Raw genomic sequence first — 144,179 nt, 5'->3', positions numbered from 1 at the left:
TATATTAACATATTTTATTTTATAATATTTAAAAGAATATTTCTTGGCATAAGAAAGAGGAAAATAATATTTATTGTTAGTTTAAAATTTTAAAGTATTATTCATGACTCAAGCAACATAGTACTATTTTTGGTAAAAAAATGTCAATGTGTATTGAAAAATACTAAGAAATAAATTGGCTAAATGTTCACAGTTTTTATGTTTGTGTAGTGTTACAGGTAATTTTTCTTGCCTTTTTTGGTATATTTTCTAACTTTCAATAAGGGCATAATACTTATAAAAATTATTTAGGAAAAATAGAGAAAGAACTGTAAAACAGATATGCAGAATAAAATGCTTTGAACATTTCTAAAATCTTCTTTGTTTTTATGCAATAACAGAAATAATATCTATAAACAAATATACTATTCTATTGTCTTACTTCTCAAAAACCTGTAAGACACTGGATATGACTGAAATAGCCAAATAATCACAAATTTCTCTAGCAAATCAATAAATATTAGTATTTGTATAGAACTCTATAGATTAGGATGCACATTCTCAATCAATACCTCATTTAATTTTCAAAATTCTCTGAAGTGGGTTGTCCTAGTTTGCTAGGTGCTGGAATGCAATATGCTAGTAACTGAATGGCTTTTAAAGGGGGAATTTATTAAGTTGCAAGGTTGCAGTTCTAAGGCTGTGAAAATGTCTAAATTAAAGCAATCTATAAAAATGTCCAAATTAAGGCAACAAGAAGAGGTTACATTCACTCAAGGAAGACCGATGAAGTTCAGAGTTTCTCCCTCAACTGGAAAGGTACATGGCAAACATGGTGACATCTGCTAGCTTTCTCTCCAGGCTTCTTGTTTCAGAAGCTCCCCCAGGGCCACCGTCCCTCTTCATCTCCAATGGTCTCTGGCTGTGCAGGCTCTCGTGGTTCTTGTGGCTCTCAAACTTTTTCCAGAATGTTTCCTCTTTTAAAGGATTCCAGTAAACTAATCAAGACCAGCCTGGAATGGGTAGAGTCACATCTCCCTCTAATCAAATGTTAATATCCACGATTGAGTGCATCACATCTCCATGGAGATAATCTAATCAAGTTTCCACCCTACAGTGCTGAATAGGGATGGAAAGAAATGGCCACCTCTACAAAATGGATCAGACTTAAAACATGGCTTTTCTAGGGTACATAATCCTTTCAAACCAGCACATAGGTGCTATCATTATTTCCAGTTCATAGATGAGAAAACCAAAACTCAGCAAGATGGAAGTTACTTGCCTAAAGGCACACAGAAAAAATCCTGAGCTCTTGCCAGCACTCCATATGCACTATCTCTGTATGTTGATTTTTTTTTTTTTTTGGCATGGGCAGGAATCGAACACAGGTCTCCAGCATGGCAGGCCAGAACTCTGCTACTGAGCCACCGTCACACCACCCTGTATGTTGATATTTGAAGTTGGAGCCAGGTGCTCTCACTTAGTACTTCCTCCCCTCCAGTTGTTATTAGGATTCTCTGGTATCACATGATCTTGCATTGCGGAGGCCCAACCAAAGATAGATGTAGAAACATTTTATACCTAGGAATAATATATTTTTAGAAAGTTAAATTATGAAACAAAATAGTGCTTGCCAAGAGAAATTCACATTCAGCTTCTTTAATTTTTCATTGGGCTACTAATTTTGAGGAATACAAAGAAAACCTGGTATTGCAAATTTGGCTTATTACCCTGACATCTCTCCACGTGCCGCAAGTGTCCTTGGGTTGTTTGCACTTTTGAACTTTTGTGACTGAATCTAACACTGAATTTATTAGGGACTCTGGCCTACCATATAGAACTCATGTTGGCATTAAACTAGCTTTAATTGGAAGAGCCACTGGCTATTGAAAATGACTGAGTAGGTTCAGCATTAGTCTGGGCTAGATGTCAATCAGAATACAATCATTCATTAAGACTCCTGCAAGCTATAACCACTGTCCAGTGCCAGCATCCATCAAGCTAAGGGCCAGGAAATGTGAATGCTTGAGGCAGATCCCACAGCGGCAACACAAAAGTCAGTTCGTCTCAATTACAGTATGGCAATGGCCTTCTTTCTTGGAGCTACATTCTCAGAAAGAAATCTGAGTGACAATTCAGAGCTTTTGCATTGGGCTCACTCCCAGGAGGAATACACTGTAAGAGAGAAACTAGAATACCGATTTCCATGTTCTTGAGCTTCACAAGAATGAAATATAATGTCTGTATCTTGTTGATTCAAGAAATCAAAGATTTCAAAGAAATCAAGAGAATTAAGAAGGGCAGTGAATAGTGTATCATGCTCACATGGTGCCATATGGAAGGGAATATATTGAAGTGGAAACACAAAGGGAATTTTTAGAAAGAGTTAAAATCTTACCTTAACTCTTGCTAGTAAACATCCCTTGTAAGTTCTTTATGTTTTCTAAATCTCAGAATCCTTATCTGTAAACTATTAGCTCATTGAGTTGTCATAAGAACTAAATAAGATACAGCAAAGTACTTGAAAACAGTGCATAATAAGTGGCAGCTATTATGATGAAAGCAAAGTATCATTAAGACTAGACTATTCCTTTTCATTTGGATGTATACATGGATAGCTATGTTTTTCATAGTCAGATTAAGAGTTAAACTTCGGAAGCAAATGGTAATGATCAAGAGCATAAAATAAGCTTAAAGAACTCCTTAGAGAATCTTCATCTCCCATGGGTCTCATTATGAATTAAGAGCAATGTATGCTTCTCACATAAGCATTCAAAGATACTTGAAATTCATCTGTCAACGTGGAGACATATAGGGCTGCTTACTGAAAAGCAATGGTGGTTTTATAAGTGTAAAACATTTTGACAGACAAGGAAATGACTAAAAGTAGGTTTGACTCTTTGTAACACTCACCTACTTCATAGTTGTGTGTGTTTCTATATGTGTTGAGGCAGTTGAATGATAAAAACTCAACTATTTTTCAACAGAACTGTGATGTAGTTTTTATCAATTAAAATTATATAAATATAATGCCATGCAAGTACTGCTGTTGACATATCAACATACTTTGAATCTATTTTCACTGTGATATGCCATCTACTAGTAAATGGCAAATAGCCCTGAATCATCCCTGGAACCGTGGCATTGCAGTGAAAATTCTAGCTGAGCTTATGGTCTGTTTTTACACTGTGTGTGAGGAAACCCACACGGTACAATTCACAATCAGAGGTTCCCCTTTCACTGAGAAGCCTATGGCACGCAAGCCTGTGATTCTGGTATGCATGACGCCATAGATGAGGAATTGGAGTCTTGCTTCAAGGGTTGGGTTTGGTATTACTGTATGGCACATGGCCACAGTGTTACTGAGAAACAGGGTTTGTTTTCCTGTTGCCGGGATTCCCACTGCTGCTTTCATGGATGCATGTCACAGAGTTTATCTGTGTGATGTGTTCTAAACTCTATAAAGTAGGCTGCTGCCAGCAACCCAGGCTTGAATTGACAAGGTGCAACTTTCGTTATATAACATCTTTCTCTTGTTATAAAGCTAAGGAAGAATACAAATCTTCCATTAAAAAGTTGAACTTTACTGATGATATCGTCACCCTTGCTTGCCACCACCTGTTCAAAAACCTTCAACTGCTGGCCCCTGTCCCACTGTTCTGCTGGGGTACTAAGTTTTACTCCATGCAGAGTCTGTGTAAAAGTAGCTGACGGAGGATAAAGGTGTGACGTATGGACCAGCAAGGATGATTTTTACTGGAAACATATGTCAAACTAGTCTGACGGAGGAAGCTGCTTACAGGTCAGCATGGATGTGTCAACTTTCTCTAGGACATGAGTCATCTCGGCCTAATGATATACAAATCTAGAACTACTTTCACACACAATCCTTTGGGGAATTTGAGCTATTTCTAGATCATAGGATTGGGGTAGTTTGTGGCAGGAGAAAACATGAATTAGAACTTTCTACTCTTTAAGAACAGTATCACACAAAAAAAGAAAATGACCAAAATTGTCTCTTCCTGCTGTTTTGAAAGGACAATAAATGTTTTGTTTTATCCTTGGATTTCTTCACTCGTACAGCAACTCTAGCAGGAGGTAGCTTCTTGTACACTCTCAACTACTACTCTTCCCTAACTTTCTTTTCGTAAAAAAAAAATCTTTACAAATACATTTTAATATAACAGGGGTAATCATATTTTGATTTGCTTATGGATTATAAATTAAGAGTGCAAAATCTTTTTAAAACTTAAAGGACCATACAATTCCAGTTAAAAGAAGTAATATAAAGCAGAATTTCCTTGTATCCTGTGAAAGTTTAGGTCTGCTAGACTGGTGTGCTGGAAAATGTTTAACAGCTAGCTATCCAAGGGGTGGGGTGGGGGTGGGGGGGTCTTGATTTGCAGTGTTGGTTTCCATGGTGTTTATGTTGTACTTCTATTAGGGCCAATTTGAAGCTACCTCTTATGTGCCTTAACATGGAGTTAGGAAGATATGAACACAGCTGGATCTCACAAATCTCTATAAGCTGGCTCTAACACCCCACTGTTGTTAGATGTTAGCAGGAATTCTGTAAAAAGAAAGCATTCATAATTTTAAAAATTGGGGACCATTGGCTGAAGTTAAACACATGTAGTCATTCTTTTTTCTTTTTCCATTTTTTTTTTACATGGGCAGGCACCGGGCATTGAACCCCGGTCCTCTGGCATGGCAGGCGAGCATTCTTGCCTGCTGAGCCACCGTGGCCCGCCCACATGTAGGCATTCTTATATTTAAAATTCTGATTTTCATTTTAAAGTTCTGAGGGGATTTTTATACATTTATTTGACTACTAAACTTTTTTTTCCTATTTTTAAATTGTGTACTATAACATATATAAAAGCAAGGAAAGAAAAAAGCTGCAGTTTTCAAAGCACTCTTCAACAAGTAGTTATAGGACAGATCCCAGAGTTTGTCATGGGCTACTATACCATCACCTCAGATTTTTCCTCTTAGCTCCTCCAGAATATAAGAGGCTAGAAGGAATAAATATTTTTTTTATCACATTCGACTTTTGTGTGTGTGTGAAAAATAGCATAGATACAAAAACCAAAAAAAACCAACAAATTTCAAAGCACAGCACAACAATTAGTTGTAGAACAGATTTCAGAGTTTGGTATGGGGTACAATTCCGCAATTTCAGGTTTCTACTTCTAACTGCTCTAAGATACTGGAGACTAAAAGAAACATTAATTTAATGATTCATCAATGATATTCGTTTGCTAAAGCCTTCCTTTGCTATATAACTCCGCTATAATCTTTGATCTTTCTATCCCACTCTTTGGGGTATTTGGGCTATGGCCATTCTATCTTTTTCATACTACCAAGCATTTTAATTGGAACACCTAATAACATCAGGTGGGATATTAGTGCTCCAGCAGATAAAATTTAGAAAAATATTAAAGTTTTTTGTGTGTGTTTCTTAATCTTTTTCAACTTCATAATTCATTTAAATTATTTAACTCAAGTTACTATATTAGCAATTGAAAGGAATTTGGAGAAGTTAAATTCTCCCTTTTAATTCCCCCTTCTTGAATTAATCAATGCTAAGGGGTTGGTGTATGTCATTTCACACCTTGATCATATAAACATTTTAACTGTGTATATATATATAATAGAGACTCTACCATTTTCAAAACACATTTCTCTGAAAATTTACAATAATAAGTTGTTTTTTTATTAATTGTAAAATCAAACTTAGAAACAAAAACTCAGAATCAGCAAACCATGCAGATGAGTGTAGTACAGTGGTTCTGAAACTTTAGTGTGCATCTGAGTAAACTGGAGGGCTTGTTAAAACACAGATTTCTGGGTCCCATCCTGAGAGTTTCTGATTCAAGCAACCTGGGTTGGGGTCTGAAAAATTGCATTTCTGACAAGTTCCCAGCAGAGGTTAATGCTGCTTATCTGGGACCACACTTAGAGAATCTCTAGCTCGGTGAATTATTGTAAAATAAGCACACTTATAACCATGATACAGGTAAAGAAATGGAATTTTGTAACTACCTTACCAGACACTCCCTGTGGCTTTCCAATAAGAAGCTGCACTTCCTTCAAAAGTAACCACTACCCTGACTTTTATAGTAATTACTTCCTTGTATTGCTTTGTGTTTTTATCACCCGAGTGTGAATTCCTGGGTATTATAGATTAATCTTGTCTAATTTTTTTCAATTTAAGATTTAAGTCTCTATTAATGTACTGTTTCCCTTTCCATCTCCTCTCCCTCTTTCCCTTCCTTAAAGAGTGTCTTGTTGAAGAATTCTGGCCATTTGACCATTTGTAGATAATATGGATTTTGTCGATTTCATTCTACTGGCCAGATTAACATATTCCTGTGTCTTATATATTTCGAATCGCAACTGGATCCAGAGCTTGATCAGATTCACATCCAATATCTTTGGCAAGGCTATAGGTGGTTTTGAGTTTCTTTCAGCAGGAGGCATATAAGGTCTGACTTCAGCTCTATTTTTAAATCAATTTTAAACTGAAGTATAATTTACATAGAATAAAATTCATCGCTTCAAAATGTGATATTTGGTGAGGTTTGCTAAATATATATAATCAATAAAATGCCACTACAATGATGATATGGGACATTTCCCACCCCCCAAATTCCCCCAAGCCTCTTCGCAGTCAAACCTTATCCACTATCTCCTGGAATCCACTGATCTGCTTTTTATCACTGTGGTTTTGTCTTTTCTAGAATAATTCTTTTACTTAGAATAATGCTTTTGAGAGTCATCTCTGTTCCTGTGTAAATCCGAAGAGTGTTCCTTTCTATTCCTGAGTACTATTGACTTGTAAGGATTTACCACAATCTGTTAATCCATTTAATAGCCAATGGACATTTGAAATGTTCTCGCTTTGGGGATATTATGACTAAAGCTGCCATGAATATTTGAGAACCTTTATGTGGGCATATGTTCTCATTTTTCTTGGGCAAATACTAGATAAATGTACCATATAAAAGCTAGGTTATATGGTAAATGAAAGGTTACTGTCTTTTAAAGTTGTGGTACCACTTTGTATATTCTCCAGCCATATATGAGAATAACAGTAGTTCTTTATCTTCTTAAATACTCGTTAATGTCAGTCTTTTTTAAATTTTAGCTATCTATTGGGTAATACAGTGGTATTAGATTTTGGTTTTAATTTGCATTTCCCTTATGACTAATGATGTGGAACATTTTTATTTGCTTATGTGTCATTCATAAATCGTCTTTTCTGAAGTGCCTGTTCAAATCCCTTGCCCCCCCTTTTTTTAAAAAAGTGTGTTGTTTATCTTCTTGTTATTGAGTTGTCCATGTTCTTTATATGTGCTGGAGACAAGTCCTTTCCAAATATGTATTTTGCAGTCCGTGTCTCGGATTATTTAGAAACGCATTGTTTAATTCCCAAATATTGTTACTGATTTTGAATTTAGTTTCATTATGATAGAACACATACTTTGAATGATTTCAGTCTTAAATCTTTTTTTTTGAAATAGATGACTCTATTGAGGTACAATTGACATAATTATGTGCATAACTAAAGTGTAGAATTTGATTAGCTTTGACAAATACATGCACATGACACCATTATCACAATCAAGGTAGCGAACACATCCATCACCCAAACCCAAACGTTTCCTTGTGCTCTTTTGTAACCTCTACCTTTCATTCTTCCCTGCTTCTCAGGTGAAGCAGCCATTCGCAGCATTGACAGGAAAACTACATGAAAAATTTACCGGTAACATAGATCTCAGCATGATCAACCACCTTGAGCCAAAGCAGAATACTGTTTTTCCCCAGGGACACAGGATATAGTCATCAAACTGGACCAGAAAGTAGTCCATAAAAAAAAAAAAATCAGTGAATAAAACATAGCAAGATTGAAATTATTCTCCTCTTCATTATGGGTCACATTTTCCTTCTTTGCTTGGCTGTTAACTTTTTATTAGGTGCACGTCATTGTTAATTTTACCTGTTTAGGTTCTGCGTATTTTTATATTTGTATAAATAAACTTAAGCTTTGTTAATTTACTTAGGAACAGTTGGATCCTTTTTATCTTAAGGTGTTCTTGGAATTGCTTTTAGTTTAGGGTTAATTTTCCCCACTTCTGAGGCTAACACTCTTCTGAGGTCTCTACTTTTTGCCTTATGAACTACATACTTTTCTAATCCCGCATTTTGGAACATGCACCATTCCTGGTTCCCTGTCAGCTTTGGAGATTGTGTCCTTTTTTCCTATTGGGTGGTTTCCACCAGCCTTGGCTTGTTTCCTCGCCTGCATGTGCTGATCAGTATTCAGCTGAATATTCAAGTGGGACCCATTTCACAACTCCAAAATATACCCTCTGCAGCTCTGTCCTTTGCATGCTGATCTGTAAACTGAAGCTGCCTTTCTCACACTCCTAGATCCATCTCCTCAACTCAGAGTCCTCAGGTTCTGCCTGTGTTTCTTGTCCATGAGTTAGGTCCTGTTTTGCTTGAAACAGATTCTGAAAGCAAAATATAGATGTTTATTGAACAAAAGTAACATTAATGCTTAATAGTAATAAAAAGTTACTGTTCAAAAGGCAAGTTCTGGCCAGGCAGTGTATATAGCTTCTAGGAACAAAGAGACAGTATGGGAATGGGAGAAGAGGAGCAAGGGAGAATAAACTTTATGAGCTGCTAGGAGTGGGATGTCCTTGGGCCATGTTTCATTCATTTTGCAACTTGAACAGACAGGATGTCTTTGCAGGAGCTGGGCTATTTAGTGAAGATAAGCAAACTTGTTGGTGTTAGTTTAACATGTTTTTCTGCAGGGGCAGAGGTTTTAGTAAGCACCATGAAGAATTATTGGTATGTCAGCTTGACTCAGTTATCTGTTTTCTCTTTGTAATTCCTGGATAAGAAGAAAGTTCCAGCATATTAAGTTGATTAGTGAAGCTATCATTTACACATTCCCTCCTTTTGGTCAAGGGAGGTCTTAGACTCCCTGAAAACTAAGAACAGTCAGTTTGTGATTTTATAGGATGGTACCCTGAAGTAACACAGACTAGGGGGAAGAGGTGGGTGATTTTGAGGGCTTGTGTGATGAAGTTGGTGGTGATGTGGACAAAGACAGGTCCGAGGAGTAAGATGCTGATTAACCTGATCAGCGGTGAGACACGGGAATGCAGCCACGAGGCATTAGGCAGAAAACCCTTAACCGATTCTCCTATGTCTCTGGATTGCTAGTTCATGCCATGAAGCCATTTGTCTTACTTGAAAATTTTGTGGACATCGGTTTTGATTTGTCTGATGATGTTGATCCAGGTGCAGTTGTATTTTGGCAACAGCATAAACAACACCTCCTTCAGCTAAAAGATAATTTAAAGCTAGTCTGTTATCTACAACTACAGCTGCAAGGGAATTGAGAGAAGTGGTAAGTTCTGAGAGGGCTCGTCTGTTTCAGATGCTATGTTTTTCAAGTGTAGCAGGTTTCCGAGGGTGTTTGCATGCATTCCAAACCTAATCCAAGGGTGGCTAGACTTAAAGGGCTCCTGCTAGGATGAGGCTGAGTGCTCTATGATGCCATGGTTGGGAGTGGGTGGGATTGTTTCTAGTAAGGCTGGGGTGTGAGAGGAAACCAACACGCATTATCCTGTGAGTATATCTATGGGGAGCTAAGAAGGACTGAGAAACCTTTCTGAGCTATTATACAGAAGAGTAAAACCTAGAGGGAGGCAAACTTTCCCAAAGTTGTACTTATCGGTGGCAGAGAGGTTGAGGGACCAGGATGATGGGGTAGGCAGAGAGCAATTACATGCTGTCCAGTTGGATAAAGTTGGGGGGGGGGGGGCGCGATTGCTAGGCTTGAGGGGGCTGTTTCAAAACATGAAGACTAACTTTACTTTTGCTGAATTTTTCTGCATAATATAGTGGGTTTTGGAGTCAAAAGTTACACAGGGTAGATCATTTGAAGTGGGCTGGGGCAGGATGACATAGATGCTTGAGGGAATGGAGATATCAGCGGCAGTATTACAAATGCCTGGCTAGGGGGGCAACATCACTTAACGGTATTCCCAACAGGCTAGGGGAAGAATACTGTGGGTTGTTATGACAGATCCAGTAGTTAGATAAATTTTCTCCAGTAGCTACTATGTGGGATAATTGGACAATGGCATTAAGGAAAGGGGGACAGGGTGAGGGTCAGGGCTAGGGTAAGGGAAATAGAGGCCAAATTAAGGGAGAAAGATAATTGGTAATTGCCCGTATTAAGGTTACAGTGAAAATAGAAGCAAGAAGCAGGTAGCAGTGCTGGAAGGGATGGCCATCATTATTACATAGGTGCTTAGTCATAGGAAAGATATTCTAAGCCCTTGTTGAGAGTCCTGGGACAGCAGTCTACTTCTGGTGCTGTCCGCTCCTGCAGGGTCAAGTCTAGGGTCTTAAGATTGCAGTCTGCATCAGATGTCATCTGCTTCTGGATTCAGCGGAAATGCAGTCAGGTCTCCGGTAGCTTTGGCGGTACACTGAGGTGGAGGAACTAGCTTTAGGTGTGACAGGTGGTTCCAGGGTTTTACTCCTTTAAGTTGGCAGCTATGGAGGTGGTGAGGAGGACTTGGTAATGGACTTTCCACTGGGACTCATGCCCATGTTTTAGGAGATGTCATTTTTAATAGACCCAATCTTTGGGGCCCATAGTGGAGTTGGGAGGGGGAAGTGACTGGTGGCTCTGTGGAGAGAGACTGAGAAGCACTTGTATGAAGTTTAGAGAGTTTTTGAAAATATGAGGCTAAGGAAGAACTGATTTCTGCAGTTTGATACCAAGGAAATAAAGGCACAAGTCTATTGGTGACTATTTTATAGGGGAAATGTTGACGACAGCGAAAAGGCTGTCCCTCTAAAACCATAAGGATTAGGGGAAGGGGAGGGGGAGAACTTCAGGGAGAACAAGGAGGCCATCTGGTCCAACCCATAATCCAGATTTGGAGTCTTGCTACCTACCTTATTTTTAAGTTTTTCAGTATCAAAGGTGAGCATAGTTTTTTTTTTTTTTTGGCTTATATTATTAAAAACACCCTATAAGAATGATTTCTGGCACCCAAAACTTGGATAGCATGTGGATTTTTACTCAGAAGCATAGGGACTCCTTGGTGGGCTGCGGAATCTGCTAATGCATTTCCTTCTGCTTCTTATGAACCTATTCTACTATATATCTTGCAGTTTTGACAATGGCAGTGGCTTTGGGGAGCAGAAGATTGCTTACACAGACTTCAATTTTTATTGGTTGCCCTGAGGAGGTAAGGAAGCCCCAGTGTTTCCAGAGCATCCCAAATCATGGGCAATTCCAAAAGCATAGCAGCTATCAGTGTAAATGGTAGCAGCTTTTTCTTGGGCTAGTTCCCATGCTCAGGCGACAGCAGCAAGTTCCACCTGTTGTGCTGAGAGTATCCGGCAGTGGCCCATGTTCAGCAATTTCAGAGCAGGTTGTTTTTCCATCCCCTGAAATCGAGTTCCCATGCTCATCACAGTAACAAGACATAGTTACGGGTTTCTGTTGGTGTTTCATATAATCTTGTCTTGGATTAAGAACAGAGTCGAGAAGAAGGAGACAGGTAAAAGTTCATTATCTTTGATAGATTCAGGGAGCAAGTTGTTGGGTTCAGAATTTTAACATACTCAATGGAAATACTGGGGTTGCTTACTAAGCAAGCTTCAAGATGTGATAGATGGCTGGCAGGGAAATGCTGGGTGTGGTGACTGTTTAGCAAAGCTTGCACAGCACGAAGCACAAAGATTGTGAGAACTGAGTCTAGGGTTGCTTTGGAAACTGCTTGTGCCAAAGTTGCAGTGGATATAACTGCACAAGGCCCCAAGTCACTGCTTCCAAGTGGCTGTAATAGCCACGAGGCAGTAATGATCAGCATGCTTCTGAGTTAGCACCTTACATGCATTCCATCCTTTTTTGTCCACTAAAAGTTCAAAGTGAGAGAAAAATTAGGAGTCCCAGGGAAGGAGGTTTCAGCAGTATTTGCTGATGAGATTGAAAAGCTGAAAGGGTAGAGCCAGAGAGTGAGAAGGGTTCAGGCTGAGAGTTTTTAAGGACATCATGGAGGGGTCAAGCAGTGGAAAAGAAAGAGGGGATCTACAAGTGGCAGTATCCAGCAAGTCTGAGATATGCATGGAGTTGTCGTTTGGTGTGGGATTGGGGAATATTGACGATGGCTTTGAGACAGGAGTGGTCTAGTGAGAGCTCTTGAGACGAGACGATATGACTGAGAAACTTACCTGATGGCTGGAGAAACTGAAGTTTTTCTTTTGAGGCTTTGTATCCTTTTGGTGCTAAAGCAGTTGGGAGTGTTAAGATAGTTTGAATACAGAAATTAGCAGAGGGGAACAGAGTAGAAGATTATTAACATATTGGAGCAGAGTTGATTGAGGAAAGGAAATGTTTGTGAGATTATGTTTTAAAACTTGGGAGACATAAAAGAGAGATTTTGTGTACCCTTGGGGACACACAGTCCAGGAGTACTGCTGATTATCCCAGGTGAATGCAGAAAAGGTATTGATTTTCAGATGAAACCTTTACAGAAAAATAAGTGCTATAGCGGTTTATGCAAGTAAAAGATTTTGGCTTTGAGGGTATTAGGTTAAGGAGCATATGTGGATTAGGAACAAGGGGAGTTTTAAGTACAGTAATAGCATTAATTATGCAGAAATCATGCACAAGTCACCATTTACAATTGTTTGGTTTCTGCCCTGGGTAGATGAGGGTATTACCTGGACTGGTGTAAGGGATAATACGATTTTTAGCAAGCAAATATTGGATTATGGGTCTAGTTCTTTTAGCTGCTGCTGGTTTTAATGGGTAGTGGGGAAGAGAGGGAAGGGAAACAGATGGCTTTACCTGAATAAAAACTGGGGGAGCACTAGGGAAATAGCCAACGTTAGTGGAATCAGTAGCCCAGAGGGTGCAGGAAACAGATGCAAGGGACTCAGAGGGAACACATGGGACATTTCGAACTGTGCAAATTAGGGGGCAAGATGAGACTTGGAGGGGGTATGCAACTATTAGTGAAATTTTTCCTTTTGCTGAGAGTTCATAGAGGCATGAAACTTTAAGAGGAAATTTTGCCCCAGGAGACAAGTATTAGAGTGGGAGGAAAGGAGAAAGGGCTGAGTTTCAGTAAGGCCTTGAAGCACGAAAGGGAGAAGTTTAGAAAGGGGGCTTGTTAGGGATCCCCATAGCAGTGTAAACTTTGGTACCCTGGGGAGGTTCTTGAGGCAATAAAGTGGGGTTTAAGACAGAAGGAGTAGCTCCAGAGTCAATGAGCATGGAAAGAGGGCTACTATAAATAGGTATTGAGATAGGCCCTTAGAGTGGGTGGTGGAAATGATGGTAGGCATACATATGCTAATCTCTCCGGAGCACCTTCATGTTGAAAAATTAGGGTTAAATGGTGGGGGTGTATTTTCTTCACAGGGGGAAAAGTGGGGTGTTCCATGAATTCTTTGTGCATGAGGTCTTTTAAGTTCCTTTCAGCGATATTTATGGGGGACACTTATTTTTTCAGTGTCTTCTGAGTTTGTAGTGGAAGCAGGCTCCTGCTTTAGGAAGGGTGGAGGATGGTCTTTGAGGGTAAATAAGAGGTGGGTTTGGTAATGGGTGGCTTTGCTGAGACTGAAGCTGCCTTAGCAGCGACTGTAGGACTTGTGTCACTTTCTCCTTTTGTTTTAACTGGAGGAAGCCCTGAAATTGAGCAATTGTTTGGAGCAGGGCTTGGGTAAAGAGAATTTGCCAATTAACAGCATTGCTTATGATTAGAGTGGAAAGTTCAGGATGAAGACTCTCTAAAAGCGTGGAATGGCAGTTCATGAGAGCTCTGGGATGACTGTGCTTTAGACTGGGGTGACATAAGCTTCATGAAGCAGAAGTGATATTTGTAGAGAGATATAGTCTCCTTTTGTTTTATGGCTTAGACTTTTGAGAGGTCGACAGGTTTAGGGAAGGCAGTGGGGATACTATTTAATAAAACTTTTGTAATGCCTTGGGCTACATCCCAGTGTTTTGGGGGGCTCTATTTTTGCTTTAGGTAGGAATGGAAGTCTCATATGCCCCCTGTAGTAAACCAATGGAAAGCATGTTTTTGGCCAACAGCAAGTTGGGCTAGCTGAAAAAGATCAGGGATATGTGGCATGTAAGCGAGACAGAGGATTTCAATCTTCCAGTGGAAACTGAAATATTTTCTCTGGGGTTGGGGAGGCATTTTGTAAAACTGGCTAATTGGCTTTGAGTCCATGGGGTATAAACATACTAGGGTACATCTATAGTTACATTGTTTTCATCCCAGATGGTACATATTTTAACTTTAAAGGGAAACTGAGAGAGAAGACTGGAGCAAGGCAAGAGAGGGGAAAGCTCTGGAGTAAAGGGAGGGAGTGATCAGGTTTAGGTAGCCAGAGATAAAGAGATCTGGGGGGGTTGGGAAGAGTATGGGGCACAGCCTGTGAAGTGCAGGAAAATGGCTTTTTTCCTTTTAATTGACAAACCAAAACAACATACAAGCATGAGCATTCTTAGCATACAAACATTCCATACATGGTGTACAATCAATGGCTCACAGTATCATCACATGGTAGTATATTCATCACCATGATCATTTTTTAGAACATTTGCATCACTCCAGAAAAGGAAATAAAAAAAAGGAAAAATTCACACATACCATACCCCTTACCCCTCCCTCTCATTGACCACTAGTATTTCCATCTACCTAATATATTTTAACCTTTGTTCCCCCTATTTTTTTCTATACCCCTTACCATTCCCTTTCATTGATCACTAGTTATATATCAATTTACTCAATTTGTTTTAACATTTGTTCCCTCTATTATTTATTTATTTTTAATCCATATTTTTTACTCATTTGTCCATCCCATAGATAAAAGGAGCATCAGACACAAGGTTTTCACAATCACACAGTCACATTATGAAAGCTATGTCATTATACAATCATCTTCAAGAAACATGGCTACTGGAACACAGCCCTACATTTTCAGGCACTTCCATCTAGCCTCTCTAATACACCTTAAACTAAAAAGGGGATATTTATATAATGCATAAGAATAACCTCCAGGATAACCTCTCAACTCTGTTTGAAATCCCTCAGCCACTGACACTTTATTTTGTCTCATTTCTGTCTTCCCCCTTTCGGTTGAGGTTTTCTCAATCCCTTGATCCTGAGTCTCAGCTCATTCTAGGATTTCTGCCCCACGTTGCCAGGGCGGTTTATACCCCTGGGAGTCATGTCCCATGTAGAGAGGGGTAGGGCAGTGAGTTTGCTTACCATGTTGGTTGAAAGATTGGCAGGCCACATGTGAGCAAAAAAAAGGTTCTCTGGGGGTGACTCTTAGGCCTAATTTTAAGTAGGCTTAGCCTATCCTTTGCGGGGATAAGTTTTATAGGGAGAAACCCCAAGATTGAGGATATGGCCTATTGATTTGGTTACCCCCACTGCTTGCGAAAATATCAGGAATTCTCTAAATGGAGAAGTTGAATTTTCCCCCTTTCTCACCATCTCCCCAAGGAGACTTTGCAAATACTTCTTTATTCACTGTTCAAATCACTCTGGGATTTATTGGGGCATCACATTGGACAAACCTACACAATCTCATGCCCTATTCAAGGTTACATGTACTTATGGTGTTCAATTAACATGTCTGTATAAGTTATATTAGGAAATGCACTAGTCAAAATATAAATTTTGTACCAAATAATCATTTTTTGTTTTAGTCTCACACAGAAGTTGTTTTACAATATGAATGACCATCTATTTTCAACACCCTGCAATATTGACATTCTTTTGTTCTTCCTCATGCAAAAACATTTTTAAAATTGTGCATTTAGTCACTATCACTGTGCACTCTAGGCATTCCTAGATTATACCATCTCAGTCTTTATCATTTATCTTTCCTTTCGGTTTCATATGTGCCCCCAGCTCTCCTCCCTCTATCATTCTCACATTCAGCTTCATTCAATGTACTAACATTGTTGTGCTACAATTAGGTAGCATTGTGCTATCCATTTCTGAATTTTTACAATCAGTCCTGTTGCACAATCTGTATCCCTTCAGCTCCAATTACCCAATACTAACCTATTTCTATCTCCTGATGACCTCTGTACTTAACTGAAATTCTCCAAGTTCATTCATTAATGTTAGTTCGTATCAGTGAGACCATATAGTATTTGTCCTTTTGTTTCTAGCTAATCTCACTCAGCATAATGTCCTCAAGGTCCATCCATGTTGTTACATGCTTCATGAATTTATTCTGTCTTACAGCTACGTAATAGTCCATCATATGTAATACCACAGCTTGTTTAGCCACTCATCTGTTGATGTACATTTGGGCTGTTTCCATTTCTTGGCAATTGTAAATAATGCTGCTATAAACACTGGTGTGCAAATGTCTGTTTGTGTCCTTGCCTTCATGTCCTCTGAATAGATACCTAGTAATGGTATTACCAAATCATATGGCAATTCTATACTTAGCTTCCTGAGGAACCACCAAACAGCCTTCCACAGCAGTTGAACCATTTTACATTCCCACCAACAGTGGATAAGTGTTCCTTTTTCTCCACATCCTCTCCAGCACTTGTGTCTTGTCTTATTGATAATGGCCATTCTGGTGGGTGTGAGATGATATTTCATTGTGGTTTTGATTTGCATTTCCCTAATAGCCAGGGAAGTTGAGCATCTTTTCATGCGACATTCATCCATTTGTATTTCCTCTTCTGAGAAATGTCTGTTCGTGTCTTTTGCCCATTTTGTAATTGGGTTGTTTTCCTTTTTGTTGTTGAGTTGAACAATCTCTTTATATATTCTGGATACTAGACCCTTATCTGATATGTCATTTCCAAATATTTTCTCCCATTGTGTAGGTTGTCCTTTTGCTTTCTTGACAAAGTTCTTTGATGCACAAAAGTGTTTAATTTTGAGGAGTTCCCATTTATCTATTTCTTTTTTCAATGCTCGTGCTTTGAGTATAAGATCTAGGAAACTGTCTCCTATTCCAAGTTTTATAAGATATTTCCCTGCATTTTTTTCTAAAAATTTTATGGTCTTAGATCTAATGTTTTGGTCTTTGATCCATTTTGAGTTAATTTTTGTATAGGGTGTGAGATATGTATCCTCTTTCATTCTTTCACATATGGATATCCAATCCTCCAAGGACCATTTCTTGAAGAGACTATTCTGTCCCAAGTGAATTGGCTTTACTGCCTTATCAAAAATCAATTGTCCATTGATGAGAGGGTCTATAGCTGAATACTCTATTTGATTCCATTGGTCAGGATATCTATCTTTATGCCAGTACTATGCTATTTTGAGCACTGTAGCTTCATAATATGCCTTAAAGTCAGGTAGTATGAGACCTCTGACTTCATTTTTCTTTCTCAGGATGTTTTTAGCTATTCGGGGCACCATGCCCTTTCAGATGAATTTGGTTATTGGTTTTTCTATTCCTTCAAAGTAAATTTTTTGGATTTTAATTGGTATTGCATTGAATCTATAAATCAATTCAGGTAGAATTGACATCTTAACTATATTTAGTCTTCCAATCCATAAACATGGGAGAGAAACAGTAGAGATTTTTCTTACCTGATGGTCAAGAAACAAAACCATATCAGAAGGCCCAAACAGATTTTAGCCTAACAAGCAGATTGGATCTTAACTTAATGTGTGGGAGTTTAAAGAGCTGAGAGGGACTAGCCAAGATAGCCAGACAACAAACCCACAAAAGATGGAATACAAAGGATTCTTGCTGGTATGAAGCTCTGCCCCCAGCTGTTGTCCTGGTGACCACCTTCGAATCCCACTTCTGACACCAGACTGTTTTGCTCAAAACAGACTTTGAAAATCAAAGCCAAGAAGATGTTTATAGATCTAACTTAGCATTGATGAGGAACAACAACAAAAAGTTACTGTTCAAAAGGCAAGTTTTGACCAGGCAGTATATATGGCTTCTAGGAACAAAGAAAGGGTCTAGGAATGGAGAGGGAGGGCAAGGGAGAGTGAGCTACAGAAATTGCTTGGGGCAGAATATCCTTGGGCTATGTTTCATTGATTTTGCAACATGGACAGGCAGGATGTCTTTGCAGGAGCAGGGCTATTTAGTAAAGTTAAAAAAGCTATTGATGTTACCATGACTTTTTTTTTCCTGTAGGGGCAGAGATTTTAGTAAGCACCATGAAGAATTATTGGTATGTCAGCTTGACTCAGTTGTTATCTGTTTTTAATTTGTAGTTCCCTGGGTGAAAAAGAAGTGTAAGCATATTAAGGTTGAATACTAAAGATATTAACCCTTCCATTTTCACAGTCCTCTGAATTCTTTCCAGGTAGTAAGCTAGGGAAACCTATAGATCAGTTTATTTGGTTCCTACCTCTCAAAGATCACTTGGTCATTACCTGATGGTCAATGTTTTGAAAACTGTTGCTTCATTTATTCTTTCTAATTTTCTAGTTGTTTCAGGCAGGAGGCTGAATTTCTTTTTCGCTATCTTAGACAGAAGTAAAGTCCCTATTGAATTCTCAGCTATACTTCTTTGCTCTTATTAAAATTGGAAGTTCAATGTATATATTTAAATTTCACAGTCCATTTACAGTTAAAAATGTATCATTCATGTAAAATGTCTAAAACTTGCAACCATATGGTCCATATCCAACCCTCTTTATGATATATTATTAAATTTGTCATGTCCACATATTTTATAAACCCCAGCAATTTTATTAATTTTACTTTAAACCACTATTTATGTATGCTATGAAGTTAAAAAAATAATAAAATAATCGTATGTTTACCCCAAAATTTTCCATTTTCTTTGTTCAATATATATTTTTTTGAGCATCTGAGTTTCCATGAGCATTATTTCCCTTGGATTTGAAGAACTTACTTTATCATTCTTGTAATGTATGTCTACCGACAATATATTTTCTTAATATTCTTTTTACCTGAAAATATCTTTATTTTGCCTTCAATTTTGAAGGAAATATTTGCTGGATATAGAATTTTGGGTGACATCTTTTTTGTCCTTTCAGCACTTTCAAGTTTTTCATTCTTTTCTGGTTTCTCTTAATTTTCGATGAGAAGCACTTTCAGCACTTTAAAGCTTCGTTCTTTTCTGCTTTCTCATAGTTTTAAATGAGAAATCAGCTGTTCATTCAATCATTCTTTTGTATGTGATATGTAATTTTTTTCTTTCCTTGCTTTCAATAATTGCTTTTTATATATGGCTTTCATCAATTTGACCATAATATGCCTTATCATGGCCTCCTTCATGCTTGATAGTCATTGAACATCTTGAGTTTATAAATGAATGTCTTTCATGAAATTTGGGAGAATTTTGGCCATATTTCTTCAGATATTTTTTTCTGCTCCGTTCTATGTCTCCTTTTCTCCTGAGACTCCTATTACTCATACATTAGAACATTTGGGAGCCACTAGTCTCCCAAGGCTTTTTCATTTTTCCAACCCTTTGTATCTCTACTTTTCACATTGTATGCATTCTATTTCTCTATCTTCAAGCTTACTTACTCTTTACTATGTCATTTCCGTTTTGTTAAATCAATCATAGAATTTCTAATTCCAGATACCATTTTTCAATTCCAGAATTTTTCTTTAGTTTCTTTTTTATCTTTTCTGTTTCTCTAATGAGATTTCCTATTTTTCTCCCATTGGTAGCATATACTGTCTTTTCTTTCATTGAGGATAGTTATAATGGCAGCTTTAAAGTCCTGAAAATGGGGTGCATGGGTGGTTCGGTGGTAGAATCCTCACCTGTCATGCAGGAGACCCAGGTTCAATTCCTGGACCATACATCACCCCCCCCCAAAAAAAAAAATTCCTGAAAATGCTTATCTGGTTCTTCCATCTGTATCATTTTGAATTTGGTCTCAGTTAAGTTTATTTTCTCTTGAGAATGTGTTCCATTTTCCTAATTCTTCATATGTTTGGTAACTTTGACTTGTATCCTGGACATTATTAATTTTGAATTGTATGGAACATTTAAACATTTTTTTCTCTGATAAACATTGTTTCTTTTATTTATTTAGCCAATTATTTGCTTGAATTTGAAGTATAAACTCTATTTCTTAGGTAGCAGTTCAGGTAATTTTTTTTGTAGCTGAGTTCTTTGAGTTTGTACCACATATGCATGGTTCAAGGGCCAATCTGAAAGATAGAAAGACATTTTGGATATCCCTTCTCTGGTGTTTTTTCCTCCCAGTGTTCCCCCTTTCTTTCTAGTAGCCATGGTTTCTGAGATTAAGTTTGCTGATTTCCTAGGTCAGAAACATTGCAGATTTGTCAATGATTAACGTGCCACCCTACTCCCTAGGCTGAACATGACTGGTCCCCAGATAAATTCATGAAAACAAAAATCTCAGTACATTTAACTGCTCTCCTTTGAGTGTAGGCTCCCCAGCAGAATCTGCCAGTTTCTGTTCATGCAGCGGTTTTTTCAAATACTTGCTTTTTGTGTTATATCTGGAGATTATAGTTGTTTTCTGGTGTATTAGGAACTCAGCCTGCCATTAATCAGTACATGTGTCCTCAAAATGTTGGTGTTCACAGTCTATCATTTCATTTTCAGTTTATTCAATTATATGTTTTCTTATAAGGAGATAATTCAGTCATCTACTAATTTAAATTATTCATTTGTATAGTTTATATTGAGAAGGTGGAATAAATTCTTGATTATTCCCTTTCATTTATCCATCATTCAAGACAATGAATTGGTTCCCAATCATGCTTAAATGTGACCATTTATCAATTTATTTGAATACCATAATTACATGGACTCATGAATAGGACATGAGATTTTGTTGGTTTGTACATTAGTGTGATGCCCCGATATATCCCAAAGGAATGTGGGCAGAGAATAAGAGAGTATCACAAAGTCCCCTTGGGGAACTGGGGAGAAAGGAGTAAATATTAAACTTTTCCACCTGAGGAATTTCTGATATTCTCGCAAGCAGTGGGGACAATAATTCAATAGGCTGAGACCTCGATTTTGGGGTTCACTCCTATGAAACTTATTCCGACAAAGGATAGGCTAAGCCTACTTAAAATTATGCCCAAGTGTCACCCCCAGAGAACCTCTTTTGCTGCTCAGATGTGGCCTCTCTCTGTAAGCCAACGTCGCTGGTGAACTCACTGCCCTTCCCCCTACATGGGACATGACTCCCAGGGGTGTGACTCTCAATGGCAACATGGGACAGAACTCCCTGATGAGCCGGGACTGGCATCATGGAATAGAGAAATACTTCTTGACCAAAAGTAGGAAGAGAGAATTGGGACAAAATAAAACTTCAGACATTTCAAACAGAGTCAAGAGTTTATCCTGGAGGTTATTCTTATGCATTATATAGGTATCCCTTTTTAGTTTATGGTGTATTGGAGTGGCTAGAGGGAAGTACCTGAAACTATTGAGCTGTGTTCCAGTAGCCTTGATTCTTGAAGATGATTGTATAACTATATAGCTTTTACAATGTGACCATGTGATTGTGAAAACCTTGTGTTGGATGCTCCTTTTGTATGGACAGATGAGTAAAAAAATAAGGATAATAAAAAAATAATAAGAGAGAATAATGGGTAAAAAAATGGGTAAATTGAAATACTAGTGGTGAATGAGAGAAAGGGGTAAGGGGCATGGGATATATGTTTTTTTTTCCTTCTTTTAATTTCTTTTCCTGGAAAGATGAAAATGTTCTAAAAATGATCATGGTGATGAATACACAACTATGTGATGATATCGTGAGCCGTTGATTATATACCATGTATATAATGCATGTATGTGAAGATTTAGCAATAAAAATATCATAGACAAACAATATATAACTAAATAAAGAAACAAATAAATAAATATAAAGAGCAAAAAAAAGAAAAAGAAAAGATATTGGCTGGGGCTACCAGTGTCCAAAGGTTCAGTCCAAGGAGGGGCCATGTCCAGGCTCATTGGGTGGTGTGTGACAGTGAAGGTTTGTGCTTCTATTCCTCACAGGTTGTTGGATTGAGGGCCTCCACTCCTTGCTGGCTTTTGGGGAAATGCCTCCCCCAGTTTCTTGCCATGTGGGCTCTTCACGAGGTAGCTAACAACGTGACATCTGGTTTCCATCAGAGCGAGCAAGCGGAGAATGAGAGAGGGTGAGCTAGACAAAAGCCAGACTCATGACCTAATCTCAGAATTGATATCTGTCACCTCTGTCATATTCTGTTCACTAGAAATGAGGTTCTATGTCCATCTCACACTCAAGGGGAAGGGATGGTACTTGGGCATGGTACTAGAAGACCCATGGGAGCTATTTCAGAGGCTGCCTATGTCTGGAGTAATGAGAATTATCCACAAAGCTGTAGGTGACCTCTGGGTGAGCAAAATGGATGGGACCACTGTGCTATGACTTAGTACTACTACAGTATCTTTGGTTAAGGGAATATTCTGGTTGTCCACAAACTGAGAAAGCCTGTAACATACCGTTTTTTAAAATGGCAACATTTCATTAAGCCGGTACAGCCTTGAAAGAGCCTTTTGGTCTCAAGGCAAATCTGAAACTCACTTATACTAAGTGGCAGGCACCATGCTAAGTTACAGAATTAGAGAGTTCATTAAAGAGCAGTCCCTGCCCTCGGGAAGGGCTCCTTCCACTGGGGGAGAAAGGATTACAGAATAAGGTGATCACTAATGTACTAGTTGTAGTGACATCAAGCTATTGGGGCATCTAATTCCAACTGGTCAGAGATGGATGTGGAAGAGGATTTGGGAGGTGGATTGAAGAGGGGACAACATATAAATCTTCTCACTTTTAGATAAAACTGCTGCTGCCTCTCTGTTGGAGGGTGTACTGGTTTGAAACTGTTATGTACCTCAGAAAATCCATGTTCTTCTATCCATTCTTATGGGGGCAGAGCTATTGTAGGCAGAACCTTTTGATTAGGTTGTTTCCTTGGAGATGTGAGCCACCCAATTCAAGGTCAGTCTTAATCCTCTTTACTGGAGTCCTTTGGGGGAGGAGAAAAAGACAAGAAAAAGACAGTAAAAGTCAAGAGACCCCAGAGACATTTTGAAGAAAGCTGATACAGAGCCCAGAGAGAGAGAGAAATGCCCCAGAGATGCTAAAAGTGGGCCTATTGGACACGACAGCTCAGAGAAATGTCTCTAGGGGTGCAAGTAAGGACCCATAAAAGCTCAGAGAAGAGGCCATTGGAATCCGAAGCTGAAAGCAAAGCAACCCAGGAGGGAAGGACGAGCAGATGCCAGCCATGTGACAGATGAACCTTGGATGCCATCAACCTTCCTTCAGAGTCAAGGCATCTTTCTCTGATGCCTTAATTTGGACATTTTCATGGCATTAGAACTGAAAATTTGTAACCCAATAAACCCCCTTTGTAAAATCCCCTCAAAAAATGTGACCATTTAATTTTTAAAAAATATATAATTATGAAATCATTTATCTATGCACTTTTTGGGTCTCAATATAGCAAATAAATTCTTAATCTTACTGAAGCTTAGACTTTCTATTTTTGGATAGTGGGCTCCTCAGTATGGTTCCTGATTCTTTTTGGTATGACCCAGACAATTTTTAATAAGCTTTTTGTCATTGGGTATTTCAATGTATTCTGTACTTATTTTGTCCATTTCCTTTGCCAGACCAGAATCGGTTTTCCTTCAGGAAGTCCCTGCATTAAAAAAAAAATGAAATAATATTTCAAGATCATAATCTGGACTCTATTGATGCACATTGGTACTGGAGTAATCATTGTTTCTAGGCCTTTTCAGTGGACAGAAATAGGACACACACACACATAGACACATCTATCCAGTTTTAAAAATACCTCATGAACAAAATAAAGTTTCATTGGCTAAAAGATTTCAAGTAGAATCATGAAGTCATCCTGGAGGTTACTTTCATTCATGCTTCAACCAGATTTTGCAAATTGCCACAATATGCGAAGCCCCAACCAATGGTATTCCTGAAACCCCTAAAGAACACCCTTAGTGAATCAGGAACCAAACTGAGGAGCCCACTATCCAAAAATAGAAAGTCTGCAACTGGACTTTTTCCACTGAAAAGGCCTAGAAACAATGATTACTTCAATACCAATGTGCATTCTATCTAAGACTCTACAAATGTTTTACTAAGTTTACTTTTTCTAGAAATTTAAGGCCTCCAGATTGTTCAGATAAGCCTTGAAACCCAGGGGTACAAGTCGCCCCCAGAACATCAGCCAGTTTTGCTCCTCTGCCCCATGAGATTGCTGTACCCTTTCAGGATGAAGAAGTTTAAATGGTCTTTGCCCAGATATCCCTGAAGATTGAGAGAATGATCTAATGACAGAGAGGAGCTGTAACTGAGAAGTTAGGATTTAACAAATGATTATATCTTCTAACTCATTATATAGATACTTCTTTTTAGTTTCTAGTGTATTAGAATAGCCAGAAGGAAATACCTGAAATTGTTGAACTGTAATCCAGTAGCCTTTCTTTGATAATGATTATAAAACTGCATAGATTTCATCTTGTGACCCTGTCTGTGATTGTAAAAGCCTGTGACTGACATCCACTTTATCTAGTATATGGGTAGATGAGTAATAAAATAAAGACACACATCAAAAAAGTAATAATAATAGGTGGGAATAAGGGGAAAAAACTTCTATGTAAACTATGGACAGCAGCTAATAGTACTACTTAATCTTCCATCAATTGTAATAAATGTATCTACAATTAAAAAATAGTAGAATTACAAAAAAAAAAGGTCTATCATAAATTGTAACAGATTTTCCTCACCAATGCAAATATTCATGGTGAGGAGGTATATAGGAACCCTATATTTTATGCATGATTGTTCTGAAAACCCACAACTTCTCTAATAAATGAAGTAAATACCTCATATTATTAATGATGTTTCTAATTCAAATTCAGAACTACATTTTTTTTTACTTAACCTATATTACACTGTTAACTCCTTTCTTGCATTGGAAGAATATTGTAAGTTCACAGGGAATGTTATAATAACCTCAAAATTATTAATTCACTTTATACAACTTACACATATAACAGTTTTATAACAATACTATACAATCACCAATTGTGATTACTGTAAACAGTTTTTACCTATACTATCCCCATTATCTCATTTTTATAGTTATGCTTCATGTATAATACATGTGAGAGACTATAATTTCTGTTTGAATGCTCATTTAGAGTTAGTTTTACATGTATTAAATATTTACGTCTTATGTAAAGTCCCTCTAGTCATTTGGTTGCTTTAAACTACTTTTCTAGTTATGTTTCTTGAGAAGAACTCATGGAAGCATTATCCCCTGATTCTTACACATTGATAGTGGTTAGTTCTCTTTATTATTAAAGATCAATTTCACCAAATATGAAATTCTTGGTTCACGTTTTATTTTCTTGAATGTATTGCATATGTTTCCTCATTTTTTTCTGGCGTAAAGGTAGGATGTTAAAAAGCCTGATGATATATTTTTTTTTTTTTGCATGGACAGGCACCGGGAATTGAACAGGTCTCTGCTACTGAGCCACCATCGAACCTGATGATAATATATTTTTATACCCCTTTTTAAGTCATGTGCTGTCTTCTCCTGGATGCCAAAGATATTTTCTTTTTCCTTTATAGACTAATAAATTCACTTGAAAACCTTAGTGCTGGTTTTTCTGAGTCTATATTCTAAAATGTATCTTACGAATTTTGGATACTTTGTGGCAAAAAAAATTATTTTAGGAAATTTTCTTAATCTGAGCTTTCAATTTTGTTCTTTTGATTTCCATTTATTAGCGCTCCTATTATTCATATATTAGATCTTTGCCTATTTTAATTTTGTCACTTTCTCTAAAATCCTTTTCCTTTTTTCCTCATTTCTTATTGATTTAAAATTTTTATCCAATGTATGTAAAACCATATTATTACATAAGTTCCTATGTACTTGAATAGGTTTCTAGACTCTATATTCTTCTATGTGACTATTCCTTTGCCAACACATTTTGTTAAGATTATACTAATTGATGATAATGTACTATATTTAGTTGAACAAGTGCCTCTTTACTATTATAGTATACATTTTCAGTTATTTATTGTCAACTTTTAAATAATTATTTTTTGTAGATGAACTTTAAAATATAATTTTCATGTTCCAGAAATCCCTTACTGCAATTTATTTGGAAATTTATTAAATTCACATAACAATTTGGGAAAGACTGGCATTTTTGTGATCTTGCCTTGACATCCAGGAATATACTACTGCTCCAAAGTTATTCAGGTCTCAACTTTGTGAGTGTGTGTATAAACAAATAGAGACTATACATTTTTTTCTTTTATAGTCCATGAAATATTTTTAAATGCTTAGCATATATTATGACTCTGGTAACAGTGATAATGTCAAGGCTCAGGCAAGTCAAATATGAGTTACTCTGATTAATGGGCCAAGAAGTGATCAGCTTCCAGAAGGAAAGTCAATGCAACTTCCTCTCATATTTTGCTCTAATATGATCTGAATGAAGATCTTAAGGACAGATGAGGAATGTGGTGCTCTCCTGTCCACTTTACCCTCCCTCCTTCCCCCTTCTTTCCTCCCTCCTTTCTCCCTTTTCCTTTCCTCTCTCTCTCTATTTCTTCCCTCCTTGTTTCCCTAAAAATGAAAACAGAAAATCAGTTTAAAAAAAATTGTAAAAGCATGACATTTGAAATTTTCCAAATAATTTCTTTTAAAAAAGTGCATTTCTCACTGTCCAAGTTTAAAGCTTTTATGTGGTTAAAAGTTGCTTTATTATTTCTAGTTTTAATTTTTAAAAGCTTATCATGAAAGTCACAATGAAAAATTGGCCTCCTGAACAACCGAGATTTCGCAGAACATGTTCTCTGAATATAATAAAATAAACATAGAAAACAACAATAGAAGTTTGCCCAGGATAATTCTCATATACTGCTGATAAGGGTATAAATTGGTTTAACAACTTTGAAAGCGATCTGACAGTTTAAAGCTAAACCCTGAATATATACATACCTTATGACCAAGTCATTTTACAACTAGATAGAAACTCTGTGTGCAAATGCGTACCACAGTACAACAGGAGAGTGTTCCTAGTTGTACTATTTGTAATAGCTGCAAATTGGTAACAACCCAAATATCCTTCAATAGAAGACTGAATAAACACACTTTGGTGTATTTGAACAAGAGAATAAGATACAGCAATGGGAAAGAACAAACTAATGTTTTATGGAAAAACAGAGATAATTTTCATAAAGACAATATTGAATTTAAAAAACCAAATCAGAAAGAGTACTAGTGCTGTATCATTTATATAAGTTTCGAAAGTAGAAAAAACCACCCCTTGGGAGGAAACAGCAATTAGGGTGCAGTATGAATGAGGCAATTGCAGTAAAGAAAACGTTCTCTTTGTTGATCATTTTGTTGTAAATTTTTTAAGCTACGCATTTATGATTTATGCACTGTTTTGTATGTATGTTATACTCTAATAATAAGTTCAGTTAAAGATGTGTCTAGAAATTCTTCCTCGATAAAGAAGCAAAAAGCTACTCCTAAACCCATAGAACCAAATAAACACATTTATCAACTCCAGCACAAATAACCATATTTTTTCCAGGTAGAACAAAAAGTTTTTGTTGTTGTTCATAATTCTTTTTTGCCTTATTTTTATCAAAACAAGTTTTGACAAATAACTCTGGAAGAATTGCAGTGTTGAAGAGATGACTATTAATGCAGTGGAAGACAGTCTGACCCTGCTTGGTTCTTTTAAAGTTTTCCAGCTGACACAGTGCCACACATGCAGTATCTATAAAAGTAGAATTTCCAATGATCTTGCATTGTGTAAAGTTTTAAACCCGATGCTTGCTTGAACTCATTTTAGACCTTGCTTCCTAATTTTCCCCCAAATTTGAGTGGCTTCTGACCCCATGATTTTTCTCACATTCAGATCTCTGTTGTACCTCTAGAACGTCTCACCGATCATGCCTCTTCCCCTCCCAGTTATGGGGTACAGGTCACGCTGAGAGTAGTTGCCAACCTCTCAGCATCCCACACTTTGATGTAGTCCCTGCTCCCTTTGGCCTGTGCCTCTAGATTGTTCTTGGAACTGAAAGAGGTTTCTGGAACAAAGAGTGAAGCTTATTTTTCTTAATGCTTTAAGTGCAGCTTTTGAAATTTTTAGACTTCATTTTAAAATTCAGACTCACAGAAAAGTTGCAAAACTAGTAGTCAGGATTCCTGTATTTCCTTCACCCAGATTCCCCAAATTAACATTTTACTCCATTTGAATTATCCATTCGTACTCTCTCTCTCTACATGTATCCTTGTATGTATCTCTCTCTAGCTCTATGTATGTATAGATGTGTAAATATACACACATATACACAAATATAGTGGTGTGTACACACATATTTCTGAACCATTTGATGTAAGTTGCTCACATACTACTCCTTTAGTCATAAATATTTCAAGTGTATTTCCTAAGAACAAGGGCATTTTTTTACATAACCATATTATAATGATCACAAAGAAGAAATTAACCTTGATACAATAATATTACTTCACTATAGATCCTATTTACATTTGTATTAGTTTGCCAACTGCGGGAATGCAATATACCAGAACTGAAACAGCTTTTAAAAAGGAAAATTTAATAAGTTACAAGTTTACAATTCTAAGTTTATAAAATTGGGGCATCCAGGGAAAGATACTTTAATTCAAGAAAGGTCAGTGGGTCAGGAACACCTCTGTCAGCTGGGTAGTCACATGGCTGGCATCCGCTGGTCCCTTGTTCCTGGGCTCCATGCTTTCAGTCTCTGTCCATGTAAGGGTTCCTCACTTTACTTCTCCAGGCCTGGCTTTCAGCTCTGGGCTTCCCTTGGCTCTCTCTAGATTCTGGCTAGCTTAATATCTCATGACAATGTCTGCCGGGCTCCAAGCATCTCCAGACATCATGTCTCTGTTCTCCAAGTATTAGCATCTGTGTCAGCTCTGAGCTCTGTAGACTCTGTCGTTTCTGTCATTTCTAACTCTCTCCAAAATGTTTCCTCTTTTAAAGGATCCCAGAAACTAATCAAGACCCATCTGGAGTGGGTGGAGTCACATCTCCCTCAAATCACCCAGAATTGGGCATGAGACCTCTCTGTGGAGATAATCTAATCAAAAGTTTCTGCCCTACAATTTTGAATTAGGATTAAAAGAAATGGCTGCCTCCACAAGATTGAATCAGGGTTAAAACATGGCTTTTCTGGGGTACACAATACTTTCTTTTTTAAGAGTAGACCAATTCCATTTATTCTTGTAGTTGTAAAATACATAATACTTTCAACCAGCACAACACTTCACCAAGTATTTCACTAATGTCCATTATCTTTCATTATCTGATTCAGAATCACATCACATTTAGTCTTCATGTCTCCTTAGTTTCCTTTCATATGTAGTAGCTCCCTAGTCTTGAATTGCTTTTCAGGTGGTACTTCTTTTCTGATGGTATCATCGAATGTTAGTAGCAATGAAAAATTGTAAGAGATATAAAGGAATGGGGATATGAGAGAATATTCTTTATTAAACACTGTTGCAGTGTCTTGAGTAATTAATATAGAGGAAATACAGCCATGAGAAGCAAGAATTGACAGTTTGCAATTTCACTTCATTCCTTCTGGATGAATCTTCATGTGAAGAAGATTTTTATATTCCACCTTTATGCAAATAGAGGTGCTGAGGGTCACAGAAATTAAGGTCATATTGTTAGCAAAGCTGAGATTGGAATTCAAACCAGGTTAATATGGCACCAAAGCAATGTTCTTTCAAATACACATCCTTGTATTAAGATGGTACCCAGTGAAACATCAAGTAATTTCAAAGCTACATTAATGCTATACTGCTCTTATATCCTTCACCCTGTCTTCAAAAAATACAAAACATGAAACAGGAAAAATAAAATAGCTAAAATAGCTTAAACAAAACATGTTTAAACTCAAACAGAATAATTAAAACCTTTCCATTAGAAGGTAGCTTAGAGGCAACGGCATTATCATTTTTGCCATCAGCATCTCCCAAGAGTATGTATTTAATTTTATTGTTAAACTTGACTTCTAAAATTTGAAAAAACAAAATAAAACAGTATTTGCAAAATTAACAGAATGTCCCTGTTCTGTGTTCTCCAGCATGTTAGAGAGGGGTATATCCTGGGAGTAAAGTGTGAATTTAGGACTCTAATTCCAATGCAGAAAAAGTCTGTCTTCATAACTACAACACCTGTTCTTGCCCCAGTGGTGTAGTGAGCACTCTGCCTGGTCAAATTGCTTTATGTAAGACTAGTCATACTAGGTGACAGCATCATGCAGCAGATGGGATGTTTGGTGGCCTTTTGAAATTCTACATAAAAGCCAAGCATGAATTGCTTTCTGGATTCTTCTGCCTCCATTTGGAATCATAGAACCAGAAATGCAGAATTGGAGGGAATTAAAGAAATCATCTTGTTTAATCTGCCTGTTTTGAAGGAATTTTTTTCTGTTAATTTTTTAACATTCTTTGGCCCCTTATGAAGTGCTGGATATTGCACTAGATGTATTTTATTACTTAATTTTCATAGCAATCCTCTGAGGTAGATATTCTTATGCACAATTTACAGTTGGTAAAACTGAGGCTAGTAACGTGGCTGAGGTCATGCAGCTGATATATGACAGGATGACGTTTGAAGTCAGAGCTAACCAAAAAGTTTGTGCTTACTTCATCACATCACTCTCATTTCCGGTGTATGATATCTCCATCCTGAGGGCTTGCGGCTATACTAATGGTTATTAGTAAGTATGACTAGTCTTAAGCAAAACTGTCAACCAGGTGAGATCTGCTGTTATCTTCCAGTCCATCATCTGAAACAACCCCTCTATATGTCCAATGTCTTTTAACATTCATTTATATTATCCATCACTCTCATTTTCTCAACTCCAAAGGTATCACCTAGATTGTCCCATAAATTAATCCTTATAAATGTGAAAATGGAAAGTAACCAGTTGAGTATTTTTTGGAGAACATATGCACTTTTTTTTCAAAAGCAGTGTTAGTATTTGTGCTTAATTCATTGAAGTGAGGTTTTTCAGGGTCAGGGGTCAGGTCTGTTAATGAGAAAGAGCCTGTCTGTAAAGGAGGATTATTAGCGTTCAACTCTTCTGTGTTATCTGCTTGGTAATTTCTGGCCGGTTAACAAAATAAGTGCAAGAAATGAAAATGGTGTATCAGGGGATGTAAATGAATTCTGATGTCTGTAGAACCAAACAAATAGGTTATTTTTATGAAATTAGGCATGGGGAAGTTGAAGAACGCTATGCTAAAAGGTTTTCATTATCTTTCAGCACTGAGTTTTGCAAAGAATGTAGAATGTCACAGAAATATGGGAGTGTGAATAAAGTAGTCATGATAGTTTCAATTGTGTATTGAAATCAACTAGTAATCTGTAAACCCACAGCATTTCACTCATGTCATTGTGCAGAAGAGCTTCAAAAGGCTGGAGGGTTTTATAATGCTCTTACTTTTTGAAACAGAAACATGAAAAAGTTTTTGTTCCAATCAAAATGTCTGAAGATTACTACATGTCAAAAGAAAATTCACTTCTGAGTGCCCGGGTTTAATACCTGCATAAAGATTCAAAAAACTGATTTGACTAACTTATAGCAGATCCATGATCACTTTGACCCAGCCTAGATACAACTATTAGTCTGCCAATGGATAGAAATATCGGAACTTGGGAAATGAACTGGAAAATCACTGTTATAAAAGACATTTTATAGTTAGTAGTTTCAGAAAAAATATATATATAAATATACACAGGTACATATTTTTCTATTCTGTAGGGTCTAATAGAGATTATATATGCTAGAGAGCAGGAGAGTTGAGTAGATCCAAGACAGAAGAGTGAAGGCAAATTGCTGTCCTTGCAAAGAAAAGGTAAACTGCTTTTGATTCTTAGGGAATTGAGAAGAACATCTTGATAAATAAATCACTGCTTAATTTTCTTTGGTTGGTTAAGCAAATGCCATGCTATTGACTGACTTAGACAATGGGAATCTTTTAGCTCATGGCTTTGAAGCTGGGAAAAAGTCCAAATCAAGGTATCACCAGGGGATACTTTCCTTCTAAAGACAGTGGTGCTGTGGGGCTTGTTGCCAGCTATCCTTGGTCCTTGTTGCCAGCTATCCTTGATCCTGGGCTCCTCTATCACATGTCAAGGGATGTGGTGACCTCACCCATTCTCTACCTGGTTCTGTTTCAGCCTTTTGCTTCCTGTGGCTTTCTCTCTGTGTGTCTGAATGTCATTACACCTACAAGGACTCCAATTACAGGGTTAAGACCCATGCTGATTGAGATCAGTCATACTTTAACTGAAATAACCTCATCAAATGGTCCTCCTTACAGTGGGTTCACACACAAATGGATTCAGCTTAAGAACATGTTTTTCTGGGGTACATACAGCTCCAAACCACTGTACAGGAGCTGTGCTGATTTGTTCCAATAAAGAGATCATATTTGGCACAGGAACTATGATTTACGAAAGTTCACCTCATCTGCCATGATCCATCTGTTTTTTTGTGGAGGACTAGATGAATTGATTGAGATTTGATGAACCAGCAGCACATCCTTTAATTCTCTGTTGGTGGTAGATAGTTTGCATTTCTTGAAAAGATGTGGTTTTTCCTTTCATTTACTTACCTTGATTATTTCTGATTACTTACCTCTGTCAGAGGATGCAAACTTCATAATAGCTCTCATTCCAACCAAGATGAGTTGATATTTAATATATGATATTTAGAACCACAGGAGATAACCACAGAGTAGGTTCACCGAATTGGTGGATCCACTATCATATCAATCTGGGCTTTAACTAAATTACTTGTCTGCCTTCCATGAGCCCTCACTCAAACTGGAGGACCTAAGATGGTATTTTGCATCTCCTAGTATCATTAACTACATCGAACTGTCCTCAGAGTGCGTGGCTATTACCTGTTTTCCAGTGTACTTTTTCCAAAGGGATCTAGCCTCTCCTTCAAACAATGTTGATAATAGATCTGGAAACTGGGTGAATGCGGTGATTTTCCACTTACACTACCTGATACCAGCCTTTTGTTCAGTAGGTCTCTATTTTTTAAAAAATACAAGTATAATTTGTATATAAAATGCAAATCAAAACCACCTTAGCTATTCTTCTGTCTCTGCTTTAGAGACATTGTGACCTATTAGTCATTTCCAGAGATTCCTGTGGATCAAGTGCATTAAATATCACTTTAGTCTTGATACTCACTTTGGTTCTTTACATCCACTTTACCTCCGATGGTGACGTGTTTCCTGCAGACTTCTGCCATCCTGTAGCCCAGTTCTGTGGCAGGGCACAGCCATCGCAGAGCTTCTCAAAAATTAGAGTGCCCAGTAACAACAACCCATTGAATTCAGGAAGGACAAACATATGAGAGAGGCCAGAAATTCACCCATTGGGAGAATTTGGTATTAGTTGGAGGTGACATTACGAATCAGCAGGGAACCACTGAGGAAGGGATTCCATAATGGGGCTGTAAAAATGCCTTAAGGAAAAAAATAATTATATCCCCAGATAATATCCTATCCCACACCATACAAAAAGAAATTCGAGATGGATACATCTAAATTGTGAAGAGAAAAACTTAAATATTTAACAAGAAAATATAGGATAACTTCATTACTTCAGGGTGAAAAAAGACTCTTAAAGAAAAATACAAGACACAAAGCACCAACGTTAAAGGAAGTATTGATGAATTTGACAGCACTCACATTAAAAACTTCTGTAACCCAAAAGGAAAGCCACAGATATGTGGAAGATACTAAATATTTCAGCAATATTTTAACATAGGAACAATACTTAGAATATCCAAAGGCCATCCACCAACAATTAACAATATAAAGAATATGAATAATCACTTCTCAGAAGAGGAAATACAAATGGCAAATAGTGATGAAAATTAGAGCCACAGTGAATTAATATTTTACATCTACTGGACTCTCAAAACTTTAAATATCTAACAACCCCAATATTTCAGAGGGTGTGGAGTAACAACAGTTTTACATAATGCTAATGGTAAAGTTGCTGGTCATATCTAGTTAATCTGAATGTGTTCATATCCTACAAATGCAGTAATTCCATACCTAGTGTATAGACCCTAGAGGAACATAGAAATAGACACAAGGAGGCAAGTACATGAAAGTAGCCAGCAGGGTTGTTTGCAATTACTTGAAAACACCTGATTTTTCATCAACTGCAGAATAGATGATGATTATGGTATGTATATACCTTGGAACAATATATTGTTTTTATTTTTAAAAAGTGAAAATATTTGGGCAATGGGGAGGACTTCCAGAGAAGATGGCAGAGTAGGGAATTCCAGCACTCAGTGCTTCCACCGAAACAATTGTTAAAGTGAGCTGAAGGGCTGCATTTGCTAGGCAGGTGAAAATGCAGCTTTGGAGAGCCATTAGAGAAGTTTTTGGTAGCCTTCCTGATACCCTGGACAGGGCATTCTGGAGCCAGTCTGTATCCCCTGCCCCCGTTTTGGCTGGGAAAGACAAAATTGGGAGGGTCCTCTCCTGAGTGACCCTCCTTCCAGAATTTGCTCCCCAGGCAAAAACAGTGTGAGAAAATGAAAGATGTATAACACACTATAGAGGTCCACAGTCTGGGACAAAGGCCTGCTGGCTTCAAAGACCTGAGAGGGGGAAGTTTGTTCCTTGGGAAACAGAGGGGACAACCAAATTCAGGTAAGCAGGGCTGCTCCAAAATAACTAACAAGCCAAAGCCCATGACGACACATAGGCCCAGTAAGATAGGGAAAGCCTGTGGGCAAACCTTTCTGCTAGGAGGGTGGAAGCTCAAGAAAACTCTGTGTTCTACGTCCAGCTGCTTACAAAACCAGAAACCAGAGCTTCCAGAGCTATAAATCCCAGAGTTAACATTTTAAAATATTAAAATGCGCAGTATGCAACAAAAGAGTGCAAGACAAACAAACAAAAAATAATGGCCCATCCAAAGGAAAAAGGTAAAAATTAAAAAAAAAAGAAAAAACACCAAAGAAGAAGGTGAAAATGTGGACATACTGAACAAAGCCTTTACAAATTGTTCTTAAAAATACTTTAGAAGATGAAGGAAAGGGCAGAGAAAAAACTAAATGAGTCTCAAGAAAGAGCTAGAAATTATAAAAAGTAACCAAACAGAAATACTGGAGTTGAAGACCACAATAACTGAACTGAAAAATACCCATTTTCTGTTTTAAAAGCAGAATATATATATATAATATATATAATATTAATAGTATATAAATTAGAACAAGACTGCTGTGAGACACCACCAAGCACACCGATATATGTGGTATGGAAATCCCAGAAGGAGAAGAAAGAGAGAAAGGAACAGAAGGACTAGTCAAAGAAATAATGACAGAGAACTTCCCAATCTCAGCAACAGATGTAAATACGCACATCCAAGAAACTCAGAGAATACCAAGCAGGATAAACTTATATACCCCATCATATATACATAGCAGTAGCAAAGGCAAAGACAAGGAGAGAGTTCTGAAAGCTCTAAGGGAAAAGTAGCATGTTATATATAAAGGAATTCCAATAAGATTGAGTGATGACTTATTATCAGAAACCATGGAGGAATAAAGCAGTGGGTTGAAAAAGTTAAGGTACTCAGGGAAAACAACTACCAGCCAAGAATTATATATCTGGTAAGACTCTCTTTCAAAAATGAGGGAGAAATTAAGACATTATCAGAAACAAAAGCTTCATAAGTGCCTCTTCACTAGACCTGCCTTCCAAGCAATGTGAAAAGAGTTCTTCACACTGAATCAAAAGACACTAGACAGTGATTCAAAGCAGTATAAAGGAATAAATACCTGCAGTAAAGGTAACCACTTGGATAAATATGAATACCAATTTATAGTACAATATTATTGTGTTGTATTGTCCAATATATAACTCTATTTCTTCCTTTCTACAGGTGATAAAATGTAAAGGTATGAAGTGTAATGATAAATGTAAGTTTTTGGACATGCAATGTATAAAGATATAAGTAGTTACAAGTACAAAACATTGGTGGGGGGATGAAGGGATATTGGAAAATTATATATGTATACTATTGAAGTTGAGTTGGTATCAAACCAAATACAATTTTTATATATTTAGGGTGTAAATTTTAACCCTGTGATAACCACAAGGAAAACAGATGGAAAATATATCCAGATAAAAATGAGAAGGCACTCAATATGATATAACAAAAGCAAAAAAAGAAATATAAAAGTACATTTTTAAGGAAGTAAGGGAAAGAAAAGATATATGACTTATAAAGTCTAAATGGCAAAATGGCAGAAGAAAGACCTGTATACAGTAGTGACTTTACATGTAAATGGATTAAACTCTCCAGTATAAAGGCAGAGATTGTCAAATGGAAAAAAAGCCTGAACCAACAATATCTAGTCTGCAAGAGACTCACCTTAAAGTCAAAGACACAAATAAGGTGGAGCGAAAGAATGGAAGCAAAGTATATCATGCAAGTAGAAACCAAAGGAGAGTAGGGGTGGCTATACTAATATTGGATAAAATAAACTTTAAGTCAAAAACAGTTACAAGGGACAAAGATGGGCATTGAATACTCAGAAGGGGGGCATTTCAATAGGAAGATATTATATATATATGTAAAACAACAAAGCCCCCCAAATACTGACAGTTTTGAAGGTAGAAATCAATGCTTCTACATTAATAGTAGGAGACTTTAACACACCATTCTTAATAATGAATCGATCATCTAGTCAGAAGATCAGTAAGCAAGTACAGAGCTTGAATGATATATTAAACCAACTATATAGAACACTGCACTCAATGAAAATGATATATTAAACCAACTATGTAGAACATCACACCCAATGAAAATATAATAAACATTCTTTTTTATTCCTCAGTATGGATCATATTGGGTAACAAAACAAGTCTCAATGAACTTACAAAATTTTGAAATCATGCAATGTATATTCTCTGACTACAGTGGAATGAAGCTAGAACAATAACAGGTAGAAAGGGAAAATTCACAATTATGTGGAAATTAAACAATCAATAGTATAAAGAGAAAATCAGAACAAAATTAGGAAACATCTTTATGTGAATGAAAATAAAAGTATAACAGAGCAAAACTTGAGGGATGCATTAAGATAGTGCTGTGAGAGAAATTTATAGCTCTAAATGCTTACATTAAAAAAAGAAAAAAGCCTTCAAATCAGAGACTAAACTTAAAACTGGATGAACTAGATAAAGAAGAGCAAATTGAACCCTAAGTAAGCAGAAGAAAGGAAATAAGAAAGATTAAAGCAGACATAAATGAAATAGAAAACAAAAAGCAATAGAGAAATTAACAAACTCAGAGATTGACAAACCTTTAGCCAGACTGACAAAGAGAAAAAGAGAGAGGATACATATAACAAAAATCAGGGACATTACTGATTTGAAATGAAAATGGGGACATTACTACCAACCCCACTGAAATATAAAGAACTATAAGTGGATTCTATGCACAACTGTATGCTGGTAAATTAGATAACCTAGATGAAATGGACAAATTCTTAGAAACACAAACTACCTACATTGACTCAAGAAAAAATAGAAGATACCAACAAACCAATTACTTGTAAAAGGACTGAATCAGTAATAAAAAAATATCCCCCCAAAAAACAAAAACTAAAACTCCAGGACCAGATGGTTTTACAAGGGAATTCTACCAAACATTCCAAGAAGACTTGACTCCAATTCCACTCAAACTCTTGCAAAAAATTCCACTCTCTAACTCATTCTACAATGCCAACATCACCCTTGTCCCAAAGCAGGATAAATATACCACAAGAAAAGAAAACTACAGAACAATATCTCTCATGAATATAGATGCAAAAATCCTGAACAAAATACTACAAAACATATCCAACAGCATATTGAAAGAACTATGCACCATGATCAAGTGAGATTTATCCCCAGTATGCAAGGTTGGTTCAACATAAGAAAATCAATTAATTTTATAGACTACATTAACAGAAAGAAGGGAAAATACATGATAATCTCAATGTAGAAGAGGCATTTGACAAAATACAGCAACCTTCCTTGATAAAAACACTTGAAACTCTAGGAATAGAAGGCCACTTCTTCAACATAAAGGCATATATGAAAAACCAACAGCTAAAATCTTACTGAATGGTGAAAGACTGAAAATTTCCCTCTAAGTCAGAGATGCCCTTTGTGACCAATGTAATTCAACATTTTATGGGAAGTTCTAGCAAAAGCAATTAGGCAAGAAAAAGAAAGAAATGACAGCCAAACTGGGAAGGAAGAAATAATACTTTCCTTTTTGGCACATGATATGATCCTACGTACAGAAAATCCTGAGAAATCCACAAGAAAATTCCTAGAGCTAATGTATGAATTTAACAAAGTGATGAGGTACATGATCAACACTCAAAAATCAGCCATGCTTTTCTACACAAGCAATGAACAATTGGAAGAAGAAATCAAGAAAATATTTCCATTTACAATAGCAAATAAAAGAATCAGTATCTAGGAATCAATATCTAAGGTTGAATATCTAGAGTTCAATATCTAGGGTTCAGTTTCTAGGAATCAATATCTAGGGTTCAAAGGACTTGTACACAGAAAACTACAAAGCATTGCTAAAAGAAATTAAAGAAGACTTAGATAAATGGAAGGATATTCTATATTCATAAATTGGAAGATTAGATATCATTAAGATGTCAGTACTACCCATGCAATTTATAGAATCAATGCAATTCCCGTAAAAATTTCCAACACTCTTCTTTGCAGTCATGGAAAAGCCAATCATCAAATTATTACTAAAGATAAGCAGCCCCAAATAGAATGGATAAAAGGTTAATAGCTGACGTATGTAAAGAAATCCTTCAGCTCAACAACCAAAAGACAAACAACCTAATTAAGAAATGGACAAAATACTTGAACAGACATCTCTCCAAAATATACAAATGGTCAGGAAGTACACGAAAAGATGCTCAACATCGTTAACCATCAGGGAATGCGCATGATTACCACAATGAGATATCTTTTCACACCCATTAGAATGGCTGCTATTAAAATAAAACAGAGAATAATGTGTTTGAGAAGATTCAGAGATATAGGAATACTTACTCGTTGATGAGGGCAATACAAAATGGTGCTGCTATTGGGGTAAACAGTTTGACTATTCCTTTGAAAGCCAAATATAGAACTACCATAGGACCCAGCAATCCTACTACAAGAACTGGCAAAAGAAGGAAAGTAGGGGCTCAAACAGAGATTTGCACATCAATGTTCATAGCACCATTATTCACAATTGCCAAAAGATGGAAGCAAGCCAAGTATCCAACAACCAATGAATGGATAAAAAAATGTGTTGTATATACATAGGATGGGTTTTTATTCAGCCATAAAAAGAATGACATCCTCATGTATGTGAACATGGACATCACATGGAGTGAAATAATCCAGACATAAAAGGACAAATAATGTATGATCCTACTGGTTTGAAATAATTAGTATAAGCAAACTCATTAAAGTTATAATCCAGAATATAGCTTACCAGAAGATAGGGTAGGATTGGGAATGTGAAGTTAAGTCTTAAAATGTACAGGGTCCCTATCTGAAATGATGGAAATGTTTTCAGCACTGAAATATATATCCAAATATGAGTAAAAGCAGAAATGTTAGGATATGTATATATATAATATATATATATATGGTAACAGAATAAATTGTACACAAATAGGGACCCTAAGTTAAACCAGGGCCTTTAATTAATAGTCTAATTATAAAAATGTGTGTCATCAATTATAAGAAATGTTCTCTATCAATGCACAGTGTTTTTGTTGGGATGGTACATGGGAATATCATATTTTATGCATGCTTTTTCTGCATAAACCTACAACTTCTCTAGTAAAGACTACAGTTAAAAATTAATGACATGACGTATCATCATTGATGAGCATTGAAAATGTAATGTGGAGGGACAAAAGGAAGCTGTTGAATGAGTATGATATTATTTGGTGGAAAGCCAAACATTCTTGTCATTTTCAGAGGATTTGAACGTTTTCTTTAAATTCTCCTGCCTCTTGTTCCACGTCTTATTCTGTCTCAGCAGAAGTGGAGTGACTACTCCGGCAGCTTTGAGAAGAGTAAAGTGAGCCTGGTCTCCTGCATACCTTCCCCCTTCCTCACTGCTTGTAGCTGGCTCCCAGGAGCGTTGTTACTCTTCCTTGTGTTCCGGTAAGACCCTAATACTGGGAAGTTTGCCCTTGCAGGCAGTGCTGAGACCTGGTGATGAGGAAATCTGCCCAAGTCACATGCTCAGATTTCAGCATATTTGTCTCCTACAAAGCTACATGCCCAATTTAACTTCTATCTCTAATGAAGGTAATGTTTTTGGCATCTGTCTACAGCCCTGTTGTTTTAGTTTGCTGAAGCTGCCAGAATGCAATATACCAGAAACAGAATGGCTTTTTAAAAGGGGATTTATTAAGTTGCAAGTTTACAGTTCTAAGGCTGTGAAAATGTCCACATTAAGGCACCAACAAAAGCTTATCTTTGCTCAAGAACCCCTGTGTCAGCTGAGAAGGCACCTGGCTGGCTTCTGGACACCTGTGTCATCTGGGAAGGCACATGGCAACATCTGCTAGCTTTCTCTCCTCATTTCACAAGGCTTACACCCAGGGGCTTTTTCCTTCTGCATCTCCAAATATCTCTGGCTGTGTAGGCTCTGTCGACACTAAATCTTTTTCCAAAATGGCTCCCTCTTAAAAGACTCCAGTAAGCAACCCCACCTTGAATGGGTGGAGACATATGGCCATGAAAACAATCAAAAAGATCTCATCCAGCATATTGAATGAGGCTTAAAGAACATGGCTTTTCTGGGATATATGGCAGTTTCAAACTGGCACACTTTTTATCTTCTTTCTTAATTGTTTAGAAACTGGCCCCTAAAAAGCTATTTATTGGACCCACTTGAGAGTCCCCAACAGATAAATTTATAAAACTTTTAAAAACATATTGTAAAACAAAACATAAAATGAAATTATAGGTATGTGTGGTAAGAACATAAAACATGAGCTCAAAGGTCACCCTACTATCAGATGGAATTTACCTCTGGAAAGTAACAAGAATGGGATTGGAAAGGACCAAGAATCTAAGTGTTTCTGCAACATTTTATTTCCAACAGGAGAAGTTCTGAAATATGAAAATAAGGTGACACTATTAAGCCTGGATAGTATCTTTTGTTTGCAATATTTCATAAAGAAAAAGTAGTTATAGGAAATGCTAAAAATATATATGTATATACTAAAACATATTTAAAAGCTGAAATGGAATTTGGGATATGACATTTGGTTTAGGAATCCACTAACCAATGTACTTACCCTTGGCACATTTGACTTTTTTCATTTTAGGACTGAGAGCAGGATAGTTGTGGGTATGAGAGTAGGATACTAACTGTGTTCCTTGAAGTCCTGACCACAGTACCTTGAGAAAGATATAAAGATCCTGAGAATATCCATAGATAAACAACTAAAGAGTGGGGCTGCATGGTGAAGACAAAGTGATATATTTTGAACTTCAATCAGGAGCAATGAGGCAGTATCCTTCCAAATACTAGATTAAAGAGGCACTGAGAAATTTTTGAGGACTTGAGGAAAAATATATAACAAAATATTGCTTTACAAGGCAGGCAGTTTTCTTTGCAAACTTTGTAACTCAAGGGTGCATAAGGGTAAAAAATAAGTAGATTTTTATCGGTCATAGGAGGGTAGTCACTTCTTTCTATATATCACCTTTGATTGATTTGTCTGAAACAGAAAACTCTTCTCAATGGTCTGGAGTATTGACTCAACAGAACATTTACCTTCTGAGGGTTGCTTTATCCTCTCTATCATAATTGCAGGTACAAGAAAACGAGAGGCAACTTCAAAAAGAGTAAACAGAAAGCATTGACAGATTGCTTCGCTGGTCCCTTTTTTAATTTCCAAAAATAGTCATCAGGCTCCAAATTAGGTGACAAAGAAATATTCAAATGCTCTAGAGTTTCCACTCCAGGTCAAAAGATGACAAACTTCCATCTTCAGACCTCTAGTGTACAAACCCAATGACTAAGCTTAACATATTCTAGAAAATATATTCTAATTTTTCCTCATAACTCTTCATATTAACTAAAATTATTTAGCTAATAGATAGACCTTAGAAAGAACGTACTTTTGAAACATACTATTTGCTTTAAATATCTCTCGACTTAAAAAAATTTAGAGTAAAAAAATGTCTTTTTTCATTTCTTATTGCTAAGATCATGTAATGACAAGTAATAGTCAAAAACAGCTGCTTTCTCTATGTTCCTATTTTCTAACATAGAAAATATTAAATGAAATTGAGGAAACTTTGAGATATTTTAAACTCAAAAAGATGTTACTCAAATACATGTGGTAAATTTTTCTTTTATGCTCTTTAATTTGGTTAACATTATTTAAATATGAATGTTGGAGCTTCAAATGCTCATCAGTACAAATTTGATGTTTAACAAAACAATGAAAAATATACCTTTCAATCTTCTTTGAATAAAAATGACTTGCTTTCTCAGTCAGAGGATAAAGTTGGTTGTATTTTATTTCCTTGATGGATGGAAACCTTTTTCTTTTATCTAAATAAACTTTTAAACTGACTCTTTTATTGCATAAACTTACTTCAAAATATCTGTATGATTTAGACAAAAAATGCATAAAATAAAAAAATTACAAGTAATTTTTACTTCCAGAATGTTGACATCAATTTACTATGCTTTCCTCTAGACTTTAAACAATTCCATATATGTAAGTACATAAATACATATATATATAAAAAAATCAAACAAAAAAATAAATTTTTCTTTATGTGTGTCATAGTTTAGTTTTTAACATGAGAGAAATGAGATTGTACTGTTATAGTTTTTCTTGTAGAAGGCATTGTTCACTTAACTATATAATAATAATAGTAATAATTATTATTATAATATATAATAATAATATATAATATATAATAAAAATTATAATATACAATAATTATTATTACTATTATTATACAGTTTTCCATGCTATTAAATATTCTTACAGTTACAATTGACAAATAGTATTCCATTATATTGATGGATTCTAATTTATTTGATATTTTTTTATTGTTGGGCATACAAATTGTTTCCCATTGTCCATAAACAGATACTTTTAGAGTAATTGAGAGAACTATTGTACATTTTGCATTCTCTAGAAATACTTTTTAAATATATATCATAACTGCTAGAGGTATTTTTCCCCAAGGTTTTGTTCAACTTCCTCCCCACTCCCAGGTAATGAAATATTTGAGGGTCTGTAGAAGACAACACTGTAGTTTGAGGGTTGCATGTAGAATTGCTCTGCCTTTAGCTGCCTAGGAGAATTTCCTTCTATTGTTATTTAAGTCTTTGTTTGCATAAGGAACCTTAGGAAGATTGGATAATCTTTTTGAACATGAGATTCTGTTGGGATCCTATGGGTAAAGAAGGATGATTATGACTGAAATCCCCCAGAAAATGTCTTCATCGGTAACTTGTTATGATACTTAAAAGTACTACAAACAGAGATACGCTTTGAGATTAAATTACTATTTATAAAAGGTTGGGGTTGAAATGCAAATATCTTTCATTGGAGGGATAAATTATTAACCAACAACATGGATCATCTTATGGAGTTAGCTTTAATTTCCTCGACAAGAGTACAAAGGGAGGGACTCATGGGAGGGGGGAAAAATGTTTTATAATCTAAAATTAGTTTTGAGAGGGGATTCATGAGATAGCAATAGGTACATGGTTACATTTTCTCCCTCAGCCAATTTTGATTTTAGCTGCAGCTTCTCAGTTAAAAAGATACTGAGGCTGTAGATTTCCCAGTTCAGGAGAGGCTTTCAGTCCTGTAGGAGCACCAGCAGAGAAAACAGGTGAGAGGCTTTTCCCCCAGTGAGTTCAGTGAGCACTCGGAAATATGTATGGGAACACTGGGATAAGAATTATAAAGGAAGCAATCTTGGAAAATAGCTTGATCCACAGAACACTGTGGACCTGGGTTATGGGGGAGGGGGGCAATATTGACTATGTACATGAATATGACTGAGCTCCTTGACTTCCAAAGAAGAAGTGGCTAAGTTAACTTACTCCAGAACTCGAGAGAATATGAGAAAAAGGGAGATTTCCTCCATATTCCTCAGCAGGCATCTGGAGACTCCAGTTCGGTATTGTAAGGGATGTTGCTTAATTGCCAGTCATTTTGGGGAATGCTACCTCTTAGAGAATCCAGTCGCCATGAGCTTCAGTGAGCAATCAAAAATAAAAACAATCCATATCATGCAAAATAATAATAAAAAATATTTGTGGGTCCAAAATTGGGCAAAAGATATGTAAAAAATAGACCACAATGCCCATGGAAAAAACTATTGGAATAAGTAGGTGGCAATATGATAAGAAAAATAATAATCATATTGAAGAAATTTAAGTTTATTAACACACAAAAAGGGCTCTAATAGAATTCACTAAAAAATAAATTTCCAACTAAATAAATCAGTGGATAGACTATCTGGTGTCAATCATATCGTAGTTACCCTTCCATAGTAAACAAACAGGAAACAGAGCAAAATACATGAAACAATAGTTTTCTGACAGTGAAAAATAGGCAGCTAGGACAGTGATTTCTGAGAGAAAGGAAACAAAAGAAGTAAGTAAGCCTTGCAATCACATTGTTTTTTTTTTTTTTTTTTTTTTTTTACTTTTTATTGTGAAATATAATATATATATACAAAAAAGCAATAAATTTCCAAGTGCATTTTAACAAGTTGTTATAAGTCAGATTTTAAAGTTTGGTACGGGTTACAGTTTCACGATTTTTTGTTTTTTCTCCTAACTGCTCCAAGACACTGGAGACCAAAAGAAATACCAATATAATGATTCTACAGTCATACTCATTTGCCAAATCCTATCTTCTCTGTTATACTCCTCCTCTTTTTTCTCTGAAAAATAGCATATATACACAAAAGCATAAATTTCAAAGTATAGCACAACAATTAGTTGCAGAATAGATTTCAGAGTTTGGTATGGATTACAATTCCACAATTTTAGGTTTTTATTTCTAGCTGCTCTAAGGTACTGGAGACTAAAAGAAATATGAACATAATGATTGAGCACTCATTCTCATTTGTTAAACCCGACCTTCTCTGTATAACTCCACCATCACCTTTGATCTTTCTCCCACTCTTTAGGGGCATTTGGGCTATGCCCATGCTAACTTTTCTTTTTGGAAGGGGCTGTTGATAAATGGGATGGTGCATGGAACTAACTGATGTTCTGGAGAGGCTGGCTTCTTTGCATTTCAGGACTTATCTAGTGCAGGGACCCATCTGGAAGAAGTTGCAGATTTCTGGAAGGTTATCCTAGTGCATTGAACCTTTGTAGAGTCTTATATAATGCCCTAGGTATTCTTTAGGATTGGCAGGACACATTGTTTTCTTTTTTTTTTTTTTTGCATGCAATTTCCAGACCACAAGCAGGGCCATCCAAGCACAGATTTACTAAGTTGAAGACACAGAGAACAGAATTTGGGGAAGTAAAGGCAACAGTTTGAGGCAGAATACCAGAAAAGAAAGAATTAGGCAAAGAAGAGCTCCATAAATTTGCATAGGATTACCCAGGAATTTGTTGTAGAAAAATAAGATAGGCATGGATAGGGTGACATTCCATTAGGCCAGGAGCAGGGGTTCAGGAAATTGAATGCTGAGCAATTCTGAGAGCTCACATAGATTTGGAAGACTTTTAAATTCTGGCTAGTCAGAGAGGAGTATCCTTGTTAAATACACAGGCTATTCAGTGGAAACCCAGGAAGAGTCATGTCTTAGTATTAGTATGAACCTAGTTCAAAGATATAGAATAATCTAGATCCATCCTAAGAAATTTTATAAACAAGCCTTGAAAAGACCAAGCATGTCAATAATTTAGTATTTTAAGTGCTTGCCAGAACAAAGTCTAGCACTTTTTAAAGAAATAAACATAATCCAGTATTTAACAATGTAAATTTTGCATTATTCAGTATCCAATAACAATTACTAAATATAAAGAAGCAGGAAAATGTGCTTATAAGGGGAATTCAATCAAAGGATAATCAATAAATAGGTACAGAATAAGAAACCACAGGGATGATTAAAATATCAGAGACAGAGTTCAAAAGAGCTATCATTTAAATTCATAAATTTAAAGGAAAACTTGAATAAAAGAAACAAGAACAAATAGTATTTCTAGAAGTCAAAAATACAATGTCTGAAATGAAAAATTCACTGGATGGAATTGAGAGCAGATTAGATGTTGTGAACCGGAAAACATGGTGATGAAAACAATTCAAACTAAAGCAGAGAGAGAAAAAATATGGGAAAAGCAATGAACAGAAAAGAAATCAGTAAACAGAAAATGGATAAACAATAAAGAAAATAAAACCAACATCCAGCTCTTTGAGAAGATCAGTGAAATTGATAAATTCTAGCTAGGCTGATCAAGTAAAAAGGAATGGAGGCACAGATTGCCAATATCTGTAATGAAAGAGGCAGAATTACTGATGATGCTACAGAAATTAAAAGATTATAAGGAATATTATGATCATTGTGATGGTTGATTTCACATGTCAACTTAGTCAAGCTGTGGTATCCAATTGTTGCGTCAAGCAAGCAATGTCCTGATTGTTGCTGTGAATGTATTTTTTTTAATTGACTTGCATCCTTGTCAGTTGATAGATTCTACAGTTGCTTCCATCTAAAACTAACAAAGGAGATTGCCCTCAGCAATGAGAGGAGTCTTCTCAATCAATTGGAAGTCTGATTGCTAGGACTGAGGATTCCAGAAGTGAGAAAAAAGAATCTCTGTTTCTACTTCAAGTAGCCAGCTTCTCCTGGGGAGTTCAAGTTTACCTTCATTGGAGTATCCATCTTGCAGCAAGTCATATGAAATTCTGATTTGCTAATCCCATTGTTGTGTAAGACAAGTCATGTAATATATATAAACTGTCAGTTCTGTTTCTCTGGAGAACCCTGACTAATACAATAAACTTTGGGTCAACTTTTGTCTAAACTAATTAAAAAACTTTAATATCTCTTAAAGAATTTGAATTCATTCTTTATTTAAATTTACTCTTTAATTGAATTAATTATCCCCCCTCAAAAAAAATGAAAATAAAAAAACTCCAGGTAAAGGTGGTTGCACTGGATTATTCAATCTAACATTAAAGGAAGAAATAGTGACAATACTATATAAAATTAGGAAATAGAGAGGAGGGGACACTTTTGAACTCATTTTGTGAGATCAACGTTATTCTGATACCCAAAGGTAGATGATGGGTAAAGAAAGCTACAGATAAATATCCCTCATAAACACAGATTCAAAACTTTTAAATATATTATTGAATAAAAACAGCAATATATGAAGAAGGTAATCGATCATCATTATTAAATTTGTTTATTCACAGGAATGTAAAGTTGCTATAACATAGGTAAATCAATTTTTCTGTAATATTAAACTAATAAAGAAAAGTCATATGATCATATCAATAGATGAAAAAACTTGTAAAATTTAACACTCATTCATGATAACACTCTCAGAAAATCAAAGGAATTCTTCCTCATCTTGATAAAGAACATCTTCAGATCAGGAGGTAATATGATAGTCACTCTTCAGTTGCAAATTAAAGGAGTGGACGATGATTGCATGAAATATGTCAAAGCACAAAACAAAATATGAAGAGTGGAAACCTGGAAGAAAAGGATAGTAAACTTATATAATACATTCACTATATATAACATGAACAATAGACATTTCAGAAAGGTAAGTAATAGATGGAGAGAAGCAATAATTAAATATTCAGAGAACTTTTACTCAAGCTGAAGAAAGACGTGGATGCACTATTGAGAAGAAAAGCCACAGTATATTTGCATATCCTTATAAAATTCTTGAAACCTAAGCATAAAATAAAAAGTTACAAATTTTCAAATGAAAGAGTAAATTTTCTACAAAAGAAAATTAATTAGAATCTCATCGATCACCTGTATTCAACACTGGGAGCAGAAGATCGTGAAATAATAGCTACAGGAAGAAAAGAGTTGTAACCCAAGAGTTCTCTAGCCAACCTAGATATCATTCAAAGAAGAAAATTACTTGAAGATGTTTAATTATTCATAGAGCTTTTCTATATGAGAATTCTGAGTAAATAGTAGAAAACAGAAGAGCAGCGTTGAGATGGAGGAAGATGATGAATAGTAATTAACCTTATTGTGTATAAATATAAATATCTACATGGATAGTGATCTATTAGCTAGTATTTTGCAATGTAAACTTAAATAATAATTTGAACTAAAAGTACTCATTTATCTTAGTAAAACTAGATATTGGGAACAGGAGTCCCAGCATAATAGCATGGAGGAGGAATAGAGGGGAAATTAAACATGATGAGAAATGGTTATCTTAGTCTCCAATAATATTAGAGAAATATAGATCTGATAATGAGCACAGAGAAAGGAAATTTCATTTTTAATGGGACAGACTAATTTGCTGGAATTTCCAAGTTAACAAGCAGTAAAATGGAAAGAATAGCAAATAGATCATAAGAAAGAATAATGAAGAAACTAAAATATAAAATAAATAGTAAAAGGAATAAAATGTATAGCAATATTATACTAACTTGGACAAACTTTTTACTATATGCTGTTTCTAAGATATCCACTATAAACCAAGTGATCAAAGAAGATTGGGAACTGTATAAAAAGATCTTAAATTTTTCATGAGAAAAATGAATATATAGGAATTGTCAGGAAATGTGCAAATGAAAGAAAGTTGTGATAGAGGATTTCCCTTAGGTACAATAACAAACTATTAAAGGCACTCTAAATAAATCAATATGGTATTCATATATAAATAGATACATATATCAGAAAAACAGAAAACAGAATACAGATGTTATATTTTACAGGAGGATTTAATACATAACAAAAGTGAGAGTTCGAATTATTGGGAAATGGATGAACTACTTAGCAAAGGAAATGGTACTATTGGCTATTATCTGGAAAAAAATGAATTGTTTCTTCTCTTCAATTTACATAAATCAAAACTAGAGATGGATTACATGACTAAAAGTCAAGAATAACACAATAGTAAAGCTAAAATAAAATCTGGACATGCAAAGAGGTAGAAAAACGAGACCTATAAGTAAGAGAAGAATCAATGAATAGAAGCTAATCTACAGATGATTTAGATACTGGAATCAGTAGATAAAGGCTTAAATAAAAACTTTTTTGAGTAAATTAAAGAATATAGAGGAGAGGGTGGAAAGGTAGAGAATTTCACCAAAGAACTGGAAATTATCAAAAGAATTAAATGAACAATCTAGAAATGAAAAATACAATATCTGAAAATTAATGACTCATTGGATTGGATTAGCCACAGGCCAGATACAGTTAACTTAGATACAGTTCAAGATGAAATACAATGAAATAATGAATGGAAATAAACAATAGAGTGTAAGAGACATGTGGGATCTACTCAAATAGTCTAGATTTCATATATTTAGAGTCTCAAAAAAAAGATAGTGGGACAGAAGCAGTATTTGAAACTTAATGCTGAAGAATTTTCCAAAATTGATGAAAAAATCAATGCACAGATAAAAAGAGCTCAGTGAATCATAAGTAGAATAAATACAAAGAAAACCACAACTAAGCACATTATATTCAGAGTGCTAAGAAACAATGATAATGTGAAAACATTAAAAGCTACAAGAGGGAAGAAAAAAGACCAACCTTTTTTAAAAGGGAAAAATTGAAACTGATGGTTGTTTTCAACAGAAACTATGGAAGCCACAAAACAATGAAATTATATTCTTTTAAATTGCTAAAAGAAAAAAACAAGTCTGCCCACCAAGAATTCTACATTCAGTGAAAACAGCTTTCAAAAATGAAGATAAGATAAAAATGTTCTAAGACAAAGAAAAGCTGAAGAAATTTGTTGCCAGCACACATTTTATTCAAGCTGAGTAAAAGTAATCCCAGATGGAAAAAGGCAGAATGAAGAGTACTGGAAAGGAAAAATGTGTAGATAAATATAAATGAATATTGATTGCTTAAAATAAAATTATAATAGTTTCTTCTGGGCTTTATAGTATACAGAGAAGTAAAATATAGGATAACAATAGTATAAAGCATGGGAGAGGTAAATGGAGTAAAATTGCTTCAAAGTTCTTGCCTTGTTTTGGAAATGCTAAAAGTATTAATATAAGTGAGACTATAATAAGTTAAGAATGCATGTATTTATCTCTAGAGTAACTACTAAAAGAAAAATATAGTAAAAGCTTTTAAAGCAGAAAAAAATGGAGTTTTAATAAGTACCTGATTAATCGAAAAGAAGGAAGGGAAGGAGAAATAAGGGAAAGAATATTTGGAGCAAATAGAAGACAAATAGAAAATATTGCTATTGCAAGATAGTAGACTTAAAATATACTATACTAATAATTACAAGAAACATAAATGTTCTAAAGACTCCAATTAAAATTCAAAGATTGTTTTTCTTTTCATAGCAATAATATTTAATAATCTATTCATAAGATATATCAAAATATAAATACACAAACTTTTAAAATAAAATATATTAAAATTAAAAAAAAAATTCAAAGATTGTTAAACTGGTGTGTGAGAAAACCAAGACCCAACCATATCCTATTTACAAAAGACAAACTTTAAATATAAAAAACCGAGGTAGGTGGAAGGTTGAAATATTTTCAAAAGATCTAAGATGAAACACCAAACTAAAGAAGCTGGGGTGACTACATTAAAAAAAGAAGAAACCATAATGCAAAATTTGTATGGAGCTAGGTACATAGTTTTAACATCAATATTAATAGTAAAAATGGAATGATTCCCCCTTCCCTGAATTTGTGAAAGAAGACAAAGATGTCCATTATCACCATTTCTACTCAACATTATTCTGGAGGTAATAGCAATGGCAAAACAACAAAAGAAAGAAATCCAAAATATAAACACTGGAAAGAAAGGAATAAAACTGTCATTTTTTCAAATGATGTGATTATATATGTAGAAGATCCAAAAGAATCTATGATTCTTTAAGTGAATTTAGCAAGATCTTTGGCTGCAAAATCAGTATAAAAATTAATTACATTTACAGTAATTCAGTAATCAGCAATTATAATTATTAACTATAATTAACTTAAAAATCAAACCAAGGATTCATAAAAAATTTCATAGGAATAAATAAATGTGAGATGTGTCCAAGGGTTCTACATTGAAAACTACTAAACTTTGCTAAGAAAGTTTTAAGTAAGTAGAGTGATAAACCATTTTATGGATTGGAGGAGTCATTGTATTTAAGATTTCAACTGTCAACTGGTTAGTCTATAGATTCAACTCTATCCCAATCAAAATCCTGGCAGGGTATATATGTGTGCAGTTTAGATGTTATATGGAATAGTCAAGGGAATTTTGAAGAAAGGAAACAAAGTTTGCAGACTTATACACTACCAGATGTCAAGACTTACTTAAATGCTTTGGTGATTAAGACTCTGATATTGAACCGAGGATAGCAATTTGTCTAATTGAACCAAATAGAGAATGCAGAAAATCCCACCCATATATAGTCATTTAATTTATTACAAAGGTACCACTGCATTTCAGGGCAAAAAGGATGATCCTTTCAATAAAATAATGCTGGAATAAGTCGATATCTATATGGGAAAAATAAATTTTGATGCCTTACAAAAATGAATTCAAAATAGTTCAAAGATCTAGATATAAAAGGCAAAACAACAGGGCTTCTAGAACAAAGCAGGAGAATATCTTCATTACCTTGGTGTGTGCAAAGTTTTATTAACTACAAAAACATTAATTACAAAATAGGTTGATAAGCTGAATTTCATTAAAATTAAGAACTTCTGTTGTTCAAAAAATACTAATAAAAGAGTGAAAAAGGAAGCCACACGGTGGGAGAAGATATTCACAATACACACGTACAATAAATGACTCCAGAATATATTAAAAATCTTACAAATCAATAAAAAAGACAAATGGCTGGATTACAACACAGGGAAAAAATTTGAACAGGTCATTCATAAAATTGGCTTCATAAAAGTCAATAAGGGTATGAAAAGATGCTCAACATCATTATTCATCAAGGGAATGCAAACTAAACTGAATGAGATACCTTTTCACACCCACCAGAATGGCTAAATTTAAAAAGAATGGCAATCAGTACTACTATAGGCTGAGATAAGGGGCAACTGCTACTCACATTTATTACTAGTGAGAGTATAAATTGGAACAACCTCTTTGGAAAAGGTTTTTCAGTATCTAAACTGAATAGTTCTGGTCATAGGTATTTACTCAAAAGAAAGGATTGCATAAGTCTAGCAAAAGATTTAAAATATTATTTTAGCAACGTTATTCACAGTAACCTCAAATGTAACTAATTTTTAAAGATAAATTCTAAAACTTTCATTTATAAAAAACAGTGAGGAGAGTGAATTTCTTCCACCCTCTGCAATATGATTGAATCTCACATATTTAGTAACTGCTGTGAAAAAAACTAGACGATAATGAGCTTGCAATAGGAACTGCCCATTTGAAGTTCAAGAACAGCAAAATTAGTCTGAGGCAATAGAAGTCAGAATAGTGACTCCCACTGGCGATGGGGTGGGTTGGCAGTAAGTTTTGTTTGCAAGGGGTGCGGGGAGGTTTCTGGAATGTGGTTAATATTCTCTATCTTGACCTTGAATGTGCATACTGTACATTTAAGATTTCTTCACTTTACAGTATGAATATCTCAATTTAAATGTTGTAAAAGAAGTAAACAGGAAATTCACACACACAAATTAATCCAAAGGCCAACAAAGCAAAATATGCTCAAATTTCATACAAGGAAATACATGTTAAAACAACAAAGGGATGTCACTTTATACATATGAGACTGCCAAAAAATTAAAAAGCAGGTGTTCTAGTTTGCTAGCTGCTGGAATGCAATATACCAGAAACGGAATGGCTTTTAACAAGGGGAATTTAATGAGTTGCTAGTTTACAGCTCTAAGGCTGAGAAAATGTCCAATTAAAACAAGCCTATAGAAATGTCCAGTCAAAAGCATCCATCCAGGGAAAGATACCTTGGTTCAAGAAGGCCAATGAAGTTCAGAGTTTCTCTCTCAAGTGGAAGGGCACATGGTGAACACAGTTAGGGCTTCTCTCTCATCTGGAAGGGCACGTGGCGAACACGGTGTCATCTGCTAGCTTTTTCTCCTGGCTTCTGGTTTCATGAAGCTCCCTGGGAGGCGTTTTCCTTCTTCATCTCCAAAGGTCGCTGGCTGGTGGACTCTGTTTCGTAGTGTTGTTCTCTCTGAATCTCTCATTCTCCAAAATGTTTCCTCTTTTATAGGACTCCAATAAACCAAGCAAGATCCATCCAAATGGGTGGAGACATGTCATCCCCTAATCCAGTTTAACAACCATTCTTGACTAAATCACATCAACCAGGGAAATGATCTCATTACAGTTTCAAATATACAGTATTGAATAGGGATTATTCTACCTTTATGAAATGGGATTTATATTAAAACATGGCTTTTCTTAAGGGGCATACTTCCTTTCAAACCAGCACAGCAGGTAACACAATTCTGGTGGAAATGTGAGTTATTACAATAGCTTGGAACACAATCTGACAAGATCTATTAAAATTAAAAATACATATACTTTTGACCAAAGATATCACATCTGAGACTCTCTATCAGAGAAATAAAAGCTTTGGTACTTAATGATATATATAAACTTTGTTTATTGCAGCATTGTTTGTAGAGCTAAAACTTGAAAGAAAGTTAACTCATGGATAGTTCTTTATTTTAAACATTTTGGTAGAAATATCTTGTCATAGTATACAATCATTAAATACTCATAAATATAGTTTAACTGAAAAAAAAGTAGAAAGGACAGACTCTTAGAATAAAGTTCAGTCTTTTAAATGAATAATTTTAGGCTTTTGAAAAATTCACAATATTGTGTGTGTGCTGGCTGTGTCTCTCTGTAAATGATAATAACTTACCCCTGGGCCAGTATTTGCTATCGTGTCCGAAACCATGCTGTTCCCCTACCAATAGATAGAAAAACTAGTAGCTGTGTGGAAGACTGAAGCAGAAGATGACTAGGTTCCAGAAGAAAAAAAAAATGTTAACTTGACATTCTGAAATACAATTTAAAGGCATGTTATATAGTTAAGATATTCTGAATAGAGCAGCAGCCAAAAGACCCACTTGGCAGGGTATAAATCCATGGAGTTTTTCTAGAGAAAAGACATGGGTAACCCATTGGGCAAAGAGACAGAGGCTTGAGAAATGATTTATAAAGTGGTGGCCAGAGCTACTAAAATAGGACAGTGCCCTCAAGCTTCTGTCCATATGGAACCACTGCTAGCTGCCCTCTGAGATTTCAGCCACACCCTCATACGTAGCAAACAATTCCACTACGAATGTTATCTGTGAATTCAAACGACAACAATGCATTATATATGTGTCCTAACATATTGTTGAATTTGAAAGTATGCAGCAATGTGAGAGCTGGAGCGAGGCTGTTGTTTACAACATATATTATCAAATGAAGAACAGATGATCTAAGAATGAACATTTGTGGGAATGATCTCTCTGGGCTTAAATATTTATTTTACTTCCTCCACCTCCCCCACCTCCTTTTTGACAAAGTACTATGTTTTCCAAAATCTGCAATATGAAACCATGGAAAGTTTTTGACAAAATCACCTCAAATTGCTACCATAAATTATTGCCTCCTACATGTCTTTTTCTTGCAATGTGCAATTAATCAAGGAAACAACATATTCTTTCTAATTAAGGAACTGGTTTAAAGAGTTTAATTTTAGGTGTGAGAAGGGGTTTTGGTTTCTGGGAAAAAATACGTTTGCCATAGAAAATGTGCTGTTCTTTCATTTCTGTCTCCAGGGTTTACTAAGTGATCCCAAGGAAAAGGAAATCCCTTATCTTATTTCTCAGGGCAAGTGGGAACTCCTAACTGTACAATTTCAAGATTTTGAAGATGCTTTTGAAGGAAACAATGTCTCAATGGATAGTTTACATGGAAGATTTAGAGCTCAAGACATAGATCTTGTCGAAGAGGATGAGGCAGATTTTTTTTCTGTTAACCCCTACAGGCCATGAGTAGGATCCCATTGCCCATTTTATAGATTTCCCAGATTTCTTACTTGTTCAGATCAATTATTTCACCATTCATCTTTGTGGCATAATGATTCATCTGTCTATTCATCCATCTACCCATCCTTCTTTCCATCTCCCATCCATCTAGCAATTTTCTCTCCAACTAATAAATGAATATTTATTGAGTACCTACAAATTATGTACAGTGTTAGGTCCTAAAAATTCAAATATGAACAAGAGATTACCTCTGACATTGAAAAGCTCACAGCTCAGTAGAGAAAACCAAATGCCATTTGCTTTGCTCCTTGAATTATTTTTCTAAAACTGGATCATGTCAAGACCCTTTGGGGTTCTGCCTTGCTATCACTCTGATTTCATCCTCAGTAACTGTCACAGCCTCACATGTCTCACATTCCTTCTCAAAGCTCACACTTTGGCCCAGCTATCTACATGCTGTTACGTACACCACTGGTCCTTGTATTTTCCTATCTCTTTAACCTTACTCATGTTGTTCCATTAGTCCTGAACAGTCTTTCTCCAATTTTGTGTCCAACTCAAATTCTACCTTCTTCAGGGAATTCTTAGATCCTCGTATAGAAAATTAATTACTCTTTTTTTTTTTTTAACACTCTAGCAGCATGTTGTACCTCTACTGAGGGACCCAGTCTTCACCCTTCTACAGCCAATTTTCAGAATTATCATTCTAAAGGATGTTTGATCACATCTAATTAAAGCCAATTAAGGCTTCTGTTGTCCTTAAGATAAAGTGTCTCTACTTCAGAATGGTGTTTTAGATACTTTATGGCCTGGATCCAAATTTACCTTTCCCCTTACTGATGTCTCACTGATCACCCAGACATATCAAATCTTGTGACATTTCTTCAACAAAACATGTTTTCCCCACATGCGCAATCCTTTGCACAAGTTATTTTCTTTTCCTTAAATGCACTCCTTTTCTCCCTGATGACACATCATGATCTCCTTTCAGATCTCCATCATGTCTTGTCTTTCCCCTGGCAAAGCACATGCAATAGGTACTAGCAGGAGATATTTCATAAATGTTTGTTTAGTTAAGAATATGGAGTTGAGCACCATAGTTTCCCTCAGGAAAATTCATGATAATGGTTTACCATGTAGTTGAACAGCCTGTGGGAACTGGAGAGCAGCAGGTAATCACTGAAGCTGACAGATATTACTATCCCACTGTACATAGGCCAAATTTTCTTGTTAACTTTCTTTGAAGCATAGTTTTACTGGTGTAAGAGTAACAATTATCTGTGCGGTAGTATGGTAGGTATGTATTCAAAGAGTCAAAGCACTCACAGCTACAAAACCAATGAATGCTTAGGCTCCAAATATTTCTTTTTTTGTTTGGTTTGTCTCTGAGGAAGGATGCCTGTCTTTATATCTCAAGAAACCACTAAGTTCTAGGTGAATCAACAGAACTTTTCCTTAATAGCTGTACGAGTGAGCTGGGCCCTGGAGATTGGGTCATTCCATCAGGTTAATGGTCATAGTTTTAAAGGAACGAAGAGAGCCAGAGATCAGCAGACCAGGCTCTCTGGAAGACACCTGTTGTGGAGATCTGGACAGTATGTGTCTGATTCATGGACCAGAATAAAGAAATCTGGGAATTCTTCATCATGTGTGTGTGGTGGGAAGGGACATTATTACTGCTCTGGGAAGGGAGACGATAGGGTCATTGTACGTTTTAAAGGGATGCTACCAAATTTTGTAATCATGATTTGGTAAGGTCTGGGTACTTCTGGGTTGTATGTTATTAGTTAACATACCAAAATGTCCCTTGCTTTTGAAACAGTTCATAATTTGCACATTTAAAAATTTAGCTAATATAAAACTATAGACCATAAAACATTGAGAAATTACAGATTGATTTCTTTGCCTCTAAGAAGATCCTTACTGAAGGAACTGTTTATTTTATTCTTAAAAGTCTTCACAAGGTAAGATTCCCTAATTTCTACTGGTAACTAGTTCTTTTGTCTTCCTTGCAGCCATTTAGTTTACTTCTGTGTTATCCCCTATAGCAATTTAAGACAATATTTTCTTTTTTTGTGACAGTATTGCTTAGTATGATATGATAAATTAAGCAAATTATCAATTATCCATGCTAACAGGGTGGGTAAGTGGGGGAAAGCATGGATAAATGAAAGCTACCATATTCTCCAAACCTCATTTTAGCCAATAGCTTTAACTTTTTCTCCAACAAAACTTTTGAAGGGTCTACTAAAAAGCAACAAGCTGATCTGAATTTCTTTTTCACTTGTTTTTTCTCTGGTGGAGGTAATAATGATCTTTGAGATTCCCAAAGGAGAGGGAGACAGTGGAAGCCAGGGATGTGGATAAATTGGAGGCTATATTCATGCATTTATAAAAGCCTTTGAATTTTGGCTTACCGATCTGCTTTCTTCAATTGCTCTGTAACTTCATTTAGCATTGTAAGTTAGGGAATTATTATGCAAGCATATTTTTTTTTACCACTTTCTATTGTGAAATATATGAACAAAAAACCCAAAAGCAATAGTTTTCAGATGCACTCCAATAAGCAACTACAGAACAGATTTCATAGTTTCATCTGGGTTGCCATTCCACAGTTTCAGGTGTTTCATTTTAACTGCTCCAAAACACTGGAGGTTAAAAGGATTATCAGTATAGTGATTGAGCCATCACTCATTTGTTAAATCCTATCTTCTCTGTTATAACTCCCTCTTCTCTTTCAATCCTTCCTGCACTCTATAAGATCTTTGGGCTATGCCCTTTCTAACTTTTTCATGTTGCGAGGGGATGTCAATAATATAGGATAGGGGGGTGGAATTAGTTGATGTTCTTGGAGAGGCTGACTCCTCTGGGTTTCAGGGCTTATCTAGCCTAGGAACCCTCTGAAGGTAATGGGTCTCAGAAGAGTAAACTTAGCACCTGAAACTTTTATAGAATCTTAAAGCCCTAAGTATTCTTTAGGGTTTATAGCCATGATGTTGGTTTGGGTTTGGAAAACCATGACAATTAATAATATCTAGCTGAAGCTTGCATAAGAGTAGCCTCCAGAATAGCATCTTGACTCTATTTGAATTTTGTGAGCCACTGACATCCTTTTTTGTTACCTTTCCTTACCACCTTTTGGTATGGAAGGCATTATTGAACCCACAATACCAGGGCCAGGCTTATCCTTGGGAGTCATGTCCCAGGTTATTGGGGAAACTTTCATCCCTCAATATCATGTCCTCCATACGGGGAAGAGTATTAACTTCCCTTGCAGAGTTGGGCTTAGAGAAAGAGAGTGCAGGCATCATTTTAAATGTGTAAAATATATACCCTTTTTAACAGTATTCTGTATTGAGCAATAGTAATTTAGCCAGTCTAAATTCAAAATCCATGAATGACATGACAATTAGGTGCTACAAAGGAAACTTAACTTGCTATTTTGTAAAAATGGGAAAAATAAAATAATTTATCCTTAGTAATTAAAATGCAGCCAATTAAAGGCATGCAAATTAACATAAATGGAAGAATCTTAAATTTTGCGTTTTCTGATTTATAGGATTAAACTTCCAAAGAAAGTGTGAATTAATGCAAATGTTAACATTGCATCTCCTAAATCCTTTTCTACTTTTACCACCAAGAACAGAATATAGAAAAGTAAAAATACATAATGATAGGTTAGTCTCTACTTGTTTTGTCATTTATCCAAGGAATACCATGTATGCTTAGAAACTGTAGAAAACTTAGCAAGATTTCAGGTAGCAAACATAAAGTCCCAAGGGAGTTCCTTATCTCTAAACCAAATTCTCTTTTGCTGAGAATGTGATTAAAGAAACAGTTGCTAAGACCATCACTTGCAGACTTAGTTCTCAAATAATTCTTGTATGAGCCCGAGTTTTCCAAGCATTTCAGTGCATGCATATGTGTGCTTGTATATATAAATATATATATATGTATGCACATATATTTACATATTCATGTATTTGTCTGTATGCACATGTGTGTATGTGTGTATACATGTGTGCACAAACACACATACATGAGAGACCTAATTTCATGTGAAATAGCCATGAATTTCAGATTCCCCGTGTGGTAGATTGAATTATATACCTCAACACATACATGCTATTAATCTTAATCTGCATTCCTGTGAGTATGGACCCATAGTAGATAGAATCTTTTGAAGATGTTATTTTTAGTTAAGATGTGGCCAACCAAATCGGATTGGGTCTTAATCCATGTTACTGGAGGCATAGAAAGGAAGCCAGAAGTCAGGGAAAGTTACTGAGAAGAGGTAGAAACTGGACGTCATTGGAAACATGGAGAGTTGCCATGTGACAGAAAGCAGAGATGTAAGCCAAAGGATCCCAAAGGATTATGCCAAGCCAGCACCAGAATGCTAGTCTTTGGGGGATAAAACATGCCAAGGTCTTGATTTTGGAGTCTCAGAAATTGTGAGCTAATAATTCTTGTTGTTTAAACCAACCCAGTGTTTTGTATTTGTTGTAGCAGACTGACAAACCAAGACATCTTGATAGATTTCTGACTGGTCTTCTCTTTTCATAGGTTCTCATTTGGGGTCTCATTCCTTCATGTCACCTTTCTCTCTATTATCTACAGGAGTCCATCTACCATAACTGCCTAGATCCCCTCTTTTCCTGTGTGAGGATATCATTGCTTCCATCTTGGCTCTTCTGTTTGTTACTTTTCTAGTGGAAGTTTGGGCCTGTGACGGTGCTCTGTCTTCTCCAGGAATCTCTAACTGGGCTCCTACACTCATTGTCCTGGGCTGGAAAAGCTACCTTTGATTACCTGTGAAACTGTAAGGTCAGGCGTTTTGCAAAAATATCCCATCCCAATCACACCTTGAGTCCCACAGTGCTAGGGTTATGGCTGCCACTATGTTTATTTTTAAACTACATGTGCATTAGGACTTGGCATTCTAGATTGATGCATTATTACCAGGTTTTCTTTGGAGATGGGTATAAGAACTAACCCTCCAGAAGGTTTCTGCTTTTCTCCATTTTGCACGTTTGACACTGTGTAATAAACATTCAGGTGTTATTTCTTCTCATCTTTACCTTCTCATTTATTGAATATCTCACTGACATTAAATATTTTCTAACCGACAAATGCAAAAGCTTTGCCTATTTTTTTCTGAAGATTCATTTAAGATCCAATTTCTAGGAGTGTTTTGTATTATAAAAGCTGGAATCATCTGTCAAAAATAAATGCCTATCTGCTAAACCAAAGATATAGAAAAATACAGTGTTTGAAAAATGAGTTTCCATAAGAACATAAGTTATAATGACCCATAAAAAACCAGTTCTTTGCAAATCATCATGCGCAAACTCTTTATTCAGTTTAAAATAACTTTTAAATAGTTCCTGTGGCCCACCCTCTCTTAATAAAAATGCTTTCAAATTTTTATTTCTCCCACATGAAAGTCACTCATGAAATTTGAAGTTTTATGGTCCCACCATGTTGGGGTGACTCACAGCTGAAATTAGCCACAGCTCCTGTCTCACCCTGATAAGGTGCTAGGGGTGAGTTCTTGGGCTGTGTTCCAAGTTTACGTGAGGAGTCACCACCACTAGAGTTTTTGAGCTTACAACCAATCAGAGCAGGCAAACCTGGCTGTATTCTCCTCCTAAGATGTGTGCTCGTGATCAGGACGCTGGGGCTGCCAACCTCACCAAGAGTATCAGTGATGACTCAGCCTAGGCAGTGAGAGGTGAAAAAGACAGGTTAGAGGTCTCAAGGTGCTAGGGTGCTCATTTCCCAGGAACAATTCTAACTTGTTACTACAGCATAGTTCTCCATGCTTTGAGGTGAAGCTCAATCCACTGATATCCTCTCTCGGCGTCTTTCCTAATGGGTTCCCTGGACTCCATAACTCCCTTTTGTATAGTTCCTAAGCAGAATGTTAGGGAAACTTGTTTGGTTTCTCTAACTTCTGTTTTTCAGGGGCTTCTTCATCTGAACAGTCTTCACTCAGGTGATTTTACATAAGCAGATGCTGAGCCAGAGACTGACGTGTAGGATATGTATGTCTCACGTTATATATATGGTCAACACCTGTGAAAGAAAGAGAGGGGGACTAGAATTGGCCAGAGGGAGAAGTCAAATTGCAATGCTGGCCAGACAACCCATGGACACTTTACATGCATATAATTCATCAAGGTTGTCCCATAGAGGGCCCGAGTGACCCGGCCTTTATACCCTCTCATGAATCAATCACGGGACATTGACCACCCCTGGAAGGGGGTGACATTGGTCTGTGAGGGTCTCTGCAGCAGAGGAAAATCTTGAGAAGGTGGCAACTTGAGGCTAGCTGACAGCTCCACCAGTAGCTGGCAACAGTTCCTTCTTTGAGGGGGGATCTGGGCATCACAACTCGACATTCACCGGAAGTCTTCTGGTTAATCTGAGTCATAGGGCACACTACAAGTAGTTTACACTTCCTCTAGATAGACAAATAAACTGGAATAACAGAGCCTAATAGTTCTTTGTGGGAGAGGAGGGTAGGCTTTTGGGTGCATTATAGGATAGTTAACAGCATACCTGGCTTCTATTTGCTAGATGAAAAGTAGCTCCCTCCCACTGAAATTGGGAATCTCCTTAAGGGCAAAATTGACCCTAGTTGAGAACTACTGTGTTACATGCACTGAAGGCAGAAGTGGAATTTTTCCTCTGTAGTTTAAATTAGCTTACCTAATTTAGTATAAAGGGGGAAAACAGTTTTTGATAATATGAGGAATCATTAATAATTTTAGTGCCAAAAGAATGATTTCAAAAGTAGTTAGAAAGAGGATTTTATGCTTCAAACTAGAGATTTGTAAGCATTAAATAAAATTTTAGGTCAATAGAATAGTTTTCTTTTTTCTCAAGTATACTGTAAGTTTGCTAAGGTAGTATTTATCTTCTCCCTCTCTCTCTCTTCTTTTTTTTATTATGGATGTGAGGCTGCAGATTTCATCTTTTCCCTTGCTTCACTGACCTGGCTTTGGTATAATAATGATATGACCCAGGCAAATTATATTCTGGGTGAGGAAATTGGGTGGAGGTGGTTTCTAACAACAACTGAATGATACATATAATACATATATATATAAAGAAAGGAAAAAACCTCAAGAAATTGAAGTAAAACAATTTATTTCTTGCTGTTTTTTCATCTCCAGATGTAGATGACTTCAACATATGTCCAGGCATCATTTTAACAATTGATCTAAAACTGATGTTGATTTCCTATATATTTTTCCAAGGTTGCTCTGGGAGAACAGATGATGTTTTTCTCCTTGTCGAGCAAGAAGAATGAAGTATGAGAACACAAAACTTCAGTATGTATACGTGCCAGACATTAAGTTTCCATGACTGTTTTCTTCAAGATTACTGTGGAATTGGTGATTAACGCTACAGAATGTGTTAGTATATTTCAAATAATGACATGAACTAAAAGAATAAAAGATATTCTTCCAAAATGGAAGCACACTCTTTTCTCTGAATGCAAAAATCCTATTTGAAATGTCTATGTGAAATATCTAAGGTACAATATTTCCATTTGGGAGCAGAAATGGAAATATTGTAGCTTATATATTGATAAGGAAAAGAAAAGTAATGTAAGCAAAATAACTATAAGAAATTGTTACTTAGTAGATAAAAGATAGATTTTCATTTCCAAAGGACCCCAACCTCATATCGGCTTTAGAAAACATAAAAAAAGATTAACAGTTAATTTTATAATCTTATGTATTTATAAATATTTAAACATTGTCTTTCAATATTTGTCCCTTTACAATTTTTGGCAGATACTTCTCTCCTTTAGTGAATTGTGATACTTTCTTGGTATTATCTAATCCCATTACAATGATAATTATCATGAAGTGTATTCAGTGTCATGAATATAAGACTAATACAAAACACCTGCTTAAATTCTTGAGTTTAAAGTACTGCCAGAGAAGTGATTATTCAAAAGATTTGAAGTTTCTAACAAATCTCCTTTAAGACTTCTCTGAGGGTGAACAATGAGATCATTCTGATAGAAATATCAAAACCTATTCTCATTGCCTCAATGCGATTCCATTTGTTATGGCTAATACACAGTAGACGCTATGCACATTCTCACTCATGGATAAGGCAGGCCATTGGCCACACAGTGTGATTGGATTAGCCCAGAGAAAGGGACACAGCCCACAGCTATCCCCTGGTTGAAACCCCAGTGTTTGAGAATTGCTCTGCTAGAGATGCTTTTGAGGGGGATTCATTTGTGTCCCAGCCTGTGGGCCACAGACCCCTTGGGGAGTTACTGGAAAAACATAGTACTTAATAAAAGAAAGTTTAGCTACTATTATGTGGGATTTTGATAAGCTTTTTTTTTTAAGTTAGAAAGGGTCTCATACTGAAAAAAAAAATATTGGGGCTTCATAAAGAATTTTGTAAAGGTAGGATATTTACTCTATTTTGTCCATTAAATGTAATCTCTGCTGTCTCTCAGTGGATGGTGTGGTAAGTATTGAAATGTGAGCAAAGGGAGTCCATTGGGTAATCCATTCAACTAATGGTGTCTAGTTGTGGTGATTTGAGTCTACAAGGCCTGTCCTGCTGTCTGGGCCGTGCAGAAGTTGTTCTCCAACTCCTTTTCCTACAGACACCTGGCGAATGCAAGGCTTTGGAGGTCTGTTCGGGGCTGGTGAAAAGATTTGTCTTTAAAAAATGCTTCCCAGCAAAGATGGAACTGGGTAAAACCTTTTACAAGGATTTCACATGGATAGCATTTTCCCAGAGCTTCCTGACTGTGGGCTCCCGTAATTTATACCAACTGCACCTCTGACACTCTGTCTAGTCCATACCTTTAAACAAAATAGTCACTTTGTTTGGATTATGTTTTCTTAAAATATCTAGGTCATGTTTATTATATATTGAGTTTTTCTGAAGTTCTCCTGTCTCTTGCATTATATCACTCAAAGGCCTTTATAGCTTATTTTACCAATTTTGTGATGTATAATATATATGCAGAAAAGTTCATTTATTGTAATTATATAGTCCAGTGAGTTGTCACAAACTATACCCACCCATGGAACCAGCACTGGATCAAGAAACAACAAATTACTGGTACCTAAAAACCCACCATGCTCCTTTCCAATCACTCACCACTCACCAGAAGTAAACAACATTTTTACTTCTGACAGCATAGAATAAAATAGTTTTGTTGAGGTCATGATAGTTGGATTCTTCATCAATTTGTTTCTAGACAGTTATGTTGATTTCAGCCTTGCTTTTGGCTCCTGTGCTGCCTATAGATGAGGCATTGCCTGCAGGGGGTCTCATGAAACCTACTGCTCAAATAGGGGGTCTGTGCTGAGCAACTAAGATGCAGGTAGAAAGATGGAGCATGGAGGTAAATGGAAGTCATGAGAGAGGGTTGGGGAAAGAACCCAGGAAAAGCATATGGGTAGAGGCCAAAGAAAACCCCTTTCTTTACACCTGTGGTGGTTTGAAGCTGTATGAACCCCAGAAAAGTATATTCTTAAAGTTAATTCATTCCTGTGGGTATGGATCCATTATAAGTAGGCTCTTTTGGTGAGTAGGATCTTAAGATGTTCAGGATGGGTCTTAATCTTATTACTGGAGTCTTTTATTACAGAACAAAATTCAGACAAAAATAAAAAGTCATGAAAGCAAAAAGCTGAGAGCAACAAAACCTGGGAGAGAAGGGAGAGACCAGCAGATGCTGCCATATGCCTTGCCACCTAACAGAAGAGTTCAAGATTGCTGGCAGCTGATCTTCAAGAAGAAGGTATCGTCCTGATGATGCCTTGATTTGGATAGTTCTTGCCCTCAGACCTGTAAGCTGGTAACCTAGTTAATTCCCATTGAAAAAAACTAATGCATTTCATGGTGTCTGCTTTGAGAGGCAAAATAGAACCATGCCTTTGCTTAGAAAAAGGTCTAGGGAAAAGCATTCTCATTTCTTTTTGAAACTTTCCTCTTAAGATCTCTGTATGGTTCTTATTGTCGACTTTGTTATTTGTGCTTGTTGAGGAAGATGAAGTGTTGCTTTCAGTACAAAATATCTTCTTGAGTATTAAAGACATAAATACTGAGGTTTATAAGAACACTGTGCTCACATGAGTATTTTATTTTAGTGCATTTCCAAGGCATGCCTTTTTCAGGGCTGGACAGGGCTCATATTTTCAATTCACCAACAGATCATTAGTCACCAAAGTGAGGTATAAAGATTGGTCAAAACACAGGGATTGCATCATTAATGAGAGGGTGGAGGGTGAGTAGGAGCTGATGTCCCCAGGTGTGGATTCCTAATGACTGATAAGAACTGCTGAGAAAAAGCAGACTTACTTAGAGGAACACCCACCAGCTTTGACATGCTAAGGGCTGAAGTAATTCTCTCTCTTTTTTTTTGCCTCTTTCTTTAAGGAACACCAATCTAGAATTTGCTTTCCTAAAGGTGGTAGTTGTCTGATGCAGTGGTGATTTACTCAGTTTATGCACAGGCTTAGGGCTGCACCTTCTTTTCTTATATCCAGTACAGCTCTTGGAAGGTCCTTTTCAGAGAAGAGCATGACTTAAGAAAACTCCTCAAAAACTCCAACAAGCTTTTCTTCTTTTTTGTTTGAGGCAAAGACAACCTCCTCCTCACCACATACACCTCCCTTTCCAAATGTAACAATGGTTTCAGGTGTCAGAGCATGTGCATTTGTAAAGCAACTAAAGGGAGCGATTGTCTCTTCTGCCTGTTTCACTTTTACATGGTCCCCTGTGTTCTTCCCAGCTGAGCTGGGGCTTGGATTGGGGCCCTGGAAGATGCAGAGCTGTGTGTTACTGGAGCCTTACTGCTCAGTTCCTCCACACATACAAGAAAAGAGTGATAACTGCCAGCTGGAAGTAGGCTTGGATATCCTGTGAGGTCTCCATAGTCCCTAGGCTGGGAATGAAAGATCCTTAAGGGGTTAGGTCTGGGATTTTCTCTTTAGGTCCATTCTAAGCCCTGGAAGACTCATGGGAACCCACATAAAAAGAATGTTCTGGATGATATCCATATTTACAGTCTGTCTTACATCATTCTTCCTTTTTTGAACCTCAGTTCTCTTTGCCTTCTAATTTTTGATCTGTGTTTTTTTTTTTTTTTTTCATTTTTGTCCCTATTTAAATTCTCTAAACTCTTATGCCTCACAGATTTCTTTTGACTTGGGGTCTGACTATTCACCTGGCATTCTATTTAGCTTTCAAATTTTTAAGTTAGATCTACCAAAACCTAAGCTTGCTGTTGGGCAATCCTGGTTTCTATAAGCTAGCTACTCTCAAGAGAGACAATTCACACTTTGATTTATCACTGGGCTCTTCTTCTCCCTCCTCACTTCTTTCTCTTCCATTTGTGCCATTTTATTGATTTATAATGATGTTACCACCCAGCTCAGTCCTAAGACCAAAGACTTTGCCTGCACAGAGTTAGGCATGAGTTTATTAGGATGTATGGGCAAGAGAAGATCATCTATGGTGGGGGCTCGCAGTGGAAAATGAAGGTTAGCATTCCACCAATGGCGGGGAGTGCTGGAGGGTGGCTTATAATGGTTTAGGACAAAGAAATTTCATAGGGTGTGACAACAGAGTCTCAGTAGGGTCTCCTGACACAGGGGTTTGATTGAGGGAGGGGAGTTTCAATGCTGTGTTCATGATGCCATTTGTACATTCTTTCCCCCCTGAGGAGGTCTGAGGACCTTTAATATCTATCCTGGCAATGTAAATGGCTACATGTGATGACCTGCTCTCACTAAGGAGGGAAACCAAGGGCCCTGGGTTCCCACGAATGAGAAATAGAAATATTGTGCTGACTGAAGTGCTTATTTTGTAAAATTGATTTATTCTTTCTCTGTAGGTAAAAGAGAATGTCCATAGTAACAATGGAAGCAGGCAAAGATGTGACAAGAATTTCTAGATTGTTTGATGACAGGAGGCCAAGGTAAATAAGACACACAACTCTGAAACAGGAAATTTCTATCTACTTGCGTCATATGCTAGTGCTTGGGAATCCTTCTGCCATCTTGGATTGTGCTGAGGTTACATGTGTTTAATGGCACTCAGGGGCCCTCCTTTTCCAGGCCCAATACAGGTGATTTACATGGCAAAAACCATGGCTTGGAAAGTTCTTTGTTTTCACCTGAAAAGTTATTCTTTAATGATGCATTTCTGTACTTCTCTCCTTTTTCCACCCTTATCTTCCTAACTCTCATTCCCTGGACTTTCCCTTGGTCCATATCTTATGCCTTACTGTATACTCCTGGCAGTGCACCTGCCTCTCCATCCTTCCATTTTCTGCTTCTGTTTTTCTATGGTGGAGGGACTATTCATTAGTCACAGGAAACCAGATCATTGGTGAGCAAAGACTGATATCCTGTAGATTCTGCTTGTTTAGCAGTTCCAGAAAATAGGGAAGTGGGGTCTCCATTACTTCTTAATATCCCTTACTTCAGCAATGTAGCAGGGACCAAGGCACATCACAGGTTTTGGACAACCTCAGCTAATTGTCAGTCGTATTAGTAACTCTTAAGAAATGCCACTTTGGGGCTTTTAATGCATTACTTACAGTTATTTTTAGACAATAACATTTACCTTTAAAAAAATGAATCTGTCTTACCAAAAGAGGGATGGGATGGGGCAGGGGGAGGGACATGTTCCTATGATCTGTTCTTAATTAGTCTCTTTAGGATTTGCTATTAACAGATTTTTCTTGTTTTCTGAGTAATTAGGTAGGAAATTGGTAAATCTCAAGCCTGATGGGAAAGTGAACCCAAGAAGAATTGAAGATAGAGAACGACATTGTTATCTTTGTGTTTAATCCAAATCCCACATGTTCATTAACTAAAATGAAGGCGATATAAATGAATGAAATCAGAATGAAAAGTTGGCAAGGTAGAGTGTTTTTTAAATAAAACCTTTGTTTTCATTTTTAATAATGCGAATTAACTCCAATTAACTGTTTTACCACATGTTGCCAAGTAGAACTCCTATTACAACTGTTTTTTTTTTTTTTTTTTTTTTAGGGAGGAAGGGAAGGAAAGACAGAGAGAAGGAAGGAAGGATGGAAGAAAGGGAAACATCTTTAAACGTTTTCTTGTTTTATTGTATTTTGTTTGTTTGTTTGTTTTTTACATGGGCTGGGGCCGGGAATCGAACCGAGGTCCTCCGGCATAGCAGGCAAGCACTTTGCCCGCTGAGCCACCGCGGCCCGCCCTACAACTGTTTTAATGAGCAACAGACTCACTTGTAAGTATTGATTTTTTTTCCCTCAAGGAGTGTGTAAAAGTGTGTTTTTGCTTGGTTTGTCGTTGCCCCTGCCATCTTGCTTATACTAATTCACTCAGATCATTCCTATTGAAAGTGCGTTTGTGGAATAGAAGCAAGGTTTCACCAGGCAAATAGGGAGAAATGCAGAATTTCAGCCCTTACCCCAGGTCTGCTCTATCCGAATTTGCATTGTAACAAGATCTGCATTAAAGTTTGAGAAACTGACTTAGAAGGTCTTTCATGCCCAAATCACCACAGAGGTAAACTCTAGTCTGTCCTTCTTGAAATTAACTCAAATTCTGAATAGCAGAGTTGAAACTAATAAGCCTCTATTAAATTTCATTTCTATTTCTAAATTAAATTTTGCTGATTTGGTATTACTTTAAATTTTCAGCAAACACCATCCGTTCCATAGGCTTGAGTTATCCTTTTTAGAGAAAAAACATCTATTAAAAGCTGGAGTGATACACAAATCCTCTTTCACTCTATTCAGTATGGCTGGGCTTTATCTGTAAAATTCTATTTGAGGGAGGTTTTGACATCTTGGTATGTCTTTTTCTTTGGCACATTATAATCTTTCCCATAATTCTTTGTTGGGCTATTAGTCTTGCCCTCAGTAGAATTCCATGATTAATGCCTTTATTTCCTGAATTAGGGAATTCCCAATAGACTTAAACCTAGAGAATTCTTTGATAAATATTCAAATGATTACATTTGGAACGTATTTAATGAATTGGAAGTTTCTTAAACAGTATAAAACATTCAAATACCAATTACAGATTTGGACTCAAATAAAAGTGAATTTATAGGATAGCAACATAAAAAGAATAACCTTGCTTAACATGGTACACCTTAAATTTCTTCTGTCTACTTTGACTTTTATCTTTGTGCTCCAAATGATAGCTTTAAGTGGGTCAAGCATGTGTAAGTCAAAGACTATAGGACAAACTAAAAATAGTACAAATCACCTTTGCCTGGCATCCATTTAAAAGAACAATGTATTGTTCAATCTGCAAATCTATATTTTCCCTTTAAAGATATACAATATTGAGGCAATCTGGTGGGCATCCTTGAACCTATTTACTTAGAAATACTCCCCTAGACATAAAGAGTTTAGGATTGCTACTTTATAAAAAGAAACATGCTTTGCACATGAACTTATTTGTAGATGAATCTCAAATTATTGCGAAAATAGAATATGAGCTTTGAAGGTAGACATTTTTGGCCTGTTTCCTTTACTCTTGTACCCTCCAGTATCTTCAACAGTGTCCGACACATGGCTTGTGATAGGTACTTGCTGAATGAATGAATAAATGAATGAACTTAAAAATGCAAAAGTCTCTGTTTTAGAATTCAGTGGTTAGATTCACTTCTTATTGGTAGCATCTTGCTAAAAGTGTCTTTGAGTAATGATTCTCCCTGGAAACAAGGTCTACTTAAAGTCTTATCTAAGTAATTAAATAATACAAGCTAAATATAATCACTATTGTTGAAAGTACTATGTAGGAATGGACCCAACAAAAGGTTACTGGGGAAGTCATGGACACACCTGGCAGCCATCTCCCAGCCCTCAACTAGACCCTGCTTCCTTTTCTATGGTGTGCAGATGTTTTTGCTTCCATTCCACAGCCCTTGGGGGATATTGGGTCTAATAGAGTCACCTGACCGTACCTTAAACCCCAGCTGCTTATCAGATGGTGATCTCTCAGTGGGAGGGCCCGCCCCCGCTCACCCTGGGTTGTATAAACACCCTGCCCTCAGAGAGTATAAGCTTCTCTCCTCTCCCATGTGAAGTCGGGCAAGCAGAGCCACCGTCCACGGAACCTGACCCAAACAGCTGCCCCGCCCCCCCGCCCCCCCCCCCCCCGGAGACTGGCCACCCTGGGACCTCTTACTCTGCTCTTTTGGACCCTTTGTGCTGTGTAAGTAACGAGGCAGTCACTTGCTGAAAGTTTGTGCTGTTCCTGAGCCCGTGTTCCCATGATGCACCGTGTTGGCAGTTTACTCCACAGACGCCCAGCTTATCCATAGCTCATTTATGACATGGCCTTGATCTGTGGTGGTATCAAAGCTGAAGCACTTCCTCCCTGAAGTGACCTCTTCTTTCCATTCCTTCATCCATTCTTTTCACATTAACTTGTGACAAAGGAGTTGCTCTGAGAAACCTTTCCTTTTCCCTCCTCTCACCTCCCTGGCTCTGAGAGGGAGCCTACTGTCCCTCTTACCTTCCGTTCTGATGTCCTTCTCACCACTTGGTTGACTGATGGTATGCCTGGCTGCTAAATTTATCTGATAGGCCCAGGATCCCAAAGTTGTTCTCTCCCTTTCCTTCTGTGGGTGACGGCACGCTGTCACAGTGTGCGGAGCGTGCACGGGCAGAGAGGAAAGGGTGGTGTGATCATTTCTCTTTAGGAAAAACTCTGGGGTCAGGGTGACTTCTGCTTTCCCCCATAAGCCTCTGTGTCCCAGTGATCCAAAAAGAAACTTGGTCTTCTTTCACACTCACTTAAGTTCTATAGCTTTTAAAAAGGCTCATTATTTTAAATGCTATTTTGAAAGGGAAAGCTTTATTTTACTGCAAAATTGCTGTAACCTGGGTTTGTATGTGGTATCAACTTCACAGTTTTTGTGGACTGGTCTAGGAGCCATACCACTATGTCTAACTTAATTCCTATGTGGAAATACATTTTACTGAAAACCATGACCTGGTAATGAACTTTCTTAAGTTTATGAGTGGGGAACTGTAATATACAGAAAAGCATATTTATAATCTAAAATATAATTTTAAGAATTATTGAAAGAATCAGAGCAAAGGATAATCATCCCTTAAGCCACTATAAAAGCAATCAATTACTCATCCGTTAGTAAAAACAAACTATTCATAACCTTTAACATAAGAGAAACACCTACAAGTAAAGTGTAAATGTGGAAGAAATGTAGTAGAGTATGCAAAAGGGTGTGGGCTCTACAGTCAGAATCCCAATTCACCTGTAGGATTTTAGCAGGATACCTTACCCCCTTGATGTGCCTCATTTCATAGTCTGTAATAAAAGAGGTAATAATATCATCTACTTTATAGAGTTATTGTAAGAATTAGATCAATGTAAGTGCACTGTCATGCATTAAGTGCTAAATATGTTCTTATTGTCTTACTCATATCACTGCATCACTATTTTATATGCTTATTAAAAATTTCATCTACTTCTGAATGATTCTAAAGAGCAACATCATAAGCCATGCTGAGAGTTTTATGACATGTGCTCTGTGATGCTCCCTTATGAGAGTGAGTTGCTCAGCTGGAGAAGGAGCTTAGCCTACCTTAGCATCCACATCTTTTTGCAATTTGGCCTTTCCCATTTGGTGCCATGTGTAACAGACGGCCCAGGAAAGGAAGTCAGGTGCTCGTTAGGTGATGTATTATAAATCTGAAGATACATGGATACATACCTCATTAGACGTAAGGATCTACTAGTTATATTCACTATAATATTCCTAAAAGAGTAGGCTGCTAGTATCATCCTGATTTGGCAAATACTTAAATTCAACTTAAGTTGCTTGTAACTTGTGGCTATACTACATCATAGGTGGATCAGCTATTACAACTCAAGCATTTTTGGTGCTGGTTACAGGGACAGATTCAAATAATGACAGCAGGGATATTTAGACTTAGAACTAGTTGAGACATAGTTCAGGCAAACACTGATGTTAAAGCTGGCTTACAAATAACAGAGTACAATCAGGATAAGGAATCACAGGTTATTACAGCAGTGAGAATTTAATATAATGAATTGTTGATTATTGAAGAATGGAAATGTGACGAAGAAACCACTAAGCTATCTCCAAGGTAACACCCCTGGGGCTGGAAGGGGCTGCAAGAACAGGGGCAGGGGTTGGCGATATTAAAACTTAAAATCTAGGCAAAGGGGCCAATGGTGCTAAAATGCAAGCCCCTGAGAAGGCATGGGGTTGTGCTTGGCTGGTGCTGGTGCATCTATGCTCAGAGGAGGGGCTCTGTGGATCTAGGACCTGAATTTATAAAGAACGGCACTGGCTGCTGCTGCTGCTGGCTCTACGAGAGCCTGGTGAAATCAGAAATCTATAATTCCTGTTTACATTGGAATTAACTGCCACTACCAGGGTGAATAAGAGGCATTTCTGGTTGATATTGTTAGGAACAGGTAGCCCCCAGGGAGTAAATAAGAAGAAACAGTCCCTTCTCCCACTTCTAGCCTTGCAGCATTCCTCCACACCTGTATGAGAGCCAGTGAGCAAAACAGAAATGTGGTTTGCAGTGTCCTAGTCTCAGCATCACAGAGTATAGAGAAATGGGTAGGAAGTTGAGACCACAGCAAATTATCTAGCACAGATAGGTCTATATGGCGGCAAGTGTGAGTGGAAGGAGGATGCACAGACACTGGTTCTGGGAGAGCTGTCTGTCTTTCCTAGGACAGACGGGGCATTGCAGGTAGGATAGCCAGGGAGACCGTCTTTGGGGAAAGCATGAGCCGTGGATAGTGCTGGGATTCAGAGGCCCTCCAGAAAGCATGTCACTGAAACTTAATGTTCCTGTTGACAGCTTCACAGAATGCCAGAATCTACTGTTGCAGTTTTTTGCTGTCCCTGTCAAAATGAGTCAGAAGCTTAGGTGTGAGGCTGTCAGGGAGGCTCACCCATGGCCACGGTGGGGTGGAGGGGCTGAGCTGGGGAAAGGGGGCACCTTGTTGGTGCTTATAATGTTTTGTGGAGACTGAAGCCAATAGTGAAGAACCAGGCATAGGACACTTATTAATTTAAAGCAGCTAAGTCACGACTCACAAAGGAAGAGGCTGAGAGAGTGGTGGTGGGGAGCGGGGGAGAGGCTGAGAGAGAATACTTTTTAGTACTGTGTATCTTGACTAAGCCTATGCAGCCCTCGGGTGACTGTTTAACTTCATTACGGAAAACTGCCATGTAGTCAAGTCTCCACAGACTGGGTCACTGAGAAAATCCGTGGTGGGGAATGTGGTCCCAGAGCAAGTCGGTGCCTTCACTTCCATGGGCCGACACGCATGGGTCTCTGCAGTGTGGCTCTGAGGTTTTCAGGGTTACCGACTACCACTGCCCGCCAGCACTGCAATTGCCTGCGGGAAAGTGAAGACAATTCTGGGGCTAGACCCTAAGCAGACCCATCAAATCAGTGCATTTGGAAGTGGGCAGACGCTTTGGGATTTTTATTAAAAAAAAAAAAAGGTCCCCATAAGGTTGTAATGTCAGCCAGGTTTGCGAATCATTCTAAACTCCAAATAATCTGGTCTACTTTCAACAGTTCAAGTCAATATTTTAGGCATTTGTTGGTTCCTTAGCATGGCGGGTACTGATGATATGGTAATAAAGACTAAAACATATATATGTATGTGACTCAGTCAGGTAAGTACTGTATTATGAATAGTTAACTAGTAAGGAAGACGATTATTTCCACTGGGGTTGTCTGATAGGGAAATCTTCACAGGACAGGTGACTTCACATCTTGGAGGATAAATATTTTACCAAAGAGACTGAAGCATGAAAGAGCATGAAGTGTTCTTTGGTGATAATAGTCTGGGTGACCAGAAAATTGGTTGAATTAGGTGAAAGGCTAGGAATAATAAAGTGGGAACCACATTGTTAAGAATCTTGAATTCAATATTAATCAAACATCCACTAGATCCCCAGCCCAGTGCTGTGCTCCGAAGGTACAAAAATGAATAAATCCAGTACCCATTTTCTGGTCCCTCTCAGTTATATGGATGAGACAGACATGAAACTGCGTAGGAAGCTTTGCAAGCAGAGAGAATGACATGAACAAAAGCACAGAGGCATGAAAATGCCTGGTAATTTCAAGGAGCAGCGATAATACAGCTCTGCTGGATGTATTTAGGGATGAGTGGAGGTAAAAGTTAAAATGTAGGCTGCATTAGGTTGGGAGTGCATTGTGTGCAATATTTAGAAGTTCGGATTTTATGCTACAATTTATCAAGGGGCAATAAGGATTTTAAAGTGGGAATTAACATGGCTCATATCTGATTTATAACGGATAACTTCCTTGGTAGTATATGAATTGTGATATGGGGGAAAGCCAGGGAGAGAGACTGGAGACCAGAAAACCAGATGAGGAGTATCAAAGTGGTCCAGAGAAGAGGTTTTCTGATCTAAGATAGCTAAGTTTTATCATTGTTTTCTTTCTCTGCCTGCTCAAGCAAACACTTTACCATGGGTTGGCTTAAACAATAGGAATTTATTGGCTCACAATTTTGAGCCTAGGAGAAGCCCAGCATCAAGGCATCATAAAGATGATGCTTTCACCCAGACGACTGTGGCATTCTGGGGCTGGTTGCCAGCAATCCTGGGCCCTTGGCTTTTCGGTCCTATGACACTTGCACATGGCTTCCTCTCCTGAATTCTCCCTTCTCTTCTAGGTCCTGGTGACTTTCAGCTTCTGTCTGTTTCCTCTGTGCTCTCTCTCCCTCTGTGGCCTTCTCCGTAAGGCTTTTAGTAATAGCCTTAAGATCCATCTTCTCTGAGTTTGTGCCATACCTTAGCTGAAATAAGCTCATCAAAAGGTCCTGTTTATAAGGGTTTCACACCCACAGGAATGGATTAAATTTAAGAACATACTTTATCCGGGTATATAGCTCCAAACCACCACAGCCATTAATGGGGTGCAATTTTGGGAGCTGGGAGAAAGATGGGACATTTTTTTTCCTTTGCTTGTTTTTGGTGAGAGCAAAGAAGACCACATGAATTTGCGTTATCTGGAATATCTAGTTGAAATTGAAGTGGGCAGCTAAAAATAAGCACCTAGAGTATGGAGATAAAGATGGGAAATGTCTATCTAGTGTCAGCAGCGGGTGGGGTGTAGGTAAAGCCATGAAAATGCCAGAGATGAACTGGATTCTGGGTGAAGTCAACATTTGGAGAACATTTGGAGACTAGGAGAAACAGAGGAAATCAATATTTCACAGTTCTAGGCTCTAGAGAGAAAACGATTTCAAGGAAAATGAATTGGTCAACAGTGTCAAATGTTCCAAAGAAGTAAAGAATTAAAACTGAGAAACACTCCTAGACTAAGTTCTACTAGGGGCAGGGACCATACATGTGTTGGACACCTATTATGCTTCATAAGCATTTAGGGAATGAATGAATGAAGGGATATGCATTCTGGGTTTGCCTTGAGAGACGCATGCTAATTCTGTTCACCAGTTTATTTTTGCTTGCATATATGACTAATTATTATTCAAAATATACCCCACATTAGATATGAATATTTCTCTGGTTCTCAAAGAATAGAGACAAAATTAATCTAAAAGGAATATGATCATATTATTCTAATTAAAAATGAGCATTATTCTGTATGAGAAAGGTTTCTTCCCTTCATCATTTTCAAATAAATGATATATTATGCATGAAACAATGGAAGATGAAATAGCACATACTTAATTTCCTATGTCATCAGAAGTATGTTCCTTTTGACCTTTACAAGTTACAATCAAAAGTTAATTCAATTTTCTCACTAAAGACTATTAAGGTTCTGAGGCAAGGATTTAGCTTGTATTCAGAAAGACTTTAATAAGTTGGAAGTGGGTCGAAAGACGTTGACGACTCATTTTTAAAAAACCATGACTTTTCCCCTAATACTTTCATAGTCATCCTCTATCAAAACTTTATCTCATTAGAGGATCAGATGCTATATTAATTTGAGAGCAGCCAAATCACTTTCAAGATGCACGAAGATATCATTTATAGTTCATCAAAGAAAGTCATTTGAAAGACATTTAAGTTTTTCATTAAAGAATCTTAAAAACTGCTGCAACATAAAATAAATCTCCATTAATTTGTATACTTAATTTGTGACTTTGTATCCACATGCAATAGGATAATAGTTTTATTTTCTCTTTGATGGAGCGATTCATGAAGGTAACTAATAGATGGGGATTTTATGTAAATTAATTCAGAGAAAATTCTCTTTACAAATAGTACATATGCATATATACTGCTAACTATAGATTCTTAAGGAATGCAAAAGGCATTGTTATAGGTTAGTTTCTCTAGAAGCAGGCTCAGAGAGGACGCTTTGTGACCAAGGTTTATTAAGGAGGTATTTCCAAAAGAAGCTGGAAAGGGAGCAGTGGAAGCTGAGAAGAGAAGAGGGAGGCCAAAGGAGAAGAGGATTTCAGGCAATGCATTCCTGGCCGGCCGCAGCCAGACCCCAGAGGGGAGTTCTGGAATATAAAAAACACCTCAGAGTGCCTTAACCCTAGGCAAGGAAGCCAGGCCATCCTAGTCCAGCACCAGGTAGTTATTTGCTAAGGGCTAGGTTGGGGATAGGGGAAAGAGGGGAAGTGAGAGGAATAAAATCCCAGAACTTCTTTCTCCTTAAGTGAACAAAGCAGTGCTTCCAGCAGCCTAATGGCAGGCCTGTGAAAAATCTCAAGTGTTGGCCATTGGAAGCAGAACTGGGAGCACAGAAATGGTAAGAAGGATTTGAGGTCATCTGGATGGAGCACTAACAATAAGCTACATTCTATGTAGTTAAAATCTAATTTCTTTGAAAAAGTTATTTTCAAATTTCACAATTTCAGATCCAAAAGCACACACAAATGAGGTTTTATGTTACTATCTACAGTACATTCATTGCTTGCTTGTTGAGTTAAATTTGCCATCATTTCTCTGTTGACAAAACCAGATAGAAATACATTTAGAGACACACTAACTGGCTAGAAGAAAATGCTCTGCAATGCCTCCTTTTTATTTAGAGAGTCTTCCGTTCTGTCCCAGCAAAAAACTAGCCCATGTGACGTGTTTCCTTAGTAGAGATAGGTATGTAATTCACCAAAATAACTTCCATAACACATTTTTCTCTTTCAAAAGGGTTTTCCAGTTAAACAGAAAGTTTAATTTTTGTTATGGGCTCACATTTTTTTCTTACTTCTTCTGTTTTTTTTTTTTTTTTTTTAACATGGGCAGGCACTGGGAATCGAACCTGGGTCATCTGGCATGGCAGGCAAGCATTCTTGCCTGCTGAGCCACTGTGGCCCGCCCTTTTTCTTACTTCTTGCTAAGATATTTGTTGGTATAAAGATAAAGAAGTCATATAAATGGATATGGTGATGTTTTAGGTCAAAAGTGTTTGACAGAAATGTCTAAATCATTAGTTTCTCTTTATTAAGAATATGAGAAGTTATTTGGTATAAATTATTTGGGGTAATTGCTGGAAAGATTAAAAATTGTTTAAATTATGTGTTCAATTTGCTTTTATGGCAAGAATGATATTCTGAGTTCCAGTCCCCTCTGAAAAATTCAAATATTGATAGAAGAAAATATCATGCCAGAGATCTTAAAGTAATAGCTAGTATTTGCTACTCCAACTGAGGCCACTTGTGAATGTCAAACACTTCATGCCCCACTGCCAGGTCATGGTCAACAGGCAAACTATATTGCAGACTGACCATCATTTCCATCACAGATAGGCATGGCAATTTTCTCCTGCCTTTAATTACAAAAAAAAGGAAGCCCAATTCAGGGCTGATTTACCTTTCAGGGCAATTGGACAACGCCTTGGGGGTATGTTACTCTTCTTTCCCTCCACTTTGATCTGTTTCCCCCATTTATTCAGGGACCTGTAGAAAGGAGACAGAAGTAAAGTGGATCAATCTCCTGGAAACATCCCCTTGCCTGAGCTACAAGAGATTTTCTATAGTTTGAAAGTAATTTAATGACTTATGTGAAGGAGTAATTTTTTTTTTTCTGCTTGTAACTGTTTTTCCTCACTTTCAAATGTTGGCAAATCATCACTGTTTCTAAAAATGACTTTTAAAAAATATACCAAAACTCATACCCTGTGTATTGCCAAAAAAGAAAAAGAAAAAGTAGGTGCAAAGTAAGGTATTTAGGGATAAGGTGGGAAGAGAGGCAAAGGAAGCAGAGAGAGAAAATGCTGTCAGACATCTGAGCTGAGTGGTTTACTTCACTTGGGCAGTTAATTTTATTTCAGATTTCCTGGCATTTAGGGTGGAGGAAAAAGCACATTATGGCTTCTCTCCTCATTTGCATTCAGTAGAAGATCACTTTGACTCATAGGGAAGTCGCTGCAAGCCTGAAGGAACTTGCCCCATTTATCTCCAACAATTCTGTCCTTTTCTTTCAAAAGTCTAGTCAGAAATCACACATTTCAGAGGAAAACTTTTTATATATTCTCTAAACACTGGGAGAATGAGACCCAGAAATTATGTGATAACTAAAGAATGGGTGTTAGAATGAAAATGAATTTAAACTGCCCGTCCCCACCTTGGGCCATCATATTTGAAAATGTTTTTACTTTCATTGTGTAGTAAAAATGGTATTAAAAACAGCAGCTACACTGTACTATGAAGTTGAGGTGGAAAGGCTCTGAAGAAGGGAGAATGGAGAGCTAGACTGAGGTGACAATTCTTTCCCTTCTGTCTTTTATTTCTATCTTCACACATTTTGACCTTTCTTTTTAATTATTGTTATATTTTTAATGATTTTTTTAAATTAGAGAAGTTATAGGTTTGCAGAAAAATCACATGGGAAATAGAATTCCTATATAGTTTCCTCCGTTTTTAAAACTTTGCATTAGTGTGCAAACTTTGTTAGAATTGGTGAAACAATATTATTATAAATATACTATTAACTGTAGTCCATAGTTTGCATTACGGTTCACAATTTTGTAGTACAGTCCTATTTATTTTAAGTTTCATTCTAGTAACATATATACAACCCAGTGTCCCCTTTTAACCACATTCACATATATTGTTAATTAATTATTAATTACATTCACAATGTTGTGCTACCATCACCAAAATCCATTACCAAAAATTTTCCATCAACCCAAACAGAAATTGTGTACTAATTAAGCCTTAATTCTCTATTCCCTAGCCCCCAAAGTATCCCCTGGTAACCTGTATTCTAGTTTTTGACTCTATGAATTTGCTTATTCTAATTATTTCATGTAGATGAGATCATATATATAATATGTGTATCATATAGATAATAAATATATAATATTTGTCCTTTTGTGTCTGGTTTATTTCACTCAACATGATGTCTTCAAGGTTTATACAAGTCGTTGTAAGTATCAGGACTTCATTCCTTTTTATAGCTGTATAATATTCCTGTGTGTGTGTGTGTGTGTGTGTGTGTGTGTGTATGTGTATGCATTGTTTACTAATCACTTGTTGATGCACAGTTGGGTTGCTGTCTTGAATTAGTTAAGTAGGATTTTAAATGTATGTCAAATGTGATACAGTGGGATTCTGAGGCCATAAGGGGTGAGAAAAGATAGGTTGTTAAAAGTCCCAGAGAAAGAAGAGTGTTATGAGGAGTCAACGGGAATGCGATATTCAACGGTAACTCAACCAGCAGGTGGGGAGCACACAGAGTGACATGGCTCTGTGCTTGTGCCTTAACCTCTTAGTAGACTGCCCACAGGAATAAATGGTTAGTTTAAAGCAAACGTTCATGAAAAATGAAAAGGAATAGTTTCCTAAGGGCAGAGGGGATGGTTAGCTTAGCATTTGAGATCAGCTATGGATTTTGGGTGAGGTGTGTGGGTGGTATGAGTGGTGGCTTCAGATGCAGGTTTGGGCTCTGGGGTAGTTTATGCCCTGATTGGAGAGCTGCTAATTAACTTGATCAAAGGTCATGTTGAGGCAAGTGGCTTAGCCAAAGAAAGATGAATGCTGGGCACCATACCCAAAAAATTTTGATAGTTATAAGAGCTGTTTCCATCTTTAGGCAATTGTGAATAATGCTGCTGTGAACATCAGTGTGAAAATATCTGAGTCCCTGTTTTCAATTCTTTTGGATATAAACCTAGCAGTGGGATTGCTGGTCATATGAGAATTCTATACTTAATTTTTCAAAGAATGACCATCTTTTTACACAGTGACCACACCATCTTACATTTCTTCCAGCATTTAAGGAGGAGTTCTTATTTCTCCAAATCTTCTCCAACACTTGTCATTTTCTGTTTTTTAAATAGTAGTCATTCTAGTGGGTGTGAAATGGTATCTCATTATGGTTTCAATTTGCATTTTCCTAATTGCTAATGATGTGGAGCACCTTTTTCATGTGTTTTGGTCAGTTATATATCATCTATTTAAATATATATATATCAAGGATGATTATATATATTGTCTTTGGAGAACTGTCTAGTCAAGTCTTTTGCCCTTTTGTTAATTGGTTTGTTCATCTTTTAGTTGTTGAGTTGAAGGATTTTTAAAAAAAAATATATTCTGGATATTTAACTCTTATCAGGTATGTGTTTTCCTAATATTTTCTCCCATTGTAAAAGTTGTCCTTTCTTTTCATACTTGAAGCCCTTGGATGCCCCCAAATTTTTATTTTGATGAAGTTCCATTTGTTTGTTTTCTTTTGATGCTTGTGCTTTGGTCATAAACTCTAAGAAAGCATTGTCTAACATGAGGCCAGAAAATTCTTCCTTATGTTTTCTTCTAGGAGGTTTATAGTTTGTTCTTTTATTTAGGTCCTTGATCTATTTTGAGTTAGTTTTTGTTTTTGGCGTGTGGTAGGGGTCCTCGTTAATTCTTTTGCATGTGGCTTTTTCTGGCATCATCTGTTAAAGAGACTTTTATTTTCCCATTTAGTAGACCTGGCACACTTGTCAAAAACCTATTGGCCACAGAGGTGAGGGTTTACTTCTGAACTCTCAATTCAATTTCACTGGTCCATTGCCTGTCCTTGTGCCAGTACCGTACCGTTTTTATTACTGTAGCATTATGATAACATTAAAAATTGGGAGACGTGGTCCTCCAACCTCACTGTTCTTTTTCAGCATGTTTTTTGTTGTTCAGACCCTTACCCTCTGTGGCGAATTGAATTGTGTATCTGAATTCGGACATATCCTTGGTCTTGATCCATACTCTGGTATGGTGGACCCATTGTAAATAAATCCTCTTTGGGATGTTATTTCAGTGAAGATGTGGCCAACTGAATCAGGTTGGGATTAAATCTGGATTATTGGAGTCTTTTATAAAAAAAAAAGTGAAAGTCAGATGGACAGGAAGCCATAGGGAACAGCCAGTAGCTGGAATCAATGGACCAAAAATGAAAGGAGAATACACTGCCATTGTCATTTCCATATGACAGAAAAGCCAAGGACCAGGGATTGTTGGCAGTCAGCCCCAGGTCAACACAGCCTTTGCAGAGAAAGAATTGCCTTCCTGAACCTTGATTTTGGACTTTGCCTTGCATCAAAAGTGAGATGGAAATTCCTGCTGTTTAAGCTAACCCATTGTACAGTATTGTTTTTAGTAGCTGGGAAATGAAAACACCCTTCCATAGAAATTTAATGATTGGCTTTTCCATTTCTGAAAAGAAGGCTTTTGGAATTCTAATTAGGATTGTTTTAAATCAGTAAATTTCCTTGGGTAGAAATAACATCTTAACAATATTTAGTCTTCCAAACCATGAATATGGAATGCCTTTCTGTATTTAGATCTTCTTTGAATCCCCTTAGCAATGTTTTATATTTATCTGTGTATAAATCCTTTACATCCTTGGTTAAATTTATTCTGAGATATTTGATTCTTTAGTTGCTATTGTAAATGGAATTTATTTCTTAGCTACTACTATTTATTCACTACTTGTTTGTTCATTACTGGTATATAGAAACACTAGTGTTTTGGGGGTGTTGGTCTTGTACCCTGGCACTTTACTGAATTCATTTATTAGCCCTGTCAGCTTTGTTGTGTGTTTTTCAGGATTTTCTATATATGGGATAATGCTGTCTTCCAATAAGAAAAGTTTTACTTCTTTCCCAATTTGAATGTCTTTTGTTACTTTTTCTTGCCTAATTGTTTAGCTTGAACTTCCAGTACAAATTTGAATAAGAATGGTGACAGTGGGCATCCTTGTCTTGTTCCTGATCTCAGAGGGAAACCTATAGTCTCTCACCATTTAATATCATGTTAGCTGTGGGTTATTCATATATTTGCTTTTTTTTTTTTTTTTTTTTTTTATAGAGGAAGGAAAGGGAGGAAAGAAAGACAGAGAAGGAAGGAAGGATAGAAGGAAGGAAGGGAAACATTTTTCTTATTATTTTTTATTTGTTTGTCCGTTTTTTGTTACATGGGCTGGGGCCGGGAATCGAACCGGGGTCCTCCGGCATGGCAGGCAAGCACTCTTGCCCGCTGAGCCACCGCGGCCCGCCTATATTTGCTTTTTTAAGCTTATGTCGTTTTCTTCTATTCCTAATTTGATGAATGTTTTGATCAAGAAGCATTCTAAGATTTTATCAGATGCCTTTTCTGTGTCAGTTGAGATGATCAACTTTGTTCCATTAAGGTGGTGTAACATGTTAATGTTGTGTTTAATCACCCTTCATATTAGTGGTAAATCTCCCTTGATCATGTTGTATCATTCATTTAATATGCTGTTGGATTCAGTTTTCTTGTATATTGTTGAGGATTTTACATCTATATCAGGGATATTGGTATGTAGTTTTTTTTTTCTTATGGTATCTTTTCTGGCTCAGGTATTTGGGTGGTGTTGGTCTCATAGAATTAGTTAGGCAGTGTTCCCTCCTCTTCGGTTTTTTTTGCAAGGGTTTGAGCAAGATTGTGAATACTTGAAATATTTGGTAGCATTCAGTAGGGAAGCCATCTGGTCCTGGGATTTTCTTAATTGGGAGGTTTTTTTTGGGACAGAACAGATCTATGTACTTATTATTGGTCTATTGAGAGCTATTTCTTCTTTGGTCAATATAGTTTTCTGTGCATTTGTACACTTCATCTAGGTTATCTAATTTGTTGACACACAGTTGATCGTAGTATCTTCTTTTAATGCTTTTGTTTCTGTGGGGCTCATATTATGTTCCCTTTTTCATCTCTAATTTTATATTTGTGTCCTCTTTATTCTTTCTTTGTCAGTCTAGAAAAATGTTTGTCAATTTTATTGATATTTTTCAAAGAGCCAACTTTTGGTTTTGTTGATTCTCTATTTATCCTCTATTTTATTTATCTCTACTCTAATTTTTTTATTATTTATTAATATTTTATTGTAATAATCAAAAACTTAATATATGTTAAAGATGGCACTTCAAAATATGGATATTGCCATTGGGGGTAAAAGGAGATTTGAATTCCTGCTTTGTACCATTTCTCACATAAATTCCTCCTAGATTAGAAATTCAAATGAAAAATGAAACAATAACTACATAAGAATCTTGAAAAATAAAATCATGGTAGTGGAAATAAACATAGTAGATGGACTGAATAATAGAATGAAGAGTGTTGAAGAGAAAATTAGTGAGCAGAAAGATGAAGCCAAGGAAAAGTGGAAATGAAATATGTTAACAATTCTTTTTTATTCTCTATTCATCACCACTCTAATCTCTTTTTAATGTCATTCCTTCTGCTTGCTTTGGATTTAATTTGCTCCTTTTTCTAGATTTTCAGTTGTTATTTAGGCCTCTGATTTGAGATCTTTCTTCTCCACACAAATCTTTAATTTATTTCTGCTGCTTGCTTTGGGTTCAGTTTGCTCTTCTTTCTTAGATCCTTGAAGTTTGGTCTCTGATTTGAGATCTCTTTTATTGTAAGGATTTAGAGCTATATATTTCCCTCTAAGCACAACATTTGCTGCATCCCACAGATTACGGTATGTTGTGTTTTCATTTTTATTTGCTTCAAGATATTTGCTAATTTCCATTGATTTCTTCTTTGTCCCATTGGTTGTTTAAGAGTGTATTGTTTAATTTCTATGCATATGTCAATTTTCCATTTCTCTCCGTTAGTGATTTCTAGTTCCATTCCATTGTGGTCAGAGGAGATACATTATAAAATTTCAATATTTTAAAAAATTTATTGAAACTTGTTTTGTCACCTAATGTGTGGTCTCTCCTGGAGAATGATTCATGTACACTAAAGATGAATGTGATATCTGCTGCTGTTGGGTGAAGTGTTAATATGTATGTTGATTATAATTGGTCTACGGTATCATTAAAGTCTTCTGTTTCCTTACTGATCTTATTTTGAGATGTTGTATCCATTAGTGAAAGCAGTTTACTGAAGTCTTGACTATTAATGTAGAAATCTCCATTACTCCATTCAAATATGTCAATATTTGTTTAATATATTTTTGGGTTCTGCAATAGCTGCATATATATTTATAATTATGTCTCCTTGTTGAATTGACCTCTTTATCATTATATATTGACCTTGTTTTCTCCTCACAAGTTTTTTTTTTAACTTAAAAGTCCATTTCATCTGATACTAGTATAGCTTTATATCAGCTATCTTTTGATTATTATTTGCATGCTATTTTTTCCTTCTATCCTTTCATTTACATTTTACTTGTGTCTTTGAATTTAAGGTGTGTCTCTTATAAATAGCATATAGCTGGGTCCTGCTTTTTAAACCAGTCTACCATTCTCTGCCTCTTGACTGGAGAGTTTAATCCATTTACATTTAAATAAAGTAACTACTGATATTGGAGAACTTTCTTCTACCATCTTTCTATTTTATCTTTGTAGTTCTTGTATCATTTTTTGTTCTTCAATTCTTCCATTCCATTATGCCTAGTTTCATAATTAGTTGATTTTTTTTGTATTGTACCATATTGAGTCACTTCTCATTTCTACCTGAATATACGTCTTATATATTTTCCTTGTGTTTAGCATGAGGTTAAATGTTAACATCCAAAATATATAGCAATCATATTTAATTTGATACCAATAACTTCAAGAGTATACTCATACTGTTTCTATACTCCTCTGACCCCCTATTTTTTTTGTATTTGTTAAAAAATTTTACCTTTATACATTGCTTGTCCAAAACTGTAGATTTATCATTACTTTTGATGCATTTCATTTTAACACCTGTAGGGAGTAAGGAGTAGTTATATACCAAAACGTACAACACTATAGTTTTTGCTTTTATAACTACCCAAATGGTTATTGTTTCAGTTTGCTAAAGCTGCCAGGATGCAATATACCAGAAATGGATTGGCTTTTATAATGGGGATTTATTAACTTAAAATTTCACTTCTTAAGACATGAAAATGTCCCAATTAAGGCATCAATAGGATGCTACCTGGACTCTGAAGACAGGTTGTTGGCATCCAGGGTTCCTCTGTCAGATAGCAGAGACCAGCATCTGCTGGTCCTTTGCTCCCAGGTCTTGTTGCTTTCAACTTCTGGTTCCAGTGGCCTTCTCTCTGAACTTCTATGGGTCCTCTTTTAGCATCTCTAGGGCTTTTCTCTCTGTAAGCTCTCTCTGGGCCTTTTCTGTCTTTTATCCTCTCAGCAAGGATTCCAGTAAAGGATTAATACCCACCTTGAATTGGGTGGGTCACATTTCAATTGAAACAACCTTATCAAAAGGTTCCACCCACAATAGGTCTGTACCCACAGGAATGGATTAAAAGAACATGGCCTTTTCTGGGGTACGTAATAGCTTCAAACCAGCAGTTACCTTTAACAGCGGTATTTATTTCTTAATGCTGCTTTAATAACTGTCTAATGTCATTTCCTTTCAGTCTAAAGAACTGCTTTAGACATTTCTTGTAGGGAAGGTGTAGTGGTGATGAACTTCCCCAGCTTTTGTTTATCTGGGAATGTCTTAATCTCTCCCTCAGGTTTGAGAGAATATCTTACTATGTAGAAAATTTTTGGTTGACAGTTGGTTTCTTTCAGCACTTTATTTCCACCTACTATCTTCTTGTCTCCACGGTTTCTGATGAGAAACAGGAGCTTAATCGAATTGGGACTTCCTTGTATTTAACACGTTGCTTTTTGCTGGTAGTTTTCAGAACTTTTGCCTTGTTTTTAAAATTTGACAGTGACTATTATGTCTCTGTGTGGTGGTCTTCAAGTTGATCCTCTTTGGCATTTGAGCAGCTTCTTATATATGCATATTCATATCTTTCATTGGATTTGTGAAGTTTTCTACTACTATTTATTTCAATATCCTTTGAACATTACTTCTGCTCCTTTTTCTCTTCTCCTCTGGCACTCCCAAAGTGCATATATTGGTGTCCCACTGGTCTTTTAGGTTCTGTTCACTTTTTTAAACATTATTTTTTATTTCTGCACCTCAACCTGAATTATTTAAATTGTCTTGTCTTTAAGTTCACTGGTTCTTTCTTCTGTCAGCTCCAACCTGCTGTTGAAAACCTCGAGGTAATTTTCCATTTCATTTATTGTGATTTTCATCTGCAGTATTTCTTTTAGTTCCTTTTTAACTTTCTATCTATTTATTGAGAGTCTCATGTTGTTCATTCATTGTTTTTCTAATAGTGTTGGTTCTTTGTTCATTCATTGTTTTTCTAATAGTGTTGGTTCTTTCTTGGCATATTCCTTTATCTTCTTGAGCATACTGAATATATTTTTAAAGCCTCTGTTCAATATGTCCAAAGTCTGGTCTTTTTTGTTAGTGGTTTCTGCATTTCTATCTTGTTTTTATGAATAGGTCATATTTCCTGATTCTTTATTTGCATGTAATTTTTTTGTACTCTGTACATTTTAGTATTTAAAGTTTTATGTCTGGGCTTTAATATCTGAGCTCTCTGTTCCTAAAGTTTGTATTCAACTAGTAATGTGACGGAGGTTTCTTTGAGTGCCAGAGGCTAGCAAAAACAAACAAATCAATAGCAAAACACCTTTGCACATTGGCTCCCTGTTGGTTGGTGTTCTCCTTCAGAATTTGCCCTTCTATGAAGATTATCCTGAAGCAAATGCAAAGTGCAGGGTCCTTCCTATCTTTTCTGAGCCTGAATCTTTTCCTGGGCTTGGTTCTTACTCATGTCCTTTGCAATTCCTCTTTACAGGAATTCAGTGTCTCCTCTAGTCCTATGAAACAGACTTTCTCCCTGCTCTCCCCCATGCTCTGTTGAATGGCTTAAAGCATGTCATTCTTTGCCCCATGCTGCTTTAACTTAATTGTTTCTTTTACACTGTTTTAGTTGTCAGCAAGGTCCTTCTGGTTGCAAGGCAAGTTCTAGGAAGGTGACATGGAGTTGAGTTTCTTGGTTCAGTCTTTCAGGCTGTCATCTGATATAGAGACACTTCATTATGTGCATAGGGTTTACTCTACTTCCTGGAACAGGGCCAGGGACCCACATAGGAGCACAGGCTGTCTCTAAACTATGCTGGGGATGGTGTTAGGTAGGGACTGGCAAGGGCAATAAGAGCTTCTTCTACCATTTTTAAAGCTGCCTTTTTTGATTCAGCCCTTGCCCAGTTACTAAAACCCTTTACCTGTTTTCTGGAGTTTTGAGGATGATGGCTCTGCCAGTTTGCTCTAATTGTTCAAATATTCTGTGTGGGAATGGTACCCTGGAGTCTTACACCATCATCTTAGTCAAATGGCAGCCTAGATGTTTTTCTTTCTTCTCAATGCCTTTTGGTGGTTTTGATGGGTCTGAACTAAAGAAGGAAGCATTTTGGGTACCTCAATTTCTCTTCTGTGGCCAAATTTTATTTGATGGTAGACAAATCATTATCCCTTTTGAGAATCAGTTAAAGAAAGCCAGTCTTTGACTTCTTGCTGCCTCATAAAAATTTGAGTAGGAGAAATTAGGAAGTGTTTATGGAAAGTTTTAGAAATTTGGGGAACAGGTGCTACATGTCAAAGGTGATATATCTATCTCTTGGGAATGTTATGAACTAAGATAATATGTGAAATATTCAGAGTTCTATGTAACAAAAGTAACATACAATTGTACTATTATGATTTCTATTATATGTAATGTATATATTATGATACAAATATATTATTTCTCAATATATTTTTCACTTATTAAGTGCTACAGTGATTCTATGAACAATTATTCAGTAGTGGAAACTAAAAGAGAGTTTAAAAATGTTTCTCAAGGTATACAATCTTCCAATAAATATTGTAACCACTCTTCTACATCCCCCCATGAGGCTGCCTATTGTCTTTTATATTTTCCTTCATGTGAGACGGGAGTTGGGGAAGTGACAGTGAAGGAGAAAGCAAAGAAAGGAAGGTGTCAGAAAGGCTTGTATTCAAACAATTCTTGGTCTCCTAACACTCAGCATGCAGACACTAAAATGACTGTTTTTGAAATGGCTGATTAGTGGGCTGGATTTGAATTTCTTTATTTGCTATAGAACAAAAATAGTCCTTTTTAAAAACTTTCATTGGAAAGTATTTTTAGAAGCATGCACCATCTAGATCTCCATAGCCCGTCCACATTCCAAAGCATCTTGGAAAATGGCTTTTTATTGAAGCAGGAATTCAGGACTCCGTCTGTTGAGTGGGACCCTCACCCCTATGAGATTCTGTACTCTGATAAAGATTCAGTTTCCTGGGAGAGGGTATAACTGGTTTATGTTGGATGAAATGCCCTCTTTGATGGCAGTGATGGTGGTTGTGAGTGGGGTCCTGGGAGCAGCAGCACCAGAAACATGGAATTTGTGCAGGGCATCACCTCAAAGGAAAGGTTTGGCAGATGAAATGTAGGACACCTCCAACTCCAAGTCAATGCTATAGTTAAGTTAATTTCTTAAAATATGTAGTAGGAACATCATAGAACAAACCAGACTCCCAAAAAACTTTTATGTTATATCCATTGGTTAAGTCTAATGTAAAGGAAGTAATAAGACAAACTAGTTTGTATATTTAGGTTATAGCCTTGGTATGACCATTAACTAATGACATTTCCTTGGCAGGGAGTTTAGGCTCTTGGGGTCTGATAGGCTCATCACTCTACATTTTTTATTTGCATTTTTGTTGTTGTTTTTTGAGTTGCAGAGTTGACTTAACTATTTATCTCATTCTTCTAAGCAAGGCCTTTCTTGTTTTACTTTATTTCCCCCTTCATCAATAATCTCCACTCCCATTCCATTCTTCTCACTCCATAGACAACCAATATAGCACATTCTTATAGATACAAAATATAAAATATATAGTATGTTTTTGTATTATGTATGCATTTAAAATATTCATAACTGATATCTACTGATGTCATTCTGTTTTTGTTTTATTGTTTTTTAATTTTTAAAAAATTTTATTAATTAAAAAAATTACAAGAAACAAACATTCTTTGTTTTATTGTTGTCATGCAATATTATGTTTTGAAGGGCTGTCCACACTGGCCCAAGAACATCTAGTATATTGTTTCTGCTTCATGGCATTCTATAAATTATGGCCACTGTTATTGTATTCATCTGTTCCCATAGTGACAAAGTAGCTCCAATACTATTACCATTAAAAAATTTCTTGCTTCTTGTTTCTTGTAGAACTTTCAAGAGTTTCTCTGGGATATATTCTTATAGTGAGATTAATAAATGTAAAATTATAATTTTACTAAGGACTAACAGTACTTCCAGAAAGAGTTTACCTTTAACTCCATTCAGTTCTGTATGAAAGTGTTTGCCTGTATTCTCATCAAAAGTTAATATTATCCAACTTTCTATTTTCATTATCTAATGAATGTAATTGGTTTCTTATTTTATTTTCCATTTCTTTAGTTAGTAATGAATTTGCTAATATCTATTAGCTGTTCATATTCCTCTTTGTGTGAATTGCATACTCATATTCTTTGTTGATTTTTAAATTGAGTTTCCTGCTTTTTTCTAATTGATTTGTCAGAGTAATTGGCATATTCCAGAAATTAACTATGTGCATTTTGGATATTGCAAACCTCAATGCTCTAACTATGTTGTCTGCTTTGTCCTTTGTGGAACAAAAGTAGTGAATTTTGATGTAATTAAGTCTCTCTACCCCCCTCTCTCCCTCCCGCCATAGTTTATGCTTTCCTTACCCTGTGATCACTAACATAGTCCCCTAAATTTTCTCCTATTTGTTTTTTGGGGGGTAGGGGGTGGGTGGGTGCATGGGCAGGGAATCAAACCCACGTCTCCCACATGGCAGGCGAGTGTTCTGCCACTGAACTACTTATGCACCCCTTCTATTTGCTTTTAAGTTTTATCTTTCATATTGAAGTCTTTAACCAATCTGAACTATAACTTTGCTTGTTTTTCATTTAATCTTTTTCATTATAAACTAATTTTTTCAAAACCAACTACCAAATAATCATCTTTCATCCTTTCTCACTTATTTATGGCATCTTTATAATAATATAACAGGTTGCATATATGCGTCATGCTATTCTGAGCTCTTTGCTCTGTTTCATCGATCTGTGTGTTCTTGTACCAATACGACTCTATTTTGAATTACTCTAGCTTTGTGCTATACTTTGCTTTTTTCTTTTTTCAAAACTGATCTAATAGCCGACTAGCTATTTATATGTAAAGAAAAAAAATGTGCCCCCTTCTACAAAAATAAATGGCAAAAAAGGGCTTAAAAATATACAATAGTAAGACTGTTACGCATTTATCTCAAAGATTTTTAGCAACAGAAGAATTGTTAATTTCTTCCTAACAAAAATTAGAAATCGTGGCACTGTGTAAGGAGAAATAGCAATAATAAAATATTGGAAATTCTTAAACTTACATGGCAAAACATTCCATAAAAAATTAATAGACAATGATAGAATTAGAAAAACACATTTGTCACTCAGATAACAGGAACATGTTAACATGCACTCTTAACGTGGTAGGAGCACATTAAGGTATATTGCATTTTGGGAAGGAGATCTGGAGATATCTGTTGAAATAAAAAATACATACACACTTCTTGCAGTACTTCTGTTCTTGGAAATTTCTCTTATAGAAACAAAGTACAAATCTTGACCATAAAAAAAGAAAAGAAGGAAAAGTTTGTATGGATTTTTGACATATAGGGATTTTATATTGCAGCCTTGTTATACCTGCCAAATCTCGAAATAAAGAATATGCCTATTAAAAGGAAAACAACTGAATTATGATTCAAACAATATATAATATACAGCCATGAGAATGAACTATAGAACCCTGCTTATGTACATGCATAGAATATGATTAATGAAAAAAATTAAATGCTAGCATGGCTCCCATGGAATTGGGGATGACAGTGAAAAAAAGGTGTCCATGATCAAAACAAAATGTGTGATATCCCACGAATGTAAAATTAGATATGCGTGTTATGCATAAGTAAATACTATAACACATGGTTGCAGAGTGGTAAATGGTGGCTTTCATAGATTAGTGTAATTCCAGGTAACTTCTTTATATTTTTGTATAATGTTCTAAATTTTAAGAATAAATATTTTTTATTTACATAGAAAAAATTAAAAGGTATTTTCATTTTGAAAGAAATGCAAAAATATCCATAAAATAAAAAGAAACAAACAAATACAGTATTGACTTGGCCTGTTTATGGACCTTTAAATTTCCATATAAATATTAAAGAAAGTTTGTTCAATTTAAGAAAACTCTGTTGGAATTTCTATTGACATTGCATTGAACTCAAGAAAAATTTTGGGCAGATTTGATATCTATATACTATCCTGCAATATATATTTTAAGTCTTCTCTTTTTTTTTTTTAAATCTTAGAGCAGATTAAACATTTTCTCCCTAAAGGTCTTTTTCATCATTTATTAGGAGAGTTCCAAGATATTTTCTTATTTTTGTTGCTGTTATGAACTTACTTTGTTTTCTATTTTATTTTCTAGTTTGTTTTGGGATATAGAAAACCCCTTTTCACTTTTGTAAGTTGACCTTTACCTTGTAATGGTGCCGAATTATTCATTAGTTACAGTGGTATTTTATTAATTCAAGTATTTATTTTAATGTGGGTTTTAGCATTTGAAAATAGTGGCAGTTTTATTTTTTTTTTCCTTTTAATTTTCATAATTCTTTTTACTTTTCTGTTCTTTTCTTACTCACATTGGCCAGTTGGAGAGGGAAAGTGAACATCTTTATATTTTTCCCAAACTTGAATGGATGTAGCTACATTTACTTAAAAAAAAAAAAAAAAAATTTGCTGAAGGATTTTAGCTTATTGTATGTATATATCAAATTAAGGATTTATAAAAACATATGTTAAACCTTAGCAAATTTTTCTTTTTATATCTATTGAAGTATCATGATTTTAAAAACTTCAGGCCATTTATTTTAAAGTAAATTTCTAAATCATTATTAATTATATTAGTCATTAATTATGGTATTCTCTGCCTCTGTTACTTTTCTCTCTTGTATGTAAGAGTTTCTGAGAAAGATGTGTTAAATTATCTAGCTGTAATTGATTTATTTTTTCTTGTAATTGTTCAATCAATATTTACTTCATAAAATGTGAAGCTATGTTCGTTTCGTTAGTATTCTTAAACTATTGTTTTTTTTATCAGCATATAATGTTCCCCTTTGTCTTTTATAATTATTTTTGGTCTTGATTTCTATTCTGTCTGATATTAAAGTCACTACACCAGCTACGTCTATTTTTTTTTTTTGTATGGGCAGGCACCGGGAATCGAACCCGGGTCTCCAGCATGGCAGGTGAAAACTCTGCCTGCTGAGCCACTGTGACCCACCTGTGAGCCACCATGGCCCACCCACTACACCTATTTTTAAGTAAACTTTTTATTTTAGAACAGTTTTATATTTACAAAACTATTATACAGATAGTACAGAGAGTTCCCATTATATACCACACGTTGCCTCCTCTATTATTAACATCTTACACAATTATAGTACAGTTATCACAATTAAATAATATTATCATTAAGGTCATACTTTAATTCATATGTCCTCAGTTTCTGTCTAATGTGCTTTTTCTATTCCAATATACCCTAACTGGGATATCGGGACTCCTTCAGCTTCTCTTGGTTGTGATGGTTTCTGAAACTTTCCTTGTCTTGATGACACTTAGGGCTTTCTCAGAAAGAATTTGTTTCTTGCAGCCCATTCAGCTGTAATCCAGAATTATACAGGTTCCCTGTTGATATGATGGTAAGGTGTAGGAGGGTGGGGGCGATCTGTAATCTCCCAAATTCCTCGGTTTTTAGTGGGATACTCTATTTTGGGTGTCACCTTCACAGTTGGTTCTTCTGGTTTATTCCCCTCCCCACCTTAGGTGAAACAGGAAGGTCAAAGCGGCCCAGAGAGGAAGCAGGGCTATTTCTTCTCAGCTATCATACAAGGTCCTGGTAAATCTTTCTCCCTGGAGAGTAGGCCTTTTTTAATGGAGAAAGCTCTGGGTGTATTTTCTAAGGATTATTTCCACCCCGCCCCCCACCGCCCCCCACCAGAACCACAAGAGGCTTTTTCTCAGATCTTCACCATGAGGCCCTAGTGGGGTCCCTGGAGGTAAAGCGCTTGTGACCCCAGAAGTTTCTCACTCTGAAGCGGATCTGCACTCATTTCCAGCAATTTGTCAAAATGATCATTTAATTGTTCCTAACAGTGTTTTTTTTTATTCCAGCCCCTTCTACTCTACATGAGTAGACCTTGGCTTTGTCTATCTAGATTGATCTTTATCTCCAGATTTTGGGGTAGCAGTGTGTCCTGCAAACTCAGTTCTCTGATGGGTCCAAGAAAAGTCCTGAGAACAGGATTATAATTTCCAGGCTCTTTACATACTGGAGCTGAAACCTGTATGTCAGCTTATACCTTCTTTTTTTGATATATCTTTTTTTTTCCCCATTCTATTATTTTCTGTCTTTCTGTATCCTCTTGCTTGTCTTGTTCTTAGTGTGCCTCCTTTATTGCTGGATTTTATTCTCTTTAGTCCAATCTGAAAGTTTTTCTTTTGATCTATGAATTTAAACAATTCATATTTGTTGTGATTATTGTTATACTAGGCTAAATTCTTATTCTGTGTTTTCTATTTTTGCTTTTATTTTGTTTCTTGTCTACTATGTATTTATAGCATTTTCTTCTGACTTTAAAGTTATACTTTCATTGTTTTTCTTTCTTTCCTTTTGGCATGGGCAGGCACTGGGAAGCGAACCCAGGTCTCTGGCATGGCAGGAGAGAACTCTCCCACTAAGCCACCGTTGTGCTGCCCTGTTTTCCTTTCTTTAAGTTTCTACATATTATCTTCCCGAACTAAATAAATCCTTTGCAACCCTCAGCTACTGCTGGGTTACCATTTTCAGCCTTCCTCCATCTGCATATTGAATGTTTATTCCTCTCGAGGATTAAGTTAGGTGAGAAAGTCAGTAGCCATGCTTAATTGTCATTTTATCAAGAAATGAAAATCCCTGCTCTAGTATTCTGTGGGTCTAAACTCTGATTTCGACTCCATATCACTTGATATAGGGGCAGCGATGATGTGCATTATACAGTTGAACATAGAAAGATATAATTTTGTGTAGGAAGTGACCTCAGGCATCATATAGTATAATAGTCCCTATTCAGTCCACAGGGAATTATTTCTCGTGGTTCTCCAGGTAGTTTGCTGCCACCATGCCTTTGTGTGGAAAGGGATGCAGTCTGTTACAAAGCTTAGCTGCTCTACATAGTGTTCTTAGTGTCACTTCCATCTCCAAGTCATTCCCCAAAATATTTCAGGCAAAAGGGAGCTATTATTTCAAATGGTATAAGGGGTACTTGATTTATTCTAGTTCCCTGTTTTTCAGGAAAATAAACAGAACTAAGTGGATTAAGCAGCTAGGATCCAGGTCATATAGAGTGTTAGAAGCAGAACCCAGGTCCTGATTTCTATTCCTTTGCTTTGCCCGTGGAAGCTAGATGGTTCCTATTAGGTTCTATATTATGTAGAAGTATATGAGGAGATAGCTTCATTTGGGTGCATGAGAATTACATATCGTAGTGCAATACTGTGTTAGAAGAAGCAAGTAATTTTCTCTATAAGCCTTTACTTTCAGTTGTTCAAAGCCTTCTGAAATAATCGTTTAGATTTAAGTTAACCATGTTTGAAAAATTCATGGTCTAAGCCCAGAAGTTATTTTATTTTGAAAAATTTGGGCAGAATATTTTCAGATGTATCAGATTAGTGGAAAATTAAAGAAGGAACGAATTAGCGGAAAACTCACTGACTTTTTTTTAGCTTTCATTTAACTTTTACCATGCTGAATTAGTTACTTTTAATTTTGATTGAACTGAATTCCTCATTTTATTGGAAAAATTATAAAATAGTTGAATAATTTAAAAATTTCAGGCCATTTATTTTGATTTTCAATTTGAAAGTAGCAAAAAGCAACCGGGCTTCAATTTGTGTTATTTTAGCTTAGCTTTTTTTTTTTTTCATTTATAATCATCACAAATACAAACAAAACAATCATATACATGCATTTGAAATTGGAAATTTGTATTGAAGTGGATCTTTTGAACACTTTAAAGTCAGAAGTTTCCAAATTTAAAGATTTTTTTTTGAGGGGGTGGGGCAAGTACAGGTTCCCGGAATTGAACCTGGGTCTCCCACATGGCAAGCAAGCATTCTACCATGGAACCACCTGTGCACCCTAAAGTTTTTTTAATCATGCGAGAAACAATACAACTTTTTCACTATTTCATTTTTCTTGCTGAATATTTAGGTAGGCTTTTTTATTTTGGTAGAAAGAAAGAGAGAACCACTTGAACAACTCAAAGCAACCCAAGGAATATATTGGAAGGATTCATGTGTTCTGGAACTGGAAAAGGAAACCGATTGAGAAGTAAAGATCTGAGCTGCTCTTTCCTGATCTCACTCATAGAGTCTTAGCAGTTCACTGTGTGTCTGTTTTGACCCCTGTCTTCCTTCTAACAGGTTTCCTTTGCTTATTTAAAGCTTCCTTTCCCTCCTGACTACAGTGTATACAAGGCCTTTGTAATCTTTCTGACCTCCCTGTACATCATGACTGTTTATCACCAGCTTATCCTTTAGCAACAGAACACAATAAAGGACCACCTTGATGCACCTGGTTCCAGGTGGGTGCCAGTGAAGTCACGTGGTATAAGCAATGGCTGTCTTGCCTTCAAGGGCAGAGGTCCTTATATTGCTATTATGAATGGACTTCAGTATTATTATATTTAACCAGGAATTGCAAATGGATAAATATACATGATCATGTTCATCTTGTCATCATAAATTATTGTTACTGGGAACCTCACTAGATTATTCAGTGCTGTCAAAGTGACAGTATAGATGAAATTGTCTTAGATATTATTCGAAGTGATTTATTGTGAATCTCTTAGTTGGATATTATTACAGTATTTTATATATATCCCAGATATGCTGGATTGATCTCAACATATACGGTTGCTATATATCACCAAATCTAAGTTTCTGTTTAAGGTTTCAATGAGGAGGAGAGGATCCATGATAAAGGAATAACATGGAGTTCAAAATTTCCAGTACATGTTCTACTGATCAGTGCATGTATACAGAGTTAGAAATATTTGGTGGGTACTATCAGATAATAGTACCTGGCTTTGAAGCCAATGGTTTCTCCACTGACCATCTATTCTTGGCATATTTTTCACTGAGGTTTGCTTCTCTTAGCTAACTAATTTTCTGGCATGACCTTTCACTGGAAATCATGGACCCTATTGCCACAAACAGGTTGTAGGAAAAGACTAAGGGCAGGAAAAAGGCTCTTCTATCCATCATTCTGTATCTTCAAGGACATAGAGCTGCAGGGGAAGTGGGGTATGTGGAGTAAAATTGCAATAGACTAACTTCCTTCCAGAGTGGTGAGTGGGAGGCAGGGATTTCTAATGATGGAGTAGTGAGGTAGGGACCTCATATGATCAAGTTCCTGCAGCCTGCCTGGTTAACAAGTGGTTCATATGCAAACTGCATAATATGAAAAGGCTCCAGTGAGGTGCTGAGTGCTAATTTTGCATATATGTGGACATGTCTTAATTTGCAAACCTTCTTCTGCAACAGCAGAACCTATGACTTGAGCGCTATATCCACAGAAGGAAGGTTCATTGCTGTGCAATGGAAGAAAAAACAAAACGAAACTCTGGAACAGGAATCAGGACATCAGAACCTGGACTTGTCCTGATGAGCTGTTTGACAGTAGAACTTTTTGGCACTGGGTTCTTCATCTGAAAAATTGTATGAAATTGAAAGGGGTCCTCAATAGCCAAGATGATCTTGAAAATGAGCAGAGTTGGAGGGCTCACACTTACCAATTTTAAATTGTATTAATAGTGTTGGTAATCAAAACAATATGGTCCTGGGCACAAAGATATACAAAGAGATCAGCGGAGTTGAAAGTCCAGAAATAGATGACAAGGGTGCTAAGTACATGCAGTGGGGAAAGAATAATCTCTTTGACAAATGGTGTTGGGAAAATTGGATATTCACATGCAGAAGAATATATTTAGATCTCTACCTCACACCATGTGTAAAATTCAACTCAAAATGGATCAAGGACCTGATAAAAGACTGATAATTATAAAACTCTTAGAAGATATCCTAGGGACAAATTATTACCTCATATTCAGCAATGGATTTTTAGATGTGACATCAAAAGAATGAGCAAACAACAAAAAACAATAGCTACATTTGATTTCGGCAAAATTAAAATCTTTTGTGCATCAAAGGAAATTATCAAAAAAGTAAAAACAACAACAACAACAAAAAACAAACAAAAATACCCAAAACTACAGAATGGGAGAAAATAGTTGTAAACCATATATGAGTATATAAAGAAGTTTTACAACACATCAACAAAAAAACAAACAACTCAATTTAAAAAATGGGCAAAGGACTTGAAGAGACCAAAGAAGATGCACAAATGGCCAATAAACACATGAAGAGATGCTGAACATAGCAATTAAGGACATGCAAATAAAACCACAAGGAGAAATAGGGAGGCAAAGGGTAAAAAATAGGGGGAACAAAGGGTAAAATAAATCGAGTAGATGGAAATACTAGTGGTCAATGAGAGGAAAGGGTAAGAGGTAATGTATGTATGAATTCTTTTTCTTTTTATTTCTTTTTCTGTAGTGATACAAATGTTCAAAAAATGATCATGGTGATGAATACACAACTATGGGATGATATTGTAAGCCACTGATTATACATCGTGTATGGGATGTATATGTGTGAAGATTTCTCAGTAAAAATTAAAAAAAAAACCACAATGAGATTTTACTTCATATCCATAAGGATGGCTATTATTTAAAAAATAACAAGTTTTAGAGAAGATGTTGAGAAATTGGAACTCTAATGTATTGATAGTGGGAATAGAAAATAGTGCGATCACTTTGGAAAGCAGTATGACAGTTCCTTAAAAGGTTAAAAAATAGAATTAACATATGATCTGGCAATCCCACTTCTGGGTATATACCCAAAGAAAGTGAAGACATGGTTACAAATAGATATTTGGATATTAGTGTTTATAGTGGTATTATTTACAATAGCCAAAAGCTGGAGACAGCCTGTGTCCCATCAACAAATGGATGGATAAACAAAATATGGTACATACAATAGACTATTATTCCACCATAAGGAAAAATAAAGCTATGAGACATACTGCAACATGGAAAAACTGAAAACATTATGCTTGGTGAAATAAGCAAGGCACATAAGGATAAAAATTGTAATGATATTACTTGTAAGAGATGACTATAAATAGCTAATTTGCAGAGATAGAGAACAGATTAAAGGTTACTAGAAGTGAGAGGATGTCGTAGGTGAGAAGGGAGAGTGTTTTTATTAAAAAAATAATAATTTTAATAACTGTTCACATGTGGGTATTTAAAAGCAAAATGTAGTATTTCTATATGACTTGCTGCTACAGAAATCTGAACTTTCATTATAAAATGACAAATATCTATTTCCAATGATCATGGCTTTTTTACTTATTTACATGATAAAGATTTTCTTATAATCTTATAGTTCTGGAGGATTCGATGTTAAATAATAGTATACAAATGAATAGGATCTTATTCTATCCCAAGATAGAATCCTAAAACTCATATCAGGATTTTGGTCAGTATATTTAGTTTTCGAGCCTATGATGGCTTGCATTTGATTTGTCATACATAAGCAAACGTATTTCTATATAGCTCTTTATTGCTCAGTTCTTTATTGCAGATGAAGGGGAAAAATATTTTAAGGGAAGTAAAATAGAAAAATGTAGAACATCCAAAGCTGCTGTTGGAAGAATATATTGTGCTATTAAGTCATTAGTCCTCCTTAAATCCTGGCATGTTGGAAAAAGAGGGATACAGGGTTTTTAAGCAGAAAATTAACTTTTATTATTCTATGAATATCTTCTACTTTTCCTGCTAAAGCCTGGGCATCTTCCTTATACCTATGTTTTGAATGTCCCTTACAACTGGCTCAGAAAATGGTTTTGGTGGTTGTGAGATAGATGGTAGCCTTACCTGTTACTTTATTATACTCTTCTGAGCTCATTGTTATGATTTTAATCTATGCCCAAGTTCCATTATTCTGAAAACAAAGAAAATATGTAGCATGGACAATCTGATCAGTTCTTTGAGTCTAATCAATGCTAAGTCATAAGTTGTCCCCTTTCATTTAGCCCATGGATGTTTTCAGAGGTATCATAAAGGGAAAATGTCAATCTGAAAATTGTAAATAGTAATTCCACAGTTGACTCTCTTAGGGATGACATTAGCAAGAAACAGAAACCCACTCGAGCTAGCTCAAATAAAGGTATACATCTCATGATCTTTCATTGTGAGTTAGCAAGTCTGATTTTCCTCTTTCCCCTCTTGTCGTTATAGATTTAATAATAGCTTCAGCGTCTCTTATGGGTGCAAATTTCGAGAGAATCAGATTGGCTCAGATGTCATGTGATTATGTCACCCCAAGGCTGAAGTTTGTTCAGTGGTATAGGGAGCGGACAAAACTCTCAGTGGAATTTCTAGTAAATAACTATTGCTTTAAATTTTGTGGTCTTAATAATAATATCTATCCTACTTTCTTCTCCAATGTTCTTCCAAAGTTAAAGCATTTTTAAATTAGATTAGCTCACTTCACTAGCATCCTAGTTTCTTTTCATTATTATTTTTCTTTTATGATAGGATGCTGGACTTGGGGCAGAGTGCCCCAAATCCTTGCCTTTCCCTTCTCTGCTATGTTGGGTTCACTGGGGGTGGGGGAATCCCCTGCTGCTACATTTACCCCCTGCTATAACAGCTGGGTTAGCCAGTAAGCAACATTTAGAAGAGACTGGAGGGTGGGTGGAAGGCAAAGCATGGACCTCCCTCTCTCTGTCTCTTTCTCTTTCTACCTCAGCTAGCATGTATACTGGTGTCAGTACCTCCTCTGCAGCTCCAGTTCCCCAAGGAGTATGGTACCAGCTTTCTCAGTGTGTCCCAGCTTCTGACTTTTAAAACACATCCTTCTCCCTTACTTTCTCAGCTTAAGGGTAGTAGCAGATTCCTGCTGTTACAAATCACTAAGTTGCCCTCATTTTCTGCATCCCCTTTGATTTTCATTGTCACCATCACCTATGCAACCAATTCCTGGTATGTTGAATTAAATTCCTTCTGGTTTTAGTGCAGTGATTTCTGTGTTTACTGTTTGTCCTAATACTGTTATAGTAGATTGATAGCTTGCTATCTGTTTAGGACAGTTTTTTTTTTAAAATATGATATGCGTAGATAGAACTACTTAAACTTCTGTTTTGATTTCTTAAGGCATTGTTTCCCACTAATGATAACCCAACATTGTTTCATTTTTTCTGGTGGTGAAAATATCGGAACACTGGCTATAACATGATGATGGGTAGACATGTTTTATTAATCTCTTCTGGTTGTTAAGTTCTTATTAGTTTTGAAAAAAACTTGTTCTCCATTGCTTTTTTTTTGTTTTGGATGCCATTGCTTTGATGTTGTTGTTCTTGTGTTTTATTTCTTGATTTTTTGTAAAACCAAGAGCAAGTTTGGTATGTGTACACCAAAGTATACACACATCAAAGATGTTTCCTATATTTTCTTATAAGTACTCAGCCTATCCCTGCTTTGCTTGTTTGCTTGTATTTGATATATAGTCCATTAAGCCTAAATAATTATTTACTATGGTGGCTTGTAACTCATGAAAGAGAAACATCATTGTAGTCTCCACTGTCACTTGAGAAAGTGTTGAAAAATTTAACCTATTTTTGCAATGTCTTCCATGTCCATTCCCAATGCTGTGATCTCAGGTCATGCCTTAGTGTCTCACCAGGTTCGTTCCAATAATGTACTGACTGCTGCGTGCTCACCATTCATTCATGTCATCAGTAAAGCATCATGGAGGGCCTATTGTATATTGACATTGTGCAAATTGACAGAGATATACAGACTAGTGAGATATGGCCCCTTCCATCAGGGGGCTTACAATTTAACAGAATAGAAAATGAGAACATAATAAGACTTCGGTAAATAAATTTATTAAACGGGTGAAAGGTGGAGTTCTCCCTTTCCTGAGGGCTAGCTAGGTCTTGAGATTTGCTTTTGAGAAAGAACTCTTACAGAAGCATAAATCTCACTGTCCTTCCAACCAGAAGCCTCAGATTTAACTGTGCAATAAAAGAAAATGCTCTCTCTGTTTTACAGAAACAAGCAAGTCACTGTTTAGAAAATGATTGTTCTCACAGATTTCCATTATGGTAGCATTTAATACTCTGTAAATAAGCTGCAACCTGACCTACAATTTAGTAACAGTTGTTTTCCCTCTGGCTATTAGAGTTCTATTGGATGTATAGATTCTGGACCTTGGCACTCAGGAGAGAAAGTCAGAAGTCTTCCCTTTAGAGAGGAAAGCAAGGAAGGCTCTGTCTCTCGGTGCCTCTGTGGGCAGGGACTGGGAGCATGTCAAGTCACCAATGGGAAATGGTGAAAACAGACACATACCCACATGTTTGTGTGTGATCAGGCAACTAATAAAAATTATTTCTGTGGTCTTTAAGAATCAAGCTGGGTTGGGCAGGCCACGGTGGCTCAGCAGCAGAGTTCTCACCTGCCATGCCAGAGACCTGGGTTCGATTCCCAGTGCCTGTTCATGCACCAAAAAAAAAAAAAAAAAACAAGCTGGGTTGATACAGGACTTGTTCTTTATATGCCTGGCCAAGTGCTAAGTATTATTTATATGCACTGTCACATTAAAATAAGTGAAGCACAAAATTTGTCAGCAAGGAGATGGCTTGATAAGAATATCTTTGGGGAGAGGTGATAGATATATGGTCAAGTACACAGAGAGAAGCCCTTGCAGAGAAACTTTTATTTTGGGGGCAGTAGATAACAGGGTCACCCTGAAATGGAAAAGAAAACTAATAAAAGCAGTACTTCAGGAATATTCCCATGGCAGTGTTTTCCCCAGCCCAGAGAAGTTGATATGAGAAGTAGAAATTGGCAAAGGGGGCCTGTCCTTGAGGTGAGCTCAAAAATCCTCCTTGATTGCAGCACTTTGCCATCTGGAGCATGTTATAAGCCTTACCCTGTCTACCTTCTTGTCTGCTCTGCCCTTCTATTTTAGGGTCCACTTAGCTCCGAAGGGAGAGATGAGGCGGTCAAAAGCATGATGTGGCAGTTGACTCATGAGAAGGAATGTGGTCAAGACAGGAGATTGAGGGCTCAAGGACTGGCCCTTGGGGAGGGCCTTAATGAGGCAGGACAGAAATGGTTCAGCAAAGGATCTGAGGGTTTATGACAATTTAAAGAATTTAACACTGATAATTTATGGATTATTAGCAAAATAAGTGAGTTGTGAGTGAATGTTCTTTGGTGTCAAGGGCAGCAAAGCCTGTTAAGAATCTAGGAGCCTGTTGAAATTAAAAAGCAAAGAGACCAAATTGTACTGTAGCAGCATCATAGTGATAGTGAAGGGTTTCTACCATCAATTGCTACCTCCTGAAGCCAGATTGCAAAGGAATTACTTCCGACCTAACCGTGGTTTGCTAATCCCTCTCCTGGGTGGTCTATAGGCATCTCCAGATTCCTATTTCTATTAACCTAACTGTTCTACGATTATTTGTGTAGCTACCCCATGGCTATAATTATTAAGTATAACATTCAATATTTATGATAATTTTGGACTCACTGGCCTTCTCAATTCTGGAACACACTATCTATCTAACAAAGCTTTTTTGGTAAAGAATTTTCTATAGTTCTCTAAATGCTGTGTGAACTGGTCTTGGTAAAAAGCAAACTCAAGGAGGGTTGAATGAAATTGGGGTATTTTATTGAATTTGAGAATATATTATTTGATTTTTTCCCCATCCTGTCATCTAAAAGAGAGACTTCATATGGGCTAATGATAAATCAGAGTGGAGGACTGCAGATCCTCAGATAAACAGAATATGTAAAAGGTCCAAATAGTCCACTCTGTTTATAGAAGTTCCTGTGCAAATTACATAGTTGGATTTTTCCCAAGGTGAGTGACTGAGGATATTTAAAATAGGAGTTGTGGACAGACTTTCAATTACAATTAAAAAAGGATTGCATGCGATAGAAGCTTAGAATGTAAATGTACCGCAGGGATCTCCAGATTCATATTGCTTTTCACAGATAATGAAGTTGAGATTAGCTAACTGGCCTTAAGATCTCAAAGTTAAGAAGGTGGGAAGTGGTACAAACCCGCCTCCATCTAGAGTCTCGTTCCATTCCATTTTCTGGTTACCACAGCAAACTACCTTCCAACAAATCCCCAGTCTTTCCTCCCAAATCCCCTAAAACAAAATACTGAACTCTGCAAACCTAAATTTTGGGATATTAATACAAGTATCCACTATTTGATGCAAATATAATAGAATAACTGAAAGTATCAAGAAGATGTTTTAGGGGACTAGAGTTGTTCACTGAGTTAAGAAACGTTACTGAGCAGCTACTATATGCTGAGCACTGTGCTAAACCCAAGGGATGCAATGTTGAATAAGCTATGAGTCTGTATTTGGGAGATTTTTCTGCCAGTTATGAGCTAAGAGTTTGGGTTTATTGCCAACTCCTTGGAACCTCAATTTCCTTCTAAAAAATGGGGTACTATAGCTCAGAGTTACCTGTAAAAAGGTATGTATGGAAGCTGTAGTGCATTGCACAGAGAACAGAAGCTCAATAAATGGTAGCTATTCTTATTATCCTCATTTCACAAGTGAGGAAACCATGGTCTGGAAAAGTGCAATGTTCTGAAGGTCACACAGGTGTCAGTGATCTGACCTATCCACAGTTTTTTTTTTTTTTTAACATGGGCAGGCACCAGGAATCGAACCCAGGTCCTTTGGCATCGCAGGCAAGCATTCCTGCCTGCTGAGCCACCGTGGCCCACCCTATCCACGGGTTTTTATTCAGATAAGTACTCCTTGAACATGGTCAAGGATGTACCTTTCACTTAAATTATGTTGAACATCTTGTGCAATAGTTCATTTGTATAACAATTTTTATATTGCAGTTGTTTAGACTGTGGAAACAGATAACTGGATACCAAAGACAACTTAACAGGTGTTAAAGAAAAAAAAAAGCCCTGAAATTCTCGTTCTTCATCTCATAATGAAAGGAACTTCAGAGGTCACTCAATGTAACCTTACCGTTTGGCCGTTCAAATAAAACCTTTTTACCAGCTTTCTTAAATGCTATCTGGTGCTAATTTTAAAGAATGCTTGTCAAAGCACACTTATGGTTATAGAGCTTGCCATTTTAGAAAATTATTTATCCCAGAACCTATTCACTATGATGTCTTCTTCAGATTAGCATACTGAGTTTGCTAGTGTGGAAAGGAAAGGAAAAGATGGTGCAAGGACAACTAGTTCCAATTCAATAACATCCAAAATCTATCAAAGATTTAAAATTAAGGACAAACGAAATTTCAATGAATACTCACTTTTTCTGTTATACTTCCAAACTTCACTTTAAGAGAAAAAATAAAATCTGTTGCTTCTTTCAGGGTCTTCATACACTTATTGTGGACCAAGGATAGAATGCATTATCCTCATTACTACAACTTTACCTTTTTTCTCCTTTCTTGTCTTCATTAGCCATCTCTCCCCCAGAGTTTCTCTTGCTTCAGATCACTAGGAAGCTTGTCTAGGGTTCATCCAGACCTACTGAATTGAAACCTCTGTGGCTGGGGTGGGTTTGGGAGAACCTGCAATTTAAACAACCTCTTCAGGTGACTTTTCCACATAATAAAGTTTGGGAACAACTACAGGTGTGTCTGTTTATTGTCTCATTTTGGTTTTTGTTTTAGACCAGTGGTGCTCAAACAGCTGTACATAATCACCTGGGGCACTCTGAAAAATTCTGATCAGAGCCCCACCCCTAGCAATCCTGAAATTTTGGTGTGGGATAGAAGCCAGGCATCAGTATTTTCTCCAAGTGACTTCTATTTGCAACAAGAGTTGAGAAACCTTCTAGCACCCCAACTGATTTCTGTCTCCCCATATTCTACCCCCTTTCCTTGCTTTCTGATTTGCTACTTCCTTTACTTGCATTGTATATACCCCAATTGTAATTGCTTTGCATTGTACATCCCTAATTCATGACAGATGGGGTTCACAGACCATTTGGCATGTGCAAAGGGATACTGTAAAGTACAAAAAAGCAGGAAGTAACTTGGCATTTAATGTCTGCATTGCTGGCTTGTAACACCCAGGAAGACTATATGCCAGTCACCACCCTATAGTTCAAATGATACCCTTTGCACCTGTCTCTGTGATTCTGATTATGGAGGTGACACACCTTAAAAATAAAACAAACAAAAATAATAAAAAATGAATGATTGATACCTTTGCTTCTGATGTTTCAGTTCACCATTATAACATGGAGGTAGGTTATAAGATACATATTTTTTGGTTCATTTCTTATATCTCCTCTAATCTTAGGGGATTCAGGTTGAAAATTAGAATTGGTCCTTTCATCCAAGATGGTTTTGGAATTTAATTCCTTTTGCAGATTTTAACGATCATTGTTTCATTATTTTTACATATATCGAACACTACTGTAATGAGAGTGAATGATCAAAAGCTATACACCAATATGAAAGAGTCTCCCCAACATGTTATCGAATGAAATAAGCCAGGCATAGAGGTGAATACACTTTAAATATGATGTATATAAAGGAAAAGATAATACAGAATTAACCTGTGTTTCTATAAATCCCTTGGCAACTTCTGGGTACTAGTAATGTTCTGTTTCTTACTGAATGCATTCAATTTGTGAAATTTTGTTGAGCTGTATACTTAGATTTGGGTGTGTTTCTGTAATCACCTTATATTTCAATAGAAGTTTGAAAAACACATAAAGAAAATATTTACTGGACACTGTAACATACCAGGGACTCAGTGGTAGATATGTCAGATGTGTAGCGTGTACAGTCAGGTAGGGGACACAGAGTAGAGCGAATACAACATGCCATGGTTTCCTGGAAGAAACAATATCTAAGATGAGATTTATGGGTGTATAGAGTTTAGTATAAGGACTGAGGAAAGGAAGAGTGTTCCTGCTATTAAGGACAGCACACACAAGCTTCCTAAGAGTGGAAAATCATGTGTGATAAAGGGAACAGGGCTAAAGTGACTGATTGGGGTCCAGTGAGCAAGGGGGCAGGCTGTGCATGATGAGACTAGAGAGGTAAGGAGGGGCCAGAAAAAAAGGGCTTTATAAACCGCTTAGGAAGTTGGATACTGTACGAAATCACTGAGAATAACCGAAGGGGGCATAGCATGCTGCAGACCTGATCAGATGTGGTTTCAGGAAAATTGTCACTGCCGGCAAAGAACAGATTGGAGAGGTCAAGTCTGCAGGCCAGGACACCATTTAGGAGGCTAATATAATCCAGGCAAGAGCTTATGGAAGTCACTGGGGTGGAGAGAAGGATTGGGAGGTATTTAGGAGGTTTGGCTCTAGCTTGGGAGGGAGAGGGAAGGAGCTTGAACAGCTGGGAGGATGCTGGACATTGGCAGGAGGCAGTGAGTTCAGTTCTGGGCACAGAGCTGCTGAGACTCTCTTAGCTCCTGCTGGGAACTCCTATGACAAAACCATTTTCCTGTCCCATCAACAGCTTCTCTCCCCTCCCCACCTACGAAAAAAGCAAGGGCTACTTCCAAACAACCCCATTTGTGGTGCAGTGGAAAGAAGCTATTTGTTCTACTCACAGGCCAATGCGAAGGAAGTCTCTTCACCACCAGGCTTCTGTATCTTGCCCTATAAAGTGGTGAAAATGAACAAGTACATTTACAGGGAAGTAGAGGTGACAAAAAACGTTGCATTTGTAACCATGCTAACTAAAGGCAAGGAGTTATTCTTGTTACTGTTTCTTCATATTTACTAAGGTCTTGGAAAGCCTTTCCCATTAGTTCCTTTTACAACTGATGTTAGATGATGTCACCTGTCTATTTTCTCTCTAACTTCACATTCATATGAAAGATGTTTCTAATATCTGTGTGAAAAAGACTGGAATCAGATTCCCCTTCATCTTTGTCTTGGATCTTTCTGTCCCTCTCTGTGTTATTTTGATGTTTTGATTCAACCTGTGTTCTTAAGAAGTTGCTTTTGAGAATTAAGTTCATACTCGTTCTTGAGCTGCTATCAATATGTTTTTGTTATATATTTGGTACCCCATCCACAAGTTGTACATGGAACCTCTGCCTGAAAACATGAAATCATACTAGGATCTTGACCTAGAATGAAAGACTCAATGACTGTGAACAGATTGTACACCCCTCTCTTTCTCTCAAAGGAAGAAAATCGTGGATGCCACGTTATGATTAGTCACAAATTTTAGTAATTGTGTGACTAAGGAGGGAAATAAAAATCATTCTTTTATCATGTTGTGTTTTTAAATTGCTCCAATATAAAATGTCAGGATTATGTTTAATCATGTTTTATTCAAAAATTGAATAAAACCACAAAGTTAGAAATTATATATATGGTTGCCTGAAGTTTCTAAATTATGATCTGTGTATGGGATTCCTTTGGGAGAATCTGACTCAACCATGAACGCTTCCCTGATTTGGAAATAATTTTGTATCACTTCTTACTCTCTGTGAAGTTTATTTATTTATACTGTTAGGTTAAGACATATAGTTATTTCATAGAAATGTTAGCCACTAGGATCATTCAGATAATTCTGTCCAAAATAAAGTAAATAACTTTGCTGTGTTGGATATGTAGTGTTATACAGTGTTAGAAAAGAGTCGAACTAAGCAATTTATTACATATTTAATTTACTTTCAGCATCTCTGTGGTTCTGAGTGTCTTCCTACATATTGAATTGGTACGAGTCAGGCCATTTTCTTTCTTACATCACCTTACAATTCACTAATTCTTTCCTTATTGTGCCCTGTCTATTATTTATTTAATCTATCAACTATTTTCTTTTTATTTAACTGATTGTACTTTTCATTTTTAGGATTTCTGTGTAGTTTCTTTTTAAATCTTCTTCTCCTGTTTTGCTTTATAAATTATATCATTTTCTTTATTTCCCTGAACAGTTGAGATAATCTGAGGTTGCTTATTATTAGTAACCCTTGGGTTGTGAATTATGCTATTTGTTGTATCAGCTGATTCTTTTCTATGGTGGTTTGCTCCCTTCAGTTTGCAATTTTTGATTGGAACTTGTCTTCCATGAAAAATGAACCTTTTGTGTTTGCTGACTGTCTGACTTATTATTTGGTAAGACCCAGTTTCCTCAAGTCAGATCTTTTTTGTTCCTTTCTATTTAGAGCCCTGCTTTCTCTACTTTCAGACCTACATAGTGCCACTGATTTCTTCAGCACTATACTATAGAGCCATTCTCTGCTATTTCCATTTCATCCATTTAGCTGTGGATAAGAAAAAGCCATATTCGGAATCTTCAGTAGAAGATTTTTTAAATCACTAATATGAGGAGTGTGAAATATGGCTATTGGATGATTGATTGCTTCACTGCTCATATATTAATTAAACATCCACATACTGGTCACATACTATGTGCCAGGAACACATACTATGCACCCTTCTGGTCACTGCATATCCAAAGCTGAGCAGAATTTATCTTGTTGAGGAGATGGACAGGTAAACAATTATTACATAATCTGATAGACACTACTTTAGAAAGATGAACAAAGTATTCTGGGAGAATAGGTAATAATAATTACAGCAGCCGTTTATGGATGCTTAATTTCATGCCAGACACTGTGCTAAAGATGTAATGATGACACAGAGAGACAGCTAACAATGAGAGACTGTTATTCTCTTTTTACAAATGAAAAAAAAGAGTTTGCCCCGTAATACCCCTTAGGAGGCGGCAGACTGGGTTTTTCAAATCTATCTGTCTGGAGTCTAAACAGCTTTTTATGAGGAGTAACTGGACGTGGGAGGGGGCTTCATAGAGGAGATGGCAACTGAGCTGGGCCTCGGATGAGCAGATTTTAATCAGCTAGAGTGTTCCTGGAGGAGAGAAGGTATGGACGTCGATGGAGGACAGTACAGGCTTGCAGATGGGGAGCAGCTCACTGTGATGGGGGGTTGGGGCATGTGGGGGCAGGATGGGTCAGGGGTGTGAGATGAGCCTGGAAAGGCAGAATGGGTTGAGATCTTCAAGAACTCCTGGCCCTTATTAAGTCTGGTACTGGACAGTTCCAGCATATCCCTGGGATTGGAGGAAAGTAAAGGAGTTGTGGATAGGATTAAGGGTTAGGAGTATAATATACTATTGATGTATATTCAAATAAAGAAAATATAAAATTAAGATGATGAATTCTCTGCTACTGTTGCTTCGTCGGATTTTGTCATGTATGATAGTACCACAGAGCCACTGTCAAGAATGCAACAGTACAGTGAACTCGCTGCCGTGTTTGCCCTGTAAATACCTATTGCCTTAGCACCGTCCTTCCCTCACTGCAAAGCATCTGTTTCACTTTATTACTGACCTCCACCTCAGTGGGTTCAACTAGCAACGTTTTTATGATTTCCTGTGGTTAAAGATGGGAAGAAAAAAAAAAAAAACCACCTCTGTTCTGGGAAGTATATGATCTATTTGATAATTTCAAGCAACCAAGCTAAAAGTATAGTATTTAGAGCAGCACCAATGAGCTATGATGTTTCATTTTTTTGGTGCATGCGTCCTTGGTCATTACATAGGTAAAAGCGTCTTCCCGTAAGATACCAGCACTCAAATAACATGCCATATTTTGAGGGTTCTTTCAATATATAAGAGTAACGGTTTTTCCAAGTTGTATGGCCAGTAATGTCTTGAGGCATTTTGCTACATCTATGGAGAGATATCTCTGTTTTACCAGCATTTATTTTAGAGAAACTGAAGGCATATAAAGAGTTGTTATTTATTGTGGCCCTTTGTTGACATAGTTATTTCCATCTCAGATATGCGTCACAGTGATTAAAGGAGGCTTTTTAAAATGCATTATTGGGATGTCTCGAAATGATCACAGTTTAGTTGGACCTGTGTTGGATTTTGCTTATTGTCAATGGTTCCTTTTCTTTCAGTGTGGGGTAATCACAAAATTCTTGTATTTATTTTCATTTTGACAGTTAGCTTAAGTTGTTAGTGTAAATTTTTATTTCCTGGTTCTTCTAAGTCCTTGCCAATTACTTCAGAACATTGAACACTTAACTGTGCTTGTGCTGGGTACTAGCAATGAAACAGTAATTAACTGAGATAGTTGCCTCTTTTCCTTAAAAGCTAGAGAATGGGATTACAGGCTTTTGATAAATAGGCTTATAAACAACATAATGATAACTCTTTGATAACAAGTCTTTAATCATAGTTTATATCCTTTTTTTAAATTTAGCTAAATACTACAGAAATGAAAACAAACCAAATTATGATTTGTCAGATACAATATAAAGTTAACAGATCAAATCCGGCTTGACACTGTGATGCACTACAATTTCCATAATGTTTTAAGTGAATCATAAAATGTTAATCAAGCAGAAATCTTGACCAAATCCAAGTAATCTGATTCAGTTCTGCGATAGATAGGAGGCAACTTGAATTTTTTTCTGTTAATTATATATTTTAATCTTTTAAAAACCCGTTTATGGTTACTGAAGAATAGACTTAGAAATAATTTTTTTAAATGCTTAAAAAATTAACCTCTTAAATCACTTCTACCTTTTGGTCATTTTCCTGTTAAGAAAAGTGAAATGGGGGGTGAATTATCCCAAATGCAGTCTCTATAGCTAAGTGGAACTACAGCGATATTTAGGGGAAATGAACAGATTATCATCATTTGCTGATTCTCTGTAGTTCACCCAGATCAGGATGTTAAGGAACAGATGTGTGTGTGTGTGTGTGTGTGTGTGTGTGTGTGTCTTATTTCCGCAAATCCATTGTGATTTTTATAAGCTGTTAAATATGGAGCATAAAATCCAGGCATGGTATGAGAAGATTTGGTGTGTCGTGTGACCTTCAGATACTTGACTTGGACAGAGGACCGAGATGGGGCTACAGGAGATGCCACAACTGAAGTTCTGAAGGTGATCAGGAGCAGAGAGGAAGAGCTCCTCTAGCCACCTGAAGGTAGAGTGCATCTCATGGGATTAGTGCCCTCTTCATCTTTCACTTATAAGGTTGAAAGTCTATGACTCAGTTTTCCCAAAGGCTCCCCACCATACAGCTAGTTAAATGCAGAACCAAACCAGGAGTGATGATTACCAGGGTAGAAATTTGTGTTTTTTTGTTTTTTTTCCCAATATACTATATGGTTTGCCTTATACATTTCTTTCCTTCTCAATTTCTTTTATTTTATTATCGGTATTATGTTTGGAATATAAATTCTGCCATGATTAAAATGTCATTTGTTACTTTTGATGTTCAGAAAAAGCACATTAAAATAAGCTTTGTAAATGACACTTACCCTTTCTTTTTCTGATACCTTTGTAAAAAGGATCCTTGTCTAAATATATCTTTGTTCTACATATACTCAATCTCTCAAGAATTGGAGATACACAAACAATTGATTGGATTTTTTTTTCCATCTGTGGGAATTTTTTTTCTGGTCAAATCTCTCTTTCCAATGATGCTAGTTGCACTTAACTGAGGTTCCCAGTCCTCCTTCTTGGTAGTGACTGTGTGATGAAAGGACAGTAGAGATTGAAACTATTTCAGATTCAGAGTATTTAAGTGCTCTGGTTTTTTTCATCTTAACTTTCCAGAAGTTGCATGTTGAGCTAAATTAACTGGATATTCTTGAAACCTGACTTTCTACTTTAGGTTGGCTGAGGAAAGTATTCTTGGTTATGGAGAAATAATTCCTACCATGAAGTGATATGTATAAAAGACATATCATGTTTCAAATACCCCTATTAGTAAAAGCATTTTTGCAGTGCTGATCGATTTGGATAGATTTGGAAAAGAAAACAAATTTGTAAACTTTATGGGAAATAGAATCTTCAGATTGTTTGGCCCCACATGATATATTTCCTGCTTTAAAATATCAATCATTTCTGTAAATAGGTTTTTTTGTACCTCCTTCATCTGCATATAAATGTAGGCTGTTCTGATGGCAATCGGAATATTCTGTTTGACTATTTGCAATCATCTCTTTTGGCTGGAGAAATGTTGGCTTCTAAGTGAGGAGATGGATGTAGGCCTGTGGGCTAGTCGGGCACTGACAAGGCGTGAATTTGTCAGCAAACTGCTCATCAGGTGGATGGGCCATAAAATGAGGCCACGAGGGACATAGTGTTCTTGAGGAGAGTAGTAAACCATTTAAAATAAAGTGAATTGTTTGCTTAAACTCTCCTATGTTCTGTCAGACCTTTGGTGCTAAGAACCTACTCAATATAGAAATTACCTCACCCAGAGGCAGCAGGGCTGATAATACTTTGCATTATCAAAGTACAGACTGCTGCATCATAATTGTGTTTAGTAACACAATACTCTTATTTGCTCTATTGCTGCTTTTTTTCTTTTCTTTTCTTTTTTTTTTTTTTTTTTTGCATAGGCAGGCTTCGGGAATCTAACCGATTCTCTGGCATGGCAGGTGAGAACTCAGCCACTGGGCCACTGTTGCCCAACCGCTCTATTGATTTTTAGAACTTTCTAGTTTGAACAGAATTGTTCCTTCTTATAGGACTGTGACATTATGTTTTCTAACTATATTCTTTTAGCATAAGATTTGGAGCAAAGTACTTACCATGGACATACATGTAAATTGAGCTGTCTGACACATTTATGCCTTTTTAATTTTATTTTTTTGTTAATGTTATACAGAGAGAATGGCTTAGCATCCGAAGGAAACAATGATTGTACTTATTTTCACGGATATTCCATGCTTTCTTTTTATTTTGAAGTGGGCTGTTTTCTGCTACCTTTTCTCCAGTGAAGATTGTTCCAAATAAGCTGTCTGATACAGAAAGGCATGGTTGCTAGGGAGCCAGAGTCCTGATGGCTGATGATACCAGGGAGGATAACAGAGGTGAGTCCCTGATTAGAGAAGGGAACCATTTTTTCATTCTCTTTGCAAGTGAGTCTTCTTTATATATGGATGACAAGTTCACCAACTCAATGGGAATAAGACTTCAGAAAGAAATGGGAGATTTTAATATGTCTCCTCTGAGTAAAACTAAAGACATTTCTTTGGGAGAATGAATGGGATTTATGCCCACCTGTATCTTAATTTTGTGGAAGAAAATTCTTTTGGAAAAGCCACAAAATTCTTTCATGGTCTAGATCTTTAGTTTTTAAAGACTGGGCCTTGATTTTTCTATGGAGAATGGGATTAAAAATCTGTCCAATAATTCTTCCATCTTCAGATGTGGTTAAGTAGAGGTCAGTAAACATTTCTTAAATCTGTTATGTGCTAGCCAGTTTACTACAAAATTTCCATACATTTTCTCATTTACCCCTATGACTCTGAGGCATGCTATTGTTATTTCAATAAACAGTAAGTTTTTTTTTAATCAGTGGAGAAGCCAGAATTGGAATCATATTCAGGGTCACTAGCTAATTTCTGTTAAAACATCTTCTGCTGTTATATCATTGATGAAGAATAGAAACACACACACAGATATACCAATCTAATATAAGCAATGCCATTAGTACTTTTCTGTTAATTTTATTAGTGCCATTGAGAAATCCATAATTGTCAAAGCTTAACCAAATACTTTAAAAAGATCATTCAGGCTTCTGAAAGACTAAGCATGGTATATATTGTTCACATTGATCATTAGAAAGTTTGGTTGGTGCCTTATTGCTTGGGATCCATTTAGGATGTTTTTAAAGTTCACACAATTTAATTTAACTCTGTTTAATAAAACTTAGATAGAGAAGATACCTTGTACGTAATGTTGTGCTAGGATGAGTAAACCTGTCATCATGAAGCTTTCTATAATGCTGGGGATTCTACCACATTGTAAAAGGAAAACTTTTCAATAGAAATCTTAAATGCCCCTTCAATATCTGATGTTGACAAACAGCCAATTCTGTCAATAATGTGGCCCTTCAGCTTTAGGTGTCCTCAATCTCCAGAATTCTTCAGTTGGTCCCTAAGGGCAAAATCAAAGACAACCTGCAATTTCTTCTGAGATAAAGGAGTTTTCAAACAATGTCACTTATGGAATCTGAGTAATTGACCAATGTCTTTTAAGAAAATATTGTTAATATGTTGGTTTATATGTGAAGAAGGCATGAGCTAAGCTGAAAATAAATTGGTGCTCTATTAACCTGAGAAGCTACAATTGTAGCCCAGAATATCTTTTAGAAAGGAAAAGTGTATAGACAAGAGAAAAAGTATATTTTCTTGGAGAGGAATTTTTCTGACCCGAGTAAGATTTATTGAGGCAATTACTGCATCTGGGTTTTCAAAAGTACGGTATAATTTTATGATCACTATTTGCCACTGGTAATCCAGCGAGCTGAGATATAAGAAAAAGGTTATTTAATTCTTCTGAATATGAACTTATTTATGGGAATTGGAAATGAGAATCTTTTGCATGCAGTACTTTCTCTTATGCTATAACCTATATTTAAGTAAAACAACGAAACAAAGCAAGGTTTATTTTCTGTATGATCTTTCTGCAAATGTGCAACTTCCCTAATTAAAAAAAAGTTTGATTCCTCCCTCTGGCATGGCATTTTGACCACTATAAGAGGCAGGGCATTTGATTTGGCAGACTAGCTCAAGTATAGCAAACATCAACCTACTTTAATAAAGGTTGCTTAGAAACGTAGTGTTTGGGGATTACTACCTTAATGGTCATCTATGAATTTAACACTGCCAATTCTTATCTCACGGAGGGTGTGGGCAAACCTTTAAAAGACTTCAATTTTAGAGATTGTGATACTGTGCATTAGGCATCAGCCTGTGCAGCAGTCCTCAGCCTTGGATACAGATCGAGATAAGAGATTTATTTGAAAGACAAGGCTTGTTTCTCAAACCTCTGGACCCTCATAAAACATGGCAATCAGATAGAGCTGTATTACTTTTAAACATAGGAAGAGAAAGGAGGTATCCTTCCACGCACGCTATGATTTTTATCTATAAGCCAGCTTGCCAGGAAGAACCTTGTAAGCAGTTGCAATAAGATGCATCTTATTGCATTAGGGGAAACAGTGATACTAAAATCATCTCTAACAATTTGACTCTTTTGAAGGCTTTAATTGATTTAATGAGTAAAAATACTCAAAGTATTTGTGTAAATTGTCTATGTTAATCTAATCTAGGGATCATATGAATATATACATATTATACATTCAAGAAACATCCAGAAATTAGAATTATACATTCAAAAAGCATCCAGAAACTAGAAGAAGGCCTTGTAAATGGTTCAGTGTGGGCCTCCAATGTGGAACAGCAAAAGCCATATTCAATTCATTCCCAAGACTTCTACTGATTCCTTAGTTTATGGCTGGCATTGCAGATGTGCCTGTGGATTAGATATGGTGGAAAAAATCCATATTAGCTTTTTTTTTTTATTTTTAGTTTTATTAAAGGCAGCATTCACTAAACACAACATTGCTGTTGAAACAGGATGGTCAAAATAAAACAGAATCACTTGACCTTGGTTGTCATGTCAGCTAAGCTATTCTAGAAGAAACAGAAAATTGGTCCATTACAGCAAAGACTAAAGAGACCTGCATATTTTAGGTTATCAATCACAAGCAATTAAAAAACTAATTCATGAATACTTTAAATATTCTTTGTTTTTCAGACACACACGCAAATGATTATTGCATTCTTTTCTTTTTTTTTCTCTTTTAACAGGCAGTGGCTGCAGTTGATTCAGCACCACATTACCAGGATAAGTTAGGTCTATTTGTCTTGCATGATATTAAATTAAATCTGTCTGAGAGATAAACAACTTAAATTTTAATGCTTCACATTCAAGAGTGCATCTGTGCTAATATTTAAATAACACAATGCATTGATCCTTCAGGCTATGTTTTAATGTTTTTGGTTTTCTCTGGTTTAAACTTATTTAATGCTTCTCTTTTCCAGAAAGGTGTATATTTTTCTGTAAACCTTGCTCAACTATAAAAAAGTGTGCAAATCTTACTTAAGCTTCGTCTACCAAGTTATTTATTTTACTGCTTTAGATCAAGGCTTAGTGATATGGGGAAAATACAAAACAATGTTATTTGAAAGTTGTTTTATTATATTTGAAAGAAGTATACAATGACTACACCATCAAATATGTACCTATATAGAGGTTTGTTTCATATTGTTTCTTACCAATTTGAATTCCACCCTGTCACCCAAATCACTGAAGGTGAGGCAAACTTCTAGGATTTTTATATGAATATAGGTATTTATTTTTCACATTTCTTGAATCAGATGAACCAAGCATGTGTGTGCCTTGCATTTTTATTTTCTAAAGGGTTTTTCTTCCTTTATATTGGTATATATTCCTTCTAAGCCACCTACTTTTTCTTTTGGAGAGTGTGTCTCCTTTATAGATGAACTCATTTGCCTTGTGAGACCAGATAGTGTAAGAAAAAGAGGAGAGATTTTAAATTCAGGACTCGAACACTACTGCCTCCATGAACTTGCATGTGTCTCTTAACCTCTAAAAGTTTGTCTGTTTATTTGCAAAATGGAGTCAATTATATCTACTTCGTGTGGATTGCATAAGGATTAAATTAATGCGCAAAACAATTAGATCCTGAGAGTGTGGGCAACAAAAGAAATGTCTGCCCTTTTCTCATTCTTGCTAATTGTTGAATACATTTGCAGGGCAAAGCACATCATTGATTATTTTTTCCCACTAAACCAGGAAAAATGGTAAGACTATATCTATATATCTATATATATATATATATTTGGATATTTTTTGTTTTGTAGAGAAGTTGTGAGCTAATAAAAAAAATCATGCATCCTAAAATACAGGGTTCCCATATACCACCCTATTATTAACACCTTGCATGGGTGTGGAATATTTGTTACAATTTATTAAAGCACATTTTTGTCACTGTTTGTGTGGTGCAGTTCCATTAATTAAAAAAAAAATTCTAGTAACATATTTATGACATAACATTCCTACCCTTTACGCCACATTCAAATATATAGTTTAATGCTGTTAATTACACTCACAATGTTGCACTACCATCACCACCATCTATTACCAAAATGTTTCCATTGTTTAAATAGGAACTCTATACATTTTAAGCTTTAACTCTCTATTTCCTACCCTCACACCATTCCAAGATAACCTATATTCAAGATAATCTATACTATATTCACCGTAACATAAGTGACAGTATGAGTTTGCTTATTTTAATTATTTCTTATCAGTGAGACCATACAATAGTTTTCCTTCTGTGCCTGGCTTCTTTCACGCAACATGATGTTTTCAAGGTTCATCTATGTTGACATGTATATCAAAACTTCATTCTTTTTCACTGTGAAGTAATATTCCATACTGTGTGTATATTTCACATTTTACTTATCCATTCATTGGTTGATGGACATTTCGGTTTCCATCTTTTGGCAAATGTGGATAATGCAGCTGTTAACAGTGACGTGCCAATGTCTGTTCAGGTTCCTATTTTCACATCTTTTGGGCATATACTTAGAAGTGCGATTCCTGGCTCATATGGTAATTCTATACCTGACTTTCTGAGGAACAGCAGAACTGTCTTACATTGCAGCTGCACCATTTTGTATTCCTAGCAACAAAAAATGAGTCTTCCTGTTTCTCTGTATCCTCTCCAACACTTGTAATTGTCCATTTTTTAAATAGCAGTCATTATAGTGGATATATATTGGTATCTCATTGTGGTTTTAATTTGCATTTCCCTAATGACTACTGATATTGATTGGCTTTTCATATGCTTTTTTGGCCAATGTTGTATCTTCTTTAGAGAACTGTCTAGTCAAGATTTTGCCCATTTTTAAGTTGGGTTGTTTCTTTTTGTTGTTAAATTGAAGGATTTCTTTTTTTTCTTGTTATTAAAAGCTTATCAGATATGTGGTTTCCAAATATTTTATTCCGTAGTTTAAGTTGTCATTTTAATTTCATACTAAAATTCTTTAACGCACAAAAGTATTTAATTCTGATGAGGTCAAAAGTATCTGTTTTTTCTACTGTTGTTTGTGTTTTGGGTATAAAAATCTGAGAAAATGTGGCTCTACACAAAGTCCAGAAGATGCTTCCTTACATTTTCTTTTAGGTATTTTATATTTCTGGTTTTTATATTTAGTTCTTTGATCCACTTTCAGTTAATTTTTATACATAGTGTTAGTGTTAGGTAGGTGTCCACCTTCATTCCTTTGCATATGGAAATTCAATTTTCCCAGACCTTAGTTGAAGAGACTACTCTTTCTTAGATCAGTGGTTTTTGTCCCCCTGGGCAAAATTTTAGGCCATAAACATGAGGATTGATTTGATAACTCTCAATTAGATTATTTGGATCTATACATCTGTCCTTGTGCAGTACCATGTTTTTGTTCTAGTTTGCTAGCTGCTGGAATGCAACACACCAGAGATGGATTGGCTTTCAATAAAAGGGGATTTATTTAGTTAATGTATGGTTCTTTAGAGGAAAGGCAGCTAACTTTCAACTGAGGTTCTGTCTTATGTGGGAAGGTACAGGGTGATCTCTGCTGGCCTTCTCTCCAGGCCTCTGAATTCCAACAACTTTCTCTGGGGTGATTTCTTTCTGCATCCCCAAAGGCCTGGGCTGAGCTGCGAGTGCTAAGATGAGGTATGCTGAGCTGTTTGAGCTGTGCTACATTGAGCTTTCTCATTTAAACACCAGCCAATTAAATCAAACATCATTCACTGCAGCAGGCATGCCTCCTAGCTGACTGCAAATGTAATCAACAACAGATGAGGCTCACATGCCATTGGCTTATGTCTACAGCAATAGAACTAGGCACCTTCACCTAGCCAAGTTGACGCCTGAATCTAACTACTACACCATGCTATCTTAATTACTGTGGCTTTATAATAAGTTTTAGAATCACAAACTGTGAGTCCTCCAACTTTATTCTACTTTTTCAAATGTTTTTGTCTACTTAGAACCCCTACCATAAAATTTTGATGATTGGCTTTTCCATTTCTGCAATGAATGTTGTTGGAATTTTTTTAATTTAATTTTATTTATTAATTAAAAAAATTAACAACAAACAAAAATATTAACATACCATTCCATTCTACATATACAACCAGCAATTCTCAATATCATCACATAGTTCCATATTCATCATTTCTTAGAACATTTGCATCGATTTAGAAAAAGAAATAAAAAGACAACAGAAAAAGAAATAAAATGATGACAGAAAAAAAAAGATTATACATACCATACCCCTCACCCCTTGCTTTCATCTATCACTAGCATTTCAAACCAAATTTATTTCAACATTTGTTCCCCCTATTATTTATTTTTGTTCCATATGTTCTACTCGTCTGTTGATACGGTAGATAAAAGGAGCATCAGACACAAGGTTTTCACAATCACAGAGTCACATTGTGAAAGCGATGTCATTGTTCAATCATCATCAAGAAACATGGCTACTGGAACACAGCTCTACATTTTCAGAAATTTCCCTCCAGCCTCTCCACTACATATTGAACAACAAGGTGATATCTACTTAATGTGTAAGAATAACCTCCAGGATAACCTCTCGACTCTTTTTGGAATCTCTCAGCCATTGCCACTTTGTCTCATTTCACTCTTCCCCCTTTTGGTCGAGATGGTTCTCTCAATCCCTTGATGTTGCAATTTTTATTGGGATTTGCAATTTGAATGTACAAATTGCTTTGGGTAGGATTTATATCTTAACAATATGTAGTCTTCTAATCCATGAGCAGTGACTGTCCTTCCATTGATTTAGGTGTTTGAATTCCTTTAGCAATGTTCTATACTTTTCTGTTTACAAGACCTTATAACCTTTGTTAGACTTATTCCAAAATATTTGATTATTTTAGTTGCTAATGCAAATGAAATCTTTTTTCTTGATTTCTTATTAGATTGCTCATTGCTGATGATATTGTGAGTTGCTGAGTGCATGTGTTGGGAATGTTTGTGCTTCTTGTAATTTTTTTTTAATTAATAAAAAATTTAAAAAAAAGATTGCTCATTTCTAGTTTATAGAAACACTACTGGTTTTTTTTTTTATCATGTACTCCACTACCTTGCTGAATTCATTTATTAGTTCTAGGGGTTTTGCTGTAGATATTTCAGGATTTTCTGCATATAAGATCATGTCATATGCAATTGGAAGTTTTGCTTCTTCCTTTCCAGTTTGGATGTTTCATTTCTTTTTCTTGCCTAGTTGCTCTGGCTTGAACTTCCAGTACAATGCTGAATAACAGTAGCAATAGTAGGCATCCTGGTCTTGTTCCTTATCTTAGAGGGAAAGCTTTGAGTCTTTCTCTATTGACTATGATGTTCCATATATGTTCTTAATCATGTTGAAGAAGTTTCTTCTATTACAAGTTTTCTAAGAGTTTTTATCATGAAGAGGTGCTGAATTTTGTCAAGTGCCTTTTCTGCCTTAATTGAGATGATCATATGCTTTTGTCCCTAATTCTATTAATATGGTTTATTACATTAATTTTTTTTATAAGTTGAACCACCATTGTATACCTGGGAGAAATCCACTTGGCATGGTGTATATTTCTTTTTAATGTGCTGTTGGATTTGATTTACTAGTATTTTGTTGTTGATTTTTGCAGCTATATTCATAAGAGGTGTTGGTCTGTAATTGTTTTCTTCTGTTATCTTTATCAGGCTTTGGTGTGAGGGTGATGTTTGCTTCATAGAATGATTAAGAAGTGTCTCTTGTCTTCAATTTTTTTGGTGTTTTTGAGAGGGGTTGGTGTTAATTCTTGGAATAGTTGGTAAAATTCCTCTGTGAATCAGTCTGGTCTTGGCCTTTTCTTTGTTGGGAGGTTTTGATTACTGATTCAATCACTGTACTTCTTATAGGCTTGTTAAGATCTTCTGCTTCTTTTTGAGGTACTTTGTGTGTTTCTAAGAATTTGTCCAAATGATATAAATGATTATCTAATTTGTTGGCACACAGTTGTTCATAGTATCCTCTGATAATTCTATTTATTTCAGTAATAACATACCCCTTTTCATTTCTGATTTTAATTATTTGTGACCTCTTTCTTTTTTTCTTCATTTGTTTTTAGTCCAACTAAAATTTGTCAATTGTATTGATGATTTTAAAGACTAAATTGTTGGTTTTGTTGATTCTCTTTCTTTCTCTCTTTTTTAATTCTCTATTTCATTTATTTCTGAATTAATCTGTGTTATTCCCTTCCTTCTGCTCACTTTAGGATAGTTTGTTCCTCTTTTTCTATTTCTTCCAGTTTTGCACTTAAGTCCTTTGGAAGTTTTCTTTCTTTTTTTTTTTTTCATGGGGCTGGGGTGGGTGTGTAGTGCCTGGACCAGGAATTCAACCTGGGTCCTCCTTCATGGAAGGCAGACATTCTAACCACTGAACTACCCATGTACCCTTCTTCCTTTTTAATATAAGCATTTACAACAATAAATGTCTCTACCAACACTGCCTTCGCTGCATCCCACAAATTTTGGCATTTTGTAGTCTCATTTTAATTTTTAAGATATTTCCTAATTTCTCTTGTAATTTCCTCTTTAACCCATTGGTTGTTTAAGAATACATTGCTTATCTTCCACCTATTTGTGAATTTTTCCTCTTTTATGCTGTTATTGGTTGCTATCTTCATTCCATTGTAGTCAGAGAAGATGCATTGTATGCTTTCAATACTTTGTTAATTTTATAGCTACTAGTTTTGTGACCTAAGATATCATCTATTCTGGACCCTCGAGAAGACTGTGTACTCTATTGTTGTTGGGTGAAGTATTCTCTCTATATATTTTAGAATTTGTGGGTTTAGAGTATTGTTCAGGTCTTGTATTTCCTTATTGATCTTCTCTCTAGATATTCTATTATTGTTCTAGCTGTATTATAATCTCCTACCACTAATGCAGGCCAGTCTATTTCTCCCTTCAAATCCATTGGTATTTGCTGCATATATTTTGGGGTTCTCTTTTCCTTGCATATATATATATATATATATATATATATATATATATAATTGTTGTGTCTTCTTGTCAAATGGACTCCTTTGTCAGTATATAATGATGATCTTTTCCCTCTTAATGTATTTTATCTGATATTAGTTTAGCTACCTCAGTTCTGTTTTCATTATTCTCTCATGGTATATATTTTTCCCATCCTTTCACTTTCAACCTATTTGTTGAAAAGGTGTCTTTGAATTTTAAGTGAATCTTTTGTAAATAACATATAATTAGGTCATGCTGTTTTTGTCTTTTGATAGGAGAGTATAATCCATTTATATTCAAAGGCACTCCTGATAATGCAGGGCTTTCTTCCACCATTTTGCTTTTTAAGCCTTGTACCCTTTTGGTTCCTCAATTCTTCTTTTGTGCCTATTTTTATGTTTATTTGATTTTTTTGAATTGTACCATACTAAGTCCCTTCTCATTTATGTATCAATATATTTTTCATATATTTTACTTGTGATTACCATGATAAATTTTTAGATTAGACGTATATAACAATCATGCTTCAATTGATACCGAAGTAATTTCAAAAGTGTACACATACATTATTACTATGTCCCCCACCTTTTTTTCTCACTTATTGCCAATTGTATCTTTGTACATTTTATGTCCAAAATCAGATTTGTCATTACTTTTTATACATGTGCATTTTAGCATTTAGCATTTGTAGGGAGTAAGAAGTGTAGTTATATACCAAAAAATACAATACAATAATTATAGCATTTAGAATTACACAGTTGTACTTTTACCAGAAATATTTATTTCTTTATATTGCTTTGAACCACTATCTCGTGTCCCTTCCTTTCAGTCTGAAGAACTCTCTTTAGCAATGCTTATGTGGCAGGTCTAGTGGTGATGAACAACCTCAGCTTTTGTTTATCTGGGAATGTCTTAATTGCTCTCTCCTTTTTTTTTTTTTTTTTTGTATACTATATAATGGGGGACACATTTCATTCTTTTTCTATGTAACTATCTGTTATTGCAGAACCATTTGTTGAATTTTTTTGCGGGGGGGGGGGGGGAAGTGCACAGGCCAGGAATTAAACACAGGTCTCCCGCATGGCAGGCAAGAATTCTGCCACTGAACTGCCCTTGCACACCCTTAATCTCTCTCTCATTTTTGAAAGAAAGTCTTGCTGGATATAAGAGTCTTGCTTGTTTTCTTTCAGCATGTTAGCTATTTCATCTCATTGCCTTCTTACTTTCATGAACAATTGACACTCAATCCAATGGGACTCCTTTGTATAAAACATGCTGCTTTTCTCTTGCAACTTTCACAACTCTCTTCTCCTATTTGCTATTCTCTGGGCCTCTCCTTTGTGCATATTTGTGTGTTTTGCTAAGTTTGGGAAGTTTTCTAATACTATTTCTTTGAATATTCCTTTTGTACCTTTCTCTTTTTTTCCTTCTGGGACTCCCATATAATACATTTATTAATGTGCTTGATAGTGTCCCACAGGTCTTTTAAGCTGTTTTGACTTCTTATAATTATTTTTCCTTTCTTCTCCTTAGCATGACTCATTTCAATTGTCCTGCCTTTAAGTTTGCTGTTTCTTTCTTCTGCCAGCTCCAATCTTCTGTTGCAACCCTCCTAGGAATTTTTCATTTCAGTTCTATGTTTGGTTCCTCTTTAAAATTTTTTTTCATTGAGATTCTCATATGTTCTTTCTGTTAGGTTAGGGGAACAGGGAAGGTCACCATGACTCGAGCTGTGTTAAAATGTGCCACCCCTTCTAGATGTCACCTAACCCCCTTGCTTAAAAACCTCCCGCACCAGGACCCAGCAGCGAGCTCACAACTCCCTACCTTGAGTTCTATGAGATCTGCCAAGGAGCACAGGAATAAACTCGTTCACTCTAAGGTTTTTTGGTCTGTCTCTTCTCTCTTTTACCTCCTAAATCTTACTCTTTCATTGTTTTCCTGATATCTTCTAGGAATTTCTCTGTATTTTCCTTCATTTTATTGGTCATATTGAAGATCATTTTTTTTTTCCATCTTTGTCTGATATGTCCTCGGTTTTCTTCATTGGTGTTTTCTGGAATTTTACCTCTTCCTTTGGATTAGCCATTGTTTTCTGCTTTTTTTGTTTTTCCTGTAATCTTTTGTTGCACATTGTATTTTTTAATATTTTAAAAGATTAACTGTGGGATTTATCCCTGAGATGTCTTTTTTGAATTTGTACCCAGTTGATGATATGATGGGGATTTTCTTGACTATTAGAAGCTAACAAAACAAGGGAAATCTAAGTAAAAAATACTGTTCACCGTGTTTGCAATTTGGCTTTGCTTTGGCTGTTGCACTCCAGCAGAGCTCAGCCCTGCTATCAGGAAGGTCCACCCAAGCTGAATGCAAAGTGGAGGGTCCTCCCTGTCTTTTCTGGGCCTGTGTCAACTCTATTATCCAGTGAGATTTTCTTTCAAAAACAGGGCTTGTGTTTGCTATTGGTTGGGAGTCTGCTGTTTACCAGAGTTGAATGCCACCTTTACTCCTAGGAAACAGATCTTCTCTCCCCCCTGGGTCTTCCACTAACTGTCTTAAAGCATGTGTCATGGTCAGGTTCATGTGTCAGCTTGGCCAAGTGGTGGTACCTGTTTGTCTGGTTGGGCAAGTGCTGGCCTGTCTGTTGTGATGAGGACATTTCATAGAATTCAATCATGATCATGTCAGCTGCACCCACAGCTGATTCCATTTGTAATCAGCCAAGGGGAGTGTCTTCTGCAATGAGTCATGCTTAATCTAATCACTGGAAGCCTTTTAAGGAGGATTCAGAAGAGACAGGCTCTCTTCCTGCTTTGGCCGGTGAGCCTCTCCTGTGGAGTTCGTCTAGACCCTCCATAGGAATCGTCGGCTTCACAGCCTGCCCTGTGGATTTTGGACTCTGCATTCCCATGGTTACATGAGACACTTTTTAAATTTTCTATTTGCGAGTGTTTCCTGTTGATTCTGTTTCTCCAAAGAACCCTAACTAATACAGCATGTTAGCCTCTGTTCTATCTTTCTTAGTTGCTTCTTACATTGCTTTCCTTTTCTCAAGCAGCTTTCTCCTGGAGGGCAGATTCTGTGAGGAGTTTCCCAAGTCAGTCTTTTTCAGCCAAAGAAATGCCAGGGACCCACCAAGGCACCACTGGAGGCTTCATTCTCTCCTGGGAAGAGGCCAAGCAAAGGGACATGAGGAGCACCCGGAACTTCTACAGCTCCCAGAGCTGAGCTTTCTTGACTCATCCTTTGTCCAGTCAATGATGCCTTCCCCTGTCTTTCATAGCTCGGAGAAAACATAGCTTCTTTCAGTCTCCTTTGCCACCTTTGCTGGGTGGGTTGGAGCAATGGATGGCTTAATCAAAAGCAGTGGTCAGCAATCAGTTTGCAGTCCCCCACCCTCATCTAGGGGAAGTAGATTTGGGTGTCCTTCTCTGTCACCAGCAAGCTAAGCTAGGAGCTAGATCACCTGCTATCTGCCGGGATAGTCGTAGATGGGTGCATTTGGTTCTCTACAGCTTGCTTTCTTCCATTATTTTGACCCTTTTCCCCCAAGTTATTAGTTTCTTCTGAGTGTTTGGAAAGTATAAAAGTAGAAAATAAACAAATAAAAAACCACAATTTGAAGGATAAATAAGCACATAGATGATGTTGTTGCTTTTCTTTGAGTGAGATTTATATTCATGATTGGTATAAAGGACAGGATGGATGATAAAAGTTTTATGTATCTTAGTTGCTTTAGTTGTGATAAATAGACTCCTGAGTTTTTTCTGTATTGTGACTTTATTAAGAGCATGGTTATAAAGGTAGATAAGCTAGACTTGACTTCTTACGCTGGCAATACTATGGGGAGAGAACAATTAGTGGCATGTATTGTAACTTACCAGCCTTTTTTTCTCCATTCTTCTCAATGCTGTCCAAAGGTCTCCTGGCATCCATGGTTTCAAAGTTCCCTCCCTATGTAATAGTTGTTCTGGTGGAAGAACTGGTTACTGAAGCTTCCTACTCTGCTATCGTCTCACAATTCCTTCCCCCTACCCCAGTAAGACTGTGTTTTACTTTTCATAGTATATAAAATTGTCAGCCAGAAGAAATAAGATTTAGTATTAGGAGATAATCATGGGGTTGTTTCACAAATTTTCTCAGTCATAAATACAGTATAGATATTTGAAACTTTTTATTGTTGAAACTACCCTATAGTTTAGAAATTATTTCAATTAATAGAGCTGATTTAGAATTGTGTTATGTCTTTTGGAAATTCTGAGGTACAGTCCAAATATGTTTCTATCATGAGAATACTCAGTTCACAATTATGCCAGATGGACTTTATTAATGAATTTTAACACAGCATAACTTTCAGTTGTATTAGTTCACATATAATCTCTTAAAAATTCTCTGGGTGGTAGGCATTTGTGGTGGATAGTCTCCAAAAGCGGCCATCATCACTTCCTTTCTTTTCTGTACACACATGCTATTCCTCACACCCAAAGATGATGTCTAATTACCTAGCCCTTGAATCTGTAACAAATAAAATGTGGTGGAAATGGTGCCTGCAATCGCTGTGGCTGGGTTATAAAAAGTTCCTCAGCTTCTGCATTGATCTCTTGGGATGTTTCTTTTGGAATCTAGCTGCCTTGCTGTGAGAAGCCAAGACACATGGAGGATGCCTGTGTAGGAGCTCCAACTGACAGGTCCAACTGAGCCCCAATTGCCAAACTTCATCAAGCACCAGCCATGAAGTGAGACATACTGGATGTCTACCTTAGTCAGGGATTCATGTGACTCTAGCCCCCATGGCCATATGACTGCAATCGCATGAGGAAACCCAAGTTTGAACCAGACAACCTACATAACCATAAGAGATAACAGTAAATTGTTTTAAGCCACCAAGTTCTGAAGTAGTTTGCTACAACAAAAGATAATCAGAACAGCTTTACAAACAATTTATATGGTGACCTGAACAAAAATGTTCATGTAAAGATGCAGTATCTGTTATATTAATCCACAAAATATTAAGCAGTGTGTATACTTAATAACCTGCATTGTATTTGATTACAGTGTAATCAAGCTACTAACAATATAGTGAGAGCATGGTGCTAGATTTAAGGGAGGGAATCGAAATATACCTTTTTGGAACTCTTGAGCTTCATATGCATCTGTCCATCCATTTAAATATTGATTAGGAACATAATCAGCAATATGCCTTAAAAAGCAATGTGCCAGGTGCTGTGGGGGATAAAGTGATGAGTTAGAAAGCTGTATCAATGTTAGCAGTTTGAAAGACCCTCCTTTTTCTCTCTGAAGACAGTAAGACACATTGTTCAACTTTGCTGCTAGGTTTGCATTTGGTTCTCTACAGCTTGCTTTCTTCCATTATTTTGACCCTTTTCCCCCAAGTTATTAGTTTCTGCTGAGTGTCTGGAAAGTATAAAAGTAGGAAATAAACAAATAAAAAACCACAATTTGAAAGATAAATAACCACATAGATGATGTTATTGCTTTTCTTTGAGTGAGATTTATATTCATGATTGGTATAAAGGACAGGATGGATGATAGAAGTTTTATGTGTCTTAGTTGCTTTAGTTGTGATAAACAGACTCCTGAGTTTTTTCTGTATTGTGACTTTATTAAGAGCATGGTTATAAAGGCAGATAAGCTAGACTTGACTTCTTATGCTGGCAATGACTATCTTTTGCCTTTGGGTTGTGAAGTAGTTAGGCTCAGGTCTCAGCTTGGTCAGTTGATGATGCCCATTGTTCTATTTCTGTTGCCTTAAATCATCAGTATGTGAAATTCATCTGTGGCTGATTACATTTGCCTTGGGCTAAGGGGAGTGCTTTCCACAAACAGTAAGGTTTAATTTAATCAGCGGGAGGTTTAAAAGAGACAGGTCAGAAGAGAGCCCAGCATCTCAGCATATCTCAGCTCAGCACTTGCAGCTCAGCCTGGATGTTTGGAGATGCAGAAGGGAGTTGCCTTCAGGAAAGCCTTTGGAACACAGAAGCTAGGAGAGGTCAAAGACATGGCTATGAGCCTTCCCACGTGACAGAGAACCTCAGATGAAAATTAGCTGCATTTCTTCTGAAGAACTATATATTTTTAACTAAATAAATCCCCTTATTAAAAGCCGATCCATCTTTGGTGTGTGCATTCTGGCAGCTTTGGCAGACTAAAACAGGTAGTTTTGAAATTATTTTAAGCCTAAATTCCATCTCTTATAAAGTAAGTATAATGATGATATTGATAGACAAAGCCTATTGTGAGTATTCATTGTGATTATACATATAAAATACTTGGAAGGGCTCTAGCACATAATAAGAGACCCAGCATTTTTTTTTGAGGTTATGGTGGGAGTGGATCTCATTTTCTACTGTATAAAAGGAAATGATCTGCTAAGAGTTCAATGAAACTTTATTTAGGTTTTACAGTTAATCATGGGGAAACTAAAAAATTACCTAGACCTATTTACTTTTCACAAATGTTTTTAAAATTTTACAACAATATTTTAAAAAGCAAGCTTTACTTGAAATCTCATGTAGATGGACTATTTGTCTAGTTGAATGGGGGCATACAGTCTCACCTTGCACAGATATGATAAAATCCTAGTGACTTCAGCAAAATTTCATTTAAAAGCTACTGCAATAGGTATTATTTCTATGTTTGTAGCTCTATTACTTTCTTGCTTTTCCACATCTTTTTTTGTTTTTGTTTTTTCTTTTACATGGGCAGGCACCAGGTGTGCTGGTTTGGAAGGATGTATGTCCCCAGAAAAGCCGTGTTTTAATCTAAATCCCATTTCATAAAGGCAGAATAATCCCTATCTAATACTGTATGTTTGAAACTGTAATCAGATTATCTCCCTGGAGATGTGATTTAATCAAGAGTGGTTGTTAAACTGGATTAGATGACGACATGTCTCCACCCATTTGGGTGGATCTTGATAAATTTCTGGAGTTCTGTGAAAGAAGAAACATTTTGAAGAATGAAAGTGATTCAGAGAGAGCAGAGAAGACAGCAGCACCACAAAGCAGAGCGATCACTAGCCAGCAACCTTTGGAGATGAAGAAGGAAAATGCCTCCCGGGGAGCTTCATGAAACCTGAAGCCAGGAGAGAAAGGTAGCAGATGATGCTGTGTTTGGCATTTGCCCTTCCAGCTGAGAAAGAAGCCCTGACTGTGTTTGCCATGTGCCTTCTACTTGAGAGAGGAACCCTGAACTTCATCAGCCTTCTTGAACCAAGGTATCTTTCCCTGGATGCCTTAGATTGGACATTTCTATAGACTTGCTTTAATTGTGACATTTTCTTAGCCTTAGAACTGTAAATTAGCAACTCATTAAATTCTCCTTTTTAAAAGCCATTCTGTTTCTGGTATATCGCATTCTGGCAGCTAGCAAACTAGGATACCAGGAATCGAACCTGGGTCTCCTGCATGGCAGATGAGAACTCTGCCTGCTGAGCCACCATGGCCCATCCCTTTTCCACATCTTTTAAGCACTGAAACCATGTATTATTCTAAATGTCCTATTTTATTTTTTGCATTCCTACCAGGATTCATGCTACTGTCTGCCTTGATTGTTCTAAACTGCCTTTTGCTTTACAGAGATAAACACCATTGCTCAAACTTGGAGGAAAGGGGATATAAGGTGAATACATTTTAAGGAATAAAAACTTAAAATACATTAATTTACTATTGTAAACTTTTTATCCCAATTGCAAAATGAAATCAAACATGTTCCACATTAATTGCTCAAGGAGACTGTGATACATTTTCCTTCCATATTTTAAATTTCATGATTTGGGATTTCTCCAAATATATTCCAGGGGATTTCATGAAGGCATTAGTAGCTAGTGAACACAGATGTTACTTCACTAACAAATTTAGCCAAATATTGATTAATCCTAATATACATTTGCTTAAACCATGAAGGTCAGTCTTTTTAAGTTCCTTTTTCCAAAGATTTTCAGAAATCCCTAGAGATATTTATACACATTCAGAAAATTTTCCTGGTTGTAGGTCTGACTTCATGAAGTGCAGTCCAAAACCCACAGATTTCAGAATTGCTCCCTGCTTCTCAACTCCTTCAAGGCTTCACCAATGCTGTCACTGGTGAATGTGGACATCCTTTATATTTGATATAAAGCATCTCAGATACCTTTCCTGTCCCTGCAGAGTATGACAAGAACCCTCCCTTCTGTGTTCAGAAAGTTTGCATTTACATTCAAATGCTAGAGTAGGTGACATAGCTTTTTGTTTGTTTGTTTGTTTGTTTGTTTTGCATGGGCAGGCACTGGGAATCGAGCCTGGATCTCCAGCATGTCAGGCAAGAACTCTGCCTGCTGAGCCACCATGGCCTGCCCTAACATAGTTTTTAAAATTAATTTTATTTAAAATTATGAGAATAAAATATGCTTAATTTAAAATCTGAAGCAATACAGAAATATTTAGATAAAGTAAGGAAATTCTTCATTTTTGTCTATCTCATTCAAATCCTCTATGTTTCAACTTTTTTGTTTGTTTTTCCATAAATTACTAAAATGGGTGTGTTAACACATTTGACTCTCTTAGTGCTTTTGCTTATTTCTATTTGAGTTCTGTCGTTTTCATATTGTATATTTTGAAGCTATGTAAATAGGTGCTGTGCTGGTTTGAAAGGATGTATGTCCCCTAGAAAAGCCATGTTTTAATCTAAATCCCATTTCATAAAGGCAGAATATTCCCTATTCAATACTGTATATTTGAAACTGTAATCAGATCATCTCCCTGGAGAGGTGATTTAATCAAGAGTGGTTATTAAACTGGATTAGGTGATGACATGTCTCCACCCATTTGGGTGGGTCTTGATAAATTCCTGGAGTCCTATAAAAGAGGAAACATTTTGGAGAATAGGAGATTCAGAGAGAGCAGAGCAGAACGACATAGCCACAGAAAGCAGAGTCCACCAGCTAGTGACCTTTGAAAATGAAAAAGGAAAATGCCTCCCTGGCAGCTTCCTGAAACAAGAAGCCAGGAGAAGAAGCTAGCAGATGATGCCATGTTCGCCATGTGCCCTTCCAGTGGGAACAGGAACCCTGACTGTGTCACCATGCGCCTTCTCACTTGAGAGAGGAACCCTGAACTTCATTGGCCTTCTTGAACCAAGGTGTCTTTTCCTGGATACCTTAGATTGGCCATTTCTATAGACTTGTTGTAATTGGGACTTTTTCTCGGCCTTAGAACTGTAAACTGGCAACTTATTAAATTCCTCTTTTTAAAAGCCATTCTGTTTCTGGTATATTGCATTCCAGCAGCTAGCAAACTAGAACATGTGCAGAAAATATGAAATTGTTATATAGTCTTGGTGAACTGAATATTTATATTATGAAGAGATCCTCTTTAACTCTGTTAATATGGCATCACCAATTTTGCTTTACTCAGTGCTCTATGCTGTATCTTTATCTATACTTTTATTTTCCATTTTTTCTGTTTTGTCTTTAAGTTTTATCTTCTATATTTGGTTAGAATTTAGAAAATATGTTCTAAAATTTCCTCCTTTATTTGAAACATGTAGTACATGTAGATTGAATGTAATTACTAGCATATTTAATGAAATTACTAATATCTTAGCTTGTACTGCTTTTTATCTTCTTTCTTGCCTTTTTTTGACTAAGTTTTTCTTACTCCATTTTTCCCTTCTACTTTTGAAGTTATATGTTATGTTCCTTTTCTTTTGGTTGTTTCTCTAGAAATTATAATGTGAATAATTAACACATGAAAATCTAATATCAAACAATAACTTTATGTCTCTCCTGAACAATACAGGTATCATAAAATCTTTTAATTCCATTACTCTCCTTTTGATTTATGCTATTTTATGATATATTTTAATTCTTTTTATACTCTATAATCCATTGTTATGATTATTGTTTTTTATAACTCAAATCCATTTAGCTTTATTCAAACCTTTACTGATTATTTTGTTCTTTATTCTTTCTTGCATCTCAGTCTTCCATTTGGATCACTTCCCTTATGACAGACGAATATCCTCTAGAATTTTATTAGTGAGAATCTACTGACGGCAAACTGACTCCATTTTTGTTTGTAAGAAAAATACAATGATTCTGTCCTTATTTATAAAAGATATTATCTCTGGCATAGATTTACAGTCATTTCTCTTCAGTCCATTGAAAGTTATTATTCTACTATCTTTTGATTTCATTGTTGATTTTGAGAAATTAGCTGTGACTCTATTTCTCCCTTTGAAAGGAATCTCTCTTTTTTTCTGACTTTTTAACATAGCTTCTCTTTTTATCTGATATCCTGCTGATTTACTATAATGTGCCATTTTTCCTGATGTGGCTGTAATAGGCGTGTTGAAACTGTAGCTTGATGTCTTTTACCATTTCTGGAACACTCTCATCATCTTTCCAAATACTGCTTCTGACTCATTCTCTGCCTTCTCTCCTTCTAGGACTCTGATTAAGTTTCTAATATGAAGGTGTTTTGGATCATACAAGTGGTACAGTTTTGAGCTACACATTTGTACAATGGCTCATTCATGATTGCAAATTCTTAGGGAAGATTTATCCTTTTTTGCTCTCCTTGGTGCCAAGGTAAATTTCCTTTAGTCCCCTGGTGAAGGTGAGGGTGGATGAGCCTATTTCTGTTTCCTTTCATTACGGTGTAGCAATTTGTAGTTGGTCCTAGCTTTTTGGTTGGGGAGTCTCTTATAGACTCCCTAACTTAATTTGACCATAAAATTCCCGGAGCTTGTGAAAAAGAAATTCAAGTTTATTGGTTCAGTGAATATCTCAGTGGCAAAAGCAGCTTTAGTCCTCTGCTTATTACTTGGATTCTCTTTTCTACCTATTTTTTGGCAACACTTAACTCTTTTGTCATATCATAAATGATTTTAACAGTATATTTTAAAATTTAATCCAATGGTTTTACTTGTTTTCAGCAAGAAAATTAGTCCTTCTAAATCTTGGATACTATGATATCTGAAACAGAAATCCCTTATCCTGTCTATAGCATGCCTAGCACTTAATCATATGCTGACTTGTCACATCTCTTACTTTATCAATAACTATTGGGTTATCTAACATTTTATTAGTATGTATCATCATTCCAATTGTAAACTCCTTAAAATAGTTTCGCTGTGGCCTCATGGCACCTAATCGGTGCCATTTGCATTATTGGTGCCCAGAATATATTGTCTGGTTGACAGAACAGAGTGTATACTTTCTTCCTTCAAGCAATATTCCATTTTTTATCTCTCAAAATGGTGCTACTGGCTCACTGGCAGTAAATCATGCTCTGTAGGGTGTTTTCTCCATCAATACTGATTGATTTGTATTGATCCATCCCTACTGTCTCAGCAAAAAATAATTGTGACCAGATGGCTGCATTCATTCTCATGATTAGGAAATACCTATGTAGAATAATTACCAATGGGTATGAAATGGTAGGAGCAGAAATGATTGGTTTTCTTCCAATAACTGCCATATCTTCCATGATAATAGGGTTTTATCTGGATACATGGTTTCCTAGAGTAAAAGGCAATTGTCCAGCTTTCTCTGTATTGATGTGTGAACATGTAAGAGTACTCTGGTCAATGAGATGTAAGTGGAAATTTCTTATTACAGCTTCCAGGACCTTTCAAGATAAGACACCTGGCACATACCTTTCTTATCACTTTCCCCTAACCTGCTGCCTAGAATGTATGTGATAGCTGCAATTCCATCTCAGACCATGAGTAAAGACCATGAACACGGGATGGCAACGTTGAAAGTTGGAAGGAACCTGGATTCCTGAGGATCTCTGGATTGTTTACCTCTGAACTTTTACCTGAGAGACATATAAACTTCTAGCTTGTGTAAGTTACTGTAGGATGGTTTGAATCACATTTTAGGTTTCTGTTATTCACAGCTGAATGTTATTTTAACTAATCTAATGACTAAAAAGTAAATTCTAGAAATTATGCAGCAGGGGATTAGTTTATAGATGTCTGTGACCCCTGACATGCCATTTAGCCACATCTGACTAAGGGTTTTTGCTAGTCCTACAGGGATCAGATTAGATGGCAAATAACTCAAAACTAACTGCATATTGTCTGTAATATAAGATTAAATTAAATGCATTTTGAAAATTTACAGTTTCCAGTATGTTATGAATTCTATTATCCTAAAATTTCTTTTATTATCTTTTAAAAGTTTCTAGGTTAAATACATTGTCTGTATTATTATTGAAAATATTTCTATTGTTGAAATTCCAAAACAATGTTATTTAACCTGGTTGTGTGTCACAATTCTCTCAGTGACCCTGGAACCATGAGACATTTTCACAAACATAGCGTAGATAAGTATTTATAGTATATATTTTAGAATTTAAACTTTCCTGAAAACAAAATAAACTGATAGAGCTGTTTCTATGGTGTCGATGTTGTTTTATTGTTACACCATTGAAATAGTAATATGATTCTAATTTCTGCAACTTCAATGAAAATATGAAGGAAAACAAAGATTTTACCCAATATTTCAGGAACAGGTAATTACTACGACTATATCTGTCCCGGGGCTTAGAACTGGTTAGCTTTCCAACTCTTTCTTACAGGATGACAGAATTCTGCCATTGGTTCCAGACAAAGATAACCCCCCAAAATGATAACCAAAGGCAGTATTCCCTTATAGATATAGATACAAAAGTCCCAGATGAAATAGTGAATTGAAATAGCAGTGTATAAATCAGCATACGTAATGACCAAGTAGTGTTTCCTAGTTTTGAAAGGTGGCTCAACATTAGGAAAGCTATCAGTGTGATTCATTTCACAAATAAATTGAAGGGAGGGGGAGTAAACATTATTCAACAGTACTGAAAAATTCAACATCCATTCCTCGTTAAACTCTTGGAAAGGTAGAAATAGAAAATTTGAGAACTAAATATAATGTATTTATGAAACTCCTCAAGAGTGGATCTTGCTTAATGTTAAAAGATTACAATTAGGCGGGCCACAGTGGCTCAGCAGGCAAGAATGCTAGCCTGCCATGCCAGAGGACCTGGGTTCGATTCCCGGTGCCTGCCCATGTTAAAAAAAAAAAAAAAAAAAAAAAGATTACAATCATTTACCTTTTGGCAAGCACAAGATAAAAATTTTAGCTACCACTGGTAGCATTCCACATTGGACAACAAATTATGCTCAGTTCAATACATTTTTGATTATCATATATAATATGGATATATAAATATATTATATATTTACATCATTTATATATTATTTATATGTTTATTTATTTTACTTATAAGGATATATACATATTGCTTACATAAAATATATATTTGGATATAGCTATACAAGTAATATAAAAATTTTATACATACACGTATACACACACAGATGATGCCATTCATGCAAAAAGGATAAGTAGATCAATGGAAATCTAATAGAATCCAGAAATAGATTCATGTATATATAAAAATAATTTAATGTATAATAAAGATAGCATTTCTAAATAAGGTAGAAATCCCAAATTTAAAAAAGAAAAAAATCTGAGCAATTTGACTCTAAAGACCAGTAAAACAAACAAAAAACTGAATATGATAAAAGATAAATTTAAAAGATTATAGACTATAATAAAAACATGTAAATATGTGTATAACAAAAACATACAGGGCAGGCCACGGTGGCTCAGCAGGTGAAGTTCTTGCCTGCAATGCTGGAGACCTGGGTTTGATTCCCGATGCCTACCCATGCAAAAAACAAAGAAACAAACAAAGAACTTATACAAAGTATATAAAAACTACCTACAAATCAATATAAAAATTACACCCAATAAAGAGAAGGAAAAAGAATATGAAAATACAAGTAATATACATAGCCTTTTGAAATGATGCTAATCCCAGTGTGATTCAAGGAAATGAAATAATGGAATGTATATAATATAAATATTAAATATGTAATAAAATGTAAATTATATGTATTATATAATTATGTCTTAATTATGTCTTATTAACTATGTCTTACATATTACATATAATACATATAATTTTGCCCACAAATCAGGGAAAAAAGTGAAAGAGATTGACTAAATCCAGGGTTGGTGAATTTGTGACAACCTGATAACTCTGAATATATCATTCATGGAAGTAAAAATTGATTAAGCCCCTTTGGAAGTATAAGTCAAATTTTTGAATGAACTTAGCACTTGTGCCACATTTAAACACTTGTACACAGGTATAGATTTATATACTAGGATATTCACTGCAGCAAAGTTTGTAGTCAAGACTAATCAAGCATAACCTAGGGGTAAATCAATACAGGTTAAATGGCAGCTTTATGTAGTAGGTAACCTATCACAGAGAGAAGCAATTAGAAAATTTCTGAGACATATTAAGTGAAAAAAAAAGTTTTTCAGAACAGTGTGTATGGTTTAGCTCCCTTTATGATGAGAAAAGTATATGCATACACATCTCTGTGCATAAAAGCATACACAAAAGCATGGACGAGAGTTATATTGATTTCCTTTTGGACAGGTATGAGGGAGATAAAGTTGGAAAGGATTGACAGGAGGGTGAAAAGTGGTATTTACTTTGTAACTTATATACTTTTGTATTACTTGAAATTTAAAAAAAATTATAGCATATGTAATTTTTAAAATAATTACAAAGATCTAGTACTGATCTTCTTGGCTTGGTTTTATTTCCACACACAATGCTCTCTTTATTCATGAATAAGTTGTATCATATTCAAAATAGCTGCTTTAAGGAAACACAATTGATCATTAGGAGTGAAGTATTCATGTGAAATGGTTTTGTAAATTATACAGCAGTATGAAGTGTCAGTTATTGTTATAATTATATATTATTTAAATATATGATATTAAATATTTTCCAGTATACATTTTCTATAGTATATACCAAATTAATTATGTAAAATATATAATTGTAATAAATATTATGTATAATATATGGAGAGTGGTGTCACTCATAGTAGAAATACAGATTTTGAGAATGCCATTTCTATAAGGTGTAAATACAGTTCTCCTAAATAGTGAAGACTTAGGGTAAGACATATATTTATTTCCTTTGAGAAAATATTAAGTTTGAAAAATGGAGGAGGAAAAAAATATGAAGAAGATTAGTATAGGAACTGTTTGTTCATATTCTGTTAGATCCCAAAATCCCCCCTAAGGGACAAATGCCCTTCACTTCTTAGATATCATGTTTTTATTGGGTCGGGAACAAGACATTTCAATAAGCCCTGCTAAAGGAACTCTGCAATGTACTTGTCAATGGCATCATTATCATTTTTACTACTTGGTGGAAGCAGATGTTTGTCATGTGACCAGGAATGATGACTTTTTTTTTTGGCACCATTAATTTCCCAGAAATAGGTAAAGGACTTTTAAAAAACGATACTGTGATATCTCCAGAAGGAAAATACAGCCTAAAGAAAATAAATACCTAAAGATTGCTTGATGTTAAAGAAAGACAAAACATTTCTTCTGTCATGGTTGGAGAAAACAAACTGATGAAACGTGCCCACCAGTTACATTTTCAACCAATCAGTTATTGCTGATAGGTTCAACTTCATGTTGATTGCACTTGTGAAACGTGAACTGATTTCCCATTTTGTAACTCAATGAAGAGTTCTGCCAGTGGGCAGTGGGTCAAACAATGTGTTGGGACACAGATTGGTATATGAAACATGCTAAGACCATAGTCAAGAGACTCGACTCAGGAAGATCTAAAATTTCAACCTGCTAATTGACATTGCAGGATCTATGGAAATTGCAACCAGAGAAGCAGCACTTTTACTGTAAAATTCTAAGGTGGAAAGAGGCCCACCAAAGAAGGGTTCCACAAAAACAGAGATGCCAATATTTATGATACAGATTCTATGTCTTGCAAAAACTGTTTTTCTTATAGGAAATGATGGCTGTTCAAATCTTGCCTGTGCATCTGTATAAGTAGTTGGATTGTAAGGAAGCATTAAAAATATCCCTAGTCTGTGTTAAATGTACCTCTTGTGTTTGTATTATATTTGGCATCCATTTTCTATAATCTTTGCTTTTTATTATAATTTATGACTATCCTTTTCCTTACCTTAAGAGCTAAGGTGGCTCCAGTCCATTGCATGCTTTCAGATTTCTCTAATTAAGCAGCAGGTTTGAGCATCCCCAAATTACAGGTGATGTCCACTAAGCTCTCTCAAGGATTTGCTCTTTATTTCCCGTTCATAGCTACAATGGGGCTACCATTCCACAAGGTTGAGCTCATAGTGATGCTAGTCTCTCGATATTATATTGTCAATGTCCCAGTATTCTGTGATGTTTCTTTTTAATGCATTTGAGTGAGGGGTTGAAGGAGAGAGAAGATGCCATTGTATTCCTTGTGAGTTTGACTGCTCTCTGCCTTTACAAGACACTCTTCAATCAACTTTTGAACTTTTAGACTTCACTTAAGTAGGTTAGAGGGGCATGGTGGGGGGTGATAGGTGCTGGACTAGCTCTGCTGTCTTTGCTATATGCATGGATGGGTCTAGCATCTCTCTTTAGCATGTGGGGTTATTTATAATCCATTGTTCTCAGTTTTGGGGCCTCAGCCAAAATTTTAAGACAACAGGAAGTGTCCTATTCAAATTTCTGTTACATATGTGTGTGTATATATATATATGTGTGTGTGTGTGTGTGTGTATTTATAGAAACACAGATACAAAGTTGATTTTGTATTGCTTAGGCAGTACTTTTTAATCCTTTTTTTACTTATAATTATATCATGAATGTTTAATCATGCCATTAAATTTCTTTGACAATGCCATATTAATAATTAGATATTGTTTAATCAAGTATCATAATTTATTTCCCTTTTCGATTGTTTAGGATGCTTAGGTTTTTTTTTTTTTTTATTTGATTATAACAGGAATATACCCATTATAGACGTATGGAAAATCAGTAAGGTATAGAGAAGTCAATCACAATCATATGTAATCTCATGACAAAGAACTACATAACACATTTTGATATGTTTCCTTCTAGGTTTTTTTCTCAATTAATAGACATAGCCAAAATAGAGACATGAACATAGACATAGAGACAGTTGTGTCTAGGTATATAAGTTTATATATTTAATATTTATATATTTAAACACATTCATACTTTGCATTATCATATATCTGCATATCATATATCTGTGGCACAAAAGGAATGGGGTTCCTACTGTATATGGTTATGTACCCTGTTTTTGCTTGCTATTACATCTTGAGCTTTCTTCATATTTGAAGAAATATTTTGAAAACTAACTTTTTATTACTATAAAAATTATATATACTAAACATGATTTTGATTGGCAAAATAAAAATAAATGACATTAACTTTTAAAAATCTACCAAACAACCCTAGGAAAGAAATAAGGGCACAAGAATATCAATACCCAAACCTCACTAGCTCTAGAACACCAGCCCCTTCCCAAACTCTCTCTCCTATCTCCAACCTCCCCAGGTATTTATGAGCATTTCTCATATTGGAATGCTAATAGATTTCGCCTTTAGTGCTCACTCATCCATTGGTAGCAGCTGTCTGAAGCCCTAAGTTGAGATGAGACACTTGGGAGGCCATATCCCTCCAGAGAACATGGTAGCTGGGTATAAAATCCAAAACACATCTTTTTTCCAAACCTGGAGCTAAATCTAGTTTGGTGATCAACCTTCCTTCTTCTCTTAGACTTCTCTCAGGGACCCCATAGTTGCTTTCTGAAATCTGGGTTTTATACTATCATCCTTCCACCTTCCATAGTCTGAGTGCAATATGAGTGTAGACAAATTTCACATATGTGCCACATGGGTGTAGACAAATTTCAAAATGTGCCCCTGTCCAGGAGGGGCCTTGGCCCTGCTGTAAGTCATAGAGGTTGTTAGAAGGGAAGTTGCCCCAGGCCGGACTTGATTACACATACTCTCTGTCTTTCTCTCTTGAGTACACACACACACTTATAGAATAATTTTTATAATGATAAAAAATGTTATACCATGTATTTTCTGGATGTGTTTATTATGTAATATGTTATGCCTTTAAATATTTTATGTACATATATGTAGCTATGCTTATATGTTTATGATTTTAAAGATTTGTCTAGAGATTCTTTGATGCTCCTCTACTTAAGAGATGGAGTTTAATTAACCTCTTGAATGTGGGCTGGACTTAGTGCTTGCTTCTAGTGATGGGTTGTTACTTCTGTTATTAGCTTATAACATCTGTGGCTTCCATCTAAGTACTCTCTCTGGGGAAAATAAGGCTACGAACAGCCCTATGGAAAGACCCACCTGTTGAATTAAAGCCTCCTGCAAACTTCCTGAGCTTGTAAGAAGATCCTTCGTCCTCAGCCACATTTTTAAAAAGCTGCTGCCGTTGAGGTTGGCTCTCACAAGAGACCCCTTAACCAGAAGCTGTAAGAGAATAAATGTTCATTACTTTAAGCCTGTAAACTTTTGAGTATTTCATTGCAGAGTAATAGATAACAAATCCAGTAGAGATAGATGATAATGATGAAAGACACAAATAAGTTATGAGATACAAACTGTGTTCTACCAATCAACTTGTAACATGCTTTGCCATTGGTTAGTATATCATGAGCATTTTTCTGTCATTAAGTTGTATTCTATGACATCATTTTAAAGTGGATACTAGTATTCAGTGGTATAAATGGTAAAATTCAGTGACCCCCCAATGCCATATTTTGGATATTTAATATACATCTAGTTATTGGGTATATTTAATGTGATGAACATCAATACTGTACAATGTTTCCTTGTTTATTTAAGCAGTGAAGAGATTTATTAAAATGTTATTAGATCTAAATGGATTCAAAATGAAAAGTAAACAAAAAAAAAACTAAAACATAAACTGAAAAAGAAACTAGGAAATGGAAAAAAAAATAGACATATTATGTAGCCCTATGGAGTCTGTTCAGCTGTGGAAACATCCAAATAACACCATAAAACTTGCTTTATGAGGAAAATAAAACCACCCTAAATCCCTAAACAATGGTCTCACACCAGCAGAACTCACTGGTTCTTTTAGCACCACTGTCACAACTGTCCCTGGAACTCTTTTTGTTTCAACCTTCTCTACTGCCAGGATTTTTTTGGCCTTTTCTTTCTGATACTACCTCTTGATTCACAGTCTTGGGTAGATAAGTTTAACTTAGGCAGTCTCTGTCACATGCCCCTGGTCCTGCTAGGAGAAGGAAAATGAGAACTTGGCAATTTTAGTTTCTATCTTGGGAGATAAGCTCTATCTTTCTCTCACTGAGAAGGAAGGGTCTAAGTACTCAACAATGAAAACAAGTACCAAATGACCACAGAAACCCACCCTTCTGTTTGAGGGTTTGACATCAACTTAAACTGCTCTTCCAACAATTAAAAAAAGATTGCCCCCCAACTTAATGCAACTAACCCGGATTCACCCAAAATGCATTCATCTCTTAACCCAAAGAGGGGGCAAACCCAAAGATTCGTTAGTTACTCTGCCTTGCAGTTCAATTACATTCCATTTTAATCCTGTTAACCAAATTAAATATATACAGTACCAACACACCCTATAAAAATAGTGAGAGGAAAGAATAGAAATGAATGGAAAAGTTTACTAAATTGTAATAATAGCATAGGAAAGGAAGAAGCTACGAGAAAACGTTGCAGTTCATTTTTGTAACTGGTCATGAGGCTGCAGTTGGTGATTATGACTTCACTCTGCCACCACTCATCTCATGTTTCTTTTTTGATTAGCCAGCACCTCAAGCGTTCAAGTTTCTTAACTTGATGGGGTGTCTTGATCTTCTGTTTTGGATGGGATGTAAACACTTGGATGTCTTTCCTACATAGGTGCTCTGGAATCCCAATTAATTTTGCTAATGACCAAATAAGTACCAGAAAGCATCCCAGGACATTCTTTGAGTTCTTTCAATATTTCTTTCCTATTTGTGTAGCAACAATTTTAATACTTTCTGATAGCCAGGATCAATCTGAAAAGTCAACATCATAATTCTTTTTTATTACCTGCTCACTCAAGGACATAAAGTGCCTAAATTAGCCAGGTGGCATTGCCTACTCGCCAGTTAATGCTTCCATTATCGTATCATCTGATAAAAGCTTTCCTGCCTTGGGTACTGAGACCTCTAAACCAGAAAAGCCCAGAGTTTCATGGATGGAAAGCAATATTTTGCAAGTGCCTGCATTTTTTACAGGACCTTCTAAACCAAGATAGTTCTTCCCATTTCAGTTGATCACAAGAAATTCTCTATGATCTGAGAGGCATGGCTAGAGAAGGGTTACTAGAGTGGTTCCAAAATGTACTCATGTCTTCAGAACCTAATCAGATCAATTCCTATAGATCCATGTCCATTTGATGATGGAGTGCTTTGTGGCACCTGATTTTATGGAGAGGTGGATTAACATATCAGATTCATAAAGAGTTCCATATCCATGGTCACATGCCCAATGGTTAACAGATCCTGAGACAAGCTAGGGTCTGTTTTTGCAAATAAACACAGGCTCTTGAGAAAAAGATAATGGCTTTGTCCCCAAATCTTATGGGTTTCTGCTGTGACTCTCCTCTTAGAATCTGCTGCCAACTCCATCACTGAAATACTTCTGGATCTCCTGGGTCTAAGGACAAACTAACGGAGCTGTTTTAGTAAAGCCTGGTCACCCTGAAGAGCCTTTAAAAAAAAGAAAACCCTCCGAGTCTTTACTCGAAACTGGTACCTCTTAGTATTTCTAATAAATGCTGAAAATAGCATAATTGAAAGTATTATATTTTTCTTTCTCAAAACTGAAATGGGTCCAAGTGTTTGTGCCCCTTTTGCAATGGAAGCAAATTGCTACATGTTGTCATTCACTTTGTATGGGAGAGCCCTTCCTCCACTGACCACAGAAACATCTTTTAGAGAAGTTAATGACAGCTTCCTATATTTTGGAGGATGTATCACCTACAGTTTGGCACTGGTATATTTTACCTTACCTAGGGATCCTTCTATTTCCTGTTCTTTGCAGACTATAGACATATCATTAATAGAATGAGCCAGAATAATGTCTGTAGGCTGGTGAGACAATCAACTTCTATAAAGAGAAGCCAGCTTATCAAGACTCATAAGAAGTGGAATTTCCCAAATATAGGAAATCTCAGGAGAGTGACAAATGATGTCTACTACAATAATGGTCTTAATTTACATCTGGGAGAATTGACAACTCAGAGCATTTACTGGCTTGAACGAGGGTGAGCAGTAGAGTTATGCTTGACAACCAGGCTCTTAAAAAAGAAGCTCGTTAATG

The 144,179-nt window shown here is 36.2% G+C and overlaps 1 protein-coding gene across 6 annotated transcripts; it reads right to left on the bottom strand.

Moving 5' to 3' along the window:
• Positions 1–60,741: 60,741 nt before the first annotated feature.
• On the bottom strand, positions 60,742–141,446 carry LOC143666059 (uncharacterized). Of its 6 annotated transcripts, XR_013167342.1 has the most exons (11): positions 141,174–141,446; positions 136,524–136,597; positions 128,006–128,105; positions 116,127–116,269; positions 114,679–114,889; positions 112,258–112,468; positions 107,554–107,602; positions 106,731–106,820; positions 105,408–105,545; positions 78,204–78,289; positions 60,742–61,072 (listed from the first exon to the last, which is right to left on the bottom strand). XR_013167342.1 is itself a non-coding variant. In XM_077139581.1 (8 exons), exons 1-5 carry the CDS (start codon positions 141,237–141,239, stop codon positions 105,492–105,494), a joined length of 333 nt encoding a protein of 110 aa, XP_076995696.1. In that variant the 5' UTR covers positions 141,240–141,446; the 3' UTR covers positions 71,617–71,695; positions 71,973–72,079; positions 78,204–78,289; positions 105,408–105,491. The 6 variants fall into 6 exon arrangements, 2 of the variants coding, with proteins under 2 accessions (XP_076995695.1, XP_076995696.1); XR_013167343.1 differs by lacking the exon at positions 116,127–116,269; XR_013167345.1 differs by lacking the exon at positions 128,006–128,105.
• Between the last annotated feature and the right edge of the window lie 2,733 nt (positions 141,447–144,179).

This window comes from Tamandua tetradactyla, chromosome 22 (genome assembly GCF_023851605.1).
Source record: "Tamandua tetradactyla isolate mTamTet1 chromosome 22, mTamTet1.pri, whole genome shotgun sequence".
Taxonomy (NCBI): Eukaryota; Metazoa; Chordata; class Mammalia; order Pilosa; family Myrmecophagidae; genus Tamandua; species Tamandua tetradactyla.
This window is presented reverse-complemented; position numbering and strand designations above follow the sequence as displayed.

What these genes read in the sequence shown, in the direction of transcription:
- LOC143666059 (XM_077139580.1), bottom strand. Translation starts at nt 141,239, where the DNA reads ATGTGGCTGAGGACGAAGGATCTTCTTACAAGCTCAGGAAGTTTGCAG. An exon ending in GAGCCACCGTGGCCTGCCCT is followed by an intron (nt 107,603 to 136,523) that starts GTATGTTTTTGT and finishes ACCACTTTATAG; the next exon opens with GGCAAGATACAGAAGCCTGG. An exon ending in GACTTCCTTCGCATTGGCCT is followed by an intron (nt 106,821 to 107,553) that starts GTGAGTAGAACA and finishes TGTTTCTTCCAG; the next exon opens with GAAACCATGGCATGTTGTAT.